The 144179-nt window shown below is 38.8% G+C and overlaps 1 protein-coding gene across 2 annotated transcripts; it reads right to left on the bottom strand.

Annotated features, from left to right (window-relative positions):
- Positions 1 to 45579: 45579 nt before the first annotated feature.
- Positions 45580 to 127344, bottom strand: LMBRD1 (LMBR1 domain containing 1). 2 transcript variants are annotated; one of them, XM_074581457.1, is made up of 16 exons: positions 127171 to 127344; positions 126485 to 126661; positions 116035 to 116095; positions 109151 to 109248; positions 108118 to 108185; positions 102680 to 102768; positions 98708 to 98781; positions 83647 to 83772; positions 80967 to 81119; positions 72389 to 72453; positions 71526 to 71628; positions 70250 to 70354; positions 68902 to 69051; positions 61729 to 61804; positions 47679 to 47770; positions 45580 to 47525 (listed from the first exon to the last, which is right to left on the bottom strand). In XM_074581457.1, exons 1-16 carry the CDS (start codon positions 127342 to 127344, stop codon positions 47406 to 47408), a joined length of 1731 nt encoding a protein of 576 aa, XP_074437558.1. In that variant the 3' UTR covers positions 45580 to 47405. The 2 variants fall into 2 exon arrangements, with proteins under 2 accessions (XP_074437558.1, XP_074437559.1); XM_074581458.1 differs by having other exon boundaries at positions 108118 to 108182; positions 127171 to 127268.
- Positions 127345 to 144179: the final 16835 nt, after the last annotated feature.

Here is a 144179-nt window from a genome sequence, read left to right as displayed (position 1 = left end):
CACTTATAAAGTGCTGTTGAAGAAGAGAGAGTAATTTTTAAATTATTTTAATAGAAACGATGGTCTTCAAGGGTGAAGTCCTCCCATGCTAACATAAGTAGGTTGCAGTGCAACAGCACAGAATACTGCCTACTGTCTCTGCACGTTGGCAGCGGGTTCCTTCTCCTTGATCCTGCTTTGCTTCTGTGCAGACCTATAGTTTTGCAGGGACAAGTATTTCACTGTAAAGAGAAGAAATGAAAAAAAAAGAAAAAAAAGAAGAAGAAAAAAAAGAATCTGTACTATGAATCAATTAGTCTGGTAAAATTAAATACTGAACTTCAGATTTTATAGCCATTTTAAATTTCCCATAGCCTCATTTGAGCAGAGGAAAGCCATTTTTGTTGAAAGCTCATGGAGAAGAACAAAGTTATTTGAAAGTCATTGATCAGCAGTAAAATCCTTTCTAAGTCTGAAAATGAGGATTTATTTCCAATAAGAATAGCCTTAATTTTATCAGAGATCGTTGTGCAGAATGTGTGGCAAATGCAACATAATTGTGTAAGAAAGACCTTGAAACCTAAAGGCACAAATATAAGTCAAAAGGCTTCAGTTAGAAATCTGTTATAATTGGAGCTGATTGAGGGACACAATTCCTATTTATAGGCTAAGACTTATTAAGCTTAGTATTTTTTCACCTTGGTTCAATAACCAGTTCCATGAGCCAACTTGAAACACCTTGGAAAATATGCCATACGCATAGAAATAATGGTGTGTTTGCTTACAAAAACCGCAGTGGTTCTCAGGGACTTACCGGGCACTTCAGAAAAACAGAAGAGAATGTTTCTATACAACCACAGTAAATTATCACCTTTATTGTTTCACCAGCATTTTTTCCCCTTTACCTGATCTTAATCCAGTCTGCGTATTAATTAATCACCATTATATAAATCCTAAATCACACTGCAGGGCACTTAGGATTCAGCCCATTGGTTAGTAATTAACCTACCTTGCCTTTAGTCATAAACCTTTAGATAGCAGCCCTGCTTTTGATATATGAATCAACAAGTCTAAAAGACTGAAACTCATTCAGATTAATGGCTGACCACATATAAGACAAATTTTTTCCATGTAAAGTCACCCCTTACTCTTTGAAACTTACTGCTTTCTCAAAGGTAGGTTAACTTGACGCAAAACTGTGACTTAATGCGCCATGAAATTTAAGGTTTCGCACACAAACGACGGTGACAAGATTCCTATTGATTTGCCAGCTCTTGCAAGTCGGTATGTTCAGTATATTCCTGCCAGGAAAGCTCTGCGGGTTACTGCTGATCTGTTGGGGTAACTCAAGGCAACCATCTGCATCTCCTGTTTGCTTCTGTGGGTACAACCTGTCAAACAAAAAAGGAAGAAGCATTGAGCGTGTGCATTACATCCTTTCAGGTAAACAGGGGACTTATGTTCCCACTCGTGACATTGTCTCGACCATGCCTCTGCACTCTGACCACCTCTGGGACCACCTTTGGGCCCGCAGGGTAGAGGTATTAGTGAGACCTATGCCAAATAAGGCTCAGATGGGACAATTTCCATTCTATCTTGCCACATATCTACTAACTGCTTTTGCACCATTCCCTCCATGCAGGAAAGAGCTGGCTAGATGTTCTTACCAGGCTATGGCTTCTTACATTCTTTCCAGAAACCTCTCAATTCTGGTAGCACCAAAAGACGTTCTTCCTTGCTCCCTTCCTTTTCGACATGAGGCTGACCTTCCCCAAGACAGGCTGAGCCATTTCGCTCTTCATTAACACTCACTTTGTGGGCCGGGCAGTGGGCAAGCAGCATCTGGCAGGTTTTAGTAAGGCAGCGGTGGGAGCAGACAGAGCTGCAAGGGAACTGCTAACAACTGATGGAAGGAATAATCGTACTTGTTTATGCAGAAAGAGCCAGAACTGAAACAGAAACAATTTCCCCTGGGCCACCTCTTTTTGTCCTCTATTCTGTCCCTTGCCACAGAATAGGGTTCCGGGAAGCACTGTTTAAACAAAAGAGGAGGAAAAAGTAATGATACATGGAAAAGAGAAGGAGGCAGAGATGGGGTTTAGGAAAAGAAACGGAGCTTCCGCTCCATTTGGTAGATGACACAGTAGCAAGCCCTAAACAAAGCAAAATCATAATCACCACTATTTTGTAATGATATTTCTGAAACTAGAAATTCTGGGGACCTAACTGGACCTGGATGAAACACCCATCTCTTTCTTAATTAATCAAACCTCAGAAAGAGATCTGTGGCCCATTTAAATTACTAATATCTGAATTACATTTAATTCCCGGTTGACTACAAGCAATTGATTTGGTTTCATGATAATGAAATTAAAAAGATTACTTTTAAAAAAAAAAAAAAAAAAAGAGTATGGGAAGATTTCTTGGCTCCTGCACAGACTTTAGGGGGAAAATAAGGTCATAACAGCCTCTAAGCAGTTACTACCATAGCAAATTTCTCCTAAAGTGAAATCTTTTAATAACAAAATAAATGCTCATACAACTAGGGACATTTCCACAAGATTAGAATGACCTTAAAAAAAGATCATGTCTAAGTGTATTTATTTGACTCTGTCCCTTTAAAAGAAAAAAGTCTAATGCTATGAAATAGGAGCTCATTAGATCATTGCTTAGATCAGCTTTTTTTGACTCTTTATTGATATTTTCCACCTCCCACAGCCTCATTATCAGACTGGCAATGTTCTTGCTTATTTTTTTCTCATTCCTTGTGGAATATATAGATTTCAGATCATTTTTATCCTGTACTTAACTTTCTTCCCATGCTGGAATTAATCATTTTTTTTTTACACACTTGAAAAAGTAGAAAATGCACCACCTCAGGTTTACCCATTTAAAGTAATTACCTTCAGTATGATTAATAAATGAGTACATTACTGACATGTGGAGGTGGTTTTGTTTATTCTTTGCCTGACCAGCAGTAGCATAATCGCAGGAATATTAAAAAGCAACAGGGAACTAACATCACCCTGCTTTTACAGGACAAGCAAGTATTCTTATGGAAAAAGAGGAAACTTTCCCTGGAGGAAAAGCATGTTGTTGGCAAGGCATGGAGCTGTGACTCAGGGTATCAAAAGTCGTTTTCCTGTTCTGCCACAGATTTCCTCCGTTATCTTGCGCAAGACTGCTTAGGCTGTGTGCCTGAGCAAAAGATAAAAATATCTTCCTTCCTTTGACTGCTGTCATGACTATTTATCATATATTTTTCAAGAAAAAAAAATAAAATGCCTGTCTGTCTGTGCGCATGTCTTTGAAGGGAGAGACCGAGCTGTCAGGCAGGCAGACACAGCCTATAGTTATCCCTCTGCTCATCACAAGGGGAACATGAGATCCAAAATCCACTGCTCTACTAAGTCACACTCAGTGAGCACTAGCCAGTCCCCCAGGCTTTTTGACCAGGCATGTTAGATGCCCACAGAGTACTCACTACGGAGTGTTACGGTAGATTTTGGAGCAGAGCTCATGCAGATTTCTGCCATTTGGAATACTTAACCAATAGACTGATGATTCTCGTAAAGTTCTTTTTCTTGGTATTGCCACAACTAAGCCTAATACCATATTTTTCCAAAGTACCATGGGGAAAAATAACTGATTAATTATTAGGAAGCCATGTATTTTACTATGTATTTTTCCTCTAATTATATATAGATACAGCTTTAGCTACAGATATGCTTCTCAAATGCAGGCTTGTTGTTGCTGTTAATTTCAAAAGTTGAAATGAAGGCTTGCTTGCTCTAATAGTTAAGCTTAAATTCAGAATTTTCCAATTTAAATTATGTTTAAGCTAAAGAATGCATACAGACACTTTAACGATTATTCAGAAATACTATTTTTGGTGTGTTTTTTTATGGTCCCCACTGTATGAGGTGTCCTTACAGAATGTATGGAATTTCACATGACACCTGCTATTCTAAATCTGGAACTGAAAAATAAGCTTAGGAAAAATAGTTCCAGCTTAAAAGCCTTTTTTTTTTTTTTTTTTTGGCTAGGAGTCAATCTCTGGTGATTCTAACAATGCCAGAATATGATCCAGAAAGGCAAAGTGAGATTCAACTCCAGACTGAGACACCTACCTTTAGATGTCTACACGAGAGTGTCTACAGGTATATTAAGTGTCTAAGTTCCTACTGTAATCAATGAAGATCTACCCGATACAGTCAGTGGTGAGTAAGGTTTAGTTCAAAACGTTTAAAGTAGATATCTGAATTTGGTTAGCTAAACTGCATTTTAAAATTTGTTAGCTGTATTGATTCGATTTCCGATAATCCAGGCTGAATCCTGTCTTTTTTATCTCCAGTTGACTACTCACATACCATTTGTGTTCTGTTAGTGAAAATGGATGTCTTGCAATCATCTGGAAACCACCAAACAGTTTGTGTAGCCTTGTGACAAACAGCCCTGCAAGGTCCCGCTTCATGTGTGGGCTGCACCTGTCATAGTTGTTTGTATTTTGAACAACTTATATTTGTGGTTACGCCTCCAGGGCTAATGAAGCCTTGAAATGGTAGATTCACAGCTCACGGGGCAAGGTCTACACACAGAAACACTTACTACACTGCCCACAAAATCATGCCTAGAATGCTGCAAAGTGATTATCTAAAAGAAAACAAGGATTCCGTGTCACAGCCAGATGCAACATCAAATCACAAGTCTTGATCAAAAAGTGTCAGAAGTCTCATTTCAGCCTTTCTTCACTGACTGATGTTTTCTCCAGCTCGTTAGCATCAGCACAGTATGGTCCCTAGCTGGCTAGCTGTCAAATGCATCTTGGTCACCCTGGACCAAGTACTTATTCTTGTAGGTTGACATGGTGATAGAAAGCTGAGTGTCAGTGGAATGGTAAAACCACTGCAATCCTTTCCACGCTGTTACCCTCTCTTGTGGCCCAATACAGAGATGGGATGTTCAGCACACAGCTTGACATGAAGTAAAGTGGGCAAAATACAAGTGAAATTCCTGGTGACATTCATAAATTGTGCTGTGAATAAAGTAGCACCAATCATGGAAACTGCTGTTAACACTGTCCATACAGTTCAAGGCTTTCATATGAAATGTCTTCAGCCAATCTCCAAACAAGATGATATTTTCAAGTTGAAGTTGACATTTTTAAAAGAGATCTAGGAAATTGAGAGGCTCTACTAGGTGAGGCTCTAGGGTGAGTTTTGTCACTGCTTTCAATGGAAAAGATTGAAAAGGCCCAATAATCAGATGAACGTGAAGGAAGGTATCGATTAGCAAGTTTGCGGACTGAAGAGTCTAGGAGACTGCGAGGCTAGTAATTATTTCTTCCAACTTGGTGTTTTCTTTGGCAGACTTACAGGATTACTGTGGTCTCCTACTGAACGTTCAAAGCTGGAGAACTCCCCATCTGTTGCTGTTAGCTGTGGTCCCAACTGTTCACATTTTCAGGAGTATGCCAAAGCATTGAGTCACTCATTTATTATCTCCAGTATACTGTTTTCAAAAGCATTTAGGGAGCTCAGTCTCACAAAGTCATTGCTGAGGCAAATCCTTGATACTAGTGAAGACTTTAAAAGGGAAGTTTGAAATTTGTTGTTCTTACTTATCTTTGTAGGAGGTGATTGAGCTATGTGTAAGTCGGGTTCACAAAAATTATGTTTTCATTCTTTATAATGAATTTATTTTATCTTGGCAAGCAACTCATCTGGAACTTGTCTTCTCATTTTAGTCACTTGTCCTCAGCAAATGGTCTTTTAGGACTAGCATTGACTACCATGAATTGTAATTTATATTTACTATATGTTTATGATATTGCCAACAGATGCAAAGTATGAGGCACTGTGCAAACAAATATAAGATGGAACACCAAAGGGCTGCAAACTAAATAGACCATTGATTTGCTGTTTGTTTTTCAAGTACATTAGTCAATATCTTACAGCATTGTTTTGGCCTGTTTATGAGAGGTCTTCTTAAACTCTAGCTTCTTTAAACCTGCCATTTACTAACAGGTCACTGATCTAAAGTGTGTACTGTGTCTCACAAGTGTGCCTGCAAGATCCAATACCCTGACACAATACAGAGGCATATAATCCAGGGAGCCATGTAAATGTGTGGGTTTAATATTCAAATTCACTCTTATAGCCAGCTATCAATACCTCAAAAATAATTTGAATGAAAATAACATGTATGTGATAGGATAAAAGCAGCAGCATCTTTCAGGAATCTTTCTTTGTTTCAGCAGAGATCAGAATCTATTCCCTTCAAATCCAGTCCAGGCTGGACTTGATAGATATAACGATATTTCACTTGCTTTCACCTGGGAAGAGTGGTGCAAAAATCCCTGCAAAAAAACCAAGACCAAGGCTGCAAGTCTATATGGTACCATTCAAACATAATATGGACATCCAGCCAAGATCTGAAGGTAGAATATGCCATCTGACACTTTATCCAAGTCAAAACGCCATCTCAGGTTGGATGTGCTTTGTGCAAAAAAAGTGATACAGGGCTTCTAGCTCCCACCTGGCTCATGCAGAGCCAATTTGGATTTGTCTTTACTGCACTTTTGAAGGTTACTGTGTACACACATCCTTGGACCGTGGGGTGGGAATACCTTAAGAATATTTATGTCTCATTACCACAGTATCTGCAGACTTCAATCTTTAATTAATCAAATTACAACTTTCCTCTGCTTTTCTGTAACTGAAGAACTAAGGCACTGAGTGGTTCTGTGATTTTCACAGTCCAGTAGGCTTGAAGTTAGTGCATCAACTACTGGCCTATCACATGGTAATTCTCCTCCCCCTATACCCTTACAATACAAAATCAAATTTACATGACAATAAAAAGCATTCCAGGTAATTTGGCAAAGGCTGTCAAGTATGATTTCTTTTGCCTATGAAATTTTTCCGATCATTATAGTCAAAGGAACTATTTCATCCATGTAACAAGGTCCAAAGACCGGCAAGTACTCACAAACGACAGACTGAGAGAGTTGGGGTTGTTCAGCCTGGAGAAGAGAAGGCTCCAGGGAGATCTTATAGCAGCCTTCTGGTACCTGAAGAGGGCATACAAGAAAGCTGGGGAGGGGCTGTTTGCAAGGGCATGTAGCGATAGGACGAGGGGCAATGGTTTTAAACTACAGCAGGGCAGGTTTACATTAGACATTAGGAAGAAGTTCTTTACAGTGAGGGTGGTGAGACACTGGAACAGGTTGCCCAGAGAGGTGGAGGCCCCATCCCTGGAGACATTCAAGGCCAGGCTTGATGAGGCTCTGAGCAACCTGATCTAGTTAAAGATGTTTTTTGCTTAATATTTTACATGAGAGTAACAGCATTAAAGCTGATAAAGTGATCAGAAATATGCCATTATGCACATCTGCAGGATTTTTCACAAACTCTACAAGCAATAAATCTGACTTTTCTCCAAAATTGACAATCACAATTAGTGCCAATAGATTCATGTCACAGCCCTGCCTCAGTCCCTTGCCACAGAGACCACGCCACGTGTCCTTGTCTGACATGGTACCTGTCTAAAATGACTTAGTCGTGGCCTTCCTCTCCCCCACTTACATCAGGGAGTCAAAAGATTGAGGACTATAACAGTAAAGCCCAGACAATGTGGTGAGCTTGGAAACAACGGGCATCTATTCTAAATCAGTCACTGTCATAGCATGAAATGAACAGCATATGGAACTGCAAGGTTTGGATAAAATTAATGCCTATCCCTCCCCCCAATGGTAGGACTTGGAGATCAAAGGCTGCTTCCACAAGTTGCAGTCAAAAGAGTAATTTGATTTAACTTGTTACCATTACCATATTTCTTTCGCATCACTACCCTATTAGCTAAAGCTGCACGAAATCAACTGATGAAGTCGCACAAATAAAGCATTAGCCTGAATCATACACCATAATTCTGGTAGTTTGCTATTGCCCAAAGCAAAAAAAATAAAATTAAAAAAAAAGTTTTATCTATATTACCTTTGCTACTTCTACTACTTTAGTTTCCTAAATAAAGTAGTGAAGAATATCCCTCTGTGCATTGTTTTTTTATTTCTAGGTAGAGCATACTTTTCCGTGCATGATTCAAAACGACATGGCAGGGATTTTGCTAGGACCTTGCACAAACATGCTATTGTCTTGACTCTTTGGTCAAATAGAGATACAGTCAAAATCTTCAGGATGAGATGCTATCCTGAGCAAAGTGTGGGAACTGTGGGATGAGGGAACAGGGAAATCTGCCATCCGGCAGCGAGAGGGGAGAGCTCCCAACCAACAGGGCTCTCCACTCCACGCCACAGAGGGGTTGTTGCCTTTCATACTAGGTAATCAGCTACTTTCAATTGCTCATAATCCATTGAGATCTTCAGCTGGTGCATCAACATTGCTCTGTTGGATTCAGAAACAAGGCAATTTTTCCAGCTAAGGATCTGGCTTAAATTCAACCAAAGAAAAACCGGGGGCTCTAAACAAGTTCTCTGATGATATAACTGGGTAGCACATAAATAGAAGAGACAAGTTCTTCACTCTAAACTCAAACTGTGCTTCTGCACAGTGGAGGGAGAATAATGTCTTGGTTCCAGGACAGACACAGGCCTGGATGCAGAAGCTCCCATAGCAGGGCTTGTGTTTTCTAGCGTTGGAACTCTAACTTGTATCTTACAAGTTTCTGATTTTGGAGGTCACATATAATTGCCAGCCTCATGTGTGTGTAAGGGAGAGATACTTCAGTTATAATTAGCGTAAATAATTACAGGTACATAAAAAGGCGAAAACCAGAAATGCCTCGTAAGAAAGCATTCTTTGTGGCATGTGTTCCAAATTGATTTTCAGTTCACACAACCTCTTTCATTTCTCCAATTAGCAAACTCAGCTTAATTTGGAGCAGGTGAAGATGAGAAAAGGGCACTTGCTTTTGACAAACATTGTGAATCTTCCTTTTTTTTTAATACTGAACCATAATCTGCACAGATGATCAGGTAATTAAAGCATAATGGAATGTAGGGTAAATTACAATGACTGCTATGGCTCAGGAAAAAGATGCTTCGGAGCAACGTATTAATGCCTGAGAACAGCAAATAGTTATTATGCCTTACCAGGCCACTGACAGATGGCTACAAATTATAAACCATTAAAAAATTTTAAAACTGAATTGGGCATAGTAATCTTCATAAAAGGGCCACCAAGAAAATTCTTTACCCTAATTGAAACAAAGGCAGACTTGTGCCTCAAACTGCAAGAAGTAATTGTCTAGTCATGGGGGAAAATGTATTATTCACCCTCTCCTAAGGCACCAAATCCATTCCTAAATATGATCCTCTGTATACTGAAGAATATACCAGTTGCTTTAGGTTAATCCCTGTCATGGTGGCCATTAAATTTCAAATTAGCCTTAAACAGCCATCCTTTTTCTCAACTGTACAATGATCCAGAGCAAACAGCCTGTGACAAACCAAAACCGCACGAGACAAAGCAGGAGCAGCCAATGTGTGTATATTGGCATTGCTGTCGCTGTCTCAAGCCCTTGTGCAGACTGGTCGGTGACCACATCAAACTCTGAATCCATCCTCTGAGAGGAAGTTTTTAGAATAAGCACAGAAGATTTCGGTTTAGCAAACCTAATGGTGGAATAAAGGTTTGGGAAGCAGACAAGGAAGTTAATGCGTCTGTCTGTTCTTACTCATTTAAAAGCTATGGCGAAAAGAAGAGCTCCACAAAATGGTTTCAGATATGCATAATTAAATCTAATAAATGTTTTAGTGTTTTATTAGCAATTCTTAGAGTAGGACTTCACTGCAATATAATATCACTGAGAATCTTCATTGTATAATCTCCCCTAGTAAAATTTGGCTGACAATCCTATTTCATTTCTTCCTTTGGCACCTTATTTAGATTCCCATCTTACATCGGACCTTAAGATACCCTTTGGCAGAAGCTTCCCTGCATGGAATGTCCCATTTTAAAATTAATCCTTGCTGCCTCTGCTAATAAAAGCTGGAAGAGTTTACATTAGTGTTTTAAGAGCAGAGTGCATGGTTCATTAAAACCCAGCTTCCCTGGACTCAAATCAGAGGTGAATGCAAATGGGTGCAAGGGAGACAGAGCTGCTATTACTTTTATTTCTTTCCTACTCCCACAGAATCTGACTCATATACATTGCAATCTCTACGTATGACCTTTGTAATTTGGCCCACTACATGTAACAAGAAAGTTATCTCTGCTGTGTCATGGTTTAACCCCAGCCAGCAACTAGGACCACGTGGCCATTCGCTCGCTGTCCCCCAGTGAGACGAGCGAGAGAATCAGAAGAGTAAAAATGAGGAAACTCATGGGAAAACTCAAGCAAAAGCCACACGCGCAAGCAAAGCAAAACAAGGAATTCATTCACTACTTCCCATCAGCAGGCAGGTGTTCAGCCGTCTCCAGGAAAGCAGGGCTCCGTCCCATGTAACCATTACTTGGGAAGAAAAAACACCATAACTTTGAACGTTGCCCCCCTTTCTTCTTCACCCTCCAGATTTATATGCTGAACATGACATCATATGGTATGGAATATCTCTTTGGCCATTTTGGGTCAGCTGTCCCGGCTGTTTCCCCTCCCAGTTTCTTGGGTGCCCCCTGCCTTCTTGGTGGTAGGCCAGTATGAGAAGCCGAAAAGTCCTTGACTGCTTAGCAACAACTAAAATATTAGTATGTTATCAACATTATTCTCATCCTAAATCCAAAACAGCACTGTACCAGCTGCAGATAAGAAAAATTAACTCTACCCCATCCGAAACCAGGACATGCTGTTATATATTTTATATGATCCCACACTAAAGGAGAATACAAGAAACTCAAGGACTATTCTCCTAAATTAATGTCACTCTGCTCTGCCTATCTCACACCATTCTGATAGACTCTGAACAAGTAAATTCTAAAACCCTAGGGTAAGCACAGTGATCCAGTTTCAAAAACACTATAAAACAAGGTTGTAATATATATAGCCTAAGAGATGCGGATTATATACTAGAGAATGTTATGAAAATGTAAATTCCCCTACTTAAACTTCAACAGATCATCTCTGAATTTGGCTTATGAGTCCAGAAAAATCACTCTCATAATGTATAGGTCTATCATACTACTTTCACTGCTGTAGATTATCGTGATGCTTCTTCCCCATATATCTAACTCACTGCTTGAAACTCCAGTCTACATACACTAAAGCTGAAATTCTTTGCAAGTATGTTGTTAGCATCAAGAAAGGGCTCAATTGAACTGCCTAGAGATTTCCTCTGAAAACAAAATTAGCTTAAACCATGACTGTTTAGGACTCTAATTTACCTCTGTAAGTAGTGTTATTTACTACACAGTCCTTGCCCGTCCTGCAAGCATTCCATCCTCCTAAGGCAGAATTCAATTTCCTAAACAAGGGTCTTGGATCAAGTCACCTGTACATTGCTCAGCACCTCAGAACTGCCTCCACGTCCAATCTGACACCACCCTGTAGCTGCCTTAGCTCTGCAGATTTACTTTGAAGACTTACAAAACTCCTTCAGAATGGGAGGAGGCTCCCTCAAGAAAGAGGAACCTCTTTCTCTGCTGTGCTCCAACTAGAATGAGATTAGACAGTGCTCGCGCAACAGCTGCTACACCAGATGGATTTGTCACTGACCAGGCAGAATAAAGTTATTGCAAACACCGCAGGAATCAAGTAGCGCATTTAAAGCTCAGAGGCTAGATCTGGCTTCCTAGCTTACCTTGACATGCCCTAGCAGAAAGAACTCTTTTACATCAGGTGTGTTTCTTAGGTCGACCTATTTCCTGATTGCATTTCTGTAAAGTTAAGAGTTGATTTTCTCTTTTAAACTCCCTGATTCAATTGGACAGATTTTGATATATATTAGAATAGACCCTTTGCCAGGTGAACATTTGATGCTTTTGGTAGTCAGCACAAATGAAAACATTTTATTACTCCAAAAGCAAGACAAATTCTTACCTAAAATGTTCCAAACCTTACATAACTGAATTGCAAATGGGGTCTGCTCCATCTGTGGCTGGTGGAGAGTTCTTCCTCCAGTGGAACCTGCCCGCTTTGAAAACTCCAACAGCTTTGATCCTCTTCCTTTTCATAAAAAAATGATGAGGGTTGTGCTGCCATCCAGAGGGACCTCAACAGACTGGAGAAATGGGCTGACAGGGACTCTGTAAAGATCAACAAAGGGAAGTATAAAGTTTTGCACCCGGGGAGGAACAACCCGAGACACCACTACAAGCTGCAGGCCACACAGCTGGAAGGCAGCTTTGCAGAAAAAAACCCTGGGGGACATGGTGGACACCATGTTGAACACAACCCAGCAATGGGACCTTGTGGCAAAGAAGGCTAATGACATTCAGCTCTGCTTTAAGAGTGCTACCAGCAGGTTGTTGGAGGTGGTCCTTCCCCTCAACACAGCACTGGTGAGGCCACACCTGAAATAGTGTGTGCAGCTCTGGGCTCTTCAGTACAAGAGAGACATAGACATACAGGAGACAGTCCAGACCGGGATATCTCTCCTATGAGAAAAGGCTGAGAGAGCAGGAGTTGTTCAACGTGGAGAAGAGAAGCTTGATCAGGGGTATTGTACCAGATGACCTCCAGAGGACCCCTTCTAACCTCAACCATCCTATGAGTCTATGTAAAAAGTGTCCATAACAGCTTCCCTAGCCACTCAGACTTCAAACTGGATTTCCAAATTGTAGAATTAGCAACCCTTTTTCTTTTCCCAGGAAAACAAGTTCTGTCTCCGGCTACTAAAGGCAAGAAAATGTTAATAAAGGAAGTGATGAAATTAGTCTGTGTGGTGGGTTAACCTCAGCTAACAGCCAAACTTACCACCCAGCTGCTCATTCTGCCCATTTCCCTCAGTCAGCAGGACAGAGGTAGAAAAGAGGACAAAGAGGAATGAGAAATCTCATGGGTTGAGATAAAGGAAGGGAGATTGCTTACCAATTACCATGACAGGAAAAATAGACTCAATACAGGAAACACTAATTTATCGCCAAGTAAAATAGCTATTTAGTTATTCATTCAGGTAACGAGAAACAAAGATAAACATTAAAACACCACCATTCCACTGGCACCCAATGCAGCCTGGCATAATCGATCCCGTTTTGGAAAACTGTGTTGCATTTTACCCCTTTTCACCTCCAACTCTTCAATTACTGTTTTCATCAGAATTGCTCCTAAAGTGTGGCACACTGCTGAAACCAGACATCAGGGTTTGTAGCTGCCTGCTTCGTTGTTTTCCCTTTCTTCAATGCTAAAAGTGCAAAAGCACGAGAGAAATAGTTATGGGACAGCTGTAAGTAACAAGGGACACATATAACCATTACAAGGGGACAGTCTTATAAAGCTCGGTACCAGTCACGGTGCCGTCTTTTGAAGCTAGGATAGACAACCACTGTGTAAGAACAGAAGTTCAGCACTGCTTAGCATTAGACATAGTCCTCTAGGCGTATGAGCAAGCCTTAAATAATCCCATGCAGACAAAACCGCCCATTAGAAATGGGTGTTGATTTACTGTACAATAGAGGAGGACAGTTCTCTGTTGCAGGAAGAGATTAATTATTTGGAAACAAACAGTTATTATTATTGAATACCTTGGTTTCACTTTACAGTACTCTTGCAAAAGTCAATAGAGCTATTTGCACAGGAAAAGGAGTAGATTTTGTTATTAAATCTCATTCGCTGGTTTGTGCCTCACCCGCTTTTTTTTTAATCTGTCAGTACAGTTTTTGATTTTTTTCCCCAAATACAGAACTGCAGGGCTCTGAACCTTCTAGTAGTTACCAAAATCATTAATCTGCTTTAGTGAGATTAGCAGTGAAGAGAAATTAGTAAATGAAATCATCTCTTTTCCTCTTAATCACTTTTTCTTTGGTCACATGAAACCGTTGTGATTGAGGAGTGCACTAGAACACATGTACTTTATGAGAACAATATCGTGTAGATCAAGAAAAATTTATGGAGGTTGTTTTACACGCCATATATATATGACTTATTTCCACTGATTCAGATTTGTGATTTCTGATGGTTATTACATATTTGAAATAAGCATACTAAAAATAAAGATCTCTTTAGGTCTCCAGAGGTCCCTTTATTTATTTCAACCAATGAATGTTTCATAAATGTATTACCCATCCAGGAGCAGAAGTCAAAGTTAAGGTCTCTCTCACGTAAGGAGCTGTGAAAGCCAGGTGGGATCTACGGTCATGCCACACTTACAGGCACAAGGAGTCTTGAATTACTTCATGACAGTGACAGAGCTTCAAGGGCAGAGAATTGAGCTCTTTTTTTTTCCCCCTACCATTCACCCTTGAACAGTTTGGTGCTGAGACTTTCTCCATGCAGATGGGAGATGGGACTGGGAAGGGATGGGACTGAAACCCTTTTAGTTGAGAAAGAGAAATGAAACTGAGTCTCCTACATCCTGGATATGCGCCTTACGTGCAAAGTTGAACTATACAAGGGAGGAAACCTAGCCAGGTCCTTCTGTGCCATGAAACCAACAAAAAAAAAGTGATTCTACTTTCATTATTTGGAAAAAAACAATTAATCACCTCCTATCTTCAGGACACAATTTCCAAGTCAGCAGAGTTTCCAGGAGAGTGTAATTCAAGATGCGTGTTGTTACATTCAAAATCTTCTTGAGAGAGATAAGAACACACCATATATGTGGAGCTCAGAATTTTTTCTTAGGCCAGGAGGAGCAAACAAGGAGATAATTTTGAATGTTATCATTGTATAAAGGGCTGTGTCTTCCCTATTGTGGAAAACAGGTAGAAGGGTGAGCTCAGGTGACAGTACTTACCATCTCACAGCTCCTCGGACATCCGGTGGTGTCTCTGCATGGGCTTGGACCCTCAGGAGCAGCACTGGCCAATGCTTCTCATCAGGCCCATGGTCTTAGCAGCCTCTTAGTCTCTCATCTTTCTTTCCCTTGTGTGTGACCTGCTGCAAGAGCAGGTATGATTTTTAGGCCCTACAGCTGCCTATTTCAGCAGCTTGCTACCCAGCCTGACTCCCCAGAATGCACCCAGCTGTCAAATGAAAACTTCCTGCATCATTTTGGATTCCACTGATTTTTTTCCCTAGAGGAGGGACGTGACCGCTACCTGTAAGCAACTTTTACTTTGGGGGTGATAGGAACTAAACAGTTCATGTTAGGGACATGACCTTTATGTTTTGTGTTATGGACATCACTTGTCATGTATTGTCAGCTATCTCAGCAGTGCTTGTGTTTCTTGACAAAGTCTTGACAATATTTAAAGCAGATAATGAAATAAATATTGCTACTGCCAAACTAGAGACTGACCAGAAACATAAGCCTAGATGAGCAAAACCTGAATTAATCAGGAATCTGTGGCTCAGGACCAAATCTGTTAGTGAAAAGCTAACTTCAGAATAACATAAAATACAGAGAAAGGAAGAAGGAGAAGAACCTGAGCTGGGTGTCACCGGTTTAACCCCTGCGCTGGGGCCAGCGACTGCTGCCTCCCCTGCTCCAGCTTCAGCTCTGGGGTGGCCCCGCTGGGGAGGGGTGACACCCTTCCCTCCTCACTCCCCCCGTCACCGCTTGACAAACCATCGCCTTTTGTGTGCCTGGGGCTGTGGGCCACTGCCAGGCTGCAGCTGGCAGCCCAGGAGAAGGAAAACACGGAGGAGAAGGCGGCACCACCATGAGTGTTGCTCTCCCGCCACTGAGAACAGCAGGATGCTGATGGTTTGTCATATCACCTTCTGCCCCTCAGCTCCAGGATGCAGGGAACTGTCGGCCTGCGTTGTCCAAGCTGCGTTGGAGGGACGAGCATGACACCCAAGAAAAGCGGTCCATAGTTGTAGGCTTGTTTGTGCAAACGTATTGAAGGGGCATTTCTTTTTCTTTTTTTAATCAGTGTGGACAATGAGTCTTGGTATTCCTGCAAATGGACTAACAAAAATGTTTGTTATACTTTGATTAGACTGTTAAAGTATTCACTGGCCTAACACTAAATGCTTAGTTCCATATATATATGTATGTATGCATATACAATGTGTTCCCTTTGGGCCATAAAAAGATTTTGAGTGCATCATCTGCTGCGTCTTGCCTGGCAGAGTTTTCTGCCAGCTTTTTGGCCATAAGGGAGCTTATCTCAGGTTCCTGACTGCTTCTGTGAAGCACACCTTCATGAGGGCAGTGGTCTGCTACAGGGACCAGACACAAAAACCTCAGCCTAAATAAATTACCTGTAACTACTTGGGAAGGGTCCAAAAGAAGCAGGAATTGAACTGAGATCATGTCTGCACTCAACATAAATCCACCCAAACTGTCAGAGTAGTACTTCTGTGTGGGACTTTTCATCCCTGGGGCTTCCAAGGCCCTTTATCTATGAAATTTGTGTGTTAATTATTCATTAAATTCTGGGTCCGTCTTCCTGATCTTTGAAACACGGTAGTTATTCTACAGGACACAGCAACAGCCAACAGAGAGCGTGGGTAGAGAAGTAAATTGTTAACTACAAGAAAAGCGAATCATAAGGCAGAACATAGTTACACAGATGAATGTATTTCCCAGCTCAAAAACAGCTCCTTCAGCAACTTAACACCTGTGAAATTGTCCCATGTACCAATTTGTTAATAAAAAAGTGTGTCCTATTGAATCACTGACACTTTTTACAGTACATTGTACTTGATGGCCATAAAGCTCTTAAGGGGCATGACCTACCAGTAAAACCCTTGCGATGAACATAATCTTTCCCTTAGATTAACTCATAATGAAACTCTTCTATTTTGATATTTTGAAGTCATTTTGGTAGCTGGAGTTGGGAACTAACTGAAACTTTCTCGGAGGCCACAAATTTCCATTAGAGAGACAAATTTTCAAGAACAGTAATGAGTCCTTGGCATTTAGTACAACAGCATTTTAGTATGATTGGACATGCCCTAGGAGAAGAAAAATATCATTTCCCCCTCCTCAATGGGAAGAAAAATGACGAAGGAGAAAGCAGCAAAAGAAGCCACAATGCCAGCTTTGTCAGGGAAAATTTACGTCTCTACAGTTTTAATGCAAAAGGCTTTATGCATTCTTCCATTTGCAGATTTTCATGTCTGAGCTGGCAATTTGCCTGAAGGACCGATCCTCTGACAGAACTATTGTCGGGGAGGTCAGCTGTAAATTTCAGTCAGTCAGTGCAGGGCACAAGGAAAACATTGTCAGGAATATTTCCCTGCAGCTTGGCATCAGATATAAACACTGAATGTATGGCTCTAAGAGTAAATCTTCAAATAGGAATTCGCCCTGGAAATTGATAATTTTAAATTCTCACTACAGCCTGGTACTTAGGTACAAATTCTCCACTGATAGCTGCTTTTCTCTGCTATGGAGAAAAACTTTGCCACGCTTAACTGGACCCAATGAACTTCTTAGAAAAGAGAAAGCAAACATTATTTTATTACCGATATTAAACCCCAGGAACTACTGTGATAATCACTTGCTGAGCAGTCAATTAAGAGGAACTATGATTATAGACATAAGAATTACATTGCACGTCCATATAAATTATACCTAAAATAAGACTAAACTACAATATTTGCATCCAATTTTTGGTGTTGCCAACTCATAGATTTTAATCATGGGCCTTTAACTTAAAAATTTTAGATTTGACATTGTCTGAACACACCAGAACATTACTACCAACTTAAGATAAGTTTAAAAAGCAAAGCTAGAGAAGAGTTAGGAAAAAAAACCCAAAACAAAACCACTTCATATTCCTAACCCTTCTGGTTACAGAGAAAAACTTGAAAATGGGCCACAAAGCCAGAAGGGTCAAAAGGGTGCTGTCAGAAGGCATCTGAATGTGTTATGACACATCGAAATGTATCATCATAGTAACTCCTATTACCAAACTCATGTCATGATTTTCTGAGTCCTGACTCAGCGCTTTTAAAGCCTTGAAGGAGCAGTTTGGGAATTTCAGTCCCCACAAGGCTTGGCAGTATTCAGCCCCAAAATATTCTTTCAGGCCCATCCTTTTGTATCAGCTTCCAAATTAACAACCCCAGTCAAACTGAGACATGCAGGCACGTTGAGAAACGACGGCACCTCCTCTAAAACCCTGCCTTGTTGAAAACATCCTCCCAGAGGTCCCGCTTTGCTTTGGAGGTGAGAAACAGCTTTCAAAATTCAAAAGTGAGATAGTGGGGTGGGAAGTGTAAAATGGAAGAGTGAAGGCCATTGCAAGGGTAGTGGTAGCTGCTGGCACCTCACTCAGCAATCGAGCCTGTCACCTCAAGACACGGTTCGATAGCAGTTCAAGGCAATGCAAGCTCCGCTGAACTCGCTCCAGGTTATTGACGTCTGTCTTGCACTGGGGTGCTCACAAGTGCCCTCAGTATTTCAGAAGTGGCATAACAAGTGCTGAGTAGAGGAGGACAATCCACCGCCCTACATGCTGGCTGTGCTCCTACTGATCCAGCCCTAGATGCTGTTGGCCTGTGCTGCTGCCAGGGTCACCGCTGGCTCACGCTCAGCTCACCACCCGCCAGCGCCCATGGGGCCTTTCCCACACGGCTGCTCCCCAGCCAGCCTGTGTCATAGCAAGAGGCACCTCCTTCCCAAGTAGAGGACTTGGCTGAATTTCATTAAGTGACTGTTTATCCTATTCCTCCAGCCTGCCTACAGCCCTCTGGCTGGCGGCCATGCCCTTGAGCATATCAACTGGTGCCACCCAAGTTTGGCGTCACCTACAAATTTTATGAGCACGCACTCAGTCACTTCCTACAGGGTGACGGGTAAAGGTATTAAACAGGTGAATCCCACCCCGCTTTCTGCAGGTTCCAGACACCCTCAGTGCAAACCACCATGTGTGCTGGCTGCCCTGGGACTTTGGTTCAACCCTGAAGGGTCATCTGTATGTCCCTTTGGGAAGAAAGACACAACCTCAAACAGGGGAAGTGGAATTAGCAATTCTGGGTTGAGCTGGGAAAGAATTTGTGACAAAACTGTGAGGTTTGTGAGGTTGTTCTCCCATGACAGTTACACGAGTCCTTAATTATGGTGTGAGTGCAGAACAAGGCCTTGACCCATAGCAATATATCACTCCGATCTCTGTAACTCTGAGGGTACAGCCACCAGCTTTTAGCCACCTTTGAACATTCTCGCTGAAAAAGGAGAGACTGAAAGGGCGAGCATCTCAGGCAGAAAGCTAAAGGCAGCATACGTAAATCCTCACAGATAGGTTCAAACACAGCTCTCCCAGCACAAGGGAGCTCAGAAACAGGTTCACATAAGGTCTGGATGTGAATAGTTGGAAGAAGTTCTCGTAGTTCTCACATGGGTTCTCTGCTCTGCTGACACAAACCCAAGGCTTATGTTAACAGGAGAAGCCAAACTCTTTTCACTTCTACTTATCACTTAAGACAAAAATAACTTCTGTGGTTCATCCTGTCCTCTGGGTACAAAAGTCTTGTCTTTCTTGGTGGTTTGAGGATGCAGGAAACACAAATGGAAAGAGAAAGATGGTTGCTATTGTATTAAAAAGTCTTTTACATCCTTCTCTGCTGCTCTCTAAAAATAATTGGCTATTATTGCATGTTTACAAGAGCTGGGACAAAAGCTCAGCACCAAAGTTTCCTTATACCAATAAAGGCTGGGCTATCCACATAGAGTGGAAAAAAAAGGAGGTATCTTCTTTAAGGATCGTCTTCATCCTTCAGGCCTGGGATCATGGAGGGGATTTTGCAGTGTTTGGCCAGGATCTTCAACTGGCAAAAGCCTTGAAGTTAAATTACGTCCATTTTTCCACTGTGCACCTGCTGTGAGACACAAAAGACCTTATCAGGACACAATTGACATAAATCATATAGCTCTGTTAATAGCAAAAACTCATCTACAGAGGGAAATAAGATTTTCTTAAGACTGTTAACAAGCACATTCCCTGTGCTTACATTGAGAGTACGAACTGCAGGGCGCGCGCATGGTCTCTCTCAGCCCATCCTGCCCTGCTCTCCAGCATGTTCCCGGGGCGCACATGGCCCAAGCTGTTCTTGAGAAAGGCACATGCTGCCTCTTTTCCCCTTTTTAGGGTTCTTATTTGAAGCAGGCTGCAGCAGAAAAATGTCTTTTTCTCCCTCGGGTACATCAGTGTTGGGTTTTTTTTTTCTTTAAACAAAGCATATAGGAGTTCTTGCCATCACAAGAGAACACACAGCAAAGGGAAGAGCTGGCACCTCTCACACCAGGAGGAGCTGGGGGGGAGAGAGAGAGAGAGGCTCCAAATAATTACAGCGTCATGCCAGGCCCCAGCCTCAGGACATATTTAAAGTGAAGCAAGAGTCCATTTTTTACAGCAGGGTGCTCTGGATTGCTAGTGAGAATATTGCTATATGCAGTATTGAATTAGGAACTAGAAATAAATTAAACAGCTTCACCCTTTCTATGATAGAGTTCATGAAAAATCACTGAAAAAAGCTATCAGAAAGCCGAAGAATGCTTTTGAAGAATGCTCTCCCTGTGCTTCAAAGGTGGAAGCAAGCTTGGTAACGAAATACTGTTTATATGTTTTCTTTCTGCTGAAGGGCTCAATTATTAAAGCTGTGCTAATAAAGACCACTTCAACCATCTGAATAGTCTCCTAATAAATCAATTAAGGGAACAATTTACCACAGTGCTATTTTGCCACTTTGGTAATCGTCAAGAGGAGGCAAAAAATGTTAGTGAATAACAGGAAAAAATCTAGAGCATCAACTCCTTTTTGTTTCGTTTGCGCCACTATAAATAAGACTTCATGTATTTTGAATAAGATTAATTTTAAACAATTTTCAATCTTCTCCTTACATAAAGTGTTAAGTGGCTGTGATGAGGTTGTTCTATTAAACTTGTGCACTTAAGTGCCTATGTTATATCTCATATCTTAAGTCTTACGCACTTAAGACTGAAAATTTAATTTGAATTTGTCTTAATCTGTCATCTTATAACAAACACAGAGTAAAGACATAGCCAAATTTTCTGTAGCTTGACCTAATAGAGAAGACTCTCACACCTGTGTCTGTCAGTGAGGCGCCTTCTTCCTTTCTCTTCTCCCCACTGCTGTCCCCAAAATGGCGGTGTCCCTTTCTGAGAACCCCTTTTCATGCACAGTTGCTACAGATGTTGGGTTATATAGGAAAGGGATTTGGCACAAGTGTATAATCAGTTTAGCTTACACAACATGCGTGGATATATAAAGAAAATAATTTTGAGGTTACAACATTCACACTTCAATCATTTGCACGTACTTCCTCCATTTCTTTTTGATCCATAAGAAACTGTAGAGTTTCGACCACTGAAGGGCATCGGGAATGAAAAAAGCGAACATCCCTAAGAAATAATTTAACTGACTCTTGAAGCAGAGGGTAGGTAAGATCACCTCTCAAGTTTCTTTCGAACACAATTTCTATGGTCATTACAGATGTCCACTGAATACTCAGTTCTGGAAAAGTTGCCATTATTGTCATCTTATTAATACATGTCCAAGAGGACTTCAATTATTACTCAATAGTGAACAACTTGTATCCTAAACCATTGGAGAGGAAGAGCCACAAATTTCTTCTGTTCATTAGAAGGTATTTGAAAGAGGGAGCCAAAACATTTTTTTAAATTAATGTATTTTATTGTATCACATTTTTTAGCCTTTTTAGAGATATGTTGCCTAGATTGATAGCTTAAAAGGAAGCAATTTACGAATACAGATACATCTGCAAATATTTCTTCTCAAGCTCGCTGATAGAGTATTCCATTTGGAATTTGTGAACATTTTATACATCAACCTCTTCCTCATATGAAGGCTTAAGAAAAATCTTGAAGCATACATTTGTTCATTAAAAGAATAAAAGGGTAAAAGAACAAAGCTATATTAAAAAAAAAAACCCTTATCACCATGGTTACTAAACACAGGCTAATTTTGTAACCAAATTTTACTGGGAGGGCAGAATAGATCATTACCTCTATATCACCTATCAAACATTCAAATAATTCTCAAACAATAAATGATAATTTTTCAACAGCTATTAACCACCTGAATACAGAATTCTAAAAAAAAAAAAGTCATGAAAAGCCATAATTTCAAACATATTTATATGATATCGTCAAACATTTTCAGACAAGCACCTTTGTTTTTTACACCTCTTGCAGACTATTTGTGAGGAAGAAAAAATGTGAGGTTAATGATTACATAATTTTCAAATAATAGTGTCATGTCTAAAGGCTAATACCTGTGCTATATAAAACATTACCCGCGATTTGTTTATGAAGGATCAAAATTGTACTCAGTGTTTTGCACTAAGAGAAAAAGTAGCAGATGTATTTGATTGGCAGAACTGCATAATGAGTTATTAGTTGCTCACCTTACCGACACACCACCTACCAGTGCTCCAAACGTATGAGAAGTCACAGCGGATGTGAATTTTTTAAAATGCCACAGAGTGCAAATGCCTCAGATCACTAAAGGGGGGAAAAGATCCATCAGATTAATTGCTACCTACAGTAAAGAAAGAGATGCTAGATTAATTTCTTTGACCATTTAGGATTTGACCTTTTAGGTGAAGCTACCAACGAAAGCTTCCATCTAACGGCGATTTCGGTGGCAGTCTCTGTGACATGCCCATCCATCTGTGGCCTTCTACCACTTGCATATTCCCAGAAACCGAATACCCACTTTATTATTAGGACCTGGACTGAGCAGCACATTATCATGAGTTACCACCTATTCAGCACTCACAGAAAACCTGGACTTCTCTGCTTCACTGTAATATATGGTCTGCTGTCCTGTACTTTAGGCATCAAAATATTAATGTGCAGTGTAACATTTTCCCCCCCAAAAATAAATGAGTTTGGCGCTCATCACTTCATGGCACACTGAAACATCATTATTTCTTTTAGAAAAGATAGCAACAGGTGTTATTTAATATGCAGAGTATCTTTTTTTATTTCTGGTACTGACCAAATTGTTACTAATGAAAACTTTTTTGGGGTTTGTTGGTTTTTTGTTGGTCTTTTTTTTGTATAGTCCCACCAGGCCAAATAGAATGAAAATAAGTTATGCATCTTACATTATAAGAAATATAAATTATTTAAAATTCCAAATAAAAATCCAGAAAGATATTTCTCAATCACAGTGGTGGCAAGTTTTCTTTCAGCACTTCCTAACAACCAGCTAATTATACATCATGTCAGATGTTGGACCTTTTTTCCTCAGGCTCCTTGTAGGATTGCCTTCATTTTAACTTCACACAACCTAAGATGTTACTTCTTATGTGGTCAGATACCATTTCCACTTACCAATGAATATTTCAGTATTTCATATTAAGTATTCATTGGAGCAGGAAACAAAATGATGGTGTTTTGCTTCCCTAACGTGTGCCCTAACTGCTGGCCTGTACAGCCCCAGTCTGTTCTGCTTTCTGTCTTTCAGTCAATGAATATTTCAGTAGTGTGTACAAAGTGGATTTATTACAAGAGAACAGAACTTAAGGACTAGTAGAAAAACACCATAGACCCTGATTCTTAAATCAATGGTCTCTAAAAGAGGAAGGGGAGGGAAGACATATGCTTAATCATGTTAGATGACATCTAAATTTGTATCAGAACATCTCCCTTCCAAAAGCAAATGTCTGTTTTGTCAATTCTGCAAGTACTTTTATGTAAGATAGGAACTGAGTGATGAAGCTACCAGAATGTAGGCAGTGATGAGTAAAATGCAGTTGCAGAGTCAGCTTCAGTGACTGCTATTCTAATGGACATTCTATGAAGATTATCAGGAGCTAAATGTTATACTGAGGCATTTAGAGGAGCATATGAATACATCTTCTTTTTGATGTATCCACAACAGGGTATCTAGACTCAACAGGATTTATCTGATTGCTACAGAGGCAGCAAACAGTTTTCTGTTTCTTAACAATCCTCAGTATAAAAGTCACCCTCAGGAGCTCTACAGAACTATTTTTTACATTTCACTCATTAGAATCATAGAATCATAGAATTGTTGAGGTTGGAAGGGACCTTTAAGATCATTGAGTCCAACCTTTAGCCTACCCTGACAAGAGCCACTTCTAAACCATGTCCCTCAGTGCCCCGTCTACCCTTTTTTTAAACACCTCCAGAGATGGTGAATCCACCATCTCCCTGGGCAGCCTATTCCAATGTTTAATAACCCTTTCAGTGAAAAAATGTTTCCTAATATCCAATCTAAACCTCCCCTGACATAACTTGAACCCGTTTCCCCTCGTCCTATCACTTGTCACCAGGGAGAAGAGGTCAGCCCCCATCTCTCTACAACCTCCTTTCAGGTAGTTGTAGAGGGTGATAAGGTCTCCCCTCAGCCTCCTCTTCTCCAGGCTAAACAACCCCAGCTCCCTCAGTCGTTCCTCATAAGGTTTGTCCTCCAGGCCCCTCACCAGCTTTGTAGCCCTTCTCTGGACACGCTCCAACACCTCAATGTCCCTCTTGTAGCGAGGGGCCCAAAACTGAACGCAGTACTCGAGGTGGGGCCTCACCAGTGCCGAGTACAGGGGGATGATCACTTCCCTAGTCCAGCTCACCACACTATTCCTGATACAGGCTAGGATGCTGTTGGCCTTCTTGGCCACCTGGGCACACTGCTGGCTCATATTCAGCCGGCTGTCAACCAACACTCCCAAGTCCTTTTCTGTCGAGCTGCTTTCAAGCCATTCTGCCCCAATCCTGTAGCACTGCATGGGGTTGTTGTGACGCAAGTGCAGGACCCGGCATTTGGCCTTGTTGAACCTCATACCATTGGTCACAGCCCATCGGTCCAGCCTGTCCAGATCCCTCTGCAGAGCCAACCTACCCTCAAGCAGATCAACACGCCCGCCCAGTTTAGTGTCATCTGCGAACTTACTGAGGGTGCATTCGATCCCTTCATCCAGATCATTGATAAAGATATTAAAGAGAACCGGCCCCAGCACCGAGCCCTGGGGGACACCACTTGTGACTGGACACCAACTGGATTTAACTCCATTTACCACCACTCTCTGGGCACGGCCATCCAGCCAGTTTTTTACCCAGTGAAGAGTACACCTGTCCAGGCCATGAGCAGCCAGTTCCTCCAGGAGAATGCTGTGGGAAACAGTGTCAAAAGCTTTGCAAAAATCCAAGTAGATAACATCCACAGCTTTTCCCTCATCCACTAAGTGGGTCACCTTATCATAGAAGGGTATTAGGTTTGATAGGCATGACCTGCCCTTCACAAACCCATGCTGACTGGGCCTGATCACCCTGTTCTCCTGCATGTGCTGTGTAATGGCACTGAGGAGGATCTGTTCCATGACCTTCCCAGGCACCGAGGTCAGACTGACTGGCCTGTAGTTCCCCGGATCCTCCTTCCGGCCCTTCTTGTGGATGGGTGTCCCATTTGCTAACCTCCAGTCAGCTGGGACCTCCCCGGTTGTCCAGGACTGCTCATAAATGATGCAAAGTGGCCTGGCGAGCACCTCCGCCAGCTCTTTCAATACCCTTGGGTGGATCCCATCCGGCCCCATAGATTTGTTCACCCCATTCTTTTATGGGTGATTTCCAACTCCAGATGAAGTACAAGCAGGTGAGGGTTAAGGAAACATTTTGAAGGAAATGTTCTGAGCTCTTGAATGGAAAAGAATTTTCTCTGGTTTTAATTATTTATAATTTTGATGACAAAAATAATGTCAAGTGAAACATGTTAAGAATTCAAAATCATTTGGTCAGAATGTGCTATCAGAATTCAGATCCACGCTATCCATGAAACAATGCCAGCATAATCTCAGACTACAACATCAAGTTATTTTAGCGCAGCATTTCCGAGGTTCCATTGTGACATCCAAGAAGCAGTACACATCTTGAAGCAAATTTCATTAAGATCTGTTTTTCAAAAGTGCAAAAGGAAATAAAGCTTTGAGAAGACAGGTTCATTGAGGTATCTATAACAGCAAGAAAATGAAGACCCGAATTTGTTTGGGCACTGCAGCCTCACCTCATCAGATGAGGGTAAAGCAACACAAGGTAGGGAACACTCCACTTTCTTCAGTGCACGGCTAAAACATAGGGCTGGGGAAGAGACCATCCAGAGTCAAAACCACTCTGTGTACGATAAGGAGCTGTATGATAAGGAGTCAGTGAGGCAGGTGAAGCAACTCGGTTTTACAAGATCAGACTCCTGAGAAAGAGGAAGCATCTATGGAATTACCACACAAATCTACTGAAGCCTGACATGGGACTGAGTAACTAGTTACGCCAAAAGCCTACTTGGTTGCTCAGCTGCCATAAGGAGAGTATACAATGATGGACAGGTAAAACTTGATGGACAGAAGATCATGGAAAAGCCTTCACATGTTTGAAAAGACAGTTCTGCAAGAAGTCAGTCCTGCTCAGTACCAATTTTACAGCAAGAAATTACTCTGCGAAATATCACTATCAATAGGCAAGAGGCAGGCCTCTTGAGAAGTGGAAGATAACATGCACCTTATTCTCTACCTCTATACAAAACCATTCACGTGGGAAGTGTCTACTCATTAACAGAAAAGATGGCACTAATAATAAAAGGGATAAAAGGCAGCCTCAGATAGAGCTTACTCACTGAGTAAACAACTTCCATTAAAAATTGACCTTTTCCTGATTGAAGAATAGAGAAAACAAGAATATGCATTCCAAATGCAGATCTGGCATTCTAATGACATTGTTTTTTATGACAAAAAGGAAGAAGAGACAACCTGAAGTAGCTTTTCTTCCTAGAAATCAAAAGAACTGGGTCTGAAAAGGCAGCTACAGGTCTAAGCAAGCGTCAGGTAAGAGAAAAAGAGACGGCCATCAGGCAGATTCAGTTCTCAGCTGCTGTGAAAGGAAAAGATTAAATGGTGTCTCATCAACTCAGAGCATCCATGCCTGGAATGTCTGATTAACCTGGCTGGAACAAACAGCATCCAGAAAGAGAAGTGATGGGGAAGGAATCTTGCAGAAAAGAACTAGACACTGTACACTCTGTTCTGTCTTTTCATGGACACAAGGCAAATTTTCCCTGTGAGGAACACGTCAAAATATAAAGTGCAATCTCTCCACTCCCAGGTAAAAGAAAAAAAGGTTAGTAGTGCAGTTAATACAGGACTTTATGCTGATGAGATTAGGGGGCAAACAAAAAAAAATTTGAAGGCTGAAAGTGCTTATAGTGGTGGTGGTATCTTTCTTCCTCAGGATAGCTTGTGTTGCATGCCAGGGCTTGAATCCTCCCTCTAATTACTTGCTGATCCAGTGAACAAAACACATTGGTCACACATCCAAGTCTTACGCGTTGTGATTTACTCTGCTTTGGAGCACTATGCTGGGCCATTAGACAAATCATCCACAGCACTTTCTAATACCATGAGTGAATGAGTTGGATTAGTGCCAACTCAGAAAAGTCCTGCTAGAACTAGCTGTTAAAAGTCACTCAGTGGAGCTCCTGAATTTTCTAAAATTATCAGGACCAGAATTTAAAGTTTCCACTTCATTTACAATGGCCTTCGGTCCCCTTTTTGAAAAGCAAAAAACCACACTTTTTAAATAACTGATTGCAAAAACCCTTGTAAGAAATGTTTGCCACATATGAGGCATCTCCCTTCTCATGACAGAAGTTACCCTTTTTACTTGCAAACAAGACCATCTGCAACTCTAGACATTAAGACCAGCCAATAAATCATAGTTTAGTTCTTTGGAGAGGTTATCTTATCAAAGTTTTCTTAAATTTGATTTATTTTAATGAGTTTAACTTTCTGTATATACCCAAATTAAAAACCTAATTTCTCAAAGTAAAAAATACCTTATTATTCCAGCAAGAGTTAGAGGAGTTGATTGGTTCTGCATATACTGATAGAGATCCCTCAGTGTCAGCCAGTCAATTAAAAAAACCCAACATCATCATCAGGAAACGGTAAAATAAACACACAGAACTGTACTGATTTGTGGTTTAGATGCCACCATCACAGTTACAGCTGTCACCTAATGCACTGTAACATGAACTTTCTAGGCTGTGTCAGCCTCGTGTGTTGCTGGGGTGAGTATGTGCAGGTGTTCCATTCAGGATGTGAAAGACTTGCAAATTTTGCAGCTCCTTAAACCGGTAGCTTTGAACAATGTAGAGATTTCTCCAGTATTAAAAACAGAATCAAAGATGATGTACGTTGTATAAGAGAATATTACAAAGATTCTTCTGTTCCTCAGATAAAAATAAAAAAAAAAAAAAAAAAAAAACACAACCTTTCACAGGGCTCCTAAGAAAAAAGTGTAGGAGTCAGATTAGATTTTGAGAAGTGAACTTCAAAATGGAAGCCTTCTTTTTTCTCTGAACAAGAAAACTTTTCACCTTTCACACTGAACAGTAATTTTTACCATAAAATCTAAGCCAGGCAGCTGAGTACCAAATTAAAATTTAGAAGCATCTTGTGCCCAGAATTGGAACAGCTGAAGAATAAGCAATTGTATTCCTAAATATGTAGCTAATTGAATATACAATTGTCATGCCACTATTATTTCAATTCTTGCTGGCCTCACATTTCTAATTTTATTTCTCAATCAGGACTTCACAGAAGGATTATGGAAATCCACAGACAGAGCCATAATCTCAAACATCTTGCTGACTGATTCAATATCCACAGATTCTCTAAACCAGACACTACTGAAAAGTGTAAGGTTTTTTATTTTACATAGGTGGTTTACTCCGATGCAGTAAAGTGATGTCAGTCACTTCAGACAGAGAATATTGTGTTCTCCCTTGGAATTTTTTTTGGGAAGTTCATGAGTCAGAAGATAGCCAAGGAATTCCTAGAATTTTTAAAAAAAAACATAACAAACATTTATTCCTGGCTAATCTTCACTTTTTTGGCCTGTTTGATTGCTATCAGAGCATAGGAGACAGCTAGTTTAGATGTACCTGGACAAACTATTAACGCTATAAAAGGTAATCTTGGATTATTTAACATGGCTTGATCATTGCAAGTGTTGAAATAGTCTTTTGAAAAGAAAAATTATTAATTTATTGTATATCTATCACTTAGTTCAATTAAAAAAAAAAAGAACTTCTAAAGTCTCAAGTGGTATTCGGTAAAAAGATGGATTAGTTCCTCAGAGAGTCCATACTCTTCCTAACGTTCAGAAGTTCTGGTACAACACTGGAGATATGAAAATATGGCTAAAGGCACAAAGAGCCAGACCTGTGACAGAAAAACAAAGCTGGGCTATTTTTTTTTTTTTTTTTTTTTTTTTTTTTAACATGAGCAGTAGGTTAGACTGAAACTATACTCTCATTAGGAAAGGAAGCACTGGAGAGAATTATTTTAATCAGTATCCAGGCAGAGTTCTTCAGCATGACAACAGTCCTCTCACACACCTGCTTCTACAGAGCTGTTACACACAGATTTTTGCAAAGTACCACATTTTTGTATCGCTTCCACTGAATACCTTAGAAACCCAATTGTATCATTAAAACCTTCATCTAAAGCCTATGATAAGCTATAACAATGAAGAATGTGAACAAGGTCGGCAAAAAAACGTTTAAATAACAAGTGTGTCATTTACTTAATAGTGAGCAAATATAAGCGGGCTTTGGCTTAATTTCTACTTGAAAATAATAAAAGTCCCTGCACTGTGGGACTGAGCAATATGGGAGAGAAACCATTTGTCTATGCTACAGGAATCCTGAGAGATGTAGATCATGATTGGATTCCATTATTGCTGACATTTCACAAAGCCATTAAAGGAGAGAGCTCTCATTCCTAGCACTTAACAGTCGACTATCAAGTAAATCTAGTTACAGGTGAAGAGTACAAATTTGGAATGAGATGAGGACAGGAAGGCTGTAAGGGCATTTGGTCCAGGAGGTAAGCGTTTTATAACAGCTAACACACACAGGAATACACATATACCTGCATGTATCACGTGGGCCAGTCCTGCCCAAACCATAACATACGTATAAATGCATATATGCACACACATACAAGTATAAAGGCACTTGTCAGAAGCACTTGACAGCTAGCCATGGGTTCCTCACTTATTTCACCAAGGTCGCTAAGGAAGGATTGACACTGAGCACGAAGACATTAGTACCCAAGGAGACCATTTATCGCAAGTAGAGGATAAAACATGAGACTGACCAGATGGCAAACCAAGCCCAAAGCGAGAACTGACAGAGAACGTGTGTGGCTTTTACTTTACTTATTAAATTGCCTTTATCTCAACCCAGGAGTTTTCCTTGTTTTTTTCCAATTCTTCTCCCCATCCCACTGCGGGGAGAGGGAGAGAAGTGAGCAAGCAACTGGCGTTAAACCACGACACCACCGTCTCTGGTCACCACTGAAAAAAGCCTGGCTCTGTCTTCTTTGTACCCTCCCTTCAGGTATTTATGCACATTGGTGAGACCACCCTGAGCCTTTTCTTCTCCATGCTGAACAGTGCCAGCTCTCTCAGCCCTTCTTCATATGAGAGGTGCTTCAGTCCCTTCAACATCTTTGTAGTCCTTCAGCCATGTGGTCACTTCAGTCATTAGTGTTTATTTTTAAATGTTCTTGTACTCTTTTTCAAGTACTGGGATTTTTGTCTTTCTCCTTTTGAAGACTGAAGCTTTTTGTCCAGTGAAATTGCTATGCTATTTCCCATTTATATGTTCCAATGATTTGTTGCCTTGTGATACACAACATCCCTTCACAAGCTGATTTGAAACAGACTATGAAATACAATTATTCCACAGTCTTCCTACTTCAAAGCCCCGTCCAAAACCCAGTGTACATACACATGAGCTCAAGCACATTTTATTTCCAAGTCCTATGAGGAGGAGCTGGGGCTCACTTTTCCATCTAGAAACTAGAGCAGAAACAGCTGATGGGAGCTGCATTTCACTTGCAGCAGATTCCCACATCAGCTCTGCGTAGAATAATGCTGCGTGACATTTTAAGATCACTATGAGTCTTTGAAGCAGACCAGAGCCTTCAGAAAAAGAACTGAGACTCAGGAGACACAAAAGCCAGGCTTATTTTCTCTTCCCATAGTGATAATTTTGCATTGTCATTACCACTTTTTAAGAGAAGTGAGGCCGGCCTGTTGTCCTGATGCTTCACTCAATATTTTCTGGAATCAAAACATTGTCTTGCTACCTATTTCAATAAAATTGGATTCCAAGAAGAAATGAATGGTTTTTAAAATTATAAAATGGTCTTCTGTTGCTCATGAATTCCTATGGTAACAGGAATTGAGCATGTTTGACAGTTTTTCAGTATAATGTATTTCACCTAATAGTGCAAAAATTTTAGCTCTAACACCCATTCAAACAAAGAAAATAATACTAGCCTTCAGAGTGAATCTTCACAGAATGAAAAAGAAGATTTAATGAGAATGTTATTAGTCATCCCGTACAAATATTTCAAAAGGCTCAAGGAACAGAAAGTGCTGTGTATAAACCCTGGCTTTGAAATGAACAGTAGAATCTACATTTGCAGTAGTGAAATTCAGTACAAATAGGAAAAATGTATGGCAACTACTGTTTTTCTTCCCTCAACTTCAGCAACTCAGAATAAAGAGTTAAATCCTTCTGCAGCACTTGAGACAAGGGATGGTCAGTCTGCCATACCAAAACAGGCTGCATTTTTTTTTTGGTATTTAGTTTCTGCATTGTTCATTCTGACCCTCAGTAAATGACGTTCTGAAATTAGAGTGCTGGGAACTGCAACAAAAGGATGTGGCCGCTTGTCTGCTTCTTCACAAACTAGTAAAATCCTAAATGGTGCAGTCCAGAGATTTCAGTCATGATATTCATATATTCCAGCACCAAGCATAAGGTGTGGATTTACATGCAGTTGAATTATGTATTTCAGCTCCTTGCAAAGCGAATAGGGATAGCAACATAAGAATGGGACACACAGCTGCCTGCTTTCTGACTAGGGTCAAGGAAGGTATCCATAAGAAGTCTGAAAGTCAAAGTCATACGCAACGTATCATTTCTTCCTGAAAACTCAGGGTGCCCATGGGAAAGTTTCACAACATGGCACGCTTTTTGATTAAAGACATATAAAAAGATTTTAGCCACATACAACCTGGGGCAAAAGAGAAAGTATACACATCACCGTCATAAGGCAAGGCAATAAATGAATTCAGGCAGAATATAGCAAACAAGGGGTCAGTTCTTTGCCCAGCATATCACTTCCCGGGCAGTTCTCTGAACTCAGCACTACAGCATAACTGATCAGGGCTGAAGGGAGAAGCACTTTTTGTCCCTCATGTTGTCAGTAGGACACCATGCAGCAAAACATTAGATAGAGAAAGCTAACGAAAGAGCTAAAGGGGGCTTTTAAGCCCTACAGATTATTGGAACCCGATCCCAGAGAGGTTCAGAGCAGGTCAAACACCAACTGTTTCACCCCACAGGTGAAATGGCCAAGGGATGTTTTATTAATGGCACAAGTTTTATCCCACAGTGATTGCACAGTATGTTCTATTGCCAGACAGTCAATATATTTGCACCAACACCAGCCCTTTTAGGTCTTTCACATGTATAAGACCTCTCAGAAATGAACAACTTATTTTTATCATTGGAGAGCACTCTAAATGTGTACAAACTGGGATTTCTTTTGAATAAAACAAAACCAAAAGATGCACATCCACAGCAAACCTCATGAACTCCAACCACAAACAGTCTGCAGGATCAGAACTACTTCAAATACACCCTTCCAAAATGCACTTAGCATTGACACAACGGTCTTCACACCAGGTCACTTGTTCCATAGATCTGCTCTTAACTGAATCACAGTACCCACTAACGCAGTTCAGAAGACGAGGACTCAAGTGATTTGATTCATAAATAAAGATTGAAAAACAGCTAGTTTTGCTGTAGAAACATCTGATCTGAACTCTTTCTTTCAGGAGAGTGCAGTAAAAATTTGATCAGAATAGAAGCTTCAAGGATGCACTTCTGAATCTTGGAGGGAATTTGATGCTGCCAGAAGTTAGAAAGAAAATACAGTCAAAGCCTGAACTGAAGCAATAGAAAATAGTACTCATTTTTTTCTCTTTTATCACTTTTATCACTTCACTTTTGTTTAAGGACAGTAATATATAATTTTTTAGGTAATTAAGCACTTAGAGGAATCTTCAACCCCTTACAAAATGTCCATAGGCTCCACACAGAACACGGACAGAAACAGGCACAACCGCGTGATACTCACAGGCGACAAAGAGCTACACAGAAGTAACACAGATTGCAACTAAGGAGGAAGAAAAAATCCACTTGACTACTCATTAATGTATTGAGCCTGGCTGGGATGGATTTAACTTAATAGCAGCCAGTGCGATGCTGTGTTTTGGATTTGTGACTAAAACAGCATTAATAACACCCCGATGTTTTGGCTATTGCAGAGCAGTGCTTGCACAGCATCAAGGCCATCTCTGTTTCTCATGCTGCTCCCCAGTGAGCAGGCTGAGGGTGGGCAAGAATTTGGGAGGTCACAGCCAGGCCAGCTGACCTCGACTGACCAAAGGGACATCCCTACCATGCGACGTTGTGCTCAACAATAAAAAATCAGGGAGAGGAGGCGGCCGGGAGGACATTCACGCTTATGGCATTTGTCTTCCCAAGTAACCATTACGCATGATGAAGCTCTGCTTTCCAGGAAGCAGCTGAACATCTGCCTGCTGATGGGAAGTAATGAATAAATTCCTTATTTTGCTTTGCTTGGGTGCACAGATCTGTTTCACCTATTAAACTGTCTTTATCTCACGCCACAAGTATTCTTGGTTTTGTTCTTCTGATTCTCTCCACCATCCCATCACAGTGTGTGGGAGTGAGGGGAATAAACCAGCAACTGGGTAGGTGCTGTAGTTGCTGGCCACAGTCAACCCCCTACAGCTAGGCTAGAAAGGATGATATTCACTATAAGCAAGTGGACAGGGGCACTACCAAAAGAGGCAGGTGTAAACTCCTCCTTTAGTAACTATTTCTTTTAAGAGTAGAACAACTTCAGACGACAGAGGCTGCCACCTGCCACCTTTTAGGCTGCCACCAGCCTGAAAGACAGAACACGCAACTGGGATATCTGAGGACAAGAGTATATTTTTAAATAGGACCAAAAGGAAATCCAAAAACGAATCTTCCAGGTGAGGATTTCACCCACTGTCATACCCAATCCACATTGCCACACGTCTCTTTCTCCAGTTACTATTACTTATACCTAAACAGTAGATGAGGTTATAATAACACTTCTCTGTCTAGGCTGTAAACCAACCAAATACCATGTGGTGACATTGGACTAGCATTGAGTCCAAGCCAATAAAACCAGAGGAGGTGCAGTGAAGGAAAAGAAAAAAAGCAAGCACTCCATCATGGTACGGACTACTTCAGAGCACCAAACCAGGCAGATAATAGGAATAAGGTTTTTTTTGTTTTTTTTTTTTTTTTAACACCTATTGAAATATTCTGAAGTTCTCAACCTAGTGATAAGTTAGTACCTAGGCCTCTGCTGTGGAAACAAGTACAATAGAATACAGATTCTTCATCAATGTCTTACAGTAAAAACCTCTTTCAAGTTAAAGACCACCTCTTACAAGTTAAAGAAAACAAATAGAGGAAGATTTTCCTATAGTTGATTCACATAAATTGGAAAACATAGTTGAAAGGGTGGGTAAGAGGCAAACTTGTACAGAAGTGATTATGGAATGATACTCCTAATGCATCCTTAGTTAGGCAGAGAAGGAGGAGCGCAGATTTTAGGAATGTAGTCTTGAAAACAAATTTGCTAGCTGGGATAGCTGGGAGACAAGGATAAGCTTATAGTGGGGAAAAGAGAGATTTTTCCAGTTCTTAAAGAATGATAATAAGAGCACAGAGAAAAAGAATCTCTGAGCAGCTAAAGGACAAGACCTGTTCAGCAGCTTAAAAATTGAAAAAAGCAGCAGATGAAATGAAAAAGGGTTCTAAATTACTAAGTGTAGCACAGTGAAATGAGAAAGTCCAAGGCAAAATGAGATAGATGCTCTTCCTTCTTAATAATCACAAAGAATTTTCCATACATATGACAGTCACAAAGGGAAGAACAAGGAAAGTGAAAAGACAAACGAGGCAAGAATTCTGTCTGGAAACAGAGAGAAAAGGCAAGACCCCAATGAACCATGGAATATTGAGAAGATGTTTTGGAAAGCATCGCTACACATTTGCCCTATTTTTAATCTTTTTTCCTGAGCTTTCAGGATCCTGGAGTAGACAGATGTTTGGTCTGACCCACACCACAGCTATCCTTGTGTTCTTTATCTACTCTTATAAATTAGAACTGATGAAGACCAGGACTGTGAAGAGAAACTCCAACAAAAGATGGAAAAGATCACTATCTGCCTTTCGTGAGGGTACAACAAGGAGCCAAAAAATCATAAAATAGGTTAAATTCAATTCCCAGGAAAGGTCTGGAACGTATAAGCAAGCTTATTTGTAAGCAATATGTAGACAGTTAAGAGAAATGTTTAATCTGTCAAGAGTAAGTCATCAAATAAGTTGCATTTTCTTCTACAACATTTTTCCTACACTTTAGTGGTTTTGGGGTTGTTTATTGTGAGTTTGGGATTTTTTTGGTTGGTTGTTTTTTTGGGTTTTCTTTGTTTGTTTGTTTGTTTGTTTTTTTTTTAAATACTGTCTTCTATGGATAAGATTTTCTTGCAATCCTTAGCTGAATACCTCATTATCAGTGTCCCAATGTGAAAACGGGAGCACAAGTACTCTTTAACATGGGGATGCAGAGGGAGAGGGGAGGTGTATCACTTAAGTGCAGCATATTATCACATTTTGATTTTCTCTAAACTATTTGCTTAACTTTCAGAAATTGTCCCCCATCAGCCCATTTCCAGTAGCGATTTTACGTCACTAAAACTGATTTTCAGCTTTTCAGAGATGTAATTTTTGTCACAATTTATCTTCACCAGCAGTATATATTCAGCTGGTATATATTCTTCTCTCTTAAAGAGATATCAGCTGAAGTCAGAGTTGCATTTTTTTCATCTGCTCCTTGACAATATTTGTTAAAACGTGAATTACTTCTTGTAGAAACCACGATAACAGGAAATTAACTTCAGATGGGCCACTTCTTTCTATAGGGTGAATTTGGCCTCTGGAACACCCATAACCTGGAACACCTGTAACTGCTTTAAACCAACACGGAAACACCACTATGCTATACATAGTCCAACACTCCTGCCTCCAGTCTCCTTCTCAATGACTCTCACCTGTGGGAAGTAACAGAGTACCAGAAAACCTTGAACTGTAGGTTAGAAGCATTGTCCACCAACAAGAGGCTTTCACAAGACAGATGTTAATTAGATATGAACTCTAATGTGTGCTCCTTAGCATGACTGCAAACTTTTCTTAACAGCTTAAGCATCTGGAAGCATAATGCAGGACCTTGTAGCTCCTTGACACGGGGTAAGAACAGGCAGTTTCCTTCCAAGAGATGCTTAAGGACAGGCTAGACAGAGATCTTGCATGATGGACTCCATAACTTTCAGGAACAAGTTCCAGTAATTCACTGTTCTTGCTCTGAGAAAGGTTTTCCCAGAATTTCATCCAGCCTGTCCCTGTAAGTCATATTTTGACACTTAATCATTCCATTACCCTCCTGAGAATTCTGTCCCATTTGCTTACATGCTTCTGAAACATAGTACCAAGCACAGCAGGAAGTATTCCAAGTCAAACCGTAAGACTGTTAAGCAGAACAATGATTTCACAGTTCTTGCAAGTCAGCTACTCATTTATGCGTTCCCATCAATTTGTTAAGAAATGAAAAAGATAGTAGCCACAAAAAGCTCTACTTGTTTAGCTTGTAAGGCACTGTAATTTCCAGAGCCTTTTCTAAACTAGAGCTGGTAGTCACTTGTTCTTCGTTTCGATTTTCTGCCTGATCACATCTCCCATTCCTTTCATTTGTCAGAACGTTTTAAGATTTATTCTTTTACTCTACAGTGCTTACACTCCTCCCCAGGCTTAAACTATTTGCAAGTTTATTAAATTGACCCTTCATTCCATCATCCAGGTCCATCCATAATGTTACTATTGTATAACACTGGACCCAGGACAAACAGCAATAGCCAATTTGACACTTTTTTCCTAGTTTATTAATGATCAGATAATATCTTCTGAGTGCAGTTCTCCAATCACTTTTGCATTTACCCACTAGTAGGTTTCCTGAGATCAGTTATCAGAATGCCATCAGGACTGTCAAAACGCTTTCTAAAGCCACAACTTTCTTCTCTGCCCACAATGGCCATACCTTTCTCCCAGTAGAAAACTGATTTCAGTAAATCTGTCAATTATTACTTATATACTGGTATGCTTCCACGCACTTACCAATTATTCAAGTATTTTTCTTGGAAGCTGACTGGGCTAGACTTTTCTGACAACTACTTTCAGCTCTCCAAGTGAAAGAAACACTAGACTTGCTCTTTTTTTCAGTATTCTGACACATCAGTGAATTCCCCAAGATAACTGAAAGGGTCTGACATCTCATCGGCCTTTTTCTGTTTGGTGGGGGGTGGGAGGTGTGGGGTGTGTGGTGATCAGAAGCAGGGAGGGATGTTTTATCTTAGCTTAAACTTCAACAGGCCTTATTGTGGCCTTTCAGTATTTAAAAGTGGCTTATAAGAAAGATGGGGACAAATTTTTTATGAGGGCCTGTTGTGATAGGACAAGGGATAATGCTTTTAAACTAAAAAGAGGGAAGATTCAGACTACATAGAGGGAAGAAATGTTTTACAATGAGGGTGGTGAAACACTGGCACAGGTTGCCCAGAGAGGTGGTAGATGCCCCATCACCAGAAACGTTCAAGGTCAGGTTGGACAGGGCTCTGAGCAACCTGATCGAGTTGAAGATGTCCCTGCTTATTGTAGGGAGGTTGGACTAGATGACCTTTAAAGGTCCCTTCCAACCCAAACTATTCTATGAACATATAAGATACAAACAATATGACTCATTACTAGCTCTTGAGAGAGACTAACACAACAGCAAACAAACAAATGTAAGTGCTTTAAGGATAGTTAAAAACTGGATATGGCTTGCTGGGGCTGCACAACTCCCAAGATACTCTGCCAAACCACCCACTGGAGCACGTCAGATATTTTTTTTTCTTCTTCATATCGATGACAGCCACTGCAGGTGACTACAGAGCAGGATCCTCTTCAGAACAGTGGGAGCAAGAGCAGCTAGCTGAATCCATTACAGTATGGAGAGCAGCTCTCATCCAGCATGAAATTTAATAGTCAAGTCCAATATGTAAAGTTTTACAACTGCAATTGCTCACACAGGAGCATTACAGGTCTGGGAGTACAGGCGTACTTAAAAAAAAAAAAATGATGCTGTATGAGCTGTGATAAAATGTAAGGGAAATAAAGTACATCTGCCAACCAGCAGCATAATCTTTGCAGTTAAAGAGCCAAGGATTTGAAAAAGAATCACTGAGAACAGATTTGGAAAGAGTCCAAACAATACACCTGTGTCACAGAGCAAAACCAGGGCACTAGGTGCAGCGAGAGAATGTAGTTTCTTTTATCCATGAGAGGATCGTGACTTAGAACTCAGCTAAGCAACCAGTTTACTTAAATGCAACTCCCACACTACTTGAGGATAATTCTTGCAACCCTATTTTAACAAAATGAGTGGATTCCTCAAAGCATTTGGAGATCATTTGCCCCCAGGACTGGATGACAACCCTGAAAAAGCATTTTAAAAAAATAAGTTGAAAAACAAAGGCAAAGTCACAAAGCCTAAAAAAATGTCATTGAAGAACAGTGAGTTAAGTCCTGTGTTTAATTTAAGAATAGGTAAATCTACATAAGGCCCTTCAGAAACAGATGGAGTAAGATTAAAAGTAACACTATCAGGAGTGATATGCTAGCATTTTTGTGATGAGCTCTTCAGTTCAAAACATCCCCATCGTATCAGACAACTCAGAATTGCTGCTACAAAGATTTGTTCAGGCACTAGCCTAAAACAGAACACTAATATGGAAACATTTCTATTTAGAGTACATTCCTTAAGACAGAAATTCACATACGTGAAGAGCAGCCCTTCTCCACATTACTCATCCAGCCCAATCGCAGATTTGCCAGGTCTGAATGACGTACTTATCACTGTGTCTTTGGCAGGGGAGCTGGGAGTCTTACTGGGAACTGTGAAGACACATCCAGCAAGCCTGTCAAAACAGGGACTGTTCACACGTAGCTAAGAGGATGAGACAGAACCATCCTCACATGACTTCTGCAGTTGCACCGGAAATCTGTGGAAACAGTTGAAAGCCATTAAAACAGCTCCTTCTTCCACTGTAGGAGGATGCCAGCTTGTCAGGATGCTGATCTTAAGATTCTTCTAAAGCAAAAAGTAGATGTGCTTCATCAGTGAAAGGCAGCAGCATTCCTGTTGTGGGATACAGATTTCTACTGCTACCATGTAGGGCTGGCACCATTTATCTGCTCAGCAAGTCTTGCACATCAATGCCGGTTCCACACACACCACATGGGTAGCACAGGTTCCACAGCATGATAAATCCTTTCTTCAGCAGGGCAAGATGGTAGGATGTGGGATGAATGAGTGCTCTTTTGCTTGATTACGATGCAGCTTTTTTCAAGCCTGTAAAACCAGTCTAACTACTCTTGGAATACCTCCAAGGTCCCCAAAATTATAATTTGCTGCCAGGCACACCACCATCACTCTTGGCTTGTGGACACAATGCAGAGCAATTATCTATAGCAGCTGGTTCTTCCGCTTTTCTCTCTTTGATGTCAAAAGATGTTTAGAGGTCTGCAATACATCAAGTTCAACGGCAGCGATATTCAGAGAACAGCAATAAGGATTCTTTTCCAGGTGTGAAAACAAAAGTTTGTTCTACCCAAATTGAGGATACTGCCATGACCTACCAGTACTGGGCAAGTATTGCAGCCAGCTGCTTGTCTGTATGTAGCAGGGAGTCCAACTTTTCATTAATCTTTGATATGAATACAAAATAATTGAAGTACCAGGTCTAAACCCCTAGGTTCAACCCCCATCCAGCTTCCACCAAATGTTTATCTCTTGCCTATGAAAGATACAAAGACACTTTCCCAAATAGGCAGTACAGCTATTGAGCTCTAACTCATCAAGAGAACGATTCTATGGAGAACCACAGAATGGTTTGGGTTGGAAGAGACATTTAAAGGTCATCTAGTCCAAGCCCCTGCAATGAGCAGGGACATCTTCAACTTGGTCAGGTTGCTCAGAGCCCTGTCCAACCTGACCTTGAATGTTTCCAGGGATAGGGCATCTACCACCTCCCTGGGCAACCTGTTCCAGTGTTTCACCACCCTCATTGCTAAAAACATCTTATATTGCCAGTTCACGTCCAGCTCTTCAATAACCAGTACCCCCAAGTCCTTCTCAGCAGGGCTGCTCTCAATCCCTTCATCCACCAGCCTGTATTCGTACAGGTACTCATCCCAACCCAGGTGCAGGACCCTGCACTTGGCCTTGTTGAATCCCATAAGGTTCACATGGCCCTACTTCTCAAGCTTGTCCAGGTCCCTCTGGATGGCATCTTGTCCCTGAGGCATGTCAACTGCACCACCCATCTTGGTGTTTTCTGCAAATTTGATGAAGGTACACTCAATCCAACTATGTCATTGATGAAGATATTAAGCAGTACTGGTCGCAATACAGACCCCTGGGGGACATCACTTGTTATTGATCTACATGTGGACATTGAGCCATTGACCACTACCTTCTGGCTAATTCCTCATCCAACAAACAATCCACCCACCAAATCCATACCTCTCCAATTTAGAGAGAAGGATGTTGGAATCACTGTGTCAAAGGCCTTACAGAAGTCCGGATAGATGACATCTGTAGCTCTTCCCTTGTTGACTGATGTAGTAAAGAAATCCAATTCTGTCAGCAATGAAAGCCTCTTTTAGATCAAAACCCATATACCAGGTTTAGGTCTTGCACATCTACAACCAGGAAGCTCCTTCCTTAGCACTATAGTTTTGCATACACCATCCTGCAGCATTAACTCTCCCCACAAAATTGAGAATTAGCCTAGAGCGAAGTGGCAATCTAACTTTCAGATACCATATTGTCTAAAATTTAAGTAGTGTTGAGCACTACAGTGCAAGCTGTAAGTTCTTCTGTGGATCTAGCACATGGAAGTCTTTTCTCTCAACCTTTGTCTTGTCTATGAAATATTCCTTCTTCAAACACACTCTTTTCCTAGAGATATCAGAATCTTCCAGCCTATTGTCAGGTAGTGTTTGGACAGGCTTTAAATAGCACAGGGCTGGGAGTCACACACTAAAAATAGTATCTACTAAAAAAAAAAAACGTTCTCTCTATCATTAAGTATCCTAACACTACTCTCAAAGCTAGTTCAGGAAAGATGCAATTCATCTTCTTACAGCACCCCCTTCTGATCCCTATCAGAACTAGGGACATGACTAGTTAAGCCTGAAAACTGTTGTACAATGATTGCCTTAGTCAAGTATTAGTTTTTCAGGAATGTATTTTAAAATACAGAAAAACTGCTAGCATGTTCAACTCCATTCACTAAAAGGATTTTTTTTATTTTTTTTTAATTCCTCCATGAACTGGTAAGGAAAACAGTTTGGTTTATGTTTTCCCTAAGTACTTCAAGAAGTCTATTCCAAATCACCTGGGATCTCAATTCCCAGAGGTTTTCAGTAGGAGCTGCACCCCTCACATTTGAAATCCTACACCAAAATAATCCTGTTATCAGTGTCTGCACAACTTAAAAGGTATATTTTTCTAGTTAAGAACATTAATAAAACTGTCATTATTTCTTCAAAATCAATTTCTGATAAAGTACCTGCTTCAGAGTTGGGAAAATGAGGATTCCTCTGGAGTTTACGTTTTATAATTGTGATTTATTTTTTTTTTCCCCTCCATGCACTAGAAAGTTATGTCCATTGTTAAGAACTTAACTTTCAGGTTCTACATTCAGGACTATGCACCTCAAAACAGAAAAAGCCACTTTTCCTTACAATAAATTGAAGTTTCTTCACTGACGCATTCCAAAACAATATCCCACGCAAGTCAGATACGCCTGCCATCAGCATCTTGATCATTTCTATTTGGAGAGGATATAAAGTCATCAAGCAATTAAGAATTCCGTTCTAACTTAAAAGTTTAGAGAACAAGTATACAACTCAGAAGTTTAGGACATAGGTGATGCCTTCAAATTATACATTAAGAGTCAGAATCAAACATTTCAGTCCCAGGATATTCCTTCAAGTGTTTAATGCAATAATAAGTTCATCAGCTGCACGGCTAGGGGAGGTGGGGGGAATATCATAGACATTCACATTAATAAAAGTCTTGCTGCCCTGACTCCAAAGTCCTCTCAGTTAAAGTGACACACTTAATACATGTGGGAGAATTTTCAAACTCTATGCAGCTCACAGTAACATCATGATTTATGTTTAAGCAGCTTAGCAGAAGCTGAGGTGCTATTAAATCAATCTGTATTTTACTTCCTCACAGGAAGTTTGATACATTCTGGTGAGAAGCCCCATATCCCGACTCGAATTTCAGTAGGAACTACGCACATGTTCATCCTTCACATTTGCTTTGAATGTTCTCACAGTCTCTGCCTTTATGCAAGATATTTGGATTCTCATGATAAGGATTTTGACATCATTCTCCGAAATAACTCAAAAAAATTAAGTTGTATGTTTTACAGGCAACTTGCATACCTTCCCTGGGGAAAAAAAGCAGGTATGTTTATAACAAGCAAAATTAAAACCCAACCTTAATCAGCACCGCGTGTCTTTCTGGGCAATGAACACAGGAGGATCAGGAAACTTACCAGTTCAGTGTAGTTTACCTCTAAGATCAGTCCTCCAGAAACCAAAATTCTTCTGTCTGACCCGCTAAATATATCACTCTTTTCCTAGAGGTGGACCTGGACGAAAGCTATGGTTTTGTTAAGCGTGCTCAAATTGTCTGTTTATTTCAAAGAAATAATCCTCTTTATAGCTATAAAATTGATTGAAGTGCTATCACTCATGCAGTCTCTCTGAATAGGAGGATGTTAAAATTAGTTCAACTCCCAGATAATTTCTGTAACAACCACATCTCACTAAAGTTGGTCAAGAACACTAGAATTGGATTCATTTAATTATCCAGAATTGACAAGTGTCTTAATTTAGAAGTAGAATTTGTTTTAAAATTTAGACTATTAACAGAAATTGGTCTCTTACCAGAATCAAAACAAGGCTTTTATTTCTTTTGAGAGTATAGTCAAAATACACATTTGCAAAAAAAAAAAAAAAATTTCTCAGTTTAATTTCTTCACTTTATCCGCAAGAAAGCTGACTTTGCAGAAGGTTGCAAGAGAACAGATCTACACTAATGTAAGAAAATGTATTATCAATATGAACTATGATTTTCAACCTAAGAGCCCGAAAAATGTTACAGCTTGAGTATTTCAAATTATTTTAGACTATTTTAGAAAGAGATGAATCTTTTTCCTTTGCTTAATCTCACAAGCAGTGCTTTATTTCCCTACCCATATCCAGAACTCTTTCAGCACTGCCGTAATGGGTTGAATATCTACTTACTTACAGGGAGACAAGTTATATTCTACACTAATTAGTTTCCTTAAACACTTCAACTGTAGCTCCGCTATACACACCAGTAGTTCAGTTAGTATTTTAGGATAAACCACATAATAGTTTCTACAAGGGGGTAACGTTTTTCGAAATGCTGTTGTAGGCCACCGTCCAATTGAGGAACTTGTGTTGAGAAAGCCAAAGAACAAAGCAGCTGTGAGCCCCAAAAATACTGTTTCTAAGCAGTAGAAGACATCTCAAAGAATCTGAAGAATTAAGTCTACACTGATTATTCCGAAGCAAAACATGAGCATTGAAAGGGTTAATTAGTTTTTAACTTAAGTTGTCATATTACCTGAGCATGAAATTACTGTTCTATGTGGCACAACCCTGGTAATGGCACACTACCTAGAAGTAAATTACTGTTTTCAGTGCAAAAAACTCAAGTCCACGCTGAAATCTTTTCCAGAAGTCAAAGCAGAAAATACAAAAAAATGCAGCAGATGTTTCTTTCCTTCTTTACCAGGAAAGGCTTTTCACTCCTTTCTGACAAAGAGCAGGAAATCTGCAGCACACTGTCACCTCTCAGCTAGGAACCAAAGCAGACTATTACAGGCTCTATTGTATTTATGATTTGTAACTCCAGGCAAACTACCGATCACCACGGAACAAGCAGCAAGATGAGGACCCATTTGGCACATATTCCTGCTGAATTCTATTAAACACGTTCCTGGTGACCATGGTTTATGCTTGATGTGTCAGCAAGATTTAAGGTTCACTAGTTTCTAAATGTCCATGAGCCTCCAACATGATAGGAGCTGAACAGAAAAGTACAATAAAAAAAAACAAACACACACCCCAAACCCCTAACTTCAGACCTGGCTTAAAATAGCACTGCACCAACCCAGAAGTTTTGAAAGCTCTCACTACAGCAATGGATTTGGAATATCATTCTTATAAATCAAAGCGGTGAAACAATCCTGATGCCTTTACATTACTTTAGTCCAGAAAATTGAGAACTCTGAAGATTCAGTTGAAGATGTTAGATGTTTGCTTACAAGGTACAGTGCTGTATTATAACATGACTGGAAAGTTCAAATTTGCTCTAAAACCTGCAGAAAACTATGGACTATCATTTCATCATTTCACCTATCATTGGTGAGTTCAGCACACAGTAAACTTCAAAACCACTTCTAGTTTATTTTAAAGGCACAGTACAGTTAATGTCAAGTTTGTCACATGAAATGTTGATTAGAGATGAATTCTTGAGTGTATATATTTATTACATTAGTGCATACAAAAATCTTTTAAAACCTTGTCAAACAGTTCATTGAACTCCTGAGAAACTTTAGTGAGGATGTGGCAGGTGAAGAATAATTTTGATTATAAATGCTGACAGTTATTTACTTCTTGTATGACAGAGGGTGACAGCAAGTGTCTGAAACAACTTTTGAACTCCCATGAAGAACCCTGCTTCCTTATAGCTGCGACTAGCAATGGGCTGGTTGTAAATCTGCTTCACATCTGGATTAAAAAAGCAGTACTTACAGAATCCTCCAATTAAAGAGACAATCCACCAATTCAAAGGTAACTCATTGTATTTCTGCATATAGATTATTTAGACAGGAAACGGGACTGGATTAGGAAGAACCTGGAAATGAAGAAAAGCCTGGAAGCAGGGGAGACCTACAGTAACTTATATCCAGAGACTTCTTGGCCAGCGACCCCTAATCCTGCAGGTAACATGCAAGCAGCTACATGGCATGAAACCAACACCTTCCTGCCAATGTTCCCCAGACAAGCACCAATCTCCCCAGCGAGAAGTTAAGATAGAATGGATACAACTCCGCAAAATGGGGTAGCGCAGCTCAATCTTACACCCAGAAAGATTAACAAATCTGTATGACACAGCCACAGGAGGAAGTGATAACTATCATTGGTTAAAGCTGAAGGTGAAATATGAACAAAGCCCACAAAAAAGGAACAGTTAACTTTATTTAAATTAGCTCATGGAAGTTTTCCACCAGGGCATCCACAAAGAACACTGACTTCCTGATATCCTCTGGACGCAGCTTCCAGACATTCAACGTCAGGTTCTACCTTCCATTTGAGTTACTTGAACTTGTTATAAATTATTCCTTGAAAGTTTCCTCAATGGTCATGTTTAGTGTTCAGCTAATTCTAGTCAAAGGGAGCTCAGACTGCCTAGTCAAGTCTCAGTACCCATCATCAGTGTTTGAATACATTCCTGTCCTTTCAAATGTCTCATCAGTAGCAAAAGATTGATTGCTATTAGTTGAGCAGACTTGACTGCATATTTGCAGCTCACGATTAAGCTACAACATCAGACGTTCTTCCAGGATGCCACAAACTTGTGTACTATTGGAGCAGCCGGCACAGGAGGCTTGTTAAAAGACTTCAGTTTTGCTTGTTCCTGTAAGAGTTCAAACATCAGTTCCCTGGGTTCATGCATTAACTAAGCAACTCACCTAAGACTTCTTGAAATACTGAGACTGAATTAAAATTAAGAAGTTCCTGAGAGCCTGCTCTTCTGAAATAATGCAGGAAGAGGCAGACTGTTTTTCAAATAACTGAACAGAAACCTGTCAGTTTAAAGAGTTTGCAAACATGTAAGCAGGACATTATATTAATAATTCCCCTACATTTCAATAATTATTTAACAATTAGTCTTATAAAAAGATTACCTAAATTACATTTCCATGTGCTTGCATGGACTATAATTTCCCTCAGGTAGCATTAGAAGTTTGAAAACCTGTACTTGTAAACATTTTCTCTTTCAGAGTCTGTCAAAGGATATCTGAGGATATTTTTCAGCCCTAGAAATATAGCTCAGTAACTGTATAGCTAAAATAACATTACTTTACAAAGACAACATGAATGACAAAAATATTTATGAACCATGTTTATATAAACATATTGGCTTGTAAACAAGTTGACAACATTTACATTAAATATTTAAAGAAAACTTCAAACTAGACAATTTGCATTAAAGAGAAAAATAAGTTAAAAATTAATCACATCTTAATTACTCCACTGGTTATTACTGAGGCACCTGGCAACTTCAGAATTGAACTGTACTAAAACACTGCAACAACGCCGCATATTGCCATATACACTAACAATTTCCTTTGATAGAGCAAAACCCACCTCATAGTTACCTGAGGATTCCCACGGTAACTCAGTGTGTATAATAGTATGAAAATAACTTAATCTTCACAAACTGGAATTTTGCCACTGAAGTGGAAGGTTTTGGCATACTTTAAGGACAGTCTTTTGTTAGCTATAGTTTTATATGGGAATCCCAGAAGTGCCAGCAAAACCAAAGTCACATACTTCTGAAAGTGTAAACCTCATCCAAATCTTTCTAGCAATGTTTACACCAGCTGTTATGCAGGATTTTAGCTAGCTTTATTTATGAGCTTGAATAAGAATAGTCCCAAAAGGTAGGCATGAAAGTATTTAAGAAAACTTAAGTTAACAGAAAAGCATCATGAATTATGAAATAGTTACAATAGTTCATTAAATTATACATCAGAAAGTTACATATACATTTAATCATAAAAGTATTTCCATATATTATTCAAACCCAGCTTCAATATTTGTTCCAATATAACAGTGACACTCAAAAAAATGATACTCATTTTTTTTTACTCCTTTAAGTGAGTACGCTTCTTTCCTCTATTCTTACAGGTGCAAGGATGCTTATTTGGATACCAATTCCATATGGGTATGACTTTCAAAATAACTTTAATTACATTTTCCCATCTTGAAGGCAGAAAACTATCAACGGTAATAAACAGACAGTTCATCATCACTCATGTCTGAATCATCTTCATCCACTTCACCTTCAATGACTGATTTCTTGCCTTTGCAGCATGAAACAATTAATCCAATTAAGAATACCTGCAAATTTAAAATAGGTAGTAAAAATTAGTGTTATTCAACAAGGGCAATATACGTAAAACAAAATGGTAGTGTAGTGATGCAAATGATTCAATGACAAGTACCATAAATTATCCATCTTGATTCAGTGATCATTATAACCAAAGTACTTACTGCAATGAATGCCCAGTTCCCAAAGTAATAGGCAGCACTGAAGAACCAAAATTTATGAAGAAAGAGGTACGTCCGAGTAACAATGCACTGATCTAAAAGGAAAGCAAATAGTACTGATTAACACAGAACAAAAAGTCCGCTAACTTAAATTTATAGGATAATAATTCAACAGTTCTGGAAACTATTCAGGTCTGAAGAACAATTATGCTCCATTAAATCAAGTTTTACACCAAGAGGGTGTAAAGGAGGAATATGTTTTTATGGGAGACTGAATGTGAAAGCAGGTAACACCAAGCTAAGAGTTATACAGGTAACCCCGTTACTATTGTGTACAGTTTCTCCTACAGATGTGTCAATTATTGCCTGTTCTGACAGGTTCTAGTTACTCAGTTCCCCATTTTAGATAAACTGTGGGCATAAGAAGATACAAAGCAGATTCTGTATTAAAAACCACATTTCAGTACTTTGAAAAAAACATCTCTCTACCAGGACTGCACAAGTTTTGTAAAAATCAAAGTCAATTACAGTGTTGAGTCGTGTAGGCAAAAAACACCCGATCACATACTGGGCCTTTTGTGACCCAGATAGCAGAGGGCTTGTTTGTACTGAACACCTGACAGTACTTGTTAAATCTTACTCCTTCTCTAACACCATAAAACCAGCCACATCTACAAATACTACTTAAGTATTCTCCACTGTGAAGTGGCAGATTTTAACAGAATTAAGAATCAAATTGTCAAGGCATTTTTAAGACTGCAGACAGGCAGCATAAAGGCTTGTATGGGACACTGGTATGGTATGTCATGTCAGAGGGCAGCCAGCAGGACATGCGAGCCAGCCGATGAATCTCTCCAGTGCAAGGAGGGGTGCACTCAGTTCATGCTAAGGTGTAACGCGATTTCCTGGTTTTCCTCATTTATTATGCTTCAAAGCCCAGATAAAGCCCGTTTCAGAGCAGAAACTGGTGTCTAAACAATTTGAACACTAGAGAAAGTAAGCAACCCAGAACTTGCCTGTTCTTCTCTCAGTTCTGACACCCTGGTTTGGAAACAGTCCCTAGCTGCAGCTGAAGTACAGACTTCCCACCTCCTAGAGCTGTGTGAGATATGCTGATGCCTATATAGTTTAACTTTTAGCAGCCTTTTAACAAGCTAGCAAGCTGACAATCATCAGTTTCTGAGGGTAAATATTTAGAGGTTCAACTTCCACGTTAGATAACAAGCTGCTTTAACAATACCAAATGCTACAGCTCACTAGTTCCTGGGGAGAGAAGAGTCAGGAGTTACAGATAGGTCTTTTTCAGGAAGGTCTGCCGCTTGACCTTGCCAAGACAATCCCTACAGTGTCTAGAATGATTATATCTAAATAGAGAAAATCCTCCATTCCTTCAACAGATCTCCAATGAACTTATACTTTATAAAACTATCAGAATAATTTAAAATACTAAGTTAAATACTACTTTATGCACCAAATTGATTTCTGGAATCTATTACACAGTATCAGCAGACAACAAAGAAGTTAAACTGGGATTTCACAACTGCTAGCCACTAGGGATACAACACACAAATATGCACACTCTGCAGATAATTAAAGTGCAAAACAGCTTAATTGGAGAAAGTATGCTTCTCCACTAACACATACAGAGTGAAAGCACAAGGAAGGAATTTGGCTGAACTAAACTTTCCTGGTTTTCTGGACTAGACCTCAGTTTAAAAAAAAAACAAAACAACTATTTCCACTTCTCTCCCCCTTCCCCCCATTAACACCAGTCAATAGTACTTACTCTACAAAAGAGGAAAAAAAATTGTAAAGTAACACATCACTCACAACATCCCATTATTTCCTAACATGACATGTTCCTAGAAAAGGTGAAGTTTCTGACAAAGTAAAAAATGCCAGTAAAGTGAAGATGCTTCATAATGGCAGATAGTATTGTCAACACCATCTGCAGGTCTCCAGCTGGTTACTTGAATTTAAAAAGAGCTAAAAGACTTTCAGATGACTCTCTACAGTAATTGGATTAGATATATGATGGTAAATATTTTAGAGCAGTTCGACCTTGAGAAAACAGTTCTATGGAATGTGTCACAATTTCAGCTAACTAAAATTTAGTAATATCTTCATTCAGAAGGAATAACTAAGTAGGCTGGCATAACATGACATTTTTAATCAACTTATTTCTCCATGTGGCATAATTTAGAATGAGTTATATTGAATAACGTGAATTAAGATAACTACTTGTTATCCAGAATGATCGTGACTATTACTGACATATCTTGATCCTTTGGAACAAAAAGTATACATGGAAAGCTACCAAGCTTCCAAGAGATAACTGCCACCACTTTAGAGAATACAGCATATTACGTAGTGCTGACCAAGCAACAAAGCCAAACAGCCAGGATTCAAAACAAAAGATTTTTTTAAACAAAGGATGACAAGTGCTGAGAGCCACAACTACCTGAAGAGTCAACTGTATTTTATTTCAAGTCCACTAATGAAGTTTTTCATTCTGGTAAATTAGAAAACCCTTAGGCTCAATGTACCACTATTTTCAAACAAAGGCTTCGTTTGAGAAGCAAATTAGCTAGTTTAAGATAAATTACAAGGATAACAAATCTGTTGATATACAAATCTTAGAGCCTAAAAAGTCATTTCATGCACTGAAAACTCAAATTATGAGAACTTATTTACAGATGAAATCTGTCATTTATGCATCTCAAAATACAGCAAGCTTTCACAAAAGCATACAGAAGGAAATAGTTCCTCAGGGAAGAGCTATGTGAACAACATAATTTAAAACACTGGCATTCTTTGGGAGTCAATACCAAGGTGCACACTTGTTTTACCTCTTCCTTAATCAACTGGACAATGAAACAGATTATATCCTCTGTAAATCCATGCATCAAACTGGGGAGAAGTGGGGAGCAGAGGCCCAACACACTAGATGGTAAGATTCAGAGGGATCCATTTTTTCCAGACCCTTGAAATAGTCCTCAAAGTTTAACAGAGTCAGAAGTCCTGTACCTGCAACAAAGTGACACCATGCAACAGTGCAGGCTGAGGGTTGACCAGATACAATGGAAATTTGCAGAAAATGGCATCATGTCCCAGTAGCCAACCAGAACATGCAGTTAGCAGTGTTCATCTGCAACTCAAAAATGTAACTGAATACCAGGCTTCATTAACAGGACTGCAGCCAACAGGTCCACGGGAGAGATTATTTCCTTCTACTCTGACTGGAACTGCATCTGCAACAGTGCCATTTTGGGCTTCCCAGTAAGAAAGAAGCATTGACACACTGGAGCAAGCTCAGCACAGATCCACTGCAACAGCTAGAGCAGACAGCATACAATGAAGAAGTGTTTGTTCAGCTTGAAGTCACAACTGGATGGACCTGAGCAACCTGCTCTCCTTGACCCTGCTGGGGAGGTTGGACCAGACCTACCTTTTGAGGTCCTGTGTGCACTCAAAATCATTACAATTCACTTCAGAGACAATGCAAATAGATCTAACACCAAACATGGTATTTTGGATGGAAAACCCAGACTGAGTGTAAGAATGTCATCCACAGACAGATGAAGATTACTTGCCCAATTTCAAGCAAAACCTAGTTTTGCTTAAGATATAATCAAACCCACTTCCAAAAGAAAACTGAAACTTAGAATGTATAAGCATGGCACATTCCAAATCCTAAAAGCACTGAATGCATGGCTTCAGGTATCCAAGAACACTTGGTCTTTCATACACCCCTGCTGCCAATCATTCAAAAGCTGTGTTGCAAGCAGCTGCTGCTGCTTGCAGTCCAACTGGTGTTTCTAAGCTTGAAATACACATCAAGTTCCAAAAAAGTTTGAGATTTCACCTGAGAAAGTGTAATTAAAGGGACACCTGCATTTCTTCCTTATAAGCATTGCTTCTGGGCCTGCATCTGGCCCCACAGTTTAAGTCATGGACTTAAAACTTGGAGAGGAATGTTTATAAGCAATGATGGTTAATGCACATCTCATATCTCAGATGCAACAGCACATCAACAGCTGTGACATCTTCATTCTTTCTAGGGTTTTGTTGATTTCCAGATACTATTTCTCATTGTGCTACTGAGATACGATGACACACCTATTTTACTATTTACTGTCATTGCTGTATGCTTCACTTAGGTTACATGACTTAAGATGAGCAACATCTTATATCACAGAACAAACATTTCTACAGGCCAAGTCAGTTCTACATCACAATAAAATAACTCAACTGCCTCTAAATTGTTTTTAAAGATGATCATATTTTCTTACTATGGCTTTTCTTTTAGCAGTAAAGCTACGATGCATTTTGACAAATAGAGTAAACAACTAGACCAAGAACAGCTGGCTTTGGATACCATAGCTTCTGGTTTTCTCTGCCACAGTATATCAGTATTTTAAATAAGTGGAAAAAAAACCACTAGAATTCCTATGAACTAAGCAGGTACAGGGCAGAGATTCCAGGCTTGAGAACAGCCTCAGAGAAACATGCCTTTACTTACCAGAAACAAAGCAACAGCAGAAAATGAAGCAGCCTTTGTGTTATTTCACTTAAAAGATCTATGACAGCAAGTGTTTTTACTGGATGGTAGAATGATTCCCAGGTAGGTATGGCCCTTAACTCACTACAGTAAACAGGGCTCTGATAAAGCTTTGCTATTTTTATAATGGAAATGTTTTCTTTGCAGCAATACATGCAATGCCTTCTCAAACTTCAAAATAAAACAAATTTCTTAATTAGATATCTCAACTTAGACAAGATAAGCATGTTGTAACTCAGACCACATATGAAAGACTATGGAAGTGTGTAAGACCCATGGATTTGCTGTATGTGGCTATAAAACACATAGAATAAGAGTCCTATTTAATTTTGTCTTGTGATTCAATATTTCACTAGGGAAATCATGCAAAGAGTTATAGTCAATGTATAGCAATCAAACTGATCAAAAAAGTTAAGTAGTTTCACCCATACAAAGACACTGCACAAGGAAGTTAATGGCCACAAAAAACATGACACTTCAAATAGGTAAACAACCAAGTGACATCTAATAGTGTAAGACCCATAACAGCCATATTCATCACTGCATAATGTCCAATTAATTTTTCTCTCAAGAAACAGCAACACTTCCACTTCTAGTATAAATAGCTGCTGAGTGATCAGAATCACTTTTGACCATTGCAGTGAAGGAATGCTACAGTACTGTATGCAATCCTGAGACACATGTACTGGTTTTCCTAGTTAATAAAAAAGTGTCAAAGATGCAAAACAGTGGAAATAAGCAGCAAGTAATAAAATTTAGAAAGAAATACTCTGCTAAAGATTGAAACATCAAGAGACAGAACATGGACTTGTTCCTGGTTCTTGCTTTGGTTACAGACCAAAGCGTTTACATGAACAAGACAAAATAAGCTTCAGGAGTCTTCAGATACTAGCAGGTATACTAGAAGTTTTGTAATTACAGGTTTCCCCTTTGCTCCTGTACATATCCGTCTCACAACTTAACATCTTCATCCATATTTTTCTAAGGTCACTCCAGGACTTACAATCTTAAAAAATTTTCCGTGGAAATTGGATTTCATGTATCACTTTCACAGGTTTTTCTGGAAACGGTTTCATGGAGTGGCAGTAAAAGCTGCCCCCAGCCACAAATGCAGTGTTTCTTTTTCATGTTGGCTAAACAGGGGGAAAAAAATGACTATGTTCTTAGTTGCCCATTACTCAGCAGTTTCTACAAAAGTGGTTTTTCACAATATTCTATTGAATCACATGCCCACTTATTCCTTATTCTTCTCTGCTGTGATATATATCCACACACAAAATTAATACTAGCCTCCTTCAGCTGTTAAGCCTGCCTTTGTGCTTCACAATCCAGCCCCTCTGCTGCTGCTTCTCTGGTTTCACTAGCTAAAATTAACCTCCTACACAAAGCTTTTCCAATTTTGTGACATCCCATACTTGTTATCTCATCAGCTACAGTTCTCCAAAAATTGCTTAAACCTTCAAGTTGTCCCTCTTTCAGCTTTCACAACAATGCACATATTACAGAGCTTCAGCACCACTTGCCTCAAGGTTAACTTTGCAACAAATTTACACCTTTGATTCCTTATCAGACTGAAAAGCATGTTGGAAAACATACTACTGGAATTAGTTCCGAGCAAGGATCTGAAAACATTTCCCAATTGGTTGTATGTATCTACAATAGCTCCCCATTTGAAGGGATGTGAATCACTAAGCTTCCAACATTTCAAGCTGACAGCACTCTGAAGGGCTACAGTGCCCTACAGAAGCATGATTTTCAAATCAGATGTTAAAACAATGGTTTGCATCCATCTAACTTCCAAGTACAAGCAGCTGCCTGCTGGTTTGTCCCATGTGTTTGTTTTGGGTTTTTTTTATATATATTTTATTTAGATGTAAGTGGTAGTGAGATGGCACTTAAAGACCTGTAGAAACCAAAAGTCTAGCTGGATAGCGTCTAGCCAAAAGCCTACCTTGTTCAATAACAGCTGCTCAGTAGGTTTGGAATCTAACCCTGCCAAAGAAAATGATTTAGCAGGCTAAGGAGGAGGAAGGAACCTGGAAATCAGGGACTAGTGAGGAACCTGGAAAAGCTATTTGGGACAAGCTATCATTCAGAAGGCAAACTCTGCTTTTTTCAGCAACTCAATCTACAAATAAGTTGCATCCTATACCTCGTATTGCATATCTGCAAATCAAACCCAACCTGATATAAACCTAGAGAGCGCCAGAAAATTATGTAGTCGACATCAGTCTGGTTTTATAACAAATAGTCAGATCTGACTTTGTAACAAAAGTTACAAGTCTAGATAACCAATAGCTATTTGCAGTTACTTAGTTGTACGTTAACTATTGGAGCAGTCATACAGCTTCTTGACGATAATTACACACTATGAATGTTTACATTAAACGTCTCAAGAATCTGCAAGTCCCATCACTGCAGACTTCATAGCACAAGGAGGCTTCCAGTAAGATCCTCCAAGATGTTGTGCTGAAAGGAGAAGAGTCACTAGTCAAAGTTTCTGAATGGTAAACAATGAGAGCAAAGTCCTATTGAGTGGTACGGGTCATAACCATTTTTCCAAGAGTCAAATTTAAATAAAGTGCCATTTGTGAACAGGAAATGCAGGATTTAGTTGCAGAAAGAGGGTACTAGATCTTACAAACGAGCAATCACAAACAAGCTTTGGCTAAACATCGGCAAGAGTTCTCATCACTTCCCTTTATACATTCAAAAAGCCTATCAGTCCTCTTTTTGCCATTTTAGATTTGGAGTTCATCCTAGCACAGCTATGGAAGTGGAAACACAATGGAAAATTGCACACAGCTATAAGGCTTCTATTTTAGTTTAGCTACAGAGAATCTGTGAGGGTGCCAAGACTTGCATGTATTAACAGACTAGAGGAAAAACATTTAATGAGATTCAAAGAGCTAAACATGTTAATCTTATTTTTCATAAGTTTAAAGGATGACTTGATTTTAAGGTTTATTAAATACCTTCAAGTGAAGGAAATACTAATGCTACAGGGCCATGTGTATAGTGGAAAGGTACAGCATTAACTGACAACTAAAATGTGAGGCCATGTTAATTCCAAACAGAGACAATGTCTTCTTTTCTACAGGGGAAGCAATAAAACATTGGATCAACCTGCAGAGCAAAACATGTTCTCTGTGTTTCCATTGAAACTAGATACCTTTTGAAATGCTATGTACAATTTAGGTTAATTACAAACACTGGTCAGATACACTTGGACACAAGCCATATTATTGCTATTTTTTGCCTTTAAGTCCCTGACTTAAATTCAAACTTCCGCAAAGGTGTTTTCTGAGTCTCCCTTGAACATCTTGTTTTTAAGTAACTAAAAGGCAAACAAGTCTTATTTTAAAGACATAGCTATTGACAAACTTCAAAGGCAATACCCTAGGAATGAACACGGATGCAAGATTCCAGAAAGGACGCAGTCAACGGACAGCATAACCTATCATTTTCATTCTAATCAGAACACTTCCCATTAACTACCTACCACATTTTCCAGTATCAGCTTGGTACAAGCTTAAACTTACACTAACTCAGACTTCTCCTTGAAACTACATCACACCACTTTACCTTCTACATTAACCTCACTTTCATCATGTCCTTTCTACTTGCCTCATACTGTCTTTTGCTGACCACTTAAGAAGGATGTCTGTCCTGTGTGAGAACCATAGGATTGCCTAGGTTAGAAGGGACGTTTCAGATCAATGTAACACTGAAAAATCATCATTAAACCATGTCCTTAAGCACCACATCTACCCATCTTTTAAATACCTCCAGGGATGGTGATTCTACCAGGATTCATTGTTTTCCCTATCCTGAGATCACGTTACATGGAAAAGAATTCGGATGATGGGGAGAAAAAAATATTTTAGCAGATTGAGCTTGACCTCTTAATATCCTTACACAGAGTATCTCATATTCTGTCTGTAGATTGAAGTATTTATAGCCAGCTAACACTCAAAGAAGCTTTCGACAAAGTAGGGCAACTTTTAGTGCTGGAATGCCTTGTTTATTCTCTGAAGAACAAAAACAGTTATAACCATCATTAGAGTCAAACTTAAAAGACCCAATGCCAAATTCTTTTAAATAAGCTGGATGTGAATTAGTGATTTTTCTCATTAATAACGCTCTGAAAACAATGGCTTCCTTCCCATGCATTCCCATCTTCAGCCTCCTTCAGACACAATTTATGATACATTTAACTGTAATCCAGTCAGGTTTCTCTCACAGTTCAGATAGGATTTGCCTAGTCCAATGTCATTCATCCAACCCAGCTACAGGACACATCCGTGAAAAAGACCATCTTCATGAATTGACCTTTTCTAATTCTACTAGGCAAGCCATATTAGAAGATAGGCAGCAAATATCTGTATGTAGCTTCACCAGCTGTAGTTACAGGTTGCTGTTTCAGTTTTCTGCATGGCTGTTCTTGATCATGTTATGTAGTGAACTCATCAGCTGTCTGTACCAAGGTAAAAAGATTATTTGATTACACCAGCAGAAGCAGCTCCCAACATTTCATTGAAATTATTTCCAGTACATGTCATAATGTTTCTCAGCAATGAAAAGATTTGGTGGCATTGCTACTCACAGAAAGGCCAAAGATGATTCCTTCTTTTGATAAGAAAACTGCCTTTATTAAAAGGATCATTTTGTAGACAAAATGTTGGCAGGTTTCTTACACTGGGTTCATTGCTTCCTTTTAAGAATAGGTGTATACCCCTCAATCCTTTGTAAGCAGCTTCAACTCTTATTATGAAGTACCGATAATATTAGAGCATCTCACTTTACTGTTGGGCTTAAATCCAACAGGCAATAGAAATAGGATGTTGATCCAAGAAGAGAACAAACAATTGCTGTACTGCTAAACTCTATTTAACATTTCAGAGTACTTAGTAAATGCAACCTCTTCCCTCTCCAGTTACAATCTCTGGGAGGGAGAAGAGGCGTAGTTTAGAGCAGTTTGTACCTGTCCACAGTGGTGGGGTGTAGAAGAAAAAAAGTGTAGGAATTGATGTTTCTACAACTATGCACCCACAAACAATGTACTGTAGAAAAAGATTTACAGCACTCTTAGCTATTCATGCTATTTACAGCTGTCAAATAGGGCTTTCTGAAGTCAAACATGCACCAATGTGCTTACTTATGTTGAGTTCTCATGATGATAGAGGACTTCCACAGTGTTAGGTGTAAGCAGAGATTCAGGGTAAAGTACTAGTAAGGTCATTCAGTAAAGTAACAGGAAAATGGATAAACCCCTTACCAAAATCCTCATTTAGGCTTTTTGTGAAGCATTTTAACACTTTGCAAATTAATTAATTTAAAAAGACCATTTGGAAGAGGTAATCTAGGGTCATAAAATACTTAATATAAAATTACTAATATCAAAGGTTAGGCAGCTTGCTTCCGCTTTTGCTTTGCATGCCTCTTGGATTTTTCTGGAGGAGAAACAAAGAATATGCTCCTGTTTTGGCATTCGTATTTGGGGTTCATTTCCAGCTTGAGTAGTGTCTCCATCTACTCTTTATTCAGACTAAAATAAAGCCTGAGATGTTGCACTTGTTGACATCCAGCTGACAAGAGAGTCCTATAAGGTGGCACAGAACTAATTAGCACAGTAATTCCTGCTCAGTTCAAAGCCTTAGAAATGGAAATAACCTTTTTCTTCCCCACTTTACAAACCGTTAGGGTCAGTGCAGGTCTATGCAGAAGGGCCAGCACACAGACTGTACCCAGCATTTAGCAGGCATCAGGTAAGGCTCATTTCCCCAATTAAGGAAATGTGAGAATCCAAGGGAGATTCATAGCATGTTATGGATTTAAAAATGAATCATGCTTAAAAAGCAACTTTCATGGTTTTCTGATCTTGGAAGAGGCAGATAGTGTTTATCAGATCTCAGTTAAGGTTGGGAAAAGTCTTGTGTACAGGCTTGCAGCTGAGTCATTGCTCACTTACATTAAGTCTCATCAACCTCTTTAGTTAAACCTATATCAAGTTTTCAATGCATTAATACAGCTGCAAGTCTTAATCACATAATTGAACTCTTTTGCTTGACCTGATGCTCAACTGAACTGCAGACCCAACAGTTCACCTGGCATTAGTCCTTGAAATCAATGATCAAACAAGGTCTTTACCCAGCTGTATCAAACACTGAAAACTAATGCTTATTATGCCTATAACAAATATATTAAGTTTGCTGCTCAAAAAGACTATTTAAAAAGCTTTAAAAAAATCTACGTTAACCAGAATGCAAGCCTGTTGTGCAAGATGTGTAAGTATAACTAAGGCAAGGTACTTAGAGTTATAAGATGTAGCCTGCCCTATTACTTTTGGGCTTCTGTTCTGTTTCACATAATTATGCCATTACAGCCTTTATGGTATAAGGCAGATTCAACTCCTGCATACCAGGAGTCACAAGCCAGGTTTGCTGCATGAAAGCAGACAATACAATGCTAAAAATCTCACATATTATATATTTAACTGTAAATACTCAAGAGTGTGATTTTTATGAGATTGTATTTTAACTGCCTTATCTTTCTCCAGAAATTATAACTGTCCTTTTCATCAAGCTAAACACTGGTTTGAAACACATATATAGAAGACACTGCCCATTAAACCTGAAGTTTTAACAATATTGACGGTTTTGAGAGCATTAGTTGCTACAACAAGATCAGGTCTCTTTTACCATCTCAGAAAGAAAAAAAGTACTTTGCTACAGTAAGTAGAGATCATATCTACAACATCTGAGTATTGATTAAGACAGCAGACTGCTATAAGCTTATCCATCAGCACAACCATTAAAAGATTATAGTTTGTTTTACATTTAAGGAAAGACACCTGTTAGAATTAATGCAGTTTAAATAAAACAAAATGAAGTGCTGAGAAGACAAGTCAATATTTGTATTTAGTTCCAGTTCAGTGGTTTATATAAGATAAAACCCTAGTACCACAGAAGTCAATAAAAACTACAAGTGCTTGGCCAACCTTTATCTTCACTTGAAGTTAGTTGCATCAATTTTTGCTGTGTGTCTAATATCCTTAAAAACAAGAGAAATTGTATTTAAAAATATAGTTTCTACCCTTGAAATAAGTTTCACTTGTCAACATATTCTACCTAATCACAGAGCATAAGAGTAGCATCTACAACAGTTATTTTCATTAGTTTTCATTATCAGGTATTAAAAATGGCAGGTATTCCAAGGCAAACATTTCCACTTTCTAAAACTGACTAGATGAAAGAGTGAATACAGTGTTTTCACTAAAGCAACTTGGGTTTTTTTAAAATTGAACATTACAAAGGAAACTTTTCTTTCATTTATAAAAACACTTTAATGGCCTGACCACATCTGTAAGTTAACAGAACCCCACTCTAGTCTTTTGATCACATTAAGGTTCACATTTAAGAGATATCCATCCATCTTCTACCCAGACTAGGCTAGCACAAGACAGCATATCAATACCTTCTCCACCTCTTTCCAACTAAGAAAGAAGAACATGACTCAAAATATACCCAGTGCAACAACACATGTTAATGACGGCAAACCACAGCCATCATTTACACAGGCCAACTCTTGTGTTCAGCACATCAGAACACCAGTTTTAAGTATCAGCTATTTTGTTTCCACTGATTAAAGCACATTAGGAAAAAATCAGGCAAAGTGTTCAAAGTACTTAAAATATATCATCAAGAATAGGTGGAATTTAGGAAGTTTTTTCAGTCCGACCCCAGTTCCCATGATTAAGCAACAAAGTCTGAGGAAATCAGACTATCTGAATCTCTCCCAGAAAAGTCAAGGCTAATGAGCTTATCGATGCCAGTGAGAGTTCTTCTCCCAGCAAATACTAGCCAAGAAGCTGTTTACAAGAAACAAAGATCCATACAACCTGCTCAAAGTGATCTCATTTTGAAAGATGACAGATTTTGCTCTTCTAAACTCTGCCACAGAAGAGCTTCTATTTTTAATCACAAAAATACAGCAGCTTAAATATGAATTGAATAATTATATTTGTCAAAATATCAAAACACTTAAAACTGCATAAGTCTAAAAATAGCCATCAAAAATAAAGGTGGATGAACAATTTATTTGAAGTATGGGGGAGACAGGAGAAAAATCCACCCCACTGCCCTTGGGAGACAATATGAACTACCAGGCAAAAGAGACCGCAGCTTGATAGAGTGGGAACAAAGAATAAGTGGTCCAGTTACCCCCGGTAGTACAAAAATTGTTTAAAATTAAAAATTGTAGTTCCTAATAACACAAATAGGAAGAAAATCTGAGGAGATGCCAAAATCTTCTAGAAGCATTGTCAGAATTCAGTAGTTACAGAATACTGATAATTAGATGAGAACACAGGACAACTATTATCTTTTCTATCAATTAACACACACTCTCAAGCCTTTTTGTAACTATATAGATGCATACATAATTCAACTCCTCTTTATACAGGGGAGCTGAAAGTTTGCCAGAGAGAACAATTGAGAGCTTTGGCCTGAAAAATCTGGACCATTCCAAAGGCCATAAATCCTTTGCTGAGATCAATTTTTTAAACAAGAGACCAAAGCAATCAATAAAGTTGATGGTGACCTTAAACAGCAGTATCAGTACTGCAACAGCTAGTGCAATTCAAACTGTACAAAAATTGTTTATATGCAGAGGGAAAGGAAGGGGAAAGACAACACTGTAAAAAACAAATCCAGCAAGATTTCGATTAGCTCAGTTTTTTTTAAGGAAACTAGGCTAAAACTCATTCCCAGCTTTAGCCACATTTCACAGAAGAATAAAGAGTAAATAAAATGTTACCATTCTCTCAGAAAAAAAAAAAGTCAACACTAATGCCTGCATAGATGGAAAGTCAAGGAAAGCTCCACAATTATCCATCTGCTTGCCAGTCACTACTCACAGCTCCAGAATATCCACCACACATCGTCTGCCCAAACAACTGGTCAAAAAGGTATGGTTAATAACACAGATGAGCAAGAGTTATACTGGATGTTACAGGGAATGACAAACTAAGGTAAGAGGATTACAGAAAAATAGCTAAGATGTCAAGTTCAGTGGCATTATTGAAGAATTGCAGAACTGGAAAGTTGCACTGAAGTTCAGGTCTTAGTTTTCCTGAGTACATTGCAAAATTAAATTGAATACTTTACATGTTTGTATGATAAACATACACACCGAAGTGACACTTCAGACACTAAACTATTCACCAGATAGGGTTTATATTTAAAGTCTTCTACATACACGTTAAAGCAAATGGGAGATTTTAAAGTTAACAGCATTCTAGTTCCACATTGTTTCTACTAAAAATAGTTATTTCTTCAAATGAATGAGATATGCTGTAAGCAAGCTGTTTTCTGGACATCTGTGTCAAAGCTTCATATTAGACCAAAGCAAGTCAAAGCCATGAAGAGATTGAGCTGCTTATTACAGCTGAGCATGTGCATATAACATAGGAAATTAAAGAAGTTATCTTACCTTCAGGCGCATCTGCATCACAGTCTTTAGATACAAATGTCACATTCCTCAGCTGGCCATCAATTGTCTTATTACTCTGCATAATAAATACGGAAAATTAGTACACTAGTCTACCAGCAATGTTCTTCTGTACGCGGTGATAGTCCCCAAAACAAGCACATCTCCCAATACATTATTAATTTTATAAAAAAGGCTTTGAAAAATGTCTTACAATATTCAAAAGGCTTAAGATTGTTTTTGAACAGTAAATGGAGTAAGCTATAAGTGGTACAACATGAACATTTCTAAATATGCTTTCATTTAAAAGAATTAATAGCTGGTGTTCTTTTTGAAGACTCATGAAAAATAAAAGCTTCAGTTCTGAAACTAAGCCTTTTAACTGTGCATAAAATGAATCTGGAATTCAGCTCTGGGGATGAAGACACCATAGAATTGTTAGGCTTGCATAATGATATTTTTGGTCTAAAAGCCAGATGGTAGTATCTAACATACTTAGATGGCTAGAGTGGAGGAAGACAAATTATGACAAAGTGAACTATTGAAAACCCAAATATTCCTGTTTAAACATCTCAAATCTTTGGAAAACTGACCTGTTCGGAGACTAGATGAACTCTTTATGTACCACACTTACTTTTAAGTGATCAGTGAAAAATTTTAGCAGAGTCCAACACAAATAATTTGTACTACATCGATTTCTTCACACACTAACTCACTTCAAAGGTTTTCATCTCTACTGTACATACTTTCATCCTCGTGATTTCCTAAACAGGAAGTCCTCTAAAGAAATCAGTAAGGGTCAACACCTTTTCTCCTTCAGGCTGAAGAAAACATGTCCCTTAAAACCTTCCAAGAATCAGTACAAGCTAGTACAAAAACCTAAGTGTTTCTCTGACAGCTTAATTGAGAAAGTTTATCAATATTAAGTAAATTCAGCTTGCACTCTGAACATTCAAGAAAAACAACTAAGTGTCTATCCTAAAAAGCAGAAGGTTGTACAAACAGTTCACTTTGTTTCATGCAAACACATGGAAGCGTGGAGACCACTACTACCTTATAAGAAACTGATCCAGAAGGAGTATGTTAAGGCACAGGAATCAAGCTAAAGTGAAACCAAAAGTAAGAGGACAATGTGTGGATGGAAACAATAGGATAAGAACAGAAGACATGAAGTTTCAATTATTCAGTGTATGTTTAGCAACAGACCAGCTCCAGGAGGTATTTCAGCTGGCTGTCACCATTGCAGCTTATGCTCCTCAGTCAGAGAGTGCTTCTTTCAGAAGAGCAGCATTATACATTGTACAATTACACAAAAAGCCCAGAACAATCAGAATCTTTCCATTTCAACATTTTTTGTCTTCCTTACCTTTATGCATTTTTATTTAAAAATAGTAGGAATTTAAAATGCAACATGCAACAATAGCTAGACCTGCGTGTTTCCTTTGATATATCTATGCTTTTTTCCAGGTCTGATATCACTTTTTCTCCATGAACACTCCTGTAATTTAAGACTTCTCACATATCTGAACTCAACTCTAAATGCTTTCCACAAGCTCAAGGCACTGAGAAGTACCTCAAAGCCATAAACCTAGCCTCTCTCTCTGTAGCAATCCTTTCTTCTCTCCTACACAAGGTAAAACCTTGTAAAAGTCCACTGAAAGTTTTCTATCTTTCCACAAAACAGACATGAAGAAATGAAACATATTCCAAAACAGAGATTTAAAGTAAAGCATTTCATGGTATTAACCCTTCCTAATAAAAATTGGAACCATATCTGCCATACTAAGAGGAACGGTAATCTCATTAACTCTATCAGTTGAACACCATTTTCACTTTTATGTAGCTAGAGTTTCCAGCATCCAAATTTAAGATTCTTTACTATAAAAGTAGCACTACACAAAGCAAACTACATTAAGTATTAAATAAAAGTAGAATTATACAAAGCTAACTCACACAGAAAATAAATAAACTGGAAGCCATTACTTAGATTAAAGGATTAACCTACAACTAACAATATTTACGGTAAGACTCATCAAGAGTTCAGTATCATTTCATCCAGTGAACTAAATTAAAGAAAAAAAAATCACACCTTAATCAGCACAGAATTTGTTTCTACATGCTAGAACTCTTCCAAGAAGGTCCCTGAACAGGCCAAAATCTGCTCTCCTGAGTCCAGGGTTGTGAACATCCTATTTGCCCTGTGCTCTCTTCTTAGGATCCTCAGCTTTCACCGTCTCATCCTCACTGCAGACAAGACTGTCCTTGATCACTTCACAGCATCTCCCTATTTCAGCTCCTCGATTGCCTGTGGCAGGATGTTGTCATCAATGCACTCCAGAAGCCTCCTGGATTCCTTGCGCTCAACTGTGTTGCTTTTCCAGCAGATACCTGGGTGGCTCGAGCCTCCTATGAGGACCAGAAACTGAATATGAAGTTACTTACAGGTGTCTTAAGGGATCATCTACTACTTCCTCCTGATCAGGCAGCCTGTAGCAGACAATATCATCCATGCTGAACTGCCCTCTAATCCTAACCCAGAAGCACTTAGCTGGTTTATCCACCCCAAGGCAAAACTCCAAAGATTCCCACTGCTCCCTCACGTAAAGGTCAACTCTCCCTATTAGTCATCCCAGCCTGGCCCTCTTACAGAGCCCACATCCAGCCACAGCAGCACTCCAGCTGTGTGAGCAATTTCACCACATCTCTGATCCCAGTGAAACTGCAACTGCATGCAGACTTCTAACTCCTCTGTTTCCCCTGCTGCACAACCCTTCAGGCATTTCAGAGGCATCCAAGTTGTGCTGAATTCCCAGAAAAGGTATGAGAGCTTTGCCCTTAACAGTTATCTCAACACTTCTGTATTAGCATACATACACTTGAGATAGAACCCCTTTTGCACCACAGGGCATGGAGAAAATGATTGGACATGGAAGAGATGCATAAGTAACAGCAGAGATGTGTCTATGGAACAATTCCTCAAAAAAGATTGCTTAACATTACCCAGTAGAGTACTCAAGTCTCAGACTGTCTATTTTTAGCATGAGTAGGTCAGAGTAAAATTCTAGTGTTTCAGTTATCACATCCAGTCCAAAGTTGAAAGCTGGATGCCTCCAGGACAAGCAGGAGACAAACCCAAGTATAGTAACTCAGTGTGTGTGCTTCAAGAGCTGACGCATTTTGGACACTTAAGGAAATAACAAGCTATCCTATAGAGGGTTACGTAACAGTGTTACACTTATGATTTATTTCTGCTTATGTTTAGGATCAAGAACTTTAAAAGATCTGTTTGTGCGCTTGGCCATCTAAGAGATACCAGGAGAGAATAGTGTCATCTATGGCAAATGCTGGCATTAATTCCTGACTGGTACGGCTAAGTCTTACAGGTCCACTAGGCAGAAACATCAGCAGGTGGTGGTCTGTCTTTCAGACAAATGGAAAAAAAACTTGGCTTCATTGAACCGAAATAGCAGTTACACTTCAAGTATGGGCAAAGTTATGGTTTTGCTCCACAGCTGAGAAGGCCTGGATGTAGACAGAACTCTATCTTTGTGAAAGGCTATAAAGAGACTCATGGCTGTTTAGCAAGTGTTAAAGGCTGTCTTAAGAGATGAAACCAAGCATCCCTCAGAGCTATGCAAGTTGACCAAAGCCCTATGTAAGGCCTCAGCTGGTAAGGGCAATGAAACTTTCAAAAGTTTCCTACAGACATCATAGCTGAAGACACTTTCGATTAATTGGGGACACATGCTTTGAACATCCAAACAGTCAAAGAGTTAAACAAATCAAGCAGCCCAGGTCTAGCTAACATTAATTGCCTCACAAGAGCTCCATTTTTCTACACATATTCAGTTATCAGGAAAAGTCAACAGCACTTCAAAGTTAAAAAGTCTTGTCAAGAGGAACAGTCTCCAAAGAAAACAGTTCAAGATTCAAACAGAATTCTAACCTGTCTAATGCATCACTGTAGATTTTTGTTACAAATTTGTTTGACAGGTTACTAGATTGGGAATTACTGTAGAGCAAAGAAAAGGGGTAAGTGCTCCCTTCACACACTGTCTTTTTATAAGCCACCAGATTCTGACACATGTTTATCAGCCCACTCATCCACCAAGGTGACTTGAAATATTGCTTATTTATTTCTTGCTTCTGTAGCATTGGTCACCAGTGGTGTTACTTTAAATGAGGAAATTGACTGTGGTGTGTGACTGAGGAAATACTGTCCAAGCAAACTGGTATGAACAGCTTCCATCATCAGAAAGCTTGCCATATGCACAAAATGTATTTCACTTGCCCAGTTCCTGTGCATGTTCCTGGCTACTCCTCAGTTCCATAATAGCCAATTCATAACTCTTAAGAATGTCTCCACTGCTAACATCCTCTGAAAAATCTGTCACTCCTCTTCATTCACAGCCACCATCTCTCCTCATTTCAAAATACAAATATTTACCATCCAGTTAGACACTGAAAGTGTGTCTGGTACATTCTGAAAGATTCTTTGAGAGGACATTGTCTGAAAACATTTCACTTACTTGGTATGCCAGAGAAGTCTAGATGTGGTTTACCGGCATACTCTTTATGCTTCATGTTATTTTAACAATAAAACCAGTTTTTACTCAAGTTACTTTATGCACTTTACACACAGCTCTTTGAAATGGGTCATAAGAAACTAAAGACCAGAATGGCTATCTTGACCATAACATTTTTTTAGTCCTTTAAATGAAAAGTTGTAGCTCTACTCAACCATTCCAGCTAATTCTTCTTGCAGTGCTGACTAGGACTATACTTCAGTAGCTGTTTGAATGACATAAGGGTCTCCTTACTGCTGTGCTCCATTCTCTTGACCCTTTTCATTACAAACTATGTATCTATGTTCAGATACTATTTGTCAAAAAAACCACTTGCTTGTTTGCTGTTTACGTCCCAGTTCTTCTGTTCCCCTCAATATACACAACTTTTATTTTACTGAAACATTGCTATTTTCTTCAAAGCAAAACAAAACGCTAGGTACAGTCTTATTTGCTTTTCTCTTCAATCTTCCATGTTATCTGCAAGCTTTATCATGAAGGATTCTTTGCTCAGGGCACCAAAAGGCTTTAAAGACTAGCTTGATAAGATCCTTAATGAAATTATCCTTCCCACTCTTCCACCCACAATAGTTCTGCACTGTAATTAAAGATATACAATCAGCCAACGATATTAAAAAGACAGACTGCCTTTTGCAGGGACTGGAGCTCATACATAATTCAGATATAGCTATATGATGTTATAGGCTATGCACACAGTAACCATGCCATGAGTTCTATGTAAACTTACCATTAAGCAAACTTCTTTCCTAAACTGATTTTCAGCTTAGTTACTTGCTGCTACTACCCTAATTCTGACAAGTTGAGCATAAGCATGTTTACTTTGCATTAGTTATATCTAGCATAAAATCTAATAAAAATGCATAAGACTTCCAAAATCCCAAATATTCAACTCCCCTACAGTGATTCTATTATTGTGCTTGGATTGATATTGGCATGACCAACCTCCTATTACCAGACACAACTTAAATGTGAAGTCAGCAGAAAGGCAGCATTTATTGAATGCTTTGCTTCCTGCAGTGACAGTGACTGAGATCAGACCTTATCAATGCTTATAAATATCTAAAAGGGCAGATGTCAAAAGGATGGGGCCAGACTCTTTTCAGTGGTGCCCAGCAATAGGACAAGGGGCAATGGGCACAAACTATAACACAGGAAATGCTGTCTCAACATGAGGAAATACTTTTTTATTTTGAGGGTGGCAGAGCCCTGGAACAGGCTGCCCAGAGAGGTGGAGTCTCCTTCTCTGGAGACATTCAAAACCCACCTGGATGTGTTCCTGTGCAACCTGCTCTAGGTGACCCTGCTCTGGCAGAGGGGTTGGACTAGATGATCTCCAGAGGTGCCTTCCAACCCTACCATTCTGTGATTCTGTAATTCTACCACATCCATTCAACACATTTAAGATGATCAGGTTCCTCTTCTCTAGCATGTTCAACACTACTTCAACTTCAATTTCTCCTTGTAATTAAACTTGAAAGAATTGATAGTGGTAAGTTACACATTTTACTAAATATTTTCAGCTGAAGAAGGCTGGTGGGTGATTATAAAGCAGCATGTTCTCCTCCCAGAGATGCAGCCTTCTGGAAAACTAAATGAAGTATTCCAAATGCTCAAAGCAGCACCCGGTTACTCCAGCCTCATTTAAGCCCCTTCTCTCAACCACTCTGGCTCAACTGTTTTGTCTTTGTGAAACTTCTACTTAAAGCCCAAACAGCACACCAAGGGATTTGGACTTCCCTGGGCCTGAATATGAGTAACCAGTTCATGACCTAGTCAGTTGTCTGCATTAACAAGATCAGATCTAACAAAATCTACCTCTGTAGGATACCAAATCTTGGTAAACAGCTGCCCATAAACCCCCTCAAGATGCTTATATGTGACTTTGAACTTCCTGATAAATATGCAGGCTTCCACTCAAACTAAGAGGAAATACAAGAATTAAAGCCACCGGGTACAGAAGATGAAAGACTTTAAAAAGCCCAAAATACCTTGAAGTACAGAAAGGTGCAATAACAAAAGCAGAGACTAATGTTAACTACTTAATTCTGTAGAAAATTTTACAGAACCAGAACTACAATGAGTTTCATGAAGTTGGAGAGTCCAAAACATCTGAAATGTGATTAATTAGCACCTACTCAGCTTCGTTCTGATTATTATTCTCTACTGTACCATGCTATCTTTGTTGTTCCTCACAAAAAAAACACATAAGAACTATCAACTGTGGAACAACATTGCTTTCAGTCTACAGACAGCCTTACACACTAAAACTAACCCTCACTGCAGTCACTGATCAACCTAAGCGTACCAGTACAAAGCCTAGTGGAAGCTAGCAGCTGTCTTATCAAAAGCAGTAAAGCAATACTCAAAGTTTTACATTGATGATGATCTAGTAATTAAGGAATTTTATATATAGTACAACCAGTTTCTGGCTTGTGTATCATCAAGAGACCTACTAGTAGTTAAAAAAAACTAGCTACAAAAGAGTCTTCAAAACTGACAAGAGGCCTGGCTTTAAAAGTCACTGTAAACAGTACATTTTTCATACAGCAGGTAAGAATATTTTTGTTTAAAAAAAGGTATTAAATCTCACCTGTACCAGGTATTTTTGGCTTCCATACATTACATACTGGGGGGCAAGACTGTAGATCATGTAACTTGTATGAAGAACTATCAACAGAAGTATCATACAGAGAAACAGGAGCGCTTGAGGTCGAGTTTTTCCTCGCCTGATTTTATAAAGCTAAAAACCAGAAAACATACAAATATTAGCATGATGAAGTTTTTTTTCTGAATACATTTAAAATCCTCTAATTCTGACAAAAGGGTGAGGCTGCTAAAAATTATCCTCTGGCAACTTGATTCCAATGAGTCAAAGCAGGTTTTCAGGTGTATTTACCTGAATTTCAAAGCACAGCTATTGAACCAAATTATTGTTGTTTCTATTAGTGACCCCGAACATTTATAAAGCAGCAGTTAGTAGCAAGATTTAAATTCTGTCGGCTATCACTGATAACAAACTGTGCCTTGGTTTGTCAAAGAATATTGTCTGCTTCGGTCAAGGTGAGGTGCCATCTATCACCTCTATGAGATCTAGAAACAGAGGAGGGAGTTACAGGAGCATATGTTGGCATCTTTTCCACTTCACTCTGCAAGAAGTTATATAATGCCTCGCTGTCACCCTATAGATACTACTGTATTCTGAAATCCCCAAAGGCTCAGCTAGATTACCATATTAGGGTAAAGAAGCTCACAGCTGAGGGGTAAATGATGGAAGATCAAAACCAACAGCTAATCTCACAACTCACTGCAAGGACTCAGGGTCACTATTGAGAATTTTGGTGTGTCACCAGATGAAAAGGTGACAGTATTAAAGGGGAAGTAGGAACAGAAGCAGGGATATATTTAACCAAGCATCATAGGCATGAACAGCATCTTGTTGGATACAAAGCTGCTTTCTCAAATACAGTAATATATTTGCATCATTTACACATGGCATATCACTGCACTTCATCTCTTATCAAGCTAAAACTTGCTTGCCACCTAAAAAGTAAGTCAAGCACCACTGACTGCATGCACATTTCAGATTTTGACCATAAAATTCACTAATACTTCCAGTATATCAGAATCATATGGCTTTAACTTAGAAAAGTCAGAAGCCGAAGTGACACTGATGAAACCCTTGAAAGAGTCAACTGACTATTACTTAAAGTAAAACATCAGTTTTGCTCTGGTAACTGAAGCAAAATGGACACCTTTCAAACACAGTGAAAATTGTACAATGGGCTTCTAACACTCAGAGATACAGACAATGCTATTTGCAAGATCCAGTAGTTATGAAACAGTACATAAATAATGACTATTTATTAGTATATTTAATATCACATATTTGTTAAACATCTTACTGAGCATTATAAACTGAACTATTAAGTCATATTTACCCTTATCCAGAAGAACCATATACCCATATTTCGAATTCCTGCCATTGAAGTGAAGATAAAATACATAACAATAGTTGTAATAAGAATATAATCAAGTGGAAAAACCTAAAACAAGAACACAACCAGTTAAAAAGACAAGATAACATTCAAATTAGAAAACAAGCTCTTCCCCACTTAAAGCTCAATAAGCAGTTTCTACTTAGAACATCTGAGGTACTAAGAGTCCTTCCATTTAAGGTTTTACATAGCTGTATTTGGAGCCAGCTAATATAGCTTGCTGCTAATAAAGCTTATACAATTAGTTTGGGAAAGCAACTAAGCATTTTTCTAAATATAAAGCTTGCCTGAATTTTGAAGCATTATACGTTTTTAGGCCAAGAAATACTTAATTCTGTTCTGAGAGCACACTTAAAAGAAAGTCCTCAGTGGCAACAATCATTTTAGGACTGTATAGGCATTCTATTTGCAAGTATTTCTGAACATATTTGCATATAAAACTTTATTTTTATATTTACATTAATAACAGCTTGAGATAATACTGCTGCTGAACACTATTTTTCTCAGTAAACTGCAAGCTTAGGTGTTCAATTGTTTTAGAAACCATGGGGAAGCAATGCATTGTGCCAACCCGCTATACCAAAAATATGGAAAGAACTCAGGCAGGGGAGAGTAAAGCACTATCTTACATTAAGGCTTTTCTTTTTCTTAGCTTAGCCATGACTGCTTCCCAAATTCAGATGTGGCCTTGTTGCCTTCCAACCTACTGAAGTTAACAGATGTTTGTTCTTATGTAGTGTTTGTTCCAAAGACTAATACATTAATATAACATACAGAACTGCATAGAGTGTAACATCTTTCAAGGTGCAATAAGCACATTAAAAAGTGAAAAAGAGCATTTACTGCACTTACGGGGGATAAACTACCAAGTACACAAACTAGAATGTAGGTAGGGCATGGGAGAAAGTTGCTTTTATTCTGTGCATAACTACAAGTGGTGTCATTCTTCATTGCCACTATGTTCTCAGAGGAAAGTTAGTTTCACACACCACCTTCCTCCAGCAACTGGCTTCCATCCACCCAAGATTTTCATATCAGTATCTAATAACTAAAAAAAAAATTGTTAGATGGAAGCTGCCTTGCTTTTACAGAACACACATCTAGACAATTTTGTTTTAACAAATTACTTGGGGAGAAGTGTAGTTTGCCTTTTAGCAGCTTACCAGAAGAGAGAAACATCCTTACTTAGGTATATCACCGATTTTTTTTTTTTACTTACTGTTTGAAGAACAGGTAACAGCATATTCAATGGATTGGTCAGATTAGTTCCTAAAATTATAAATCCCGAGTCGAAGCCAGCTGAATGCAGAGCTTTGTCTAAGCTACAGTAATTAAGAAAAATTGGGTAAGTACTTTGGTTCTCCCAGAGCTTTGTCTTCAGTTTAATTTAAAAACACAGCTCAAGAAAAGCTGAAATAAGCACAGAGACTGACAACTTTTTCATATCTATATAGACACACACTCTGTTTTACCACACTCATTGCACTTGTCCTATGAAAAGCTATATTGATTTCTGCATTTCAGCTTTTCCCTAGTTTGGGTCATAGACCTTATTTGCACAGTCTGAAAAATTAAAAATGCAACATTTGAGACCTCTGGTTAGTGTCAATCTTCATTGAAATCCACCAGACTTGCAGCTGGCTATATTGCTTTCAACACCATGAAACAATTACAATGTACTGCACATCATAATGGATTATACATGTCATTTACTGCAAGAATTTAAGCACCTGTTACCCAGCCCAAGAAGTACCTACATGCATTAAGATTCATTCAAGCAATCAGAATAATTCTGTAGTCTGAATTAAACTTCCTTAACATGTATGCTTAATTTCTCTACTGAATGAGAACTGTTTTCAGCAGCAGTCAATCAAGCTGAACTGTGTCTGTTTTTGAATCTGCTTTAGCACATTTTGTTCAGTTTCAATATGTACTATTACAATGAGAAATGCATCTCTAGTTACAGAAACGTAGCATAGAAAAGAAGTGGTCTGACTCTTGGAGCAAGCCACCCCTGAATTTGATGTTAGTGCAGAAACTATGCAGTTTAAGTGGTTAAGAAAAGTGCTGAAATATACTTACTTTGACAAGAATAGAGAGACAGTGAAGAGCAGTGCCACGATGATGAAGAATACTCCCCACACAATCTACAAGTAAAGATTTATTACAATTTAACTGCAAGTCCTTGCAGTTGGTACAAGAAGTGAAGACTTGTCTAAGTTTCAACAAAGGACTAATGATCTTAGACCACCTCAGAACTCAAACACACCTGAAACACTAACTTTTTGGCAAATACTTGAGAGAAGTGCTAACAAAATGTTTATTCTGTTAAACAGGGTTTATGTCAAGCGTTTAAGAAGTTGATCATCTAAATGATAACCACCTCTTTGCCTGGTGGATACGCTAAGCTCAGAATCAAGCATTAAAGAATATCACATGCTATAGTGCAATACAGAAGCCTACCTGCAAGTCAAGTGTCATGAAAAACACAGATGAAATGTTACATTAAATGAAAACAGCATTTATCAGAAGGCACAATCTGTACTCACCGTATTAACTGGAAAACCCTAACTGTATACATGCATTTGACTAAGGAAAACTAGAGTACTATACCTGTGTGTTCACCTTCCAACAGGAGGTAACCTGGGCACAGCTTACAAGGAACATCTCACCTTTCCCGAGTGACAGCTTCCTTCTGTAGCACTACTCAAACACTCAGTGACCAAATCATTTGGAGTGAGCAATGTAAAACTCAGTAACCAAGCCCAAACACCAGGTCTACTTTTTTTTTGCTTCTGCCTGCAAGTCCTCTCAGTTACTCATCAGTATTGAGTATTTCAAAGCATTTTTCAAGGTTCAAGTTATAGAAGTCATCAACTTTACAAAGTATTTTGACTCAAAGGTTTAAGTCACCTAGAAATTTAACTTTGAAGTGATGTGAAGACTTGAGAATGGACTAGGAAAAAAAGGATGCTTATGAACACTAAAGTAGTAGGAAAAATATCTAGATTTTCTTGAAACTCAAGTAAGTGTTACTTAAATAATACTATTCAAAAACACTATATATCCACAAGTGATTAAAATAAGATGAGATTACTACAACCATAACACAACCACCAGGTAAAGGTCTCTTCTGGTGCGGGTTCTAGAAGAGCTTCCATACCACTTCAGCTGCTCTAGGAGAGTCATTTGCCCCACAACCTCCTTTTGCAGTGCACACCTTACTCAAGAATTTTAAACCTAAACAAGTATAACAGCTGTGTTTTTTTAGCCAGCAAGTCATAAGCATAGATTAAGTACAGGTAAAACATTTAAGGATCACTATATTTAAATCAGATACTGCTGCTGTTTTTTAAAATCAGCAACAGCAGGCTTTTTTTTGGTAAGCTTTCGCACACTAATATGGAACTGCCTGATGTACAAAATAAGAATAGAATTTCTTGGCTAAACCAAGGCAGCCAGGAGTAAATGAAGATACCAGCAGTTAAGATGTGTTTCTGCAGTCAGATTTTTCAGTTTAAGGGCTAGATTAAAATAAGCAAAGAGCTTAAACTAGAAGATTTAGTCCCTGAATACAGTCAAAGTATGAAAAGCTTATTTTAAACAGGAATAATTCAGGCAACTTAGCAACAGAACTGAAAGTAGCATTCTGATACTTGTACATTTTTTTCCCCGATTTCCTTCTCACTTTTTAATCTTTAGAAATTTCTTTCTATTCTTCTATGAACAGGCTGAATCAAGTAGATTCAGAGAAATAAGGTTGCTCCTTAAGATCTTAATTAAAACACAGGAAAGTTTTTATATGCCTACTCGATGATCCCAAGGGTCTTTTCCAACCTAAATGATTCTATGATTCTACCAAATACAGCACTTGAGCCAGCGACTTCATTCTCTAAACTGTCCTCAACAAGAATACCTCCTATTATTTCTTCCTAAGCTGCAAGCTAGTTCAGTAAGTCATTCTCCACTTCTTTGGTAGGTTCTCCCTTACCAACCTTTCTTTGGAGTGTGGGGCAGGTTAGGGGATGGTGCACAAAAGTGAGCCTCTATAGCAAACCCATTCGGTTACAGCTCCAACAGGATCACTTCATTTTTCTGTGACCCTAGTCACAGAACATGCTCAGATAAGCATGCTGAACTTACCAAAACAATAATGTTTTCAGACTGTTAAACCTGAGACAACTTAGAATTTCCAAATTCTATATGCAGGAACACAATGCATGGTCTTCCACATGAATGAGGGAGTCTCATTGCTACTCTTAAATTATTTTATTAACCTTAAAACTTGGCACACAGACATCTTGAAAAGGTTAAGAACTTTATTGCAGCTGCTCATTAAAGATGTTCAGAGTTATAATGCTATTATTGCTCATTAACTACTGAAGATAAGCTTCTGTCTGCAAACTCAAATATTAGAACATTGCTTATAAAACAACTCAAATTATGTAGGCCTCATTAGGTACAGATTTACAGATTAATATCGAAGTAAGTATTAACTTGTGCATTTCCACATGTTTAAGTGTATTAAATTTTACCTCACCACAGCTAACTCCCACTAGATATTAGCCATACAGGAAACAGACATTTAAAAACAATTAAGACCCAGAGTCTGAAGCTTGCATTACTTCATTGCCATGGCCAGTAGAAAGGTATCTATGTCTCCTCTGGAATATGCCTGTCTTCTGAAGTGGTACATAATATTCTTAGACGTAGATAAGTGGTTGAAAAAGCACTCCTTTTCCTGATTCAACCTCAACTCCAGTCCCATTAAAAATGAGATTGAAAGTGTTAATACTAGAGACCTTCATTCTATCTTAGTTCATCCTGTATTTCCACAGTGCTATTAAGACTACTGAACCATAAGTGATTCGCAATTAACATCAACCTACATTTACACAATTTCAGAGCATCAGTTGTCTCAGGCCTTTCACAGAAAGGACCCTTGTTTTCCTACCTAGATTTTCCTTGTACCTCAACTGATTACAGACCAATGGACACTTTGTTTCTAGTCCATTAACCATTACTTGGCCAACAATTAGGAGAATACCAACACTCAGACCAGCAGTTGAGCCTGCAATTTACATAGTCCAGCTGAGCCTTATCAAGTAGTATCAACCTGACCTAAATTAAAAACATGCCTCCAATTGGGTAACATTTGGTATCTGGGTAAGGGAATGAATAAGTACTTCCTATCATTCCTCCTCCCACATCAAGCCTAAGATAGGCTAGAAAAACATTGCAGCCGGAGCTATATGCTCACTGCTGCCTTTTACTTGTCACCTATACCAGAGGACAAATCTGTCATCCACAATCTTATTGTGACACTACTGTACTGCTGTTTACTAGCTTTAAACCAATTATAATATCTTCAAAGACCCTCAATACACTTAGCCATGAACATTTACAAAATAATTTTGCTTTGTGTCACAGCGTAAGTGAGAAGGAATCCAAGCCCCTTAGAACATGAATACATGTTCAACCTCAGAGCAAAGGACAGCGCTTAATCAAAAGCTCTTGTTCTCTTAGCAGGACTATTTATCAACTGATGGTGAAAAGCTTTCAGTACTAGAACAGGCAAAAACCAAAAAGCCTGGGTTTCAGCCAAACAACCCACAGAGGAATTTAGTAAGGTCATTACCAAAAAAAAAAGCAACCCTTGATTTATATTAAGGGAAGTCTGACTTTCAATGCAAGACAGTCTTATTTCCTCCCTAGTGCTTTTGAAAGCAGGACCTCAATACAACCATACCTCAAGCTATGTTACCTCCTCCACTACAATCAGTTTGAACCGCTCCATTGCCAGGCCACTTCCTCATATCCCTCAGCTACAAAACACAGACTCCATATCCACCTGTACTCAATCATTTGCTACAGAATAGGTTTCAGAGCTGCTGCCTTACATTTACATCACTTTGATCACCTCTAAGTGTCTGCTTGGGTCCTCTAATCTACAGTCTGTTGTACAAGCTATTATGCATACAAGTAACTTTCAAAAAACAGCAAACCATGTTTTTATGCAAGACTGCTGATATTACAAAAACAGTAATATTACAAAACCTACCAATACAACTTACACCCCTGCCTGAAATGAGTTCCTTTAGCATCTAAATAGAAAGCCTCTACACAGGCAAGCAAGGAAACAGCTAAAGCAGAAGACAGCAAGCACTAGTTTACTTAAAGCTTTGTTTTACATTTGAACATATGGGATTAAAAGACATGGCTAAGCAAAAGCCAGGACAAAAATGTCAATATAGGCATTTCTCAGTAGTAAAAAAATGGAAGCATGCTACTTCTAGGTCATAGTGGAAAGTTGAACTGTATTTCAGTTTAAGTCAGGCCAAATGATTTAGAAATATTCAATTGATTATTTTTCCATTGCTACTACCAATAATCAAGTCACAAATTGATAAGTCTTTCTGACATTATTCATGTCTCTGGTACCCTCCCTTCAACTTCCTAAATGATGGTGCTGGGGTCAGGGGAAGGTTTAAGTTATTTAGAGAGCTCTTTGCCCTCTATCCCTGCTCCCAGATATCAGTCAAGTTAACTTGTTTTATCTATGGATAATTCCAAAGTTTTATGAGATAATCATAGAATTTAGGACTTAATTTATTCTGATCAGGAATGACCGCATGATCCACACACTTAGCTGGTACTTCAAAAACACTTCAAAATTAATTTCCAAAATATCAATAATATTTGCCCCTCCAAAAAGCTAAAAGAATATTCACCTGCCCAATTGTTTCCTACAGTGGGACTCATGTACCAACAAAAGAGAAACTGTGAATCTGCTTAGGACAGCTATTCCATGACTTTGAACTAACACTGAAGCAACACAAAAATTTATAGAGGCAGTCATCCTCTCAGGGCTAGTATCCATTGATGGGTTAAAGAAAACTGGTGGCACATTACTGAGCAGTTATGCTGACCAAGAAGCAAAAGCTGGATTCCTCATGGGAAAGACTTACTATTTATATTGGGTTTACATGGCAAGGTTTCAGTAGCAGGAGGGGCTATAGGGATGTCCTCTCTGAGGAGAGGCCAGAGGCTGCCCTGTGCTGGACACAGCTGTTTCCAGCTGGTTCCAACTGACCCACTGCTGGCCAAACCTGAGCCCAACAGCCAAGCTGGTGGCCCCTCTGGGAAAATGTATCTAAGGAAGGGCAAAATACCAGACAGTAGAGAGGAGCGAGAGGAAAAAAGTGAGAGAGCACCCTGCAGACTTCAAGCTCAGAGAAGGAGGTGCTGCTCCAGGCAATGGAGCACACATCTCCCCCCCAGCCCATTAAGAGCACCATGCTGGAGCAGACAACTACACTCAGTCCATGGAGGGCCCCACATCAAAACAAGTGGATATCTTCTAAAGGAAGCTGCAACCTATAGAGATTCCACATGCTGAAGCAGGTTCTTCTGAGAGAAGTTACAGTCCATGGAGTAGACTCATACTGGAAGAGCAAAGTGTGAGCAGAAAGCAGCAGCAGAGTAGTTTTATGGACTGATGGCAACCCCCTATTCCCCATCCCCACTGTGCCACTCCAGAGTCACAACTAAAGGAGTGAAGCTGAGCCTGGGAGAGAGTGGGGGGAGGGGCAGGAAGGCATTTTAAGTGGTCTTTATTTTTTACCATTCAAATAAATTTTAATTCAAGTCTGTTTTGCCCATGATGGTAACTGGTAAGTGATTACCCTGTCTATCTCAACTTACCCATTTTTTCTGATCTTATTTCCTCCCCCATCCTGTTGATGGGGAGTGAGAGAGCAGCTAAGTGGGCATTTAGCAGCCACGTTAACCCACCAGATTATTACATGACATGACTTACTTTCCAGAAAGTGTCAGGTAACCTCGCAAACATGGGTTAAAAAATGATTGTTAGATATAGCAGAACACTTAACAGTAAGTTATCACTATGTAAACTTAGGATATAAAATATTCACACCTCTTGCCTGTCATGCTGCCAACCTCCCTGATGCAGGAGGGGCAGTGTGAGTGCAGGAAGGAAGCCACACCACCTTTGAGGCAGCTAAACTGACTCCTGACAGCACCTACAGTCTGCACTAACACTCTGCCAGCATGGCTGTTATCCAAGCAATTGCCTACAGTTTCCCCTCTTTCAGCTCTCTCCAGAGGAAGGACAGAGGGGGAATATAAAGCCCATTAAAAAAAAAAAAATGAATAACCTAGCCCTCCACCCTCGAGACCATATTAACTGTACCTATGCTTCTCTAAAGGCCTTCAGCAGCAGGTGGAAAGACTGACACATCTATACAAAGTCCTCATTAAGATTAGATAGGAGAACAGTTTCTCTCTCCCTTCCTAGAGTTGAAGTGTACCACTATCATTTATCAAGAGAACACTGTTCTCTTTGTAGTACCTTCCATGTACTTGGACTGATGTCAGTGCCTTTAAGTCCCCGCTTAGGCTAAGCAACATGAACGTGGTCTGCTCACAGAGGTCTCAATCTTCAAACCAGAACACATAATTTTCTTATATTACTCACCTTAGGTATCTCTTCAGTTGGTTCACAATTGTTTTGAAGTACCACATGAAAAACTGATGCAATACTCCAAACTTACCATTGTGGAGCAGACTTCCATGTTTCACAACCTATAGTCTTGTTCATATATTGAGCAAACATAACTATCTGCTCTGGAGTTTTTTTCCCCAACAGTTTTTACACCAATATAGTATCAGATGAACGCACAAGAAACCATAATAATAAAAAGGAGAAGCAGTAAATTTGTTATTGAAAGGGAACACTACATTTTGTAGAAAGAAGTTTGACATTGACAACCCCGTGCTGACCATTACTCATTTAGTTGAGATCTTTGAGGTGGTGCTTTAGACTAAATTAAAATCAAAGCTAACTCAAAGATAAAGCTTAAAACAAGTGTTCTCAAAATTTACTTTATTCCATGTCAAAGAAAGCTTACTCTAAAGAGAAAGAAGTTTTGACTTTAACAACAAATCACAAGCTAATAGATATTTAACAGCATTCCTGAACACATTACTCTGTTCTGCTAGTCCCAGTAAGAGTTTGCAACTCTCAAACCTGACCATCCCAAACACAAAGCAGAAATAGTGTTTTCCATATCTAGTACTTGCCTCACAACAAATGGAATTTCTCTTGAAGTCTGAGAAACAGACACATTCTTGAGGAATAATATACACATTGTACTAAAGATATAAGTTAATTGTTGCAAAAGCAGTAAGCAAAGCTCCAAAATATTTTCTGCATTTCTACATTGATCAGAAGTATTATAAATAGATATTAAAATATTTCCTTTTCATGAAAGCCACTAGGTTGAAGGATTAACAAGTTACATATGTAGAAAGATAACTCAAATGCTATTAAAGTAAAACAGTCCTGTAAGAGTTAAGGTGTTATTAATTGACAGATATTATCACCTTCACAGGACAGCTCAAGGAAGAAATCAAAGTAAACAAGTTCTGTAACATGCTTCATAGCACAACCCTATTCTAAGTGAAAATCTGTCAGGAAAAAATTATCCACCTGCAACTCCCATTTAGTCTGCAATTTTAAAGTCACAAATTCACAGTAACTGTCACATTGAGAGAATAAAAAGCATTCAAACCACAAGAACAAAGAGACACTGGAATACCATCTTGACCATAAGTGGTAATCTGCAAGTAACTAATGCTATTGTACACTATCCTATAAGAACACAATGAACTGTTAAAGTCCTACACACAATAGATACGGCCAATGCATTTATCAAAGTTAATGTGAGAAGTTAAAGAAACTACACAAGCTGTTTTGAATCAAAGGAAGCATCCAAACTGTTAAAGTGAATAGTTAGGGATATTTGCCCTTTAAATGAAAGGCCAAGTCTAGGTTTCTAATGTATCACAGAAAGATAACTCCACTAAATTTCACACCAGAGTTGAACAAAAGCTTTCAATATCAGCCCATTTCCATTGGTACTCGGCATTAACAGTAGCAATGATGTTAGAGGAAATTACTTATACTCCTCCTTCAGCTTTTCAAAGTGCAGGCTACAGTTTGAAGTAATGCTAAAATTTCTTCCTACATCTAGTTGGCAAAAAATACTCTATATGGCAGTACTGTTCCATAAAAGTACTGGCTTTTAAAACCAGGTATCTACTAAAATCAAAGTCCTAAGATCAAAAAAGAGACCAAGATCAAAGCTTTGCCCCAGTAACAGTTTCCTTTGCACTGGTTAAGTATGAAGATGTAAGTTCCACACAGCTAGCTTACTATTGATCAAGTAATTACTTGGCAAGATGCTCATTCCAAATGCATATATTCTCATCAAAGTATCTCTCACCTCTGCTGGCTACATGTAATTTAGATTAACTTAAGCTACCTGACAGCTATAGAATTCTTTCTTCTCTTCTTCCCATTTTCACATGCCTGAGAAGGTAAGATATTCAGATTTTCCCTGGCAATGACACTACAGTAGATCAGCTAGGACTCGCTCCTTTTCAGTCTTCATCATATTTTAGGCAAAATAAAAGGTTTCCCTAGAGCTCAGAGCTTGCTATAGGGCTGTCACTGTGTAGTACAATAATAATTAGAAAAATAAGTAGTTGATATTCAGGATGTTAATTGATAAACTTTACCTACCATTTATATTGGAAGAAGAAAAGTGGAAGTTACTCCAATACAAAAAACTTTTACCTTTAGAGGCCGGATAGCTTCACAGAACTTTGTCCACCAGCTTTTCTCAATAGACTCCAGATGCCTCTCTCTTCTTCGAAGTGTCCTTAGTCTCTCTTCCAGTTGTTGTACAGTCCGTCTATCCCTTGATGACAGAGGCCGACCATCTCTGCACTGGGTACCAAAAAATAGTGCAAGAGATCAAGGAACATCAAATCAAGAAAATAGATTTGACATCTAGTTTAATGAGTTACAACAACTCCAAAGACTTTGTAGTATATAACTCACACTGTTACTATGCATAGCAAGAGGATGAAGTGCAAAAGTCAGAAGCTGCAATAAGAGGAATTCCTATGAGGTGGTAGAAAACACTCTTCACAGTGAGGATGGCCAAAAATTTTAACAGGGTGGGTAGTCTCCATGTCTAGAAACACTTAAATACCCAGATGTGATCTGAATTACCTAACCTAATCTGAAAGAGGTCCTTGCTTTGTGTAGAGGGTTGAACCTGATGACTTTGAGAGCTACTTTCCAATTAAATTCCACAACTAAGCCAATATATTAAGCTTGGCATCTGTAGTTTCTTTCCAGCATTACACTACAGATACTCAGCTATGTTTCTTGTACTTGCAAGAGCAAGATGACCTGCTGCACCAAAAAATAACTTTACATAAATCTAAACAGGTGGCACCATTACCCCAAGAATTAGTTGAGTGTACCAGATAATTGTTAATTTGATGATTATGTTTAATAATGTACTTTAATTCTGAGCCTCTAAATACTGAGAAAGTACCATTGCACTCTGCTGTATACCAAGTGGCACATCCTTAAGTCTCAGTTATACATTAGTAAGCAAAAGCAACAAAATAGGCATTAGGTAACTGAACCAGAATTGTTTTTAACATTGATGCTACTGTATCCTTAGATAAAACTGATCCTTAGATAAAAAAGGATTCTTGTAGTTTTAGTATCTCTTCCACTATGTATTTATAATTTTGAAATTCCCTATTCAGTTTTTTTCCCCTTGTACTTTAAATAAGCCTTCCTGCAAATAGTGAAACACTTCACACGCAGTGAAGTTAAAGCAAATCTATTTTGGATAAATTTCTCAAAAAGATTACAAGACTAAGATCACATTCTAGGCATATGTGAAAAATTGGAGATCACAATGTACTTCTAACAGGAACACATATTCTCCATATCTTAGTGAGTTAAAAAAGACTTTTTGAAAACAGTCCAAGCTCCCAAGCTGCAAGTCCAAGCTTTGATTATTTAAGATTAATGAAATAAAGCTATAAGGTGTACTAATAGCAGAAGACCATAATCTAATGAAAAGATTCAGTATGTAGTAAGTAGCAGACTTTCATACTTCTAGTTTTCACTGTATATTACCCTCAGTAACACTCACTTTCTTCATCACTTCATGCAAACGTAACTCAAGAACTGAGATTTCAATTACACAGAGGTAGAATCTTGACCATAAACCATAAATTAAAGAAAATTAGTTTATACTAATGGTCACTTTAATATATAGATACAATGGAAAGACTTTGCACTTTTTGATCCCATTTGTTACCTAGATCAAACAACAAGTGCAGTTGCTTGCAAACTCTCATAATCCAACATAGTCTTCTGTAATACATAATGGTCCATTTTTCAGGGAATTTTTATTTTTTTCATACTGATTTCAGTAATACAGATACCTTTGTCATAGTAGTACTCTAAAAAAGCCTAAACTTTGCAATTTAAACTGGGGGAGACTACTTTTTTAGGTTTCATTATGCAACAAGATTCTAGAACACTGAAGGTGCCCACACTGTGTGGAGCTAGCCAAGGATCAAGGGAGGACTGTTGGAACCATTTCAACGCTGCTGAGGTCTACTATCACAGAGCACACAACGGCACAGATGGACTGCTACAACAGAAGTGATGCATCTTAACGCCCCTTCCCCCCACCCAGTGCTGAGAAAACACTAGTCAAATCATTATCTGAAATAGGTTGGGAAAAGGCGTCCCTAGCATCTTGTATGTAAAGGAGAAATCTTCTCCTCCAGTTCGCACTCTTCGGTTGTTAAATATCCTGCTTACATTAGGCACAGCGTTTCAGTGAGCTGCAAAGCCATCATGGGCTTATAAATGGTGCTAACATCCTAGGGATGTTTAGGATTCAGAACAGAGATTTCCATATATGCTTTTCATAAAGAAATTATTTATAACAGCAAGGTACATTAACTGGGAAGCGTGAATATCTAGGGCTGTTATTTATTCATAAAGATGATTAATAGTTTGATGAATCTAACTCATGACAGCTCCATGTGGCAAGTATCCAGTGTTGATAACTACATTGAGCAAGTATCAACAAATTGGATGCCATATCTGGTAGCAGACTCAGTGAGGTTAATATTCTTAACTTCTACAAAGTATCCCTTGCATATATCCAAGAAGGACTGGAGAAGTTTGAGGTTAGCTCATCATCACTATTATTACCTAGAGAGAAATAACTACTGCTTCAGGTCTGATAAAGAAAACCTGATCTTTACTACACAAGTGACCACGTTTGTTTCCAAATAATTAAAATAACTGCAAGCTAGTCACTTCTGACTTGCTATTCTTTCTGCAACAAAAACTCTCTGCAGCATGACCATAAACCTGTAAGCAAGAAAAAAAGTCATTAAGCAAGTGAGAACAGTGAAGACCATACCTTTGATTTAATCCTTAATAAATGTTGCTCCACTTCTTCAATATCTTCAGTGTTCTCTAAACGTTCATAAGCTGCACTGGTAGTTCCCTTAATCAAGTTTAGGGGCAAAGCTGACATACCATAAGCCTAAAGTAAAAAGGAAACATACATACTCAAATTTTCTGCCACATGTTTTCATCTGATACAGGTAAAAAATACAGCAGCCTTAAAGTATCACTGCTATTTTTCGCCCTCCCCCCAAACTCCTTCCACAGACTAAGGCAAAAAATTCTTTTCATGGTTTGAGCAAAACCTAACAAGCATGCTATGGAGATTCCAGTGTCCTGCATTGTTCCAATAGTACTTAAACGTAGCCCACTGAAGATTTATCAAGCTAGCCCTTGTGGTTTTTTTGGTCAAATGACTTCACATCCCAAAACCTTAACTTTCCACTTTAGATCATAATCAAAATATTGTGTAATACAGTAACCTCTAGATATTGAAGTTACTGTAGGAACTTTTAGAAGCACAGTAGACAATTTCTTTGTAGCCAGTAGTCTTCAGCTTCCTACATAATTTCATTTTAAAAGCAAGCATATGATTTACTAAAAAAATTCTGCAGTGAAGAGAAGTTAGGTAAACATGTAAACTCAGTTACATTCAAAGACTGCTTAGATACACATTCACAATCATAAGTTTTGTTGGCATTTACTCCTAGTTATTAAATCCTATACCATTCAAAGTGTTTGCCAGCTTCTATATCAACACTATACCCAGATTTTTTCCAATGCAAAGTCTAAGTTTTCTGCGAACATGAAGAGAAACAGATACTTAAGGTGAGATAAACAAGAAAATGCCACTATTTCCTCCCTGCTAACCTATGAGTCTTACAGATAAAGACCACAGTCAGAAGTTTTTCCAAGTAGTTTAGAGACATTAGCCATCGGCTTTTTATTTGTTTTACTGTGGGTGGGAGGCTGTTGGTGGCAGGTTGTTCTTGGTGCAGAGCTCAGCAGAAAGGATTTTCTTTTCTTTCTTTTGATCACAATTAATACATGCAGTTTAGTACTAGAGTGCTCATTATCTGAACATTCACTAGCTTCAGAAATAAGCATTAGAGACTTCCACAGGAATGCCTCTCCCTCCTCTGAGCACAGCTTTATATTTCATACTGAGAACAGATTTAACACAAATGCTAGTGTGTTATATCACCATACATGCTGTCAGATCACATGAGCTGTCTGTACAGAAGACTTGATTTGACCTGCTTAAGAACCTACTTAGGCATACTAATGACTCATGCGGTGCACTCAAAGCAAGACACTGTCCATTTTTTTGGGTGTATTTTTCAACATGCCATATACCCTGCCACCAACACCCATTTCTAAGCTCCTTTAACAAAGGAGTCTTAGTTACTAGTATTGTAGCTCAAAACCACATTAACTATTTAAATTAGTAAGCATTTCAATAAAAATATCTGACACTGACCCTACAAACTTCAGTTTCACTTTGCAAGCAATAGTACTCCATGGTATCAAGAAACATTCTCCCCAGTAGTAGGCTATGAAAGCATGAAACAGAAGTTTAGCAGTCTGACAGCCTTGTTCACTTACTGTGGAATTAGGTTTCTTATGTTTAGAGTGACAATTACCAGTAAATTGTCGGAACAGTGTCAGTTAAGTTCAACAAGCAGACAGCATGTGCATCTCTCAACAGGCTTCAAACCCAAGGAAACAGTGGAACCTGTTTTTAAAGCATTACACTTTAGAGCATTTAAGTAAGGGTAGGAGAAAAGCTACAAAAGGTAACTGTCAATTTCAGTCCCTAAGTTACAGTTTTTTTACTGTAAAAAGCTATAAAAGGGACAGACATCTCTTATCACAGGCTAGTAATGGCAACAAAACTTGACACTCTAGAAGTTCTGGTTTGAAAACAGCTATACAACCACAGGAAGGCCTACTACAAAATTAAGTATTTTAGGTAAGGAAAAGAATTTAACTTAGGCTGGACTTTACAACTCTGTCCGTAAGTGTGGTTCAGCTCTCCCTTTAGAGTATCTCTTTTAAAAAGATAAGGCTGCTTTGCTATCTACAGGAGCTAAAAAGCAGTCTCCCCCCAGTCCTCATCTTCTCTAGGCCAAAGAAAGAATTCCTTCAACCTTTCTTTATGGGTTGTGCTCTCCAGCTCTCTGATCACTTTCACAAGCCTCCACTGGAGCCTCTGCAGTTTTCCAGTTTCTTAAACTGGGGGACCAAAATGAGACACAGTATTCCCAGGTGTGGCTTTGGAAGTGCAAAGTACAGAGGAATAATCATCTCCCTTGATGTACTAGCTATGCTCTTGGTGATGCAGCCCAGGACACTGTTTGCCCTTCTGCTGCGGGGCACGTTGCTGCCTCATGTTCAGCTTGCTGTCCACTAGGACTTCCAGGCCCTTTTCAGCAGAGCCATCCACCAGCTGGGTCAGACCCCAGCATGAACTGTTGCTTAGAATTAACCCATTCCAAGAGAAGGCCTTAACATCTGCTAAACCTGATGTCATTCTTGTTGGCCCAATCTTCCCACCTGAAAAATGTCTCTACAGTGGCTCTTACATTCTGTTGTATCTACCTCTCCCAGTTTGATATCAAACTCGATGACTATACACTCACCCCAGCATCCAGATCATTTTTGTAGACTGAATAGTATTTGGCCCATATTGACCCTGAAGAGCTCACTCAGGTCCGGCTGCTAACAGCATAGCTCCAGAATTTAGGTGGAAGTATAAACACTATCCAGGCTCATAACTAAAATACAGGGTGCAATTCTAACCGAGGTCCCTCTGTGGAACCCAAAACATTTCCAGCCAGAGCCAAAGGCATTCAGTATGTAGAAGCAAATACAGTAAAGAGATTGCTGTGACAATAGGCCTACACAATTTTACAATCCTAAACTTAGAAGCAATTAAGATTTTACCATTAAGCAGAGACTTCCACCTGTTTGCTTCAAACAGCTACGATCAACTAACAGATAGCAATTTTTTTTGCCCAACAGAAATAGTTAAGGAATTAAATTTAAAGTTCTAAATCCAAGTTTCTATAAAGCAAACTGCAACTCTAAGCAATGCATTGTTTTACTGTTTTGCAGATGTGAATTATACTTGAGCATCAAGCTTGCTCTAGTGATAAAGGCAGCCTAAGTTCCTTCCTTGGATACAAAAGATGGTAATAGTGAGATGATTATGCAAGTAAACCTCTCATCATCAGTGAGGGAAAAAGCCACACTGGTCCTTCAGGACATCAATATATAGAATAAAGGACAGAAAGATGAGCCATCTCATGTGATGTGTCACAGGTCTGAACGGAAGCTGTATTAGCTCAGTTTCAGGGCTGCATTTGCCTTAAGGCTGATGTAGAAATTCTAGGCTCCTCCAAACAAAGTTTTAATCCTCTGTGTTAGTGCAAGTGTAAGTTATTAATGGGCTATTGTTTTGGGCATCTGCAATTCAACAAGCAAGCAACATATCAAAGATAACACAGGAAAACCAAAGCCATAACAGAGGGCTCAGTCCTCAAACAAACTGGTGGCTCAAAGTTTGGAATATGAATAAAAGCAAATCAGAAGAGCCATTAAAGTACTTACAGCAAGTTAGTTTTTATACATGAATTTTGATAAAACAAGTAATTAAGCCTTAACTTATTTACACCAGTGAAACAATGGTTTCTAGGACTTATATTTAGACAACCTTTGCCTAGAAACGTTAAGTCAGATAAGAGGAAATGCACTAAAGAATAAAAAGTCATCCACACGTAACAGGCAATTACAGCCTACATAGTTTTTTCCACATAGGTTCTTCAAGATGAACTGAATCTAGTACTAACAGTAACTGTTCAGGTTGGTATCTAATAACTCATGCTGCTAAGTTAGGTCTTTAAAGTCTCAGGTTGCTATCACTACTGTTACTGAATGTCTGATCAGCTTCACTAAAACCCCGTTTTACAGCAGGAAAAAATAAATTTAAGTTTATAGTTAGAATAACTTATTTTATGGAAGAATCCCCTTTCTTGAACTCCCACAAGTGATCCATACAATACATAACCCCCTATCAGTTAGCTTAACGGCTGGAAAGCAAACCCAAAGAGCTCACTACCTAATGAGTACAAGTTAGAGGGCATTATCCTTGAGCAGCTGTCTCATTCCAATTTGAGAGTTTGCCCACAGGCAATAAAGATAATATCTCTGGATGGATGAAGTTCATATTTATACTTCATAGATTTCTTGAAGTAGGTGGCCTTCTATTCTAAAGGAGGAAAGGAAAAAATAACAGAATAACATAAGCAAAGCAACAGAAAACCCAGCTTACCTAGCCTATAAAAACCACACCAGTCTAAACAAAGCTCTTAACACTTCTTATTTGTTATTTACAAAATTGGTAGCTAGGCCTGAGAAGAATTTGTAAACAAATCTGTCATCAGTAAAGCAGGAGCCTGTAACTCACATGAAAGCAACAGTTAGTTCACTACTGTTTGTGCAGTATCAGTAGGCATTGAAGAACAGTGAGAAGCATCCTGTAGCTGTTCTCTCAGCATGCCATTGAGCCCTAATATACTCTGTGCTCCAGAAAGACCACTAAAATACCTCAGTAGAGATTACATTAGCATTGCTTCCAGTTTGCTTATTCTTCACATCTCCTGTGACCCTTTCCTTCCCATACTGTCCACAGCAGATCCAGCTATTCCCCTGTCATCACACAGTTAATATTTAGAAGGAAGAGCTGCTGTTCTGATCCTTTGGTCTCTTGCAGACTCAGCATCTTACAATATTTTAGACTTGCCAAACTCACATAACCCATGGCTAGATAAGGGAATAGGCTTTCTTATTAATTGCCCAGTATGTTAGTAGTCACTCATAAACAAAAGTTATAGAACAGGTGGAGTTGAGAAAAGTTGTACAATTATGTTTTACAAGAGCTACAGCAAGCAACTACTTCAGGGACAAACCTTTGAGTATTAAAAAGATCGAAAAAGGCTTTCCACTGGGAACCGTAGCTGCTAGTTTAACATTTTTAAATTGCACAAGCTACCCAAGATTTCGACTGAAAAGGGTGCATTACTAATGTGGGAACACCTAATAAGCAACCAGATCAGTCATAAGCATACAGATCAGTCAAGAGCACAGAAAAAAAACACATTGAAATGAATATAGCAAATGCCTTTAGGAAAGGCTTAAACAAGTTAAAGCTAACTTTGAACATCTATTGCAAAAAGCCTGAAACCATCAGGCATCATTGTTTAGTTAGAAAATTATTATGTTTTACTTTTCTACATCTGCTATGCTCAACTAGTAAGATACAGCCTAATGATTAACTTGCAGCCCAAACAGGATAATTTCTCCTTGTTAGAGATCAAACAGAAGAGGTAAGTTGTGATCAGTTCAGCAGACAACCACCAATGTAACTGAAGGTAGTTTACCAACTTTTTCTAGTTAAAGATTTTTTTAAGAATTAAGCTTGTGATTTCAAGAAATTATCAGGAAGTACTTGTATAGCACATCAGAAAGACTCCCTATTCCATTTATTTTTACAGGGCCATATATCAAGTGGATATGGCTTTTAAATGCTGTCATTGAGGTATTTTAAAAGGTCTGTATATATAATCTTGGGCAAAAAGTGTAGAAATGAATCCTGATAAACATTTCTTGCCTAGCACTGCCCTCTAGTGAAGTCATATCAAACAGCTGAATAAAAAAGTAACAGTACTTCACTTGTTATTATATCACTATATAGGAGGCATAAGAATAAATGCTCATAACTTTATACAAATATTCAAATCCCTATTCTCTTATAACAGCTTGTTTCAAGTCTTCATCTGAAAGTGTGACCATGAAAGACAAAATGTTCAATTTTAGCAACTAGACCCTGATCAAAAATGCATCTATTCACGTTTTAAAACAACTCTAGTTTAGGGTACGCAATGAAGATGTACGAGCCAAATGCAAGCTAGTTTGTTTCAATATGAATGTCCCACAAAAAAAATCCTCTATTTCCATACAATTTTGGTATAGAAGCGAATTTTTCTGTATTCATAGCCTAATTAGCTTTTTAAATTACAATAAGCATAAGGGAAGTCATATTACGATACGTTTTATCCCTCACAGCAACTGATATAGCTCAGTTGCCTACACTGAGCACTGTTCCATAAGGATACAGTGCACCCTTGTCAGCATTGCTTCTGTTGTAAGCTAAGCTACTACAATTAAGTAGCCTCAGATGTGGTACACTCATGTGTCACACCAATACAAACTCAGAAGCATTGCCTGTAAGAGGAAATAGCACTCTACCTTTTTTCTTGAAACTGCACCTTTCTTCTCTTGTGCACCTAGACTGCATAGTTTTATTGAAAAGTAATCCAACTCTACAAGTAATAGTCATCTACTTTCTCATATTAAAGAAATCTGCTTCCATCTCCAGCTCTCTACACATGCTACCATTCCAAAGAAAAACTGGAATTCAAGAACCTTATTTCCAGAACACCATTAAGCATGGCAAAGAGTGACAGTGGTTCACACATCCTCCCTAAATTGTGAAGAGTAAAGGATAAAGCCTTCTAAACACATCTGAAGATGGTACACCATCTCATTGACAGTTGTGGGATGTTTTGCTTTGTTTTTGGTTTTGGTCTTTTTTTGTTTTGTTTTTTTGTTTGGTTGGGGGTTTTTTTTGGAAAAGCACATCCTATACAGCTTGGAAAATCATTCAACATGCTAACTAGTAAAATTTCAATTCTTTCATGGGAAGTTTTAGTTTCCAATCTTTAGCTGCTAAAAAAGAAGATGTAAGTTTTTGAAAAAAATTCTAAAAAATTCTCAAAGCATGGAACAAATGGACTAAACTGAACTGGTATGCTCAGTATGGCATTTCTTGCATGATCTGTTGTGCACAACAAACAGTCCCCAGAGTACCTGTTTATCCATTTCTTTAACACTCATTACTACAGTATCTTTCTAATACTTTCACCTTCATTTTTCATATTAACGCTCCCTCTCCACCATACAAAGACTGTCTCATTTATCAATGTTTAAGTGGACAAAAAAATGCAATCAAGGTTTGTAAGACACAGAAACTGAGTATGACAGCCTCTATACTACAGTATGCTGTTCTACTACTCACACTAAGCTTGTGCTTGCTGGACATATCATCTGTAAAAAAGTTAACTCTGACTCAGCTGTAATACTGAGCATAATTATTATGCCCAGTTGCCATCTTCTGCATTGCTCCATCAGGCTTAGAAGAGCATTAACCACCAAACAAAAGATTAATCTCCTTTCAAGCTACAACTCTAAACAAAATACAAAACTATCATTGATCCAGCAGTTTAATATCTACAATTCTCCAAGACTGCAGTAGCAATCAGATTGTTAAAACAAAGAACACTTAAATTGGTTCGCTATTTCTGTTATTTACTGCTTCACAGAGAAGTGAACATAATCAAATAACTACATTTCTTTTATATTTAAGAATTGACATTGAAGTGATCAAGTAGTAATGACGATGCATGCTACTAACTCGTAGATTTCTCAATAACTGTTTGATGTCTACTTAAAAGAAAATTGGTAGCAAATGACTGCTTTTAAGGTTAGACAGATTATAAAAGGCTTTAAGCTTTTTGGCTGTTAAAAAAAAATAAGTCAACTGCAAGAAAAGTAAATCATACTCTGGACAAAAACAGGTGTGAAAAGATCATTAAATCTGTCACAAGACAAACAGCTTTAACACCTGTTTCAGGATGGAGGAAAAAGGATCATTTTACAGTTTCATAAGAAATCAAACCATGCTTATTAAATGTTTTGGAAAATTACAGAGCCAATTACAATCATCCTTCAAGGACATGCTAAATGAGATGCACAAGATCACTCAAAAGTTAATCTGCCTATCATTGTGTGAGTAATATGTTATTCTGCCTTGAATTCAAATAGCAATCTGGAGCTGACAACAACTATTGTATTAATACCTAAGGCAATGTAAAACCATTTCAACGCAAAATACATTAATGAAAGAATAGATGCAAACTACATCATCTGTGAAACTGTTTCAAACCAAGCACTGCAGCCCTAATTTATCATTTTCTTGTTATATTCCACAGTTATAGACATGGAAAGCTGTCAGTATAAATCATCAAGGTCATGGATTTGCAGAGCCCTCCTGAGGATCACTTGTTCACATTTCTTACAAAACAATTTTAAATACTCCAGTATTATGCATTACAAAACAAAGTCTACTTCTTTTGGCATTAAAGCTGTGAAACAGAAAAGCAACTACCAATTCAAGATTACACTGAAAGTTGTGCCATACCAAGAAATAAGTTTAAACGGTGTTACTCATTTAAACATTGCATATACTTGAGAAAAGTTACATCAATGCTTATGCTCTTGTCAGTTATATGGACTTATCTTTCAGGTGAGCGTTTGTAACAGAGTTCATCTACACTTTTGATAAACCACCATTTTATGATTTCCCCTTAAAAAATTAAAAATTTATAATACACACCCTCCCTAGTTGCATCTTCCTTCCCTTCCCAGTTTCCCAGAGTGTCAATTCATGTCAAGAGAAGACTATTCTTCAGTGTATTCAGCAAGGAAATGCAACATGAATTGTGAGTTTTAGTATTATGTTCTAGAAGACCACACTAGTGAGGATCAGCTCAAAGTTAATCAAAAGAAACATAACTGCAGCTTCCATAGCTAAAAATACTTTTCTATTTTTTACATCCATTTGCAGATGCATGCATGCTTCCTTCTTGTATAACCAAGTTGTTAAAGTTAAAAAAGACAGAAGAAATAATCTGTATAGTTTAGATTAAAAGCAAATATGAAGTGTTTGGGTTTGGTTTTGTTGGTTCCCCCCCCCAGAACAGGCATATTCTCCCCTCTACTTACACAAAGAGCTTCTGAAAATTGCCACCTATCAAACTATTTAAAAGTTATTACTACCCTCTGACAAAGAACAGTCTTGCAATACTTAGTAGTCTCCAAAACATGGAACTACCTACTTCTCTGAACATACTGTATGCTTTTTTCAATGAAGTTGCCACTGCACTTTTTTGAGCATTAGCTGTACTGAGGTGAATAAATAATAGTAAGAATCTCTGATAAATCGTTTTCTCAAAAACAGCTGTGGTAGAACAAAGAGTTGTCCAACATGAGTTAAACGGGGTTACAACAGTAAAACCAGTATTGTGGAATTAAATTAACCCAATAAAGAACCAACCTCATTGTCAACCACTGTCCCCTCAAGACTTGCATAGGCTAGAGCCAAGTTTAAACAGAGAAGACATCTCAGACCATAAGGTACAACACAGTAAATGCCACCCATCAGTGTCACCACTAAATCCTGCAGGTCCACGTAGTAGACAGACTGCAGAACCCCTGAGGTTGGAAGGGGACCTCAAGAGGTCATCTGGTCCAACACTGCTCAAGCAGAGTCACCTAGAGCTGTTTGCCCCAGACAGTGTCCATACAGCTCTTGAATATCTCCAAGGAGAGAGACTCCACAATCTCTGAGCAATCTCTGCCAGGGGTCTGTCACCCTCACGGTGAAAAAGTTTCCTGATGTCCAGAGGGAACCTCTTTTTGTGCCCTTTGCCTCTAGTCCTGTTACTGGGCATCACTAAAAATGACTGACTTTATATTCTTTTCACTCTCCCTTCAGATTTTTTTTTTTTAAACACACATTGATAGACTTCCCATGAGCCTTCCTCTTCTCTAGGCTAAACAGCACCAGCTCTCAGCATTTCCTCATAGGAGGAAAATCCCTTAATCATCTTCGTGGCCTTTCACTGGACCTGCTCCTGTAGCTCCATATGTCTCTTGTACTGAGGAGCCCAGAACTGGACACAGCACTCCAGGTACAGCCTCACCAGCATTGAGCAGAAGAGAAGGATCACCTCCAACAACTTGCTGGCAATAATACTCCTCATGCAGACCAGGATACCATTAGACTTCTTTGCAGCAAGAGCACATTGCTGGCTCATGGTTAACTTTGTCTCCATGAGAACCCCCCAGGTCCTTCTCTTCAAAGCTGCTTTCCTGCTGAGTGGTGCCCTGCATATATTAGTGCCTGGGTTTGTTTCTCCACAGCTGCAGGACTTTGCACTTCCCCTTGCTGAACTCCATGAGGCTCCTGTCAGCCCATTTCTCCAGCCTGTCAATGTCCCTTTGTATGGCAGCACAACCCTCTGGAGTATCAGCAACTACTCCCATTTTGTCTCACCTGCAAGCTTGTTGAGACTACACACTGCCTCGTCACCCAGCATTACAATATTGTACAGTCTGATAAGAAGTCTGTTCTTTGTTGCATGAATAGCTTACCATGTACTTGAAGTAATACATTAAATCAACCTGGGCCTTAAGAGAGGCCTAGAACACCAGATTGATGCTGATAATACTCCTTTAAAAAAAAATAGATTTTAACTATATTAGTCATTGGGGTAAATTTCTTAGTTCCATAATTTAAACTGCAGCCATTTACAATCCAAACACCACCCCCCCTGCATCCCAACTCCTGTGGAGGCAGGAGAATACGTTTTAGAAAATAGAGAAAGCCTCGGAGCTCACACATGCAGAAGAAAGCTTCTGCTCTCAGTATCTACTCAAATTCAAGGCTGCCTGCTGCCAGTGCCAGAGCCTCTTTTCCCCAACATCTTACACTACTGTATATTGCCACAAGGCAGAAGTGCAATTTTAGAACAGCCTTAATCTAATTCTTCACACTGAAGGCCACAAAAGGCAGTACTGTTAACATACATTTGACTAGTTGTAGAATGAATAAATTGTACCCCAAGCAACTTAAATAGAATCACTAAATTCATCTGTTTCATTGTACTCATCCACAAATAACATTTTAAGATTAAATCAGTCAACTGCAGTCAGTGCAGGCACAGCATTCATGTTTGCTTTTAGTATTTTGTGTTAAAGTGGTAGGCGTTCAATGTAAAACAATTCTCAATTAGGTATGAAAGTATTTGCTAACCTATCACTTATAACAATACAACCTTCATTAGATGTTCATTCAGAATAGATGTTTTTTTTCCTTTTTATAGTAAGAAGGTGAATATGAGTATACAGAAGACCAGATGCACCTGTTCTTAACTTCCCTTTAACAATACAATTGAAACATTGGCAATGGAACAGACTGAGGATTTTCAAAAGTCAACAGAAAAATCAAACATTCAGTTATGTCTGTACTAAAAATCCTCAACTCTTGACTGGCATAAAGCAGAGATCTGAGCTCACCTCTGTTCAGAGACAAGGGAACTCAAATACCACATGTTGTGTCCCCATCTATTCTTTCTACCTTTTTTCCCCCCTCATCATCTGCTAAGTGTATGTGGAAAATTTGGAAGTAGGTGTCTTTGTTCTTGCGTTTGCCCTTGTATAAAGGTATTTTCTTTTTGTGCTTAAAAACACCCTACCACCGATTACCAAACAGTGGTTTGACGACTAAGCACAAAGGCCTCCCACCTTTAGAAACTGGGACAAACGGTTTGATAGGCATGCAGAAGGCTGAAAAATGTAGGAGCCTAACTACTTACTTGACAGATGTCTAAAGTCAGAGGCAAGCTTACAGACAATGCCTCAGACTTGCCTGTGCTCCAAGCTTCTGTTTTATCTAGAGGGGATTTTTTAACACAGGACTAACATAGCAAAAAAAAACCCACAATGCAAAGTGGGAAGCTACCATGAGAAAAAACAGTTATCCCTTCTAGTATCATGCTTCTCCTCCCAAGTGGAGTAATCCAAACTGGTAGAGACTGAGAGGCTATCTTCTGGATCAACTTCCCCCTGAGGCTTAGGAAGTGTAACAGCAGAGGAACTTTTCACTACTGAAGTAAGTTTTGCATTAAGTTGCACCACTGGGAAAAGCCCAGCTCACAATATAAACTGGAATGCAGGTATATGTCATCCACATACTGCCAAGGTCACACTCGCAATTCACTCTTCAGACCATGAGAACAGCACTGCTCACGCCATCATGCTGTTACAGGTAGAAATTGCTTACATATGGAAGCCTGACCATCACTGTCAGTAGGCAAAGTGTTACAAAAGCATTAGAGCATAAAGAAAAAATAATCTATTCCCACTCCAACTTTAAGAACACAGACCTTCTAATAGGAGTTTTTCCACTTCCCATGACACTTTTGTACCTCAGCCCATCCATGTATCAGAGCCTGCTCATTGTTTCACCCTAAGAGTCTATGATCACCTGCCAAACAGTGACAAATACACTCATATCAGAGGGTGACAACAACCTCCCGTGAGCTCACCCCTAAAACTTCTTCAAAATAGCTCCTCCATTTCTCCCACCCTGTCTTCACACCTATTGTTAAACAAAAGAGTTTCAGAATTATCAAATACAGTAGTTAAAAACAAAAGAAGTAGTAATTCCATGCTCCAGGCATTTGCGTAGGCAGGTTGAAGTTTTCCAAGCAATGAGTTAGTCTAAAATCTTAGTAATTAAAGCAGAAAAGACTATTTTAGTTCTCATGCTTGATGTTTCACCCTATTTACCACCCACTGTTCGTACAAGTCCCAAACACAGTAAGACTAAAGCAACAACATTGAGGACAGAGCTATTGTCTTCATCTGACAATCCACACAGACGCAGTACATTAAATGAACATTTCAAATGTTCAAATGAATGTTTGAACATTAAATGGAAGTCACATAATTCCAGGCTCAGCTAGTTTTGAGGGCAGAAGCACATTGTGATACTCAGGCTGAATGGTATCTACTAAGAGCCTGTGCTCAAAAATAAACAGGGAAATAACGTTAGAAGTAGGGGATATTAACAATAAATAAAAAACTTCCAAATGCTTTTTTTAAACATTGTTTACATTTTAGTCAGCAATGAATTTGTGCAAAATCGAAGTCTTGCATTTTACACGCTTATAGATGTTCACTAACAGTTATAAAACCATACTTGGGTAGCTGTTTGGAAGAAACACTGAGGACATTCTCCCAGCTAATGAGTTTGTTCTTAATGTTAGTCTCATGGAGGTTAAAACACACTATGTGTGCTCTGCTGTAATGTAACTGAACAAGAGATTACTCTTTCCTTCCATAATTAAGGGAAACAAATTTAAGAGCTGACGTGTTATTACCAGCTAAGCAAAGGTCTCGATCTTTTTTGACTAGCACATGATCCGGATGTCAGCAATATAGCCTGAATGATTTAGTGACACACATCAGTCAGAAAAGGCTTGAAGTAATAGAATTTATGATTCGGGTCCACTTAAAACACTTAAGTGAGCAGAATTGCTCTCAGCCCCATTGACTGAGATACCTGCTAGCTGATCAGCCAAACTGCTCTCCTACCTACCACACAGAGCCTGATGACCAATGAGCTGTCTGTGTGCTGACACTTACATGCAAGAACCTGCACTAAATTGACTCCCATAATCCTGCTGTAACTTACACCAGATGAAGTCACTAGTATAAAGAGACAGAAAATCATTACCTAGGCATGTTACTCAGTTTAGTTTTGTTTAAGACTCTAAAGGTAGTATTTAGCAGGTAGTTTACCCCCTTATGCAGTTATGGCTAAAACATTCTTCCCTCTTTCACATACCCTTGTTCTACAATACTTTTATCCATTTATCACTTGCCTGACAAGCTACAACAGAACATCTCCTTGGCTAGCAATGCTTCAAAATAACTTATTGCAGAAGCTAGTGTTACAGACCCACTTAGAATTCACCATCAAAGCTACGTGGGAATAACTTTACTATGTTAGAGCCAGGCTGCAGGCTTCCCTGCTTGGAAGAGAAAGCTATTTTAGCAAGGACATGACTTTAAAGATTAAAACCCATCAGGAAAACACTGACTTCTCAGAAGTTTTAAAGCTGAAGTTAACTGCAGACAAAGTTTTAGAGCTTCATCTCTGTTGCAAAATTTTACCTTGATGACAAGTTAGTACATTACAAACAGGCTGATTATTCAGTGACTGAATAAATAGAACAGATGGGAAAAGCAAGTGATCACATGAACATCAGATGTGGACCAAACTATCCAATTACTGTTTTCCATATAAGAAATGCATAGTATAAACCATCATATGAAGATGAGTTGCAAGCAATAAAAAAGCTAATAGATTAAAATGGTTCCTTTTCCTTTGCATATAAAGATAAGAGTCAAGCAGTTGAACTAACATAGCCTTGATCATATGATTTACAATCAGTTACAGCAAGAACACTTCTGAATCCTTCTAAACTACAGGAAGAACTGCAGTAGTTTAGTTGCATGTCTAGGACTAACAAGAATATTCCCTAGTCTTTAGAAAACAAGCCTCTAAACAGTTACAAACTCTATTTGCTTTTAACTTTTTAGCTATTCTTGATTTAAGGCACACACCACAGAAGATGCTACAGATTCTTCATACCTAAAACTGAATCCTGACAGGCACCAATATTTACCCTTAAATTCTAGAAATAGAGAACTGTGAAGCAATACATTGTTAAAGACATTGCTTTTTCATTTATTGAATGAAGAACCGCTTTTACAAAAAGAGGCGGTCATGATTAAGACTATTTTACATACTTCTTTACAAATCAAGTTATTCTGATAGACTTTTCATTGTAAAGCTCTCTAAAGATAAAAACATCAATGTAGAAAAGTTGTAGTAAAGGTTATATTCAGTATTACAGACTGACCAGACCAAGTCTAAGTCATGCTATAGTTCAATGAATTAAAAAAAGAAATATTAAGTTCTCCACTGCTGTATGGAGAAAGAACAGGAGAAAAAACAGGAGAAGCCAGTGAATGTGTTACAAGCCATAAGCAATAATGTGACTTCTCCTTGCAGCAACACATTGAAATTAAGTCTGATCTGTACTCAAGTACTGAAACAACGGTTCTTAAACTTCCAGTAAAAATTTATTCCTCTCATTCCAAGAACTTAGTACTTCTCAGTGTTGAGACCATAAAAACCCAAAGCTACAAGACACAGTTGAAGCTACTTAGCACAATGACAGTTTTCTGTACAGGTTTAGTCCGTGATAACTACAAGTATCATGAATGTAAAGAGCCGAAACATTTGCATAAGAACTTACTGTGTAAGTGATAGCTGCCAACATTCCAATCACGGTCAAGGAACTAATGGAAAACGAAAGAGCAGTCAAGCCATCTGCAAAAAAAAGAAAAGCCTATTGAAAATTCCTACAGTAGAGGTGTAAGAACATTCCCTCCTGAATTGATTTCCTGAAGATTTAAGTTCATTAGATTGAAGAAAGAAAGTTGAGCCACAGTTACCAGCCATAACAACTCAAATGAAAAATTCACCTAGCATTAAGTTTTTGTCAGCAGTAGATCCTCCTCCAATACTGCAAGATGCAGGACAGTCATCTCTCCATTGCTCCAAGTTCACAGATACTGCATGCAGTCAAATGGTTGACTAGCCACTAATGAACCTGCTCCCATAGCTGCCGAAGGCCTCTTCAAGACTATTTCTGGCCTCCACAGGATGCTGTGGTAATTTTCACAATTTACACATGCATTCTGGATGGTTCATCTTTGGCTTGTTTGGTATCTCCTGATTTCTCATAATAAAGCACTATCCAGAGAACCAGGCAAGCATGGATCCTTCAAACAACCAAACAAGCCAGACTGTGGGCCTCAGCTTCACTCAGACCACGTACATCCAGATGTACAAACTGGAAAAAGGTCAGGGGATTAAGGAGTCACTGTAATCTTACTACAACTCTAGAAGTGAAGAGGGATAGTAGAAGAAAAGTATTACCAAACTCATCCCTCAAAGGCAAACTCCCTGAATCCTCATGCATAGTTTTTCACAACAACCCTGTCCCTAACCTCACTGTACAGGACATAATACAGCAAGCTTTTTTTTATTTAGTAATAGCTACTATATGTTTCCATGCTACTATAGAAATTAACTTTAAAGAATCAATTTCATGTTTGTACTCAGTCCTAATAACTAAGCTACTATTTAATGTCCTCCCCTCCCACTAGTTGATTCAAGAAGTTGGAGCACAATACATTGTATTCCTACTCAAACAGAATTATTAGCCAGTTTCCATTCATTAGCTAGTCTCCATTCTTTTCCTGAACATAACAACAAGCATTCACAAACTGAGAAATCATGTTATAGTTATCCTCTATGAGAAACTATCTTTCTTCTGACCAACCCTACAGGTCTCCTTCCAAATATACCAAAAAACAATCCAACAACCAAATCCAACTTCACAGCTCAAATCTGTCCTTTGCTATATTTGCTAGATAATACCAAACAGCTTTCTCAAAGCTAACAGCAATATATTTATAAGTTTCAAATACTACAGCTATGTAGAAAACTCCAGCACTATTCCCCCTTTAGTACTTGCAAAAATTTTACCCATATTCTGAAGTTTAAGGGAAAACCTCACACATAAGTGACCTCTGTTTCTAATGTATCACACAATGTACTGAAACACTGTATTTGATGATTCTCCTGTACATACATTTGAAACCAACATTTAATATAATTTTAAAATTTTGAACTATGTTAAATGGAACATTAAGAAACTAACTGGCTGAAAAATTGCTAGTTGTACACCAGAAGTATATTATCAGGGTCTGCCTCAGTGGATGAGTTTGCATTCCTTTTATAATCCCACTACAAATTAAATGGGCATAGAACAAACATCCAAAATTAGGATTTTGGCTTTCTTGGGTTAACTTGAGAAAGACAAAAGGAAAAGGGTAAGTTAATATCAAAACAGAAAAACAGGCACAAGTAGAGACAAGCAAGAATTTTGTCCTCATTTCTCCAGCATCTGAAACACAAAAGAACCTTTTGCAACAACACTGACTGGCACTTGCAGGCTATGGAATAGTTCTACAAAACCCTGGGGAGTCTTGGCAGACAGCAAGCTGAAGATAATCCAGAAGTGTGACCTGGCAGCACAGAAGTCCAACAGCACCATGGGCTGTATCAACCTAAGCATGCCCATCTATTAAGGGAAGGGACCACATAAGGAATACTGCTACCAGTTTTGAGGCCCCACTACAGGCAAGAGATAAATCTTACCAAGTTAATAGCAGATTTAAGTTGGTCAGAGGCTGGAACATACTGTACAGAGAAGCTGAGGGAGCTTGGTCAGCCTGGAAGAGAGACTGCTTTGGAGAGACCTGCCTGCTTGCCAAAGAGGTGGAGACCAGGTTCTTTAGTGGCGCATAATAGTTGAGTGTGAGATAGTGGATGACACTGTGTACACCCACACTTGGTAAAAAAAAAATTTGTTTCTTATCATCAGATGAAAGTCTCCATGCTTAGGGGTTTTTCAAGAGCTAGTTGATAAAGCCCTGAGTGACCTGGTCTGACCTTACAGCTTCCTTCTTTGTGCAGGAGATTGGGCTAGATGACCTAAAGTCTCTTCAGTCTGAGCTATCTTATGAAATTAAAAGTCACAAGAGAATGCTGGCAGAGTCAAAAATCAAAACAAAGATTCCACATGCCAACCCAGCACCTTAATGATTAAACCCTCCTAGAAATAAGCATTAGCTACAATATACCTTCATAGCAAGGACAGGTACAGAGCTGAATATTTAATTGATAGCCATATCAAGGTGGCTTAGAAAAATTAGCTTATACCTCAGCTCAACCACTGTCACTACCTGTATAAATAGTCTAAGAAGTATTTTCTTCTATGTGTCAGTTAGAATCTTTGAAGTACGAGAAACAAACAAGTAGACAGCTGAAGTTATGAAAAAAAACCTATGGACTCGTCCTCCTTATCTCCTATGCTTGCAAGCACAGCTTACAGCACAGAGTGTATTATGATCAAAGACTCTGCAAGAACGTCAAAGGCAACAAGAAGGGCTTCTTCAAGTACCTATGTGGCAAAAGTAAGACAAGGCAAAATATGGGCCTGCTGTTGAGTGGCCCTGGTGACACAGGACACGGACAAGGCTGAGGTACTGAATGTCTTTGCCTTCATCTTTACTAGCAAGACCAGACTTCATGAAATCCAGGCCCAAAACACCAAGGTGAAAGGCTGAAAAGAAGACATACCCTTGGTTGAAGAGAATCAGGTTAGAGATACTTAAGCAAACTGGACGAAGTTGATGGGCCCTGAAGTCAGGGCAAGTGTCATCACAGGGAGCTTTTAGTCAGCACAAAATGCCTAGAATAATGCAGAATACGACCTGACCAAGGCTCATAGCATTATATTCTTGGTTAATGCTCATAGCACTATATTCTAAAACATTCAGACAGAAGTAATATTCTGATACATAGCAAGAATTAGGCACAAATATTAGAGTACTTATGCTTTTGGATTAATGTTTGTTATATAACTTTTAGTTACCATTTTTCTGATACATCTGGAAATTGATATCAAAGTCTGCTCTAGCTCACCTATAAAACACTTTTTTCACACCTTTGCTCTGAAAACACACCCTGGCTAAGTATGTGAACTGTATAAGCTAAAGGTTAAATAAAACTTCATGGAGTTTGGCCTTCACAATAGTTCTTTATAGCCCTAGCATGAAGAAGTATAACAAAGGCAAACAAAAGAATTTTAGAAAAGGTGAATAACAGGAGAACAAAAAAAATTGTAACACCCATAGGATTTTCCAAAGCTATTTATGAAATAAATAGTCTCATTCTGACAGTGAAAGCAGTATCACATTTAATAACAAAAATTGTTATACAAGATACACACTCACCATACTGAGGTTCACTGATTTTAGGGTATTCCAAGTAACAGAAGACTCCATGGAAAACATACCTTTCCCTCCACACCATTAATATTATAGGACGCAACATTGGAATCCTTGCTGCCAAACGGGGACTGTACTGAAAGCAGACACTGCCAGTGTCTCCCCTCTGTACTTTGAAGACTTTCTGATTTTTTTGTCTGAACAGAAAAAGATCAATCTTATTGGAAAGATTTAGTGTAGGTAAGCAGTTAGAGTCAAGTTAGAAAACTGTCACCAAGAAAGTCAGTTGTCTTGTTCAATCAATAAGTATGCCACAGTAAGTTAGTAACAAGTTATGCAAAGCTCAGAACAAGTCTCAGACTTACGACTACTTCCAAATTCTTCAAACAAGAGCTTCACTTTTTCCCATTCTGTGGAATTCTTCTTGTTGGGAATATCCAAAGGAACAAAAGCACTGCAACAAAGCAAAAAAGTTATCTCACTTCCCCTAATTAGACAAATATAAGAAAAGTTCTACTTACAAATTAAGAAAATAGAAATCAATTTAGATCAGCAGAGTACATGTGCATGTGTGTGCAGTCAGGTCTGAGGTCAATGAACAAGTGATTTTCTATTTACCAGTCCTAACAGAGGTAAGGAGCCTACACTCAAGAATCATTAAAAGATGTATTAATCTTATTTTGGTTTGACTCATGTGCAGAGGAACAAAAAGACTTTAAGCATCAATTGAGACAAATTCTCTTGTAAATCCACACTTCTGGAAGCTAGAACAAAACAATTAACGATTCACACACCAAGCATTAATTAAAGATTAAGGAGACATGTTTATTTTCCATTATTACGAGTATAACAACAGATCTTCTGCATTCCATTCCTTGTTCTGTAGTTGGCCCAGAGAACCACAGAGAAGTTCTTAAACATTTTTGATCTTCCAATAAGCAGAGGCTAGCAAAGAGTGCTCAAAAGAATGTCAGGTAGAACAGTCACCTAGCTGAAAGCCGCCTGCTGTCAGTTATCCCATCTAAAGTCCAATAATAAGAGTAACTCTTCAGCAGCTCCATAGACAAACAGCTAGTTTTGTGACATCTGGAAAACCAGTACCTCCACACCAATCTGAAACCACAGCTTCCAGACATAAAACAGAATGCCTACAAGTCACATGGAAGTCAGATTTGGAGGGAAACTTTTTAGGCAAAGAGTGTGAGAACACAATCCGACCTCCATAAAGAATGCTCACAGGTACCTTTTGGACTTTTGTAATAAAGTCCATAATTAGATCCCTGCTTCAAGTCCCAGTAAACAAATGAATAACAAATATGCATCTTCCAGGAGCATGCCTCAAACTTGTACAGAACATAAGCATGTGTTTCAAAGGTTAGTGCTAAACTAACTGCATGCACTTATAATCATCACATCAAAATCAAAACAGTACTCTGCAAACAAAGTTGAAATTTTAACAATTAAAATCTTAACTTTAAAAGTTTGATTTTTAGCTTCTTGACTGTGTAAGAGGTAGATTAAGGCTGGCATTTAAGTTGATGCGTGCTTGATGACTTTAGATTTTGTTCTTGTATTTGCCTTTAGTAGCAATTTTCTGTGAAATAGCATCCAGGCAAAAATCAAGGCATAAGTACTAAAACAATGCTAGGCAAAATTTCTACTTACAAGAGATGCACCACAAAAAACTGCAGGTTTATTTGCTAAAAAGGGTTACAATAGGAGACTCGGGGAACCTAAGTGAGCTCAGGCTCTTTTATTTTAGCATCAGTATGAATTTGCTATCTGTGGACCACATGCAGGGAGCAAATGAGATGGAATAACAGCTTAGGATATTTATAACTTGCTTGCCTTTTTTCCCACCCCCCCTGCTTACAACCAGCCTGTCAAAGGACACTAATCAGAGCAGAAGCCACAGTAACCATTATACACTATCTTCAATTAGTACTCAGCTAAATCCTGACTGAAGGAGATGGACATCTGATTCTGCTCCTGCTGAAGTTCCATGCACCACAGGCCTCAGAATGCAATGCAGCAGCCACAAGCTCACACACTTTAGTCCCAGACAAGCAGGAATCTTATTTCCCCTCCTGAACAGGGTCCCTCAACTAGTAGCAAACTAGCCAGAAGGCTGGCTATCTAGCCCACTTCAATATACTGTTGGTCTCTAGCTTAACAGACAAGACAGAGTTAGCAAGCCTAGCCATCTACAGACCTGCATCCACTCCCCAAAGATCTCTAAAACAGAGTCCATGTATTGCACCAGCACAGCACACAGCAGTTCAGGCCTATTCTTCATGCACATTAAGCACGAAGAAATGTGACAAGTCTCGGCTATCTGGCTATGGTGACTGGTCAATACAGCCTGAGGGCCACAGTTGCCACCAACAGAATGAGAAGTTTCCACACTAAATAACTCAATTCACCTGTCATCACTGTGATGCAATACAAGTCAGTCCACTGAGAGCAAGTGAACGCAGTACAAGTGCCAGTGCATGGTTTTACAGCTGTGGCTGAGAATTCAGTTAATGCAAGCAAAAAGAGCAGCTCAGTTGTGACGTCTTACACTTGGAGTTCTGGACTTATTAACTGCAGTAATTTTAAGAATAAAAGCAAACTGCTGCGCTGTTTAAAACACATCCTTGGAATACCATGATTAAGATCTAGATCAATATCTAGGCTGCAGAACAAGGAAAGTAAATGCAAGACAAGCAGTTCAAAACTATTAGCTTTTGGCAGGGCAATAACACACGGGTGTAGATGGGTCAAGTTTGAGCCTTAAATCAGAGTGTCATTAACTGCCATCCTTAGGAAAACAATTTCAACACGCTAAGATTGAAACTCATTTCCTTAAAGTGAGTTTTGCTACAATATAACTTGCATAATTATTTATAGGCTAATTAGACATATATTCATAGTTTTTTAAGAGCTGATGGTTCTAGAAAATTTAAGGTAACCACTTTAATTCCGGAGACTGACAGCAAAACATTCCTTTTAGAACCAAATATTCATTATCCTCAAAAGTAAATATTTTAGTTCAAACCAGACTGCTGTATAAGGGTGCCTTAATACAGATCATAGCATCTCAAGCCCCTTGGCTCCAGCACATGACATTTACAGTAAATAAACTATATTCAAGGAAAGTAAGTAGTTTCTGAGAAGGGAAAGGCATTACAAGTAAATATTAGTTCTGAGTATCCTAGTATAAGTTTGTCCTATACTTTGTTTTTAATGATACTCTGCATCAAGTTATTTGTGTGCAGGGTATTTAAATGCTATTACAGACACGTACGTTTTTGCCAGAGCAAGAAACTTTGTAACAGACAGCTAGAATAAGAAGTATAAACAATTTAGATTAATAAGAGGTATAAACAATCTCCTGCTAACAATTTAGACAACAGAATCCTGCTCATTGAGATGCGTTATCAACTTAGAAAAAAGCTCCAAAATCATTGTCACTAAACAGATATTGTTTCCCAAAATAGTCAAATAGATATCTAATGGAGCAAGGCAAACATCCAGGTAAGAATAAAATATTTATAAGCTTCAAGCTTAATCCAGCTTTTATGGTTTCTTTGAGAACTGCTACCAGGAAAGAGGTAGGGACTTCTTGTGTAGACCTGTCTTTAAAGGAGCCAAGCTATTTATTGACCTGTTTAAATTATACAGATTACTTGCTAACTCAATCAGAACAGAGGTTGTCTTGATATGAGACACTAGCCATGTGGGCACACAAAGATGACAGACTATTTGCTAGGAATCTAACAGCTATTCCAGCCCCTCTTGCTCTTGTAACCTGTGTGCATGACTATTCTATTTCATTAAGCCTAGTCTCCTAAAATTAAATTCAGTACATAAAATTCCAGTCTGTTTTAATGTTGCTCTGAACCTGACCACTAGTTGCTACTGCCAGGTATAGGCAGTACTGCAAGACTGGTCTGTACTACCACATTCAGTTGAGCCCCTCCTGTAGAGTCTTCAGCTCCAACACTGTTTTATCTCATTCCTATCACAGGGGGACTTGAGGCTGCTGTTTGCCCTTCTTATGCAGACAGTTGACTAAGACAAATAACTTCTCCATAACAAGTATGTACATAAGCATTTAGACCATGCTTTTTTTAAAATATATATAAATATAACTACACTAGAACTAAAGTTCACATTTTTCTTCAGCAGTTACCTCATTTGCTTTCTGAACCGCACTGCTCAGTCTTGTTGCTTCCCTTAGAGGGACAAACAAGAATTATATACTTCTGCAGCAACATCTTAAGTAGCAAGGGTGCTTTTCCATTCCACAGGTGCTTTTCCATTACAAAGGCATTAGGGTGCTGTTGCTATTTAATTATTACCATCTTAAAAGAAAGCAAGCAGCCTCATACATATAATAGCAAAAGAATTGTTCCGATTAGAATCCAGAAATACTAAAATCCCTATCAGTATCTAAAGGAGTCCTGCATCCCTGCAGCAGATACTCCTGCTATTTAGATCAGTGAGTTTCAAATCCTATGGAAAAGCCACTGTTCAGCAATGAACTTAGCCTCAGCTCAAGCACTACAGCTGTCTGGTTTGCAAGTCAGTCTCACTGTCACATGGCAAAGTAACAAAAGGGATCATGGAAGCTGCTGTCATTTACAGGTTGTGAGGACTTTAAAGAGAAAACCTAATAGCACAGAGGACAATTAGGAAATTAAGAACCAAGTTCCATCTTACTGGAAGAGAGGAATAAGCGTGCTTACAGCTACTGGAAATTCAGCTGACATCTACTGAAGATACTGCAAAAATTTCTAAACTGGATATATTATAGAGTATATACACATGTATGCCTATCACGCGAGCCAACAGTCAGAGAAACAGCTTTTGTCAGAAGCTTTAGTAATATTTCTAGACCATGACTAAGCTAACTCAAACTCCTTTAGTGTCTCATAATAGCAAATGTGTCACTTTTAATTGAAAGGACAATAGACTTAGAAATGGACCTTAAGCATTTATCAAAACTAGAAACAATATTTCAATAAGGTAGTATACAATTAGAAGCATTAATTTCACTCTAGTTTCTACTTTACACTCTAGTACTTTGATATGGACAATTTTAGCACACATTTTGTAAGTTTTATCCACTTTACTGCTGCAGTCAAAATGCTAAAAAGCTTATGACACAGCACACATTAGAACCATTTGACATTGGTGTGCATGTCATGCTTAATGGTAATCTTCAAGCAGCATTACAAATTCAATTTGAGTCAGAGTAATAGCACTTGCTGCAAACAAGGTACCCACTTCAGTAATGTCTGCCTTTCACACAGATGCCAGCAAAACCTTTATCATACGGGGGACAAGTAAGCATAACCCCACACTATACTTACATCCTTCACACAACACTTCCATTTAGGAAAGTACTACGCACATACTCAGATTCCTAAAAGTTGTTCTGGGATGTCCATGAAAGCATTTGACAGAGGCAGAAAGCAGGAAGAGCACAAATATTTTACTCCCTGTTGTACACAGCGATATCAACACAGTTATAAGTAAATGTCATGGCCATCATGTCCTCAATGGACAAACAGGCAGAACTTGGAAGCACAGGTACCTCCACAATTAAGAAAAGACAGTCTAGCTTCTAGTAAAACTCCTACTTTTCAAGTACCTTATTCTCAGGATATTTAAGCCCTGTTAGGGATTAACTAGATATTCATTATATAGATTGAGTACATCATGATCCACCTTTTTAATCTTGCACAGCACGAAGTTCTCTTTTGGGGTTCTATTTAGTATATCCCCTGTTAATGTTCAATACATAAATACTTACCCAATTAAGAGAAGAATGGCACAAATTGTGATGAATCCCAGAGTATACTTGAGTGCAGTTTTAACCTGCTGTATGTTACAGAGAATGTTAATATATTAACATAAAATAAATCCAAAGGGATTTGCACAAGTTACAGCAAAGTATACTTAGCATAACAGGTGTTCTACAAAAAACCTCCACAGAAAACATGAGTAATTTTAGATACAAGTCAGAAATACACATTCTTGAAGAGTCTCATGGCTTGAGAGCTATAAACAATGACACTGAATTACACTTCCACCAAACTATGCACTTCAGCAGCTGTGTCCAGAAGCCAGGGTACGCTCATTCCGTGCAACTGCACTCAAAGAAAATTCTTATTACCAATGCTTTATATTGTGGCTATGATTAGAATTCTTTTTTGTCATGTTGAGGTCACAACTGACTAGAGAGGAAAATGATCATGATCAATGACTAGAAGATTCTTTAAGAAAAATATTTTCATTTGAGAAGATAGAACCTTACTGGCATGCATTTATTGTAGTCCCTGGAGTGTTGTGCATGTTAAAAATCTTCAGTGCATTACAAAAATAATCAAGTGCTAGCTTCAGGTAAATTACTACTGCCTACTTCAAGAAAAGATGCAAAAGCTACAAGAAGGAAGGTACTCAAATTTAGTTTCTATCTCAGAATCAGTATAATCTTCCCGTCTTTAAAACCTGTTCATACATGTTTTTAACTCTAAGGAAAATCTCATGTAAGTAGTTTTAACTTCCTGTATATGGAATCAGGCTCAGAGGAATTTGTAGGAAGCTTAAAGAATTCATAGCAATACAGATTTTAATTACTTATCCCAGTAAAGTTTCATTTCATGTGAGACCACAGTGCTTAGACTATGTCAAACTGTTATTAAGAGCTGCCTCAGTATTTTAAAGGAACTGTAGTAATAGACTTAAAAATGCTATTTACATTGTAGTATTCAATTTAAGCAATCATTCTTGCCTGTATTCATTTGTCTTTTCACTACTCAGTGCATTTGCTAGAGTGAACTTACTGAGCATGTGTTGCCATCATCTTCTTCCTTCTCCTCATAATAGAAATAGACAAAGGGAATCCACAGAAAGACGCAGAACAGGATGATGGAATACAAAGCTACAAGAAAGAATTTAATTAAGTGAAGAGACAGTTACATTGGTGCTTCATTTACTGCATAGTAATTCAAATGAAAGAATCAAACATTAGTTTCCTCTCATTCTAGCTCTTAATGATTTCAAGCATTGAAAAGTTTAGTAAAATTTACTAGGCAGCATGTGAACTATTACTGTTTTGTGAACTCTAAAGGACTTCTAGAGTTAACCCTTTCAGACAAAGGATTTCAGCTACACCTTCAATTCAGCAATGATAAAAAGACTAAATGTAACCATCTGCATGCAGGTGACACACAGCACTAGCACACTGGGGATGAAGCAGCCTACAGAATAGCAAATAAAAGCAAGCTATGCCACTTAATAACAGAAGTGCTTCACAGAAAAGGTATATACAAAAAATATAACAAATTTGAAGAGTACATTATAGATAGAAAGCATAGTTCTATTATTGATGACCTCAAATCACAAAAGAGAAGATTATAGTATCATCGCTTACCATCCCTTTTTTAAAAAGAGGGACTAATTGGAGATTGCAACAGCCAGTTACCTGAATAGTCACTAAATTGAACCAGTCACACTATCATATTACTTTGATGCACAGGTGGTCTTAAGAGACTTTAAACCAGCTAGTTTAACAAAAGCAAAGGGTTAAACTAACACACAAGTCTTCACAAGTATCAAGAATTTCAAATATAATCTTCAACTCTCTATTGTAAGAGGTTACATGCTTTTTAGGACATTTAGTAAAATCCTTCAGTACTTCAAAATACCTTATACCATGAACCTTTCAGAAGTCTATTAGGAAACTAAAAGCTGTCAAGCAGTACATTGCAGTGTTTGCAGCCCACAAGAAAAGTATCCTAGAAGAGTTAACCAAGCCCTCAAAACAAAATGTCAGAAGTACCACACAACCAAGACTGCTTGTGTAAGCACAAAATCACCCCTTTGAGTGGGTGAGTAAAGATATCCAGGACCACACAAGTCCTGTGATCTTTGGCTATTTTTAATATTTACCTTATTTTGCATAACTAATTTGAGCCTTCCCACCACTAACCAATATAATCAATCCCTAACTTAAGTTTACAGCCTCTTATCTTGGGTAGCACACTCCTTACAGTATCCATGTGCTTCACAGAAATCTACCTCCACATTTTTACTGAAGGGGGTATAGGAGCCAAATAAAGTACCAACACCTAGAACCTAAATACGAATGAGAAATTATTTCTAAACAGAATGCATCCTTTGGAAAAATATTTCAAGGTGTTAGAGGTATTTACTGTTTAAAGTGCTGAGCTAATATGGTAGCGTAACAAAGAAAACAAAGTTCTCCATTAGTTCATAAGCTTTTTCACATTTTCCAAGAGCATAAAATTCAGGCTCATACCTTAAAACTTCAAACTCTGAAATGCACCATTCTTAGACCTTCTAGAGCAGTACTCAAAACTGCTTCAGTACTGTCAATGTTTTCAGAAATCAAGCCTCTCTAATCTAACTTTTAGCGTAGCCCTAAATGCACATGGCACTGTGCCGGTATATAAGGCAAGTTACATGCATCATTAATTGAAGATCAGAATAATCAGCCCATAGAGGTCACTGCAAGCATAGAAAACATTCTCGCTTCCAAGGTTTACTTTATTAACTTCAGCATACCTTACTTACGAGGTACACACATAGCTCATTAGATAACGACACTGATCCACATTTCTTCCAAGGGTATAAAGGAAGAGTCAAATCCAAGAGAGTATCTATGAACTGTATGAAATAAAGCTACCATTTACTACTGTACCAATCAAACATTGGTACTGTCTAAATGTTGTTGCTGCAGTAATTTAATTCAATTTTAAGAGGCCAGCTCAGGCTGCTGGCACTAAATTTAGGTTTTTTTAATTTAAACTGCTGGTGTTCAGTTACTGACTACATAGCTAATCTGCATCTTGAATTTGTTTTACATAACATGTTTTATCATTGTATTGTAAAACTATAAATCCTTTCCTTTCTGAAAACTGTTTCCTGAGACTTACCTGTAATCCTTCATACTAATATCCAGCTGCCCAAGTTTTTCTTATCTGCTACAGTATATTAGCAGAAGACTATTCTCAATGGCTACCGACAATCAGCTACACTGAACTGAACTGTTTTTGTTGAATTGCTCTGATGACACTTAGTCCTCAAGTTCACCCTAAATGTGCTCTCTAGAAGTTATGGGCTTTCAATGCATTTCAAGACAAGATTTAATATCACAACTTGAGGGTAACTTTATTTACATGTGGTAGCATAAACTCCATTACACTTACCATTGCAACAGCTCTGCTATTTACTCTGTTGGAAAACCTTGTTACCACAGTAATTTTATAGGACTGTAACACAAAAAAAACTAACTTAAGAGTAGCTTTGCATTTGCTTTCCCCAAGTAAAATCATTCCAAGACTGACCTTTTTGCTCATCCGTCAGGTGAAGACTTAAGATTGCCAGTAAAAATTTTTTAGTTAGAGCTGAATTAAATTTATAGCTCGTAGATAAAATAGTAAAACATTGTTCTTCCTATTATACTACAAGGGAAACTAAAAGATTTGAAGTTCTACCAACAAGACAATAGATTGATCATTTGGTTTTTGAGTTTTATTTTTCAGAACTTATGAAAAAGGAAGAGCAGCACCTTTCATCAGCTCATACAAGTTAGTTACCCAAGGGCAAGCATCTAGTTGCCTGCTGTTCTGCCCACTAAAAGGGCTGTTTATTCCCTGGAAAGCTAATCTTCAAGCTCAAAGGTCTTGCAGCAGCAAACAGCTAGTCAACCAGATGACAAAGATACTCCCCCCTAACTCCCCTGTGGCATGATAGGCTGTCTCAACTTTCATTATTGCACTTCTATGGACTTTAGTTTTACATCAGGGACTGCTCTTTACTCTGGTTCAGAGGTCCAACTTTTGTTTCAAAACATATTTCTGGGTCGTATCAGAAGCTTGAAACGCTACCATGGAGAAGTGCTTCACTGTACAGCCAGTACAACAGTGGTTCTTGCCACAGAGTCTAAGCAATCTTCTGCAAGAACTCCTTGGTAGGGTTTGTTTGTTTTAAAGGTGTTTCTCAGAGAGCAGTTCTTATCTCAAGTCAAAATGACTCATTTTCTGCTGTTTTGCACCATATCAATAGAAAGACACCTGAACTATGAGAGAGTTAAGCCTGATAGTAGTCTTCAAGAAAATTATAGCAATGGTCCCTTCATTGCATTTTGACTTGTTTTTTCCTCGTAGTAGTATGCAAGGGCAACTAGGAACAACAAAGAACTGCAGTCAGTAGAAGGAATCAAAATATCTTCAAGAACCGGGAAGATTTCAAGCAAAGTATCAAGATCAATATAGCCCCTCAAACCCCACTGAGAGACTAAAGGAGGGCCAGGATTATTACATGATCAGAAGTCTCTCCCATTACATAAAACTTCTGCTCTTACAGATGGTACCATATACTAGTGCAGTCCATAACATCAATACTACTAAGCTTCTAAAACAATGTTTTGTTACTTATTCCCTCACTTCTGCTGAGAAGCCACAAGCTATTTCAGAAAACTTAAGATGAGTGTTTCTTCCCAAATATATTATTCTCACATCTAATAAAAGATTTCTTAAAACAATTTTTCATCAAGACAGCAAGAACAGACATCTTGTTTTCCCCAGTGAAAATTAAGAAATATAAAACAGTAGTGGATTTTAGTCATCACCACACTTGTTTGAAGCAAGACAGTTAAAGCAGTTCACCACAGTAAGTGTCAATACAATAGCAGACTTAATTTATGTTCTGACAGATTTCTTAAAAAAAAAAAATCGCACTTATTAGGAGAGTGTTTCTATAGACATAACTCCACAATATTTGTCAAGTCCAGCTATGCAAGTCTTCCACAGTATTTAGCATGTCTTCTCCTAAGAACAGACCATGAAAACATGTGGCTGCATTTGACTTGTGCCTACAAACTCGTAGAAGCCAAAATCCTTGTGTCAATGACTTGGTATCAAGCACTTGCAGTAAGCAGACAAAACTCCACGCAAAAGTCATCCAAGTTATACCAAGTATTATTTTGGATAAATTCTTCCTCAAGAACTTTTTTAACCTAGGAACCACCATACAATAACTATTGTTGACTTAAGAAAATAGGTATGGAAAAATCACAAGTTTAGCACAGACTTTAAAGCACATCCAAAGAAATGCCTGTAGAGTTTAGCAGACACTCCTTGCCAAACTATAGTTGAGAGACACTTAACACATGGAGATCAAGTTCTCAGTCTACCTCACAGGTGGACCAGGATCTGCCGATGGCATCCTTTCACCATTCACAAACTTTACCAAAGACGACTGAACATCAAGCTGACTCCAACAGGTAGGATTTGCCTACTAGAGGAAGAAGAGCTACAGAACACAGCCCCAGGTTACTGTCAATTGTTTCAGCCTCATTCTTTGTGGTACAGAGGAAACTGCCATTGCACTGTTTCCAATTATAACCCTTTCTGAAAAGGGGTTTTCCTTCCAAACACAAGCTGACATGCTATTTTAGAACATCTGCTAACCACTGATCATTCTTCAATCACTCAAGCACTGGCAGATACATTCTGCTACAGTTGGTTTTATGAAAATTAACACATTCAGCCACTATGGCTTCAAAGCAATCCATAGACTGGTTTCCTAAATAAAGCTTTTAGGCAACTGAAGTTCCACTTCAAAATACGGATATTTCAAGCTTCATTATGAAAGTTACCTCCTTTATCATTCTACCAGTACAAAGTCATTGTACTTTTATATCAGTCTAGCCAAGAAACCAGCTGGGTATGAGAGAGAACATTGTTTGTGGGGACTAATAACTTTATAAAAAACACTTTTATACATTTTGTGACAGCTTTCTCAGTAAATTGCAATACAGGTAGCAAAGCAATCCTTAATCTTCTGAAATATCAGTTAAACCACAGGCTCCAAATTCTTGCTACAATTAGAAGTGACTTGAATTGAAGGGCCATGATCCAAGTGTATCAATTATTCATACTATAAGTTGCCAATATAGCTACAGGAGACAAGTAAGATATATGGTTATCACTGCATTTCCATCAGATATATGAAAGTACTAGTATTCATGTCCTTAAGGACAAAAAGAGATTTCAGTTCTGCTCATCCTGTTTATTTAAAAAAAAACCAGACCAAAACCAAATACTTTTGTAAGAGGATAGGAGTAGAAAAAATGAAATAGCATTACAAGACTGCAAGAGTTGTTTAACTTATTCCTTCTCAGTTTTCATGTCACTATGCTGTGAAACAGCAGCAGCAGACTAGACCTAATGATGCAGGAAAGGCATTAAGTTGTGTTTTTATATAGGAATGATGGAGACTTCTGAAAAATAAGTTACCTATTACTGCTCACTTCAGTGTAGCTCTAGTTACAGAAATATGCACCAATTCCTCAAATTCAGATCACAAAAGAAAAAATACTTTTACAACCATCTTTAAGTCTCTACCACCATCTGGAGGATAAGCTATGAAATAAAGCATTAGTCCTACAGTATTTCAAGTAGACCTGTCCACATAGGCCAAAACCAAAAGCAGTTTTCCAGGTTTAAGCTCAAATCTACTCCAAAAATTATTTCAGGATTTACCAAGAGACATCTTGCTTTAAAAAAAAAAAAGACTCAGCCCAAAACATCTTACAGAAATTCATCCATCAGTCTCACACATCTATAGGAAATGGTCCACAGAAGAGTGTGAAGACTGTTCCACATTAAGAGTTGGGAAATGCTTGGGCTGTTAGCAGTCTAAGCAATCTAACAAGAGTAGAAAGCAAATACAAAGTCAACTCCACTCTTCTATAGTGAAAAATTTTTGTAGAAGATAAAATAGTATTTTAAAAGTTCCCTTTTGAAAATAGTTTATTACTACTTTTGGCTTTCAGCTTCACTCAGCATAAAACTGCACATTACAGTTTGTCGCTATCACTGGCAGGCAATAAGTACTCTGTAACTTAACAACAAAAAATTTTAAAAATCAATTATTTCCCAATCTAAAAAAACATATTCAAAAGAGCCAATCCATAGCCTTCCAAGAAAAAAAAACTTCAAGTCCTAGGAAACACAATCAAAAGCAGGCAAGTATCTCTGAGTTTGCATCATTGACCAAGGCAGGCATTTCACTCAAACAATAATAAGCATCACTCTTCTACAGCTACCTTTTACATATATATATTCATAAGTATTAGAGCTTTTCATAAGGACAACTAAAATAAACTGATCTAAAACTACAGAGGTTTGGTGAACAGTTATTTTATTGGATTTTGTTCCAGTTATTTTTTTGCTTCAGTTTTGTTTAGGATTACCACTTGTGAACCAGCTCCTTTATGCTCATTTCCAGTAGCTCTTCCTTTGAATATGGTAACTGCTGAATCTAAACACTTAAAACACAAGTGTTACACTCACATTTGCACAAACCTTATACACAGTAGGCAAGTTTCACACTGCTGCATATGTTAAGTGCCCTAAAAGTTACAGCAAAGCCATGTGTTTCCCTTAGTGGACTCCTAAATACACACACAGGAAACGTGTTAACAGTAGATTATATGACATCACCCTTCTCATGGATTCACCTTCAGTATATTAGCATTTTTCAAGGGCTCTTGAACATAAAAAAAAATCACTGAAGGGCACTAAGTGTAAGATTAATGTTTAACCAAAAAGGGATAATCCAGAATGACCCCTAAAAACTTCAAGCATTCACTTAAAGGTCCTATTAATTGAAAAAATTAGACATTAAAAATACTTACTGTAGTATCCATAAAGCACAGTATCTTCAATTTGTCTTGAAACATTAGCATCAGCCCATTCCTAGTAATAAGGGATAGAAACATTTAACATCAAATGAAACAAAAGAACACTTAATTCAATAGAATTCTTGTAGAAATGAAAAAATTGCTCATATCAAATGCCTAAGGAAAAGAATTAAGCACCCAGACTGCCTATTTTAAGGGCTGGAATTTAAGGTGGAGCTAATTCTATAATAATAATAGAGTTAATTCTATAATAAGGAAGCCTACAAGAAAGCTGGGGAAGGGCTGTTTGCAAGGGCATGTAGCAATAGGACAAGGAGCGATGGTTTTAAACTACAGCAGGGTAGGTTTAGATTAGACATTAGGAAGAAGTTCTTTACACTGAGGGTGGTGAGACACTGGAACAGGTTGCCCAGAGAGGTGGAGGCCCCATCCCTGGAGACATTCAAGGCCAGGCTTGACGAGGTTCTGAGCAACCTGATCTAGTTAAAGATTATTGCAGGGGGGTTGGACTAGGTGACCTTTAAAGGTCCCTTCCAACCCAACACATTCTATGATTCTAATTCATCCAAAGATAACTAAGGAATGTGCTGCATTTCAGGGGACAGACTTCAGTAGTATCCCACTATTTATGCTCACTTTGGCTGTTAGCCTCATGCTCAAAGTTCTCTTTTTTCCCCCAGATTAAGAATCCTTAGTTACCATACACTATGTGGTCAATGCACAACTGAAATAAAATTATTAGTGAATATCATTTTTAGCAGCTAACAGTTTAGTACATTTACTTTTGTTCTCTACTTAAGTGACACTATTTTATGAAACGGATTTGTTTTCTACATGTCAGACAGTGCAGCTACTGAGTCTGAAGCTGAATCTGAACAGTTTTTCAAAATGTTTTGTAAAAGACAACTGGAGATACAGTTATTTGCAGTTCTAGCCCTTTTTTTCTGAGCACTGCAGTGGACACCAAGCTTTAAGTTACAGCATTGAAGGGACCAAGCTGTCCTCAGAATGAGTCTTCTACAAAACCCAACATATGATAGGCTTGGAAACAATGTGGTACATTAGAAAAGACTATAGACAACTAAGATCTATGAGTTGCCTGGCCCAGTAGTTGGATGTATTCAATTTAATGTCATAATTCACACATTTACATGTACAAAGCATTAATGGAGGGACCCAATCAATTCAAGGATGCACTCATTTTGAAGTCAATACCTCTCAATCAAAAAAAGCACTAGTTTTATATCAGTAAGGCTGACACTGGGGATAAGAGAGCAGCCCGCAAAATCCCACTTGAGGCTGATATCCACATTACTGAATTTCAGTCACAGAAACGGCACCACAAACTAGAGTTCGGGGACACCTTCTAGAAAGAAAAGTTAAATAATCAAGCTAAAAAATGTTTTCTAGATGCAACTCAATAGAAAGGGCAGAGTCAAATTTGATAAGCAGAATCTGCTTTGTTAGGACTTTGAACTAGGCAGAAAAACGAATTCTGTACAGATGCCCCTTTCTAAGATATCAGACATCTATTTTTCACGCATGTAAGTCTAGGTATGACTAGTATATAAAGACCCATATTCTTCTGAGAATCTCTACAGCATTTCACTTCCTGTTACTACTGTACTTGGCAACACTACAAGAGAATCCCTCATTAAAGAGCACAAATACACAGAGATAGATGTAAAAAAATGCTACTGCTAAAAAGTTACTGTCTACAGAGTGCTAGCAAAGGTGCCAGTAACTGGGCATACTGGAATAAGCATAGGACAATCCTACGAAGGGAAGATTTTACAGACCAGAAACAACACTGAGTAGTTTTGGGAGCTCCCAAGTGTGTTGTGCTAATTCCCACTGTATATTTATAACAGGATCTCTTAAGATCATCATAGAATGGTTTGGGTTGAGAGGGACCTTTGAAGGTCATCTAGTCCAACCCCCCAGCCACATGCAGGGGCACCTTCCACTAGACCTGGTTGCTCAAAGCCCCATCCAGCCTGGCCTTGAATGTTTCCAGGGATGGGGCATCCACAACTCCTCTGTGAAACCTGTTTCACTATCTCACCACCCTTGCCATAAAAATTTTTTTCCTGATATCCAATCTAAATCTACCCTCTTTCAGGTTAAAACTGTTGCCTCTTTTCCTGTCACTATAGGCCCTGTTCAAAAGCATTTCTCCATCTTTCTTATAAGCCCCCTTTAAGCACTGAAAGGATGCAATAAGGTCTCCCCAGAGACTTCTGTTTTCCAGACTGAAAAACCCCAAACTCTCTCAGACTACTTCATAGTAGAGGTGCTCCAGCCCTCTGACCACTTTTGTGGCTGTGCTCTAACAGATCCATGTCTTTCTTGTACTGTGGGCCACAGAGCTGGACACAGTACACACCAATGCCCACAGCAACTCTATCACAGAATAGCTATGAGTAAAATTTATTATGCAGATGCAACAGTACTTAGACATAAGAATGGCAAACTGCTTTTTTTGTTATGCTCAGTTGTAGCTTACAAACATTTTTATTACTTATCCACCCAGTTTAAGTCATCATCTCCATTTTCAGAAGAATGAGCCTTTACTTTTTAGTTTGACCAAGACCTGAATTACATGAATAGTCAAGTTGGCAGAAAGTAGTACCCTAAACCAGGTATTAGAAAAAAGTTATTGGATTACTTAATACTAGGCACGCTAACAGAGCTTAGATACTAAACTGTATGCCAGGCTTGAGTTTCTGGCCTAAGCACTGAAGCACTTTACATAATACCAAAGGACAGGTTGTTTTCCTGAAGTTCCTATCCAAAAAGGCACATGCTGATCAAGAAGCCATAATTCTTAACAGAAATTAGTAGAGTAATATATTTCAAATCTTACAAGAGCTGCAGAAGACCCATCCATGAGTGATAGGATTTACATCCTACTACATCCCAAATGTAACAGCATTGATAACACTTATTTGAACAAGAGCAAAAGTTGATCTTTTTTCAGAACACGTTACTACGTCCTGGGACACTGTTCAGAGAATGGAAGTGAAAATAAAACTCTAGCTACATGAGTAATTGCACCAAGCCAGAAGGGTTAAGTCAAGTTCTTGCTCTCATCCCTTTTTTCTTCTCCTTGAGAGGGACTAATGTTTTAAGGAAGCTAAATGTTTTGTAACATGATCACTGGCAGCCAAACTCAGGGATTGAATCCAGAGGTCCAAGCCTGCCTGTATAGCTTAAACATATTCTAGAATTGTTCTAGTCTTGTGGGATCCACTGTATGCGTAGTGAAAAGAAATCAAGAAAGTAGCTACCCAGAAGCAAAATTCTTCAGAAGCTAATGATTTGAGACACATGAACATAAATGAATTGGTGAGAAAAGGAAAGATCCAGTACTGTCAAAGCTCCTTCCAATTTCTATGTGTAGGCTTTTTTCAAACCAGTAAACTCAAGCCTTTTCAGTTGTTGTTCAGATGCATGCACTAATGTGGAGCGTATGAGCTATGTAAGTGGGCATACTCCTTAAAGGCCGAACATGATAAAACTTAAAGAAGTTTAATATTTGCTTTATCAGTTCTCTTGGAGCTGCCTAAACTCTCATGGAATATGGGCTTGATGACATACCATAAACACTTCATTTCCCTATCTCAGAGCATCAGCACCACATTCCTTCATGTCACTGTATTAAGGCTTCCAGTAGGCCACTTTACATTAAGCTTTTAAAGTTCACTGTCCAAAATTAGATTATCATTCAACTGGAATTTGAGTAGAAAAGTATACTTGCATTTTGTCACCTAATCAGCAAAAAGAAAGGGTGAAAAATATTTTAGCAGAAGGGAGAGAAACAACACCTTAAATTAAGTGTCTGTCAGGTACACAGTAAACCCAATCTTAGAAGCCTGTCAGGCTCAAGCCCAACAACATTTCAGCTGAAAAATTTCTAGACATTTGCATGAGAATACACCACAAAAAAATTGATCATAAGAATTTACTAGTAATAAGTTAATACGCACATGGAATATTAAAGTGTTTAAATTGCCTAGTGTTAAAAATTAAGGAAATTCATTACTTAAATTATGCCAAAGGGGAAAAAAAAAAGACTGAACTGAACAGGTAGCACTATTTACTTACAAGTAAGCATTTGAAAAAGTTATCTCCTATGGAGACAATTAAAACCCACACCAACCAGGAATAAGCAAGAAAAGCAACAGTAAGACCCAAAGTTTAAGTGGGACAGCCACTTTGCAGAATAAGGTAGTAATTGAAATACAACAGGTCCTAACTGCCAGAAAACTGCCTCTCCTCCAACTCCAGAAAAGCATTTACAACAGGATACAGATGCAGAACTTTAAAACATTGTAATTGCTTTTCATTTTGTTGCTCAAGTTGTATACAGGACTAGAATAATGTATTAGGAAACATACATTACCGCTTATTAAAATATTGAGATGTTATCTTACATTAAAAGATACAAAGAGGCAAAGACATGAGCATTTCACCATTGTGTACATGTGCCTGAACTTACAAACTTTGCACCACTCTGCACAAGAAGCTGTAATGCAAACCAATTTAATACTATATCATATCTATTACATCAGCTTTCAGTCAGCTGCTGAAGCCCCATACTCTTACTAGCAAGTTATCCATATGCACACACCATCAACAACTCAAAGCAGTAACCAGTTCATCTGAGCCATTTCAAAAGCTAGTGACAGCAGCTCTGTCCTGTCAAAAGCAAGAAGCACTGCTACCTAGTGAGTGTCAGAGCTCTGACATTCTCAGCAGCAGTGTTAATATATCAAGTTGATAGGCATATGAATTTACCAGACCAGCACATTGAGGACTCAGTTGAGAGCTCATCTGGACAGCCCCTAGATCTAGTCTGGTTTCTTCTCCATCCATTGTGCCTCAAGTTCACAATATATACAGCAAATACCTTAGCAGCACAATAGATCAGGAAGGTGAGAATTCATTACTGCTTTCAATAGCACTTTAAGATGTGAAAACATAACCACAAATTCTCTTAACATCTGCAGAATTCAGGTACTCTGCACTGTTCTGCTATCCTTCATTCCTCGCAGTTTAGCAAGCATACATCGTATTACCTTTAAAATACCCATAACACCAATATTGCTTTGATAGATAAGGGAATCAACAAATTGCAAGGATACCTGCAATGAGTATGATGGACTATTTTAAGCTATTACACTTAAGTATTCCTTAATACAGTTACAAGTTAGAAAGTAAATAGATTAGTTAAGATGTTGCTACATAAATAAGGATACCAAAAAAAGCAGTGTAAGACACTTCCAGTTTACCTAAATGCTAAAAGCAAAGCAAAGTTCCCTCAAGAGATTAATTTAATTGTTACATTCATAGAAAATTAGTTATGAAAATTAGTTACTTGCTTCCCCAGTAATCATTGAGTGGAGTCTTCCTTCTCCCAGAAATTGTGTCCAGTTAGTAACTTGCATTAATATATTTCGACTGAACAGTTAATGTATTTCAGCTATTCAAACTGTACGGATAACTTCCCCAAATGAAAGCAGTACAAGCTAACCTGACATTTTTGACCTTCCCCAGTTTTTGGTAATGGAATGAACATGAATTTTATACTTTTGTCCCTGTTAAAGGGGACATTTCTACTGTCACTGCTGGACCCTGCAAGAATTTCACAAGTACCTAGTGAAGATAGCTCCCATTCTCTACAAATGTACCTTAACAGAGCTTAAAGTGGTGTAACATTACAGGTTTCAGTACCTGTGATGTTGTTTCAAACGTAGATGAAGCTGTCATTCTGCTGATTAGCCTCTCCCAAAGCTTAGCCAACCAAGAGTAGGTCATAGCATGCTTAGATATAAAGAAATGTCATATCCAGGTCCCAGATCCACCAGCCTGTTACCTCCAAAATGCAACAGAGCCAGGATTTTGACTGCTAGATGGATAGTAACATCCAGAAACTTGCATATCTCAGCCACATCTGGCTACCATGAAAAATTTCTTGGCCAAGTATTGTTACTTCACAACTATAATTCATACTCAGAACAGGAAGCATGGTCTCAGTTAATAATGATTTCTCAGTTAACACCTTTCTAGAATAAAAAATCTGACATTTCTAGTGGTTCTATGCTCTGAGCTGCTACACAATGAGTTTCCCCCAAGATGTAAAAAAAAAAAATAATCTTAATAGAATGGCCTGCAAAAAGACCCTCATTAAACAGATGTCACTTCTTGAATCATTAAGGAGACAACTGGCTTTTAACAGCTCAGGCAGACACTCAAGGTTTCTGAGGTGTTCAGTCTAACCAGAATGAAAGAAACACCACTGGCTTTTAACTTCACCTAGTAGCAAGAATCCATACATTTCAAAAAAAGAAAATTTCTCATCACCTCCCCTGCCTTCTGCTGCATCAACAATAGAATAAAAGAGGCAGCATGGAGATGATAATGTCCTTGTTTCAAGCAGTCTTCCTGCTGCAAGACAGCATCAAATAGGTTTTAAATATTTATGAGACCTGTAGGTCAGACCCAGAGGTCTTGGGTTCCAGCAGCAATCTCAAGTCTATATGCTAGGGTGAAGTTTTCTGTTTCTAAGTGCTTGTTATACATCAAACAAGGTTTCATATCAAACAGATCAGATCCAACTGGATATATTTGAAGTCCATGGCACAAACTAAAGCACTGTCAATGCAAACAGCAAAAACCTTCAAGATAAAAGTGGTGCTGGAGAATATTATGAGGACTTCTCTTACAAGGTAATATTCAAGTTCTTTTGATTAATACTAGAGGCAAAAGCCTGCTTTCCTACTTAACAGCACTATGAATCAAAGTAATCCCAGCCTCCAGAAAAGGTGTTGCTGCAATGAATTCTATTGTACATCGGAAGAATGATCACCCAAGTCCATGCACCACTGCTGCTTTCCTAAAGGACTGAACAACTACTACTAATACCAGAACTGCTCAATTTACCTGCTATAAAAGCTTCAAGATAATATTTGATAAGTCTCACAAAACAGTGAGACACACCAACAGGTACCAAATGCCACAAGCCACTTGTTTATAGTGAACAACAGCTATCTTAGTTAAAAAAATGTATAAACAGTACATTAACAGCCCTGGACAATGGACAAAACCTCAAAGTTAACAAAGGCTGACCAAGGTATAGTATCTGGCCCTTTTCAAGGAAAACACCTTGGAACACATTATGGAAAAAGGCTACACAACACTGTTTTAAGTGAATTCATCCAGAAATCAGCATTATTCAGATAAGGGTAATCTGCCTGGGTACTACACTTTAGACAAGCAAGCCAATCCTTGTAGCCAAGGAGACATACCTTCACTTGCCACTGAACACACAGTTCACAATGAGAACTCTGAACCATCAAGACTATGTCTTCAATTTAAGCTCTGCTATTAGTATCACATGCTGCTCCCTCAGTTTGCTACAAGTTTGTTCACAGAAAAGCCTCAAGAATATCTACAAGTTGATAGTAGGCTCAGATATATTAAAAATTAACTGGAATTCCACATTTAGTATCTCTTCCTTGTATGCTGAGCATCCCTGACTTTTTCCTATGAGGACAGGCTGAGTGAGTTGGGGTTGTTTAGCCTGAAGAACAGAAAGCTCTGGGGAGACCTTATTGCAGCCTTTCAGTACTTAAAGGGGGCCTACAGGAAACATGGGGACAAACTTTTCAGCAGAGCCAGTAGCAACAAGACAAGGGGTAATTGCTTTAAACTAAAAGAGGGTTGATTTAGACTAGATAGAAGGAAGAAGTTTTTTAAAATGAGGGTGGTAAAATACTGGAACAGGATGCCCAGAGAGGCAACAGATGCCCCATCCCTGGAAACATTCAAGGTCAGGTTGGATGGGGCTTTGAGCAACCCAATCTAGTTTGAGATGTCCCTACTCATTGCAGGGGAGTTGGACTAGATGACCTTTAAGGTCCCTTCCAACCCAAACCATTCTGTGATTCATCTCTAACACTGATATTGGGAATTACAGTTGGGAGGTAGAAGAAAAGAGCATGTACAGCAAAAGAAACTGTTCACCTAGGATCTGGATAACTGCCACTACTCTTTTGGCATAAGTTCCAAAATCATCCAGTTGGAAGGGTTTTTTGATGAACTAATGATTCATCTACAGAGAATATCATCGACATCTGCTACCTGGATGCACCTCAAAAATGCACTGAGAAGAATCTAGTGAATTCTTCTCACTTTGGCCATCCAAAGCAAAGGATTGTTGCCAGAGTTATAGCCCTTCAGACCCCAGCATCAGCTATAGGACCTTGGAGGTGCTGGGTTTGAAAGAATGGTCCAGAGGAAGGACAGTAGTCTCTTGGAAATATTCTGAGCCCAATACAGTTTGTCCTACATGTGAAGCAGTAGCAAATAGGAGGCAAATGTTACCTGGGACAGTGTTAAGTTTTAACCATTCATGAAGACCTCATATTAAGATACTGTCAACCTCCTAACTTGACATTACTCTGAAACTGAAATTAACAAATCAATAAAGCTGAGTGTTTATGCGTAGACTTGTGTGTTCTGACTGACTTTAGGTCCACTCAGCTTTATCAGGGAAGCCACATTAATATTTATCACAACTTCAACACTTATGTTGGATCAAATGTATTAATATCAGAAGTTCTCATGTCACTGCTACAAACCTAGAAACTTATTCAGATAAGCTCTAAAAGAGAAGGAAGAATTCTTTTGCATGGCAGTACGGAGCAATTTTATCTCAACAGGCCATCAGCAGGATCTACAAACATTAGGAACTAGGCAGGACCTAGAAGACTCAGAAGAACAGGCAAAGATACTTTAAAGAAATAAAAGCTTTACCACAAGCTTGCTTTCAGGTATAATTTTTAAACAGAATCTACCTAGCCCATCATATCACAGCATGTGGCCATTACTAAAGAAATCTAATTCAAGAAAAACAGTATTTTAAGTACAGTAATTACCCTTCTATTAATTATACTTCCTTAAATAGGACTTAGTGACTGCACAACTACATCTGGCCTCCTATTCTCCTCACAGGTTTGTTTCTCAAATCAGGGAATGCATACATAAACAAAATAGGTCTCCTTTGCAACAGGAAATTCTACTTAGTCCCCAGCAGATGTGCATTTTTTCAGCTGGGCCTAGTTATATCATTGTTATTTCTCTAGCTAGTCAGCTCAATATATTTCTAATACTCAGCATTATTCTCATTGAGCTGCTGGTATCATTACATAGAAAAGTCTCTTCTATATCCATTTTAATTCTGAACAAACAAGGTCTGAAGACACAAGCTTTTAACAATAACATTGAAGAATAGCTTAATTTTTTCTGTATTACCGCTGAGCAATAAACACAACAAAAAAAAAAATCACATCACAGCTCAATTCTTAAGGCCTCTTATCACTTGCATTTACATGAGCACCACGCAAAAGGCACTGTATTAGCTGCAAGCTAGTTCTGAAGCACTACCAAGGATCTGGCAGGACCTTTGTTTTCCTTTGGAAGTAGGTCTGGAAGGGAATATAGTCTTCAAGTCTAGGCATTTACCATCTGTCCACTCTCTCATTTGTTTCAGGATTATCTTTTGTACTATAGATCCAGATAGGCTTCAGACCAAGTTATTCAAATTATTAATATGCTCCAGTTTGACCCGGTTTTAATGGTAGTGTCCTCACAGAGACACTGAGTCAGTACCTTCAAGGATCCTTTTTACCCAAGTATAAAGAGGCCAATGCTTTAAGCATTGGGAAGAACTCTTACTTAAAGTAATGCTTAGAGCAGACTACAGTGTGTGCTCATCTCATCAAGAACTCATTTTGCACAGCAGTCCCCTACAGTTGTACACAAAAATAGTATTAAAACAGTAGTTCAGTTAGGGTGGTATCAGCCAAGAAGAGATACTACCATATTCCCTTCCCCCAAGGGTTTTACCAGTTTTCTCTCTTTAAAGAGGTGCTTATTAACTCAGGCTCCACATTATACATAGATTAACACAGTAAATCTTTATAAGTCTTAATGTCTCAGTAACAGAATATAAGAATGCTGGCAGAAAAGATAACCAAAGTAATCTTAAACAGCAAACAGGCTGTTTTTGAACTAAGGGGCAACAAATTCCCCATTATGATGTACGAAAAAGCAACATGTAAGAGATTTATTTATATCTTCAGAATAGTATATGCACTTCTTTTTGCACAATAGAAGGAATGAGTGTTTGGAAATTAGCAGAATACTGAAAATAAGAAATAGAATTAGTAACTTGAAAAAAGTAATAGAAAACCAGTTAAAATAACAAGGAGAGCTCAGTGTTGTATTCACAGTACTAGTTCCCAGCTTTCCAAAAAACTAAGGCACTACAACAGACATTTACATTGGTTTTAAACACTTTGACAAACCAAGAACAAACACCCTGTTTCAACACAAGTGCTTTTTTTGATAAGGCAGTTAACACTGAAAATATACATACCTTAAATGTACCATTTTGATTTTTCATATATGAAACCAAGAAGATGTCCACTGGTAGTAGTGCTGATGAGATAAGAGCAACTGCCAACGCGAAGATGGCTGTTATGGTAGAAATCACTTCACTTTCCCGTCGACTCTGATACTTGCGCACGTAAACCCAGCAGAAAGCCAGAATAGCCTAAAATACACAGGGAAAGATAGTTATGAGTTGCATAATAAGGATGTTAGACAGCAGGTACTGAAGTTAAGACCCTGTATTGGGGGCTGGGATAGCATCAACACACTCTACCTGAGCCCCAAGCACTAGTTGCACACTCACCACACACACTTTGCACCTTCGCTAACAACAGCTTGAGCAACAACAGCAGCAGCCCTCACACACAATAAACAGGGTAAAAGGCAGACGAGCAGGGCTGAACGCCCAGGCAGGAGGGCAGGGCAGCCCGACAGCCTCAGCTCCGGGCCCCAATGTGCCCTGCGGCGGCACCACCACCACCACCATCGCCGAGACACCAGCAGGAGCTGCTGGGGCAGGCTGAAGGGGGCATGGGCCCAGCGAGGAGGCCGAGCAAGCTGCGAGGGGCCAAGGAAGAAGGAGAAGTGGCCAGGGCAAGGGGAGGGGAAGGCGAGAGTGCTACCGGCCCCACTGAGGGGAAGATGCGTGTGCCTGGGGCAGCCGCCGCTCACCAGCAGCGCCAGGCCGAAGAGGCACCATCCCGTCAACAGCTCGGAAACGGCCGCCGCCATCTTCGCTTCCGTCAGCAACAGCATGCCCGCCCCTGCTGAGGCGGGGACTTTTAAGGGGGCGGGCATCGCGTCACCATGGCGACCGTGCCTTGTGACTGCCGGGCGTGACGTCATGCTTTCGATAGCCGCTGGCAGGTCCCGCTGTCGGCGCAGCAGCGAGGGGCTGGTAGCCCGGGGCTCCCGCGCGGGGGCCGGAGAGGCGGCAGCCGCGCGCTGCTGGGACCCCCTCCCGCTCCCGGGACAAAATCGACAACCAAATTTTTGGCTGTCGCGCTTCTCTGTGAAACTACCTAAAATAGTGCCCTGCATCGCTGCTGGCGCGGGGTGTGGTGTCGCGCGTGAGCTCAGCGCCACGGTTTGAGGAAGCCACAGCAGTTCATTGTCCTTTAGACAGCGTGCAGCAGCCGCCGCGTTCTCATACTGAAGCAGCAGGTGCCTTTGCCATGTTTCCAGAGCAAATCATGGAGCGTAGAATCATTTAGCTTAGAAGGGACCTTTAAGATCATCGAGTCCAACCATAAACATAACACTGCCAAGTCCACCGCTAAACCATGTCCCTTAAGTGCTACGTCTACCCATCTTTTAAATACCTCCAGGGATGGGTATCCAACCACTTCCTGTTGCGTGAAACGGGGCCAAGCGGTTTTGGCAGAAGATAAACCCCCTTGCGTTCTAACACTCCTCACCGAGGTGGGAGGCTAGGTGCGGCTAGGTTTAAATTCTGAGTGATGCCCAATTCAGCACTATCAGTCCAATCGTGTTTAATATGTATTAAACTATTACGATTTGGATATGCTAATAGTGGGCTGCACCTTCAGTCTAGTCGTGCTCATGAACTAGCACGGCCTCTCTCAAGTTTTGGTCGCATTCAGTGAGAAAGCGAAACGACTAGCTACTTAAACAGTGCAGTTTATTTAAACAACAGATATACAGGTTCTTTAGGATTGCCGGTGATAAATACACTGTCTGCAAAGCACGTGCAAATAAGGATATTGTTAAGTATACAAACGCGCGACAAAATTATAAACGATACAGCCTGGCTATAAATGTAGGGTAGAGAGTCTCTAGAGAAATTTCTAAGTCCCCGAGAAAGCGCTCGGTGTAATCGAAGTCTTACCCAAAGGCATCCCTATGAGGGGGGAAGAAAGGCTCAGCCCGTCGACTGATCCCGGAAATCAGCAGTGGAATCCTTCGCGATGGTGTCTTCCCTGACATCCCCTCTCTCTTGGGCTATTTTTATATTATTTTTTTTATCTTCAAAGTGGAGTTTGAGTGACTTCAGTCATATGTACTTTTATTATGATTAATGTATTCAAGGAGGAGTGTTCACACCTCGGGGGCGGATAGCCTCCGGGATGGAGGTGTGTTTTGGTACATTGTGGTGAGCAAAGTTCACACAAAGGACAGCATTTCATCAACATTTGATGAAATGTTGGCTTGGGTAGCGTGTAGGCCGCTTATCTGTTCCGTAGTACCATCTCGTCCCCATATCTGCTATTCGTCACAAGGGAAGGCCACGGAACAAGCGCGTTCTGTTCCACTCCTCGTGTAGTTTCGCAAAGAACCTTGTACAGGGAATCACAGATGTGGCATTCTTCGTGTGCCAGCTGCGGCTGTATTCTACCTCAGAAGCCTCTTGATTTTATGACTTTCCTTAATGTGTGAACAATGCTGTATTTTTGTATTCTTGGCCAATTTAGTAATTATTCCACACTTCCCTGGCAGCCTGTTCCAATGCTTGACAACCCTTTCGGTGAAGGAATTTTTTCCTAATATCCAGTCTAAAACTACCCTGCTGCAACTTGAGGCTGTTTTCTTTCATCCTATCACTTGTTACTTGGGAGAAGAGACTGACCCCCACCTGGCTACACCCTCCTTTCAGGCAGCTGTAGAGAGCGATAAGGTCTCCCCTCAGCCCCCTTTTCTCCAGGCTGGACAACCCCAGTTCCCTCAGCCGCTCCTCATAAGACTTGTTCTCCAGACCCCTCACCAGCTTCACTGCCCTTCTCTGGACCTACTCCAGCACCTCAATGTCTTTTTTGTAGTGAGGGGCCTAAAGCTGGACACAGCACTTGAGGTGAGGCCTCACCAGTGCCGAGTACAGGGGCACAATCGTTTCCCTCGTCCTGCTGGCCACAATATTTCTGATACAGCCCAGGGTGCTGTTGGCCTTCTTGGCCACCTGGGCACACTGCTGGCTCATATTCAGCCAGCTGTCGACCAACACCCCAAGGTACTTTTCCGTCAGGCAGCTCTCCAGCTGCTCTTCCCTAAGCCTGTGCATTGCTATGACCCAAGCGCAGGCCTCCCCTGGTTTGGGGCAGAGGACAGCCAACCTTCTGTTCAGCAGAGGCTCGTACACATGTTGCTGTGGCAACCAGGGTCAGCTGACTCGGGTGTTTACCCTGTGGGGAGGCGGGGACAGGTCAGGTGACCCAAACTGACCAATCGGGTGTTCCATCCCAGCTGCCATGCTCAGTATAAAAGCTGAGGGAGGGAAGGGATCACGTTGGTTCTTCTTCAGATCTTTGTGTGTGGTTTACTTTTTCTGATGCCTGATATCTGAGGAGGACCCCATCAGCTCATCTGCCTTTTGATCTGGGTCAGTGTGTTTCAGTTCCCATTTGTCACTGAGTCTAGTCTGGAACTTCCCCAGTGCCTGCCAGTGACATCTCCTTGGGAGCTTAATATGTTTTGTGTGTGTTTATATATATACTATATCTATTTTATTATTTCCTTTTTATTTTATTACTAATATGTCATTAAAGTTGTTTATTTTTTTCTAAACTCATACATCTCTTTATCTCCCTTTTTCCTCTCCTTAGAGCAAGAGGTAGGGGAGAGGATCTGTTGTCTTATCACTGTCCAACCCAGCCCAAACCACCACAAAGACCTGGTACTTGGCCTTTTTGAATCTCAGCGAAAGCACCCATGAGCCAAGAGAGAGGTTGTCGAGATTCAGGCTGTTCTGTAGCCTTGTGAGAAGAGACCATTTGGGGCAGGGGGAGCTTGGCCCTGGAGTGGTGAGCTTCCAGTTGCTGTGAGGCTAGTGTGGATGCCAGGAGCTTGTAGTGGCAGTAGTGCTCATGAAATTGCTGTTCATGAGCGTGTTCACTTCCCGTGAGAGGTGGGACTTCTCATTGGCTCATAGCCTTGAGAGGAGGGATCTGATGGTGAAGCAGCTGTGAGAGCCTCACCCCAGACTAGTTTTTGCCTTTACTAAGCCTTAACTTATTATAAGGGCTATATATGAGACGGCAGTGTGTAGTGGTGCTTGTGAGCAGTATCCAGGGCATCTGAGGTGAGCACTCAGATGGACTTGTTCTCTTGGGAGAAGGTACCTGGTGGTGTGTGTGGTGGAACAGCCTTGCCATGAAGTGGCTGACATCTTTGCTGGGATTCAGTTTACTTTGGGACTGTTGTGATGGCATTCTCAAGCTATATTTGTGGTAATTGGTTGTGGCAAGGGTTCAGATGGGCTTGCAGCTTTGCAAGAAGGGACCTGAGTTTGGGGGGGATAGAATAGTTGGAAGCTTTCCCACAGACCAGTGGATACATGCTGTATTTCTGTTTGTTGTCAGGCCAATGTGGAGGGCACTAGTGTGTGGTAGCTTTTGTGAACCAAATGATAACGGTGTTGAGGAAGTTCTGGAGAGCTTGTAAACCTCACAGGAGGTGTGTTGGCTAGTAGAGGAAACTGTTGCCTGCAGGGGCACCTGTGCCATGTGTTAACTTACTATGATGGCAATGCAGGCAGAAGCAAAATGCAGGAGCATTCACAAGCTGCTTGGATGGTTCATCATGGATGCAGTTTTCAGGTGAGCTTGTAGCCTAGGAAGAAAGAGCCTCCTAGTGGAGAAGTGGTGGTGTTTGGGAGGCTCATTCTGGAGAGGCAGGTGCTTGTGCTGCGTTTTCATTTGATGTGAGCAGGCAGGTGTGTGTGGTGGCTGTGGTGAGCTGAGTGAAAGGCAGTTCATGGCAATCCAGGTGGGCTTATAGTCTAATGAGAAGAGCAGCAGAGGGCTTGAGGCTTGCCAAGGAGAGGCTGTCAGCTGTGTCTGGTTTTCTCTTGCTTTGAGAATAGCACAGGCGGCAGCAGCATGTGACAGTGCTTATGAGCTAAGTTATAGACAGGTGTGGGATTTTGGCCGGCCTTTTCACAAAGGGGAAAACAGATACATTAGGGAAGGGAGCCTTGGAGCCGGAGATGCTGGTGCTTGGTTCTGTTTGCTGCAAGGCGCATGTGAGTGTTGGCACTCGGGAGCCAAGTAATGAGGCAACCAAGCAATGTTTTGAGGTGACCGAACAGCAGTCTGCCAGTGCCTGCAGGGAGGCCATTGGAAGGATGGAGCCTGGCACTTCCCCATGGTGGGAGGAGGAGGGACAACAGACATAAACTGAAACAAGTGCATGTCAGACTTGGTGTAAGGGAACTTTTTCACTGTGCAGACAGTTCAGCTGTGGAACAGGTTGTCTGGAGAGGTTGCACATTCTTGACTGTTTTCAAACCCATTGGGGTAATAATGCCCTGAGCAACCTGGTTTCAAGTGATAGCTGACTGTGCTCTGAAGTAGATGATTTCCTGGGGCCCCTTCCAGCCTGAATTATTCTGTGGTCCAGTGATACGTTCTTTGAAAATTAATTTCAGAACCTAAGAGCTCTCTGTAGTGGAAACTGAGAGACTTCAGAAAGAGTTCTACTGAGTGAATGCACAAGTCCTCAGTGGTTTTGCTATGTTAATATTTTTTTAACAGACACTCTTCAGGATGAAGGGAATTAAAGGCAGAAGGGCATTTCCCATCTCTTTATGCATATAGTCTGAGTGTTGTCGAAGCAGAACATGAAACAGCCCTGCAGGTACTAAAAGGGTAAGTATCTCCTGTTGAGCCCTTAGGCTTGTGAATGCGGGCAGTTCTTCTCAAACAATATCTAGTTACTACAAAATAACCTTTCTTTTTCAGTGAATGACACTGAAAAACTTGACTTGTGAATAATTGAAATATTTACGATTTAAAGAAATGAAGTTTACTTGAAGTGGCAGATCAATCCTTTATCCTTTTAAACTGTGAAAACACCACACTGAATAATGTCTTACTGCCTGTTTAGGGTTAAATGATAACTATATTGTGTATGTCCTCTTAGATTTTTTTGTGTATATTACTATTAATGTGTATGTATTGTCGCCACCACAGACAATGTCATTACTATTAAATATGTATGTTATAATTCAAAATTGCTCTAGAACCCATGAAGAATTAAAAACATAAAGAACAGCATTAAAAATAAACTATCCCTAAGTGGGAAGGGAAGTAATTTGCCCTTGGAGTATATAAAGATTTTATGTTTTGTACAGCACTGCATACCTTTATCAATAAAATATTGAAATACCAAACATCAGAGACCCATAACTAGTTAAGAATTAAGGCTGCTGTAAAAAAAAGAAGAAATGCTATAGCTATATCCTACCACAAATCTTTTTGTGTTGGCTGAAATGTCTACATAAATATTTATCTTGCTTTAGTAAATAAGCCATAAGGGTAACTTCAGCATGATGAAAAAAATCTTTTCCATTCTAATCAGCTAAGAGTTTGTTGTCTAACAAACAGTAAAAAAAAAACCCCACCAAAATTATATGCTTCCCACTAACAGAAAAATAAAATTTATCTTGAGTCTTTCGTTTAAATCTGAAGAAATTAGTATCACTGTCAGATCTGTTCCTATTTGGTAAATATGGCTGCTAACCTCATTTTAATTGGGCAACAAGGAACGTTTTCAAGGTTTTAGTGAAAACTTTTTCATGTCTCTGTGTGTAAAATGATTATGTAATTCACAGTTTAAAGGAAGAACTTCAGTTTTTGTTGAAATGGAAGTAATAGTTTTATGTACAGTGATGGTAAAATGGAAATTCAACGCCACATTACCACTAGCTATCTGAATGTTTTTTCCTTATTCCCTAAAATTCGGACTTTATAAATTCAAAGCGTTTTCCCCCCTTATTCTAATGAAATCAGCAGATCTTTATCTGAAGCGTGATCTACAAACAGAATTCATAGCATGAACCTCAGGGTTTTTTTAATGTTGTGTGGGACATTGCAGGTTTCCAGTCCATGCAAAACCAAAAAAACCCACAGTTCAATAGCAAAGTTAGTATTTTTTAATTATTCAAATAGTGACCTTTCCCCTGTGCCTTGTGCCAACATAAGTCCTATAAATTTCAGTTTTAAAAATGGTGTTCAGTTGAAGTGTTGACTTTTTTGATATCTTTTGGAGACAGGAATTTTGTCACTTGGTTAGTATTTGTGGGAAGCCTGCGATTAATGTTCTTTGTGGCTGTATTCACACAGCTCTGTAAGAGGGTGGTCACAGATAAATTTGAGGTCAGACTTTTGAGTATTCACAATGTCTATTGACAGGACCACCCTTGAGAATAAGCTGATTGGGCATTTCTTGGCATACCAAGGCTACGTTTGTCTTTCATAGTCACTGTAGACAACTTCTAGGACAGCTACTGTTTGTTGTGCTCCAAGTCTACCTGCACTTTACTCCAGAAGTCTGTGCAGCAGTCTTTACCACTATACCCTTCTGCTGTGCTGCTTCATTGACAGAGTCCGTGCTTATGTATGCATAGCACTTTCATTTTATAGGGTTTTGTCTCATAGACTGTCACAAACCTAATTAGAGTTGTAACCTGTCAGGTAGCCCACAGGATTCAAAACCTGAATCTAAGCAGCGAGGACAGGCAACTTTAGTTTTTGTTTGTTATGGTTCTGTTGACACACCTGTTCTTATGAGACCAAAACAGAATATGGCTTGAATACTTTTTTTGTGCTTCTTTATTTTGCTGTATACAAATTTTGAAGATCCCATCTAGGAGAGGGGGACACATAGATTTGGTCTCATGGAACTCCAACTTAGAAAAGATTAGATTGTCCAAGAACATTAGCTTTCTCTTTTACTGATTTCTGTCCCCAGATTGCCAGTTCATTTGTGCAGACAAAGCTGTTCTTAGGACTGTGCTCAGGATTGTGCCAGCAAAGACTGGAAAACTCTACTGGGTTGTTGTGTCATGGGGTGAAAATGAGCAACAAAACTCTGTAAGGCACATTGGTCATTAAGACTAATTAACGAGAGACCATGAGTTAAGAAATAAGTGATAAGGCAATTGGTCAGAAGTGCAGAAATAACATCTCCAAATAAGAGGAGGCCAGAAGAACAGGTGTATTTTTTTGTAGAGGGTTATTGCTTGAGAGTAGGTAGGGGATTGAGGCCAGTGAAGTAGCCTCATTCATACCAAAGTTACAGATTACCTCCTGGCTGAAAAATAGTGTGCTGCCACATGAGTGCTTGGGATCCTTGTGACCAGTAGATATAGTCTTGGCTGCAGTGATGTACATCAGTGCTGTTTCCAACAGCCAGCTTAAGCTAGTGTGGCTTATAAAATAAGCCCAGTAGTTGTCCCTGTGGTGCTGTTCTCCCCTCCACTCCAGTAGTGGATGTGCCTCTTTTCCTGCCTAGACTCAGAGATTTGTCTTTTCCTCTTTCATGCTCCCTTGCTCTTGCAAGTAAAAGCTTGTCATCAAGATGCCACGATGTGCAGCAAGATCAGTGAGTGTGCTGAAGAGCAGCATTGGATCAAAGTACTTGTGTGGGGCATAGTATATGGAGTCACAGGGTGAGAACCATACAAAAAGTGGGCCTGTACAAAAAGTGAAATGCTTTCTGAAAAGGTTTTGTTTGTAGCTTTTTTACTAAGTAGCTTGTAGTTTGGGTTGCTACGACTGTGTGGGTTTTCCACCCTAACTGCAAGGTAATAATTAACTGACTTCTTAAAAATTCTCATTGCATATACTAAAAAAAATTAAATAATTAGGGATTTTTACAGAACAGTGAGAGAATGTGTGAAGAAAATAGAATGAATGAGTCTGAGGAGAATGCCGTTACCATATTCCTCAAAAAACCTGACATGCATTGTAGCACTAGCAGTTGTAGTATGGAAAAATAAAGAATTATTTACATGGCCTTCCCTAAATACCATCCTCACTTTCCCAGGCAAGACAGTTGCACAGTACCAAAAACAGATAAAGCAAAAAAATTTTGCTTTATAAAGAAAAGAAATTCTAAAATAAATTTTATATCTATATTCTTTATAAAATAAAATCTTTAAAAAGAAACATTGTTGTAACAATTCTTATATATAGTGAGAAACAAGTCCAAACTATGAGAAATGTCTTAGATGCTACTTAAAAGGAAATTCCGCAAGTTTGTTATTAATAAAGTATTTGTGTGGTAAAAAGACACAGAAAGAAGAGGAGCGATATTGTAGAAATTAAATATATGAAACAAGATACAGTCTTCATTTTGACCAGGACAAGGGATTAGTATCATACTTGAACTAGATAGTGTACATACCAGCAGGGAGCAGGTGCATCTTCTCGCCTGACTGACTGCTCTTCTCACCACTTGATAATACCACAAGTCTCAAGGGGGCTGAAAGCGTGTGGGCTAGTGGCAATACGGTATTTTAAAATTCTCTGATTAACTGTATTTTTTCTATATATATTTTTTTTCTCATGTTAGAAGTAGTGAAACTGGTGTTATCACTATTTGGCATAACATTTCATGGTATAGTACTTGAAGGTATAATTATTCTTTGTGTTATGTGCCTTAGAATACGGTAAAAACTCTAAGCCCTATGACACAAAATGTACTGGATGTGGTGCTGCGCAAGTACATGAAATTAATGCTTGGCAGTAATAACTAATTATTTTTTCTAAATTCCTCAAACGTGTGTGAAGAAAATTGACTAACTTCTTTAAATTTCTTCTGTTTGATTTAATGCTGTAGTTCATTTACCATTACTGCAGACCAAACTAGGTTTGTGAGTTTGGTTTGTCATACTGTATTATGTCAACACAGGCATTTTTCCTTCCATCAGTGTATTTCAGAGCTTACTTAGCCTTATTTAACCAGTAGCAGAGCTTTGGTTTTGTTCTTAAATACTATTCAGAGTTAATTTTAATTCTATGAGTAAGACTTTGGATTTTATCATGCATGGCCACAAAAAAAGGGAAAAAAATTGGAATGTCAGTCTGTATCATAATTAACAAGTATTTTAGAAGGCATTCACAAAATTAACTTGGATGTTATTTATCACTAGGTTAATAGAGAACATCATGATGCATCCTTTCTGTCTTTGCTCCTTGTATTTTTTTCTTCATCCTAAAAAGTTTCAAGCTTCTCAATGATGCTAATGTCTTCAGAGTACTTGGCTTTAGTGCAGTCTGTCTGAGAGAAAACCTCATGTTCCTTTAAGCTGTCTTCAATATCAGTACTTCTTACTGTTGTATCAATGTCTGAACATTTACATGAAAAATAAGGACAAGGCATAGTTTTATGAACCTCATGGAAATTCCAGATTGACCTTAACTCGGTTTAAGTCAGCTCAGTTCTTATTTTGGGTAGGCCTAGGGAAGAGAACAGTTTTTAAAAGTAATGAAGTCACACTGAGGAAAAACAAATCATCCCATTGGGGTGGGAAAAAGGTTTTCTCAGTGTTTAGTGGCATTTAGGGAAATCGTATATGAAGCAGGTAAGCATGGAGTGGTGCTCCTCCCAGCACCCATCTGCACTGGCAGGCTGTTCTTCAGGGAACCTAAGTCAAAGGTTGAGTCATCATTTTTGGTGGCTAAATATAGGCTTTCTCTGCCGTCAATTTGCTTTTTGTGCCTATCATGTCATTCTTAACAATATTTTTTGATAATAAATGCCACAAAATAATTTATATACATCATATTGATATACATAAAAATTGATATCATAGAAGGGATCATTGTCCCAGGCAAAGCCAAGTCCACAGACTGCGAGTGTTTCTAACATAAAAAGAAAAACCTGATATAGTTTGGGATGAGTAAACTCTTTATCAAAGCATAGAACTGTCACAAGGTGGAAAGGAATAGCTAATCTGTGCATTAAGATGTGTGTGTCTTTTATTGCCATGTTAGTATTGAAGTAGGGGGAAAGTGTTTTTGTTTTGATATTATTCTGGTTTTATTTTGGAGCAGAGATCATCTTTTAAGAGGCTGTGAAATGCTAAATGAAAATAAATAGTTGAGTTAGAAATTTAGAACTAACCTATAGAAGAATTTAGAGTGGTTGTTCCTTTAATATATTACCAACAACTGCATAATAACGTTTATGGATGTTCTTTTCTGTTCCTTGTTTCGTTTAATTTAACAAAAACAGAATTAAAAAAAAAAAAAGTCTGAGGGCAGAAGTGATTCATTTCTCCAGGAGATAGAGGGTGTAGGTCAGTAACACTTTCTTTAATGAGGGCTATAAAAACAATTAGGAGCATTCAAGGTCAACTTATTTCTAAAAATTTTTTCCAAAAAATAATTAAAAGCTGTTTTGTATGCAAATTACAGTTCTGTATGAGCTGATAAGAATGAAAACAATGTGAACTTCCACAATAAAAAAATGTGTGAACATTCCCACAACAAAAATGAGTGTGAACTCGTGTATTCCCCTGAAACTTTCTGCCTGGTGTTTTCAGTCAGAGTAAAAAGATTTCCTCAGTATTTTTCTCGTGGTACTAGTCAAATAATGAACTGCCTGCCTGCTCATATTAAAACATCCAAACTAATGTTTTCTGCATATTTGTTCTAAATTATTTGAGATACTTCTGGTCTTTTGTACATGGGAAAACTGCGACCAAGGCATAAACTTGGAAGGAACATGTTTGGAGATTTGCCCAGGATGGACTGAGGAAACTTGATGGAGAGTAAGAAAAACAATAGATTAAATTCTGACCCCATTAATTTAATGTCAGAGCTGCCAGTAAGTTTGGCTTTTGAAAAAATTAATGTTCAGAGGCAGTCAAAAAGGCAAATAGCAATGGTAATAGGAAAGTAATAGACAACCACATTGTCATACTTCATGAAAAGTGAGCTGTTTTGATGTTCATGTCAAAAAAACTAAAGACTTTGAGATGGTTTAGAGGAGGATGAGCACGAACAAAGTAAGGAATAGTTTCTGTGCACAGAAAAAAGTAAATAATTTGGAACCTCCATCTTGGGAAAGATGCTAATCAAGGAGAAATGATAGAAATTTCAAAAATTCTGACTGGCATGAAAAACAGTGAATAGAGAATAGTCATGCTCGTATCAAGAAAATCGGGCACAAATTAATTAACAAGCAGCAGATTTAGAAAAGGACTGCTTCATGCAATTAAAAAATAGATATCCTTACCTTAGGATGATTTGAATGCCAAGAGTATGCATATGTTAAAAATTAATAGAGAAATTCATGGCTGAGAGGTCTGTCAGGCAGTATTAAGCACTCTGATAGAGAAGCAACCTCCAGCTCAGAAGGTCCCTAAGCAGCAGAGTGCCAGAAATGGGCAGGATTTGAAAGAGAAGCTTCTTCAGCTTTCCCTGTCTTCAAAGGGTTTGCTGTTGTCACTGAAAGGTCAGTACAGGAAGCTGCACAGTCTTTTGTTCCAGTTATTATCTTTCAGTTAGTCCAGCTCAGAGTACGTGTTCTTAGGACTTCAACGAAGGCTAGGTTTTTGATCATTTGATACAGTTAGAGGGTAATCTTCATGATAAAGGTGAATTTCTTCTGGCTCAGAAGACTACTTCAAAGCCATTTGCATTATTTAAACCTAGCATATGGGCTGCATAAAGAATCCTGAGCACTAAGGGCTGTCTAGCAGCACAGGAGAGGTGATTTTGTATTACAGTGAATGGTTGAGCCTCACCTCTAACCAACAAAATAGGCCTTAAACCCATACACAGGGGCACAGAAGTTCCCTTTTGTTTCCAAAAGAGAAAAAAAGGTAAGCTTAATGCTTCCATGTGGAAAGAAAGAGTTGATGAATCTAATTTTCCCCAGTTCAGGAAGTGCATTGATAAACTGGAGCGAGTTCAGTGGAGGGTCACCAGGATGGCTGGGTCCAGAGCACTTGCTTTGTGAGTAAAGGTGAGTGAGCTGGGCTTGCCCAGCCTGGGGAAAAAATGGCTTTGTGGGCACTAAGAGCAGGCTGTCAGTGCTGGCAGGGAGGTTGTCTAGATAACAGAGTAGTGAGGTATGGTTGGAGGAGGAGAGGCAGCAGACATAAATTGAAATAGGAGGATCTGACTGGATATATGGAAGAAAAAAAAAAGTGTAAGGATAATTAGTCAGTGGAGCAAATAGCCCAGATAGGTTTTGTAACCTTAATTCTTGGAGATTTACAAGACTTGACTGATAAAACCTTGAGCAATCTGGTCTGGATTCATTGTGGTCCCTTCCAACCCTACCATTCTGTGATTCTGTGACCCTGCTTTGAGCAGGAGGTTGGGTAAGAAAGGTCCCAAGAGTCACTTCCTACCTCCATGAGCCAGTGATTAATGCCACACATGGGGCAACTGTATTTAGATAGAAGATAACATTTTGGAGAATGCAAAGGAAATTGTTATTCTCAGCAATTGCACCAGGAATCGAAGAGTAGGGCAATAACACAGAGAGGAGGAATGGCATGAGATTATGGCTGCTGACTTTGAAGTTTTATCCTTTAGGCCTTTTTGATCAGTAGCAGCATAGCAGCAGTTACATCTGTAGTTTTGACTTCACAGAAGAGCAAATCATTTTACTTTCTGCTATTTCTGTCCTTTCTGAAATGTGTGATCTTTAACTATGCAGATCGTGGATCACTTGTTTGTCAGTGCATATGGTTACAACCAAATACTGATCTCTTTGCTGTATCCTAAACCAAAAAATTTTTAAACACATGGAGTCAGAAGGTACTGAGTATACGCAAACCGTGCAGAGCCAGGTTTGTATATGGCTGTATAGTGAGGAGCAATCTCAGGGTCTTTATTCAGTATTGAAAGTTTTGGTGTGTACAATGTTTATTTTACAAGGCCCAAAAGGAGTGCTAGGGCTTCGAGCTACTACTAAGACTTAATGTTCCCTGTCCCTGGTAATAGAAACAGCAGAGATGGATACATGATAAAATAACACTTTCTTCTGTGTTGTTGACAAGGATTTATTTAAATATATTCCTTACTTGTTTTCTGTGAGTGAACTGCTTTTCTTTTTGGGTTGCAGCTGAATAATCATTGGCGGGGGGGGTCAGGGGGAAACACAGAGGGTAATTATAGAGGAGGAGTGATGCCAGAACTCACCATTTTGTCATAGGTGATTCAAATAAATAAATTTTGATTAATTAATAGTTACAAAACACTGCAGTCTTAGATGTAAAAGTCCAGTTAAGTGGCAGGAGTCTTATTTTTCTTGGCGATTGGCATTTCGGGGCATTTTCCTCTTTCACCCACCAGAGGGCTCCCATTGTGTAGTTCTCCAGAATCGTTTCCATGCCTGATGCGATGCAGCCAGTAGGAGGTTTGCCAGAGATCTCAGTAGAAGCCAAGTCTACAAGTCCTTACTTTATGAAATTTCTCATTTCTCAGAAATTTTAGCATAGCAAGAACTTTAGGAGTTGGCTTGTAATATATGAATTATTATTGTTAATTATGTATCAATTTTGAAGTAAATCCAGTTTTTCAAAACTAAAACAGGTTATTCCAGTCTTAATCTTTGTCGACCTCTGTCATTATTGATGGCACCATTGCTTTCCAAAGCATTCAAGCCTGTAATTCAGTGCCATCATAAAAATTTCCATTTCTGTGGATACACACAGCTAGAGCCTACCTAAATTTTGCTATTTCTTCACTTATTATATTTTCAACAATTAATCGTTTTCTATTATTGTATGACTAACTTATCTAAAACATTCTTTCCCTTATTTGCAACCATAGCATTTCCATTCTGAACTCTGATGAACTTTGTAATTCAAAAAGATGTGGAAAATCATATTAAATCTGGTCATGTTGATCTTTTCACCTTCATCTTCCAGTCTTTGTTGGTATCTTATTTGTTGCATGACAGACAAGCTAGTAAGCGTTTGTACAATCCTGTCTCTCTCATGTACTGACAGATGTCAGTGTCTGTTCTCATACTTTTATTCCAGCAACCATGGTTTTTTGTCATTGAAGTGCTCAGTTCATTTGCCAAAATCTGTCCCCCTTTTTGACAATGCCTGTTAAAATATGGAATATCCTTTGTAAGCCAATCCAGGAGCTTTCATTAATTTCTTAAAATACTCCTTACTACTAATTTTTGGTTTAGTACCTAAATTGCCATGTGAACAGCTAATGGCCATGAAAGTCATAATTTCTGAAATCTTTTTCTATGTCTTATTTATATCTCCCTGTTATAGAAAGAGTTACTGCATATAGGTATTAGTGTGGTTCTCATTTATTTTATTTTATTTCATATATTTTACATTGTGTTTTAATTAGATTTCAAAAAATCTTTGGTAGTGAAATTGAGTTTTGCTTCTTACCACCCAAGGTCTTCAACACAGAATTACAGTGCGTGCTAGCAATTTAATGTGTTATCTTGTAAACAAATGCAAAACAAGTTCTACTGTTTTGCACGATTAAATATTGAGATCCTTTCTAACATTTACTAGAAAGTGATACAGGTAGTATTTACTGCTGCAAAATACTCAGAACGTGCAGATTTTGTGTAAAATGATGCAAGGCATATTCACTTAAATAATTATTTACTTGTTTTTATTTTATGTGTATGTATGCTTTTATATTAAAAATAATTTTTCACTCCTTTTTCTTCACTGTGTTATTGTTTACTTGCTTATAGCTGCCAAAGAAAAAAGGACAATGGGAAATTCTGCTCTATTTAAATTATCTGTTTGCTATAATGCACTTCAGTCTCTGAAGTTTTAAAGAGAGGATAGCGCAGTGCACAAAAGAATCAGGTGCGTAGGCCATACATGTTGGTAGAGGCGAAGGACATAAAGATATTTCACAAAGCATGTTTTCAGTCAGGGAAGAAAAGCTCTGGTGGGAATCTGGTATGGAGAAGAGTTGACAATATGTACCCAGATGAGTTGATAGCCAAATTATTGTTTATTCCATCTTGGCTACATAAAAGATGTACAGCAGATACAATTTGAAAAGAATTTGCTTTCTGTGTCAGTATACTTTTTATTACAGAAGGATGTTTTAGGGCATGGAACTGGTCTTTGATCAGCATGGAGAAGAAGAGTCTTCAGGACACCTAATAGCAGCCTTCCAACACATAGGAGGAAGTCAGCAAGAAGATGAAGCTGAGCTGTTCAGAAATGTGATGTGATGATGACGGTGGGTGCAAGTGGAAATGAGGGAGGTTCTGATTGCATGTGAGGAGAAACCTCTTCACCATGAGGACATTCAAGCAGTGGAGCAGATTATGCGGAGAGGTTGTAGTCTCCTTCCTTGGAGGCTTTCAAGACGTGACTTGCTGCTATTTTGGTAGCATACTGTACCAGTACTTTTTCACAGGTAAAGTAATCCTATTGTAGATGTTACTTAAATTACTCCCTCTCTTACTGTGTTTCATCAGTTGTTTGTTTTCAGGGTTTTTGCTATACTATGTATCAGTTCAACTTTCTCATGTTTGCGCATAGTCTCTGTTGTGTGGACACTGTATAATATTACTGGTCATCCAGCAAGTATGTGTGTTTCACCTTGTTTTCTACAGCATCAACTCACCCATGCCAGTCTTTCAGAAATTAGTTCAGTTTTCTTTCTATGCATTTTTAAATAGCGTACTCAGTCTGCAATATATAATTTTGTTAAAAACATTTTCCAATGTATGAGCATTTACATTATGATTGTTATTACATTCACCATCATCTTTGCTCAGATGCAGTTTTACACTGCTCAACTTTGAAGCCTTAGCTGTTGCAGATGATATCAATGGGCTTTATTCCATTTGGGTTTTGCTTACTTTTGGCATCATTCAAATAAATAACACACTACACCAATGTGTTTAAAATATGAGCACTTTCTTTAAACACACCTGACATTCATAGGATAGACTTTTAAATAAATCTAAAGCGTTAATATTTTTATTGTTACTATTTTCTCCTTCACAAAAAGGGCTCTATAGCTGTGTTTGTATTGTTTTTTGAGGCCCTCCATGTGGCTATTCTTAGAATCCGAATGTTTCTGTACATAAAGGTCTGTAAGCACAGCCTTGGTACACCTTCTTGTATGAGAGAGAGCAGGTCTGAATGACACTGACTGATCAAACAGTTTTTTATATATAAGCACTTACAAGTTAGGCGAGGCGTTGCTAAGCAACTTCAAAACTTGTTTCGGGCCTACTTTTCCCATTCCAGTTTTCAAAAAAAATGTTCTTGTACTTAGAACATTCCCTTAAAATTTGGAGATTGCTCAGCTGGCTTGCTGCAAAACTGTCACATTACCTCTAGATAAACATCATTAAACTGAGCACAGGATTTTTCTTTACCTGTCTAGAAAACATAGTGGATATCTTGCTGTTGACATGGAAATGATTGAGTAGGGAACAACTATATATCCATTTTTGTAGGGTGATTTAGATTGCCCAGGAAAAAGGTGATACAGTGAAATGATATGTAAGGTTACACTTGCAGGAACAAATACTGCAAGGCTAAGCTTCCTGTGTGGTGTACAGCATTTTGGAAAGTTGTAGCTCTTCGAGAGGTAATGATAGCTTCAGGCACACTCTGATGGGCTTAAAAAAAAAAGTGACCTAACAGAAAGGAATACCAAGTAGGAATAATGTAGCTGTGTTACTACTTTATATGGTATTCATGGTATAACTATGCCATTATGCATAGCATCCAAGCGTTCTGCTTTCTAATTGATGTCCGTGAGCAGGAATGGTTCCAGAAGAAAAAACAACCTCAAAACAAACAAACAAAAAACCCTCCACCACCAAACCCTGCTGCTTTGTAGTGAAAAACAGATAAAACAAAACAGAAGCCCTTTGATCCATTTTTGTTATTCAGAGGAGTTGAGAATAACCTAAGTTTGTACATGGAAATAAGACTTCTGATACCATCAGGATATTTAACA

This window comes from Larus michahellis, chromosome 3 (assembly GCF_964199755.1).
Source record: "Larus michahellis chromosome 3, bLarMic1.1, whole genome shotgun sequence".
NCBI lineage: Eukaryota > Metazoa > Chordata > Aves > Charadriiformes > Laridae > Larus > Larus michahellis.
This window is presented reverse-complemented; position numbering and strand designations above follow the sequence as displayed.

What these genes read in the sequence shown, in the direction of transcription:
- LMBRD1 (XM_074581457.1), bottom strand. Translation starts at nt 127,344, where the DNA reads ATGACGTCACGCCCGGCAGTCACAAGGCACGGTCGCCATGGTGACGCG. An exon ending in ATCAAAATGGTACATTTAAG is followed by an intron (nt 116,096 to 126,484) that starts GTATGTATATTT and finishes CCTTATTACTAG; the next exon opens with GAATGGGCTGATGCTAATGT. An exon ending in TGATGCAGATGCGCCTGAAG is followed by an intron (nt 47,771 to 61,728) that starts GTAAGATAACTT and finishes CTTTCCTTTTAG; the next exon opens with ATCAGTGCATTGTTACTCGG.